Source organism: Anas acuta, chromosome 12, assembly GCF_963932015.1.
Source record: "Anas acuta chromosome 12, bAnaAcu1.1, whole genome shotgun sequence".
NCBI lineage: Eukaryota > Metazoa > Chordata > Aves > Anseriformes > Anatidae > Anas > Anas acuta.
Genome location: NC_088990.1, coordinates 21,737,861 through 21,882,039, shown reverse-complemented (window position 1 = coordinate 21,882,039; position 144,179 = coordinate 21,737,861). Strand labels below are relative to the sequence as shown.

Sequence of the window (144,179 nt, the reverse complement as noted above, 5' to 3'; positions counted from 1 at the left end):
CTCTTTTGGGATAGTTCCATGGATGTAGATGTGATTTCTTATGTCTGACAGTCTGTGGCCTAGTATTTGACTGTCCTTAAACAGACAGTTAAAGTAATTTCTCCCCATAAGACGGCTTTTTCTTTCCTCTTTGAACTGAACCAATGATTTCAACTCAGTGTCATATCTGAGATGGCATTAACTAATAATTTGGTGAGTGAATATGGGCCTTAAATATTCCCCTGAGTTTAGCCACTTGTAGCATCACTGACAGATCTCATTCTGCTATCTTGGGTCTGCAGATAGTGGGCTTCAACCAGTCACCTTTGAAATTTTCACATTTTATTCTCTAAAAGGAAGAGAAAAATGAAAGGAACGTTCTTCCTAGAAAGAAATAATCTTATGCAAAAGATTTGTAAAAACTATGGATACTTACACTGCCTCTTCATATTTCTTGCACAGCCAAGAAATCTTAAAAAAGATGTCAGGCTTTAATAAAAGTGCTTGCCAAGCGTCAAAGTAGTTCTGAATCTTAAGTACAATGGCACTTTCTGAAAATAGATGTTAACAAACAACTGTATAAAAACTAAACTTCAGTAGTCAAATAACACAAACGTTTCAGGAAAATTAATAATGAGGCCCCACTCCCTACTCCCACTGAGTTGACAGGAATTTGATAATCATTTTGTTTCTAATGTGTAGTAGATAACGTTAGGAAACAGTTGTGGCACACTGCAGACAAGATACATTTCTTTGTAAAAACTCTTGATAGCTAGCTAAAAGGAGATCGTGTGTCAACCAGAGCCAGTTTCCCACAGGAGAGAAGGAGCAGAACTCTATTGCACTGTATTGATATGGGATAATTTGTACATCAGGATGTTACTTCTGTCAAATGGTTTTGAAGGTGAAGAAGTCATCAAAGTTCACCTGAAAAGTTGTCAGGTGAACTTTCCAATGCAATCATTTAGTTTGGTGGAAAGATTTCTGTTTCTTACATGTATGTAATGTTGAGGCTGTAGCAGCCTAGTACATAAAAATGTTTTTACATGTTATTTGCTTGATTGTGACAAGTTAAATATATGTATTTGATCTTATAAAATTCTCATAACTAGACTCACTTATCAATCAATTTCAGTTAATTATTTAGTAATATAACAATATGTTCTTGTTCCATTTTCTGAAACAATATTTCTGAGTGATATAACTAAGTTTTTCTTGTTTATGCACTTAAGGTTCATCATAAGTTATAAAAAAAAGGCTGTTAGTACCATCCAAAGGGATCCCTAGAAAGAGTTTGTTAGATGTGTCAAGCATGATCCGTCTCATAAGATTCAACACATTGATGTTTCCTACTTCAGTGGTCACTTCTTCTAGTTTATCCAGGTGATCAATTGTTGATTCAACACAAATGGCTATCATACGCACGAGACCAGGACCAGACAGGGCTGTAAATAGGTATATGCAAAATGATAAAAAGATTAGCTTTCATGCCTTATTAATAACTTATTGGCAATAATAGCATCAATAAAAATCTTTATAACTTAAGTGACTGGAACAAAATTGTTTTGAGAGAAAAACATAAGCATTTTGACTTAGAATGGCAATGAACCCAAGGCCCAAACTTCCCTTGCATTCAGTCACTCTGTATTTCAGGCACACATTTCATGATAGGTTCACACAGTGTTAGCACAGATGAAGCCAAATACATTTCACTATCTTTCAGTGTTGGAGGTGTATATCCTCCATATCCTCATCTGCAATATAGGCACTGTGGATGTCCTGCCTTGCTTGCAAGGATGGTGAGCAGGGAAGTTAGATTGGGGATTCACAGGAAGGAGGATAGGAATTTTTGGAATCATAATCCCTGGGTGTTCTTAAACAGCATGACAGGTTTCCAATAAGCTCCCCACAGCCTATAGTGTTGCTGTGGACATCCTGAGGCTTAATCTAGTAGTAGTCTAGATGTGTTAGCCAATCTTAGTCTGTCCATCTGTGGACATTGGGAAATAGTGTCATTATGCATTTTTAACATTATAAGAAATTAAAAGCAAGCAAAAGCAGTGGTCAGTTCTGTTGCTGCATAATTTTTATGATAGGATCTGTCTGGAATGAATTCAGATAATTTTGAGTGACTTTGGAAATCTTGCCTTCTATTTAAATTTATTCTATGTAAATTACTTTTCCATATAAGAATTCCTCTAATTGCCTAAAGGACAATATTTTATCAAATATATGTTGAGAGTAATTGTACATTTATAAGTGAGAAGAGAGGTTGTCTGTGTTGTAAATACAGAGAACTGGTAGTTCTAGGAATAAATAGAAAAAAAATGATTTCCTGTTATCTTTAACCAGTACAAAGTTGCTGGTACTTTTCAATGGCAAGATCAATTAGGAAAGGCCTAAGTGTCATACAGAAGTACAGATATCAACAACATGGTAAGGAAGACTTAACAGATGATTTCTTAACTGTAATGCTTGCAGAACAACAAGGCAACAAAGTGTGGTAGTTTTGTTAGGAAGGCTGTAAGATCATAACTAGTTATAATGATATACAAACAGTGAAAATTTTGTATTTGGAAGGAAGGTGAGTCCAAAATTTACAGACTCTTAAAACAATAAAAATAAGAAAATTCAAATTTTACTGTATTTTATTATTATTGTATTTATTATATAACTTATTTTATTGTATTTATTTTATTTTATTGTATTTTCTTATTTGATTTCAAGCTAATGATACAAATTACAACAACCTTTTTCTCATTACTACAAGAGGAAAAGATTGTTCTCTATTTCTACATTGATTCCTAGCATATTAAATGGATTAATATATAGTTCTGCTGTGCAGATCTTCTAAATTAATTTTGAAACTATACACACATTATTTTCTTTTAATTAGAATGAGAAAAGTCTGAACACAATTAAAGCTGAGGTTGGAACTTCCAAATACATTAATAGAAGTGCCGGTTTAGCTAACGTGAATGTTGGTCTTGAAATTTAAAAATAATTTTAAGTATGGTTTGTGGGTGTTTTTTTTTTTTTAAGCAGAAGAGATTAGGCGTCTGTAAAAAGATGTGAAGACTGTTTCAAATACCATACCAAGCAGAATAAGTGTGAAGGAGCATGTGCAAGAAAATATATTGAGACATAAAGAGAGAACTGATTTTTCTAATTTAATTATGCAAAGGACAAACAACATTTCAGAAAAAAATACTGTGTGATAGAGTGAGGCAGTGTGTTAATGCACACTGATTTATTTACCTTTGGTAAAAAAGGGTCGAATTTCTTTCCAATGTGCTGGGTTGTTATTAAATATGATCCCATTTTCATACATGCCAATGCACTGTAATCCAAGCTTGCTCCCAAATCGAGAAACATAGTTCCAATGTTTCATTACATGGAATACACTTGAAGATCTGGGAAGGAAATGGGGGGAGAAAAAAATCTAACTAAAATACAGTTTCATAGATTATATACAAAATTTTTTTTTCTGACATTCTCTGAAGTGCTGCCTTTCATTCTCTGATTAGCAGAAGGTACTGTGCTTGACACCAAATGTTGCGCCTATTACATAATTAAAAACAAGATGATAAAATGGCTTCAGAATTTGTACTAGAGCAATAATGCATTCTGTCTGGATTTAAACCTATTTTTCAATTAAAATGCAAATGGTGACCAAAAGTCTTTAATCTGAATAGTGTATATATATGTTTAGGGACACACACATATACTCTCAGGCAATGACCAATGTCAGATGTTTCAGATGATGGGGTAAAATAACGAGTTACATACATTCTTGTATAATATTTTTTTTTTCTAACTTTAGATCAATTACATAAATTGGTTTATTATTTTGATGTTTGATTTTTGTTTCCTTTAAAAATTTCTGACATACCATGTAATACAATCCTACTGAGAGTTGGTGTGTGCTTTTTAAAATCGCTGCAGGAGTATTCCTCAGACTCTCAAGTTTATACCAGATGCAGGAAAACACTGCCCTACAAAAATTTCAGATTGTATTTTGAGCATAACTATGAGGGCTAAGGTACATATCATAAAGAATGAAGTGGTAAAACTGAAGACAATGTGTTTAACATCCATGTACATTTCTAATCTGTCTATGATAGCACTCATTGACTATTTTTCCCTATTTTTTCAGAAGTATTAATCATAGTATCCTACCAATTTCCACAATCCTTGGCAAATATTTTGGGAAGAGATGTATATCTCTGTCTGCTTGTCTATCCCTCCCTCCCTCCCTTCTTCCAATCATCATTCCATATAATTCATACACTTGGATTTTCTGTAAACAGTTCAACACATCCACCCCAAATATGATACCTCTTACTTCATTATGTAAGAAAAAATATTTTTCTTAACTTGAAGGCAGTAACTTGGCAGATTTTAGGAAATATAATTAATTCAAGTATGTTAAGGAGGGAAGACAAATTCTGCTTATTTCAATGTATTTAATATTTTTTTTATGGAAGACTTCAGAGTTTTCCTTTGATGACTTCATGGTCTGAACTTTTGGGTAGACCTGTGCGGTGTCAAGAGTTGGACTTGATGATCCTTAAGGGTCCCTTCCAACTCAGGATATTCTATGATTCTATGATTCTATGACTTAAAAATAACCAGACAGTTGACAACTTCATTATGATGTGTATTAAATTTCACCTATACTTTGGCAGCTCTTTGGTCGTTCCTAAACACACCTGCAAAGTATTAGTATACTAAGTACTTTTGGTTATGCAGCATCATAATTTTATCAAGGATAATTACTGATAGATAAATCTATTAAACTGAAAAAGAAATTTTATAAAATCAGATGTGTGGGATGAGTATTCCTAAATCGAAATATAATGAAATCCAGCATATACATACTTATCTTTTACAGTTTACAAGATTTATTTACACACATTCTGGTGAACAGGTTGTGATCAGCTTTATTGCTTTAAGATATTTCCTTTAGAGGGAGCTAGCATTTTAGAAATGGTAGTGTGATGAAAACCTGACTAAATATAAGCTAACAAAAAAGAAGGAAAATCAGAGCACAGACTGAAATGAAACAATAAGCTATTTTCTATACAGTCGTACATTCTTTGTGGACCAAATTGCAGATTTCTTACATGGGCTAATTATTATTATTTTTTTTTTCAGTTGAGTAAAATAAATGGGAATTATTTCTTCACAACTTCATCAGTGCTAGGTTTTCACCAGCATTTTGCATGAGCAGTGGTAAATATAAGATGTTATGTTGTGCAAGCAAACAAGCATGGATTATTCAGCGTGCATGCAGCTCCAGCCCCTCCAAAGAACTGAGCATACCCTTTCCTATGTGTCCCCCCAGTTGCTCTCTTTGCTAGTTTCACTAAATGTTTTTCATGCATCAAGGAACATCAGCTATGTTTCATGAACATGAAAAGATGGTGTTGAATTAAGATAGTTGTGCCCAGAAATAGAAAGGTGCAGGAAGCTCCTTTTGCTCATTCCATTTCATGCATCTACTCAAGAGACATAGAATAATATTTTAAGGATAGGTTTTGACATATGACCTTGTATAAGCAGATTTTCTTTATAAAACTATTTACTGAAGTCCTCCAAAAGACAAAATCTCTTGTAACTAAGATTGCAACATCTCAATATAATTAGATTTGACAGTAAAAATTCAGATGACAACAGTGGAAACACTATACATTTTCAGTACTTGGGATACATTTAGTTTTGGAGTGAATTTATGAATCACTCTGAAAAAAAAAAATATATATATATATTAAAAAAAAGTTAAATTCTAGTTTTCCATATGATATCTATGATTTTAAGTAAATATCTTCAGCAAAACTGAAGAAAAGTGATGTGTAGACTGTAAAGTGTAAAGTCTGATGCTATGGTATGCTAAAGTTTATCGCTTTGCTTCTTACCAGCACTACTGATTTGTTTGTGAAGAACTGGTAATACATACAGTGAAAGACAGGAGTAAGAGTTCACAGAATGTTATGTGATCAAAACATTATATACAATGTTACGTGAATTAATATTTACAATATCTACATAGGGTAGGAATGTAAATAGTTTTCCTGTAATGATTACCTCTTTTTATATACATAGAGATGAAGCTGACTTGCTCAAATGGAAAATCCTGTAATAGTCCTCCTTACTGCATTATCTTTCATAAACTTTTACATAATGAGAGGTGAATATTCATTGATTGATATTGCTAATAATATTGTCATTTATTATCCATTTTGCATGGTAAATTTTTTTTTTTCTTTTCTTATTTTCTCATGATCATCCAGAAGATCCAATATAAGCAATTGGCTACTGGAACTAATAAAATGATAGACTGCATTTTAGTATTATGCTTAGTACTGTGTGTAATTGAACTCTCTGAGTAACCCCAGTAACTGGAGTGGAATTACTCATGATCCTGTAATGCTGCATTTGCTTAATTACCCTGCTGAACTGGAGCCATAATCTTCAAGCATTACTCTCATTTTAAGGAGAATCTTAATAAGAACACAGGAACTAAAATTTGATTTAATCCTGCACTGCAGTCAGGGTACTATGTAATACTATTGTTAAATGGAATAAGAAGAAACTGTAAACATTTTTTTAGGATTGAGCCATAATTCTTGATCTTTCTTTCAACTAAGAAAATGAGATATTCTATTCAGTAGTTGTCTCTAGTAGATACCTCAATAGTAGAGTCTTTAAAGAAACAAAAGATTAAAAAAGGATTTGTGAACATTAGGAATTAATACTGTTATGTTAGGATAAATTTGTAAAATAATAACTTAAATTCTACTTTTGAAAAAAATAGCAAAAAAGGTTGTAAAAATATGAAAAAGCTCTTCATATTATTAAAGATAGAAAATAAAGATTTACTTGCTGATTATAAATGTTTCTTCACCGCTGATCCAAACTCTCACAAATTCTCCATATGTCTTATTGTAGTAGTTGCAGGCATTACCAACTCCCATCCAGAGAAATCTCCCATGTGAAATGAGGGGGCCAATTCCCATACAGTATCCTGGCCCTAAGGAAAAAAAAAGACGAGTTTTGTCATCAGTGCTCTCTGACAAGAATATATCACTCTTTTGGAAAGGACATTTTTTTACATTACATCAATGTCTGAAATGGGCATTATCCCATTATGAAATTCTGTCTTACAGAAACTTGCATCTACATCATTGAAACCTCATTTATTACCCATGAAAGCCTGCGATTCATTCAATATGGATACAATAAATAAAATTCATTACTTTATACAGCTTCAAACTACTGCTTTGAGATTGTTTATATTTGGAAGAACGGTGGCTAAATAACAGAAGGAAGAAGCAATCTAAAAAAAATGCATGTGGTTTATTCATTCATGCTTTTAACAAAACCTTTGAGTGATCTTGGCTAAATTTGTGCCCAAGTGTCATAGTAACACCTACAAAAGTCAACACCTTTTTGATGTCATTAAATATAATTAATCTCTCATAATGTAATCTAGTTACATTTCTCTTAGTCATTAACACCAGAGTAAGAAAATAGATATTTAAAGGAAAAATTATTTTTTAGTGCTGTGAATTTACAGAAACAGCATGCTGCAGTAGGAACTAAGACTGGATTAATAAGCATTTAATCAAAGCTCTCAACTAAAACCTTTTGCTATAACTCATCATCAAATGTCCCTCTTACAAGAAAAAGGAGAAATTGGAGAGAACAGGAGAGAATTTGCATAGTCATTGCATTATTTTTAAAAGGAGGTTTTCCTTCTTCACTGAAACCTTAACTTGCCCTTACAAAGTCTGTAAAAACATAAATCGGATTCCATAAAATGAAACAAGTTAAGTGTTTATAAAATCTTTTGTGTTTTACACTGTTTAAAAGATTTACAAGTTGCTTATGACTCCACTGTCTACTAATAGAAATCACAAGAACACAGATTATTCAAATACCTGTAATCTTAAAGCAAATTAATTTGTATCTTCTTGTCAATCTCATCAAGAATTCAAATAGAAAGCACTACCTTTTGTGTATAGTTTTGCCTGTTCTCTAACTTTTGGAGAGATTTAGCACATGGAAGGAAATTTGGCAAATATTTTTTCTCTGATGTTGCTCTGTTTTGGAGGGTCTCCAGTGGCAAACATGGTGATGAAAACTAATAATTTACTAACATGTAAATAATTTCTGAATTGATGGTGTTTGCCTCTACTAAGGACAATTCAGGAAGCTTTAAACTTACAACATATAAAATGTAGAAGTTTATAATGCACATGAATATATGAACATCTAGACTTCATAAAATAGTATTATATCTTTCTAGCATATACACAATAAAAAGAAAACTGAATATCATATATTTATATAGCTAAGCCAGTTTTATTATGGAAGTACTGAGGTTAAATAGAGCCTGATTTATTTTATCAATTATTTTAAAAACTTGTATTATTAATAATAATACAGTATTCATTCAGTATTACCCTCTCATTTAAATTTGAGAAACACACACACACACAAAATATACTTTGACAGCTTTTATGTGATACCGCAGAGTTAGTTTACCTGGTATTGATGATGTTTCTTCATGATTCCATATTAGAAATAGAAAGCACATAAGAATGAGTATGGGCACTGTGGCCATTGGCATCACATCTGGTACTAGGCTGGTGATGTAGTGCATTGGATTGAGAGTTTCCAATATCATCTTTTCCAAGAGATTCTGCTTTGCTTTAGATAGAGAGAATGGGGAAAGAGGCAGAGGTTTACAAAGCTTAAAAATATATACTTTAGTTGGTACCTCTCAACCCTCTAGAGGTCCTGTAAATGAGCAAATTACTTCTTGAGGTAGCTTTATTTTATAATGAGACTGACTGCTGGGACTGCTTGCCAGGACAAGCTACATCAGAAGTTGAAACAGATGTGCAGCAGACACTCTTTTGGCTTGGAATAAGTAAGCTTTTCTGACCTTGATATTGAAGCATAGTTTTAGATGCTTTGGCTGACAGACCTCTTATCTCTGATATTGTCTTGGCTGGCCAATGCTGAGGTTTACTCCTTGCAAATTTCTAACCAAAACACAAGAAATTAAACTCTCAGCACATGTAGAAGTATTGAATGAGTTCACTTGTAAGCTTTTATCTCTGTTACTTAGCCTTTTTCCTTCCTGCATGCCTTTAGTGTTAGTCCTCGAATTTCCAGAATACCTGCATTAGTTTTGCAGATACCGTGTACTTTGGGATTTTGTTTGACGCAATGTACATTTTTATAGTCAACCTTTGAGTCTAAATTCAAAGGTTGACTATAAAAATAGTGGTGCTTCTGCTGATGAACACATTGAAAAAATTAGTGTCTGCTATAACAAACACAATCGTGAATTGTCTGGTACTTTGGGTAGTAACCAGGGTTTGAAACAGGACAGAAAAAACAAGCAAAGAGAAAGGTCTCTTGTGCATAGGGGGATCAGAAGGATTCCTCTGAAGTTGTTTTGCATGCTTTTGTAAATTCAAAAATTAAAAATCTGTAAAATATGGGAAGTGATTGTACCTGAGAAGGAAGATGTTATGTGAGTGAGAAAACCCACTTAACCACAGAAAGATACTGCCTGCATCTGCTCAGCAGTAAAGTAATAAAACATGGTCTTAATTCTGCTCTGACATTAAGCAGAAATAGATTTTCTTTTTTCCTTCCCGCAGCATTTTTTCAAAACTGAATGAAGTAGTTACTTAATGGTACACTTTTTGTTGCAGCTTACTTTCAGCAAATGTTTTTTATCTTGTGATTTGGTCTTGCAGAAGAAAGTACAGTTTAATTTGTAGTAACTCTCAGTGCTGTAAGTGTATTAAACTATGTTAAGAATGTAACAGATGCTTTCTAGATAGTGAGAAATTGGTGTTTTCAGTCACAATAGAAAACTTTTTTATCAATAACAGTGTTTATTAGTGAAATTAACATACTGTTACACACTAAGGGTAATGTTTCTGTAAAGATAAATATGAAAGTGCTAGCTTTAAATTGCCTTGAGTCATTGCCACAATGTGCCTGTATGTATATGTAAATATTTTTATTAGATTCAATCCCTTGCACTGTACGAGCTTACAGTATACAGAAATGACTACACTTAGGGAATATTATTTTAACTTCTTATACTCTGAAGCAGTTGCTTTTTTAGTAAATGTGGTTCCTATAGCTCTTAAAACAAACAACAGACATTTCTTGTTTTGAAAAGTTCTTTTTCCTATGTTAATAAATACGATCCAAGCAGACAGGTTTGGCCTTTCTAATACACTGTTGTTGTTGGAAAAGCCACCTTGAAAATATAAGTTCAGTTCAGCTGAACTACTCATCCTGCTTGTACCCATTTTATTTTTTAAAGAATTTTCACTCAATAATAAAATAAAAAAAATGGCAAGTAAACATTGATAATAAGTAGTTACTGAATAGACTGAAGATGTTTAGAAATGGAACAAAGCTGTGTTGCATGGAAGAAACATTCCCTATTCTTGCTTATCTCATCTTGAAACCTTCTACAAGTTGTTTTCCTTGAAGCTGGTTGAAGTGTGTGATGAGTGATCTGTTGGTTCTGATTGTTACTTATATGGTGGGGTGCGGGTGGGGAAGGTTTTTAAATTAAAATAGGAGGAGGAAAGAGGCTTATAAGGAAGTGGTTTTTTAGCACAAATTAAATGGATACACACAGGCCTCTTGATCACGGATAATTGTAGTAGATCTTAACAGCTGGGAAAGCATCTGCCAGCAGAGGGCACTGTAGGTCACAGATCTTTGAGACCTGACTGAAATGTGAGAAAGTTCTAGGTTCTGTTAAATGCTTTATTGCAGAAGGTGTTATGATGAATGATGACAGGGTCCCACAATAAAGAAGAAGTCCATATATCCAAGTGACAACTGTGTTGAACCCAGTCCTTTCAGCTAGAGCTTTGTACTTAATGGCTGTGTCACCAGAAGTGCCAACTACGTATATAGTTTACAGAATATAGAATGTTATATATCCAAATAGCTGAAATTTACTGATAATTTTGAGCAGGAGCTAATAAGACAGCCTGAAAACTCTCAAAGAGCCATTCCTGATTCCTGGATTTTTTTTTCTCAGCAGCATTTCATTTGTCAGGAAGGGCATGGGGAAAAATCTGCTGCTTGCTATAAATCTCTAAATATTACTGCCCAAACAATAGCATCTGAATCAGCTGACCTAGGTTAAACTAAGCAGTTTGGAAAAATGAAATTTTAAATAGACTGATTTCACACAAAAATAGCTATTAGATTATACAGTTCGAGGAAGTACTCATTTTTCCATATAAAACATTGTAGCCTTCCTCTCTTTTACTAGATGCTGATTCTAGTTGGTTTTCACTCAGTGAAGATTGACAATTTCATACAGACTGTAAACCTTCAGCCTTCTACATATAAGTACATACTTAGCCTTTGTAGTGCATTTTACAACTAGAAGGCTAATGTATAGCTAGCTGAGTAGCGTTTGTCTTTTTTTCTGTGGATGCTCCCTGACTGTGCGACAGTCAGGAGGATGGTGGCTCAAGGTATGTCTCCATTGGCATTTCAGCACTTTAAGGGGTTTGCTTTGATAGCGAAACTGCAGATCATTCCCATTTTCCATACTTGTGTTTATATCTCAGAGCATGCAAACTTTTTGGATGCCATTTGGGATGAAAATAAACCAGAGCATCCCTAAGAGCATATCAGATTTATTTACTAGAGCACATGATGAAGGAGTTCATGTAACTATTTTAACACTGCCTTCAAATTGTGGGTTTTATTGCAAAATAGTAAATTACTATCCTAGCTGTTGAATAAAAAGTCATTTGTGGAACTATTGTAAAATTAGCTGCATTTGCAGGGAAACTATTGTAAGAACCACTAAAAATAATCCACCTTTTTGTTGCATGGCTGTGTTACTTCTGAAGAATTAGTCTAAAGTAGGTAATTATCACCAGATGTGTAACATATATGACATACACAAACCTTGGTACAGGGATTGTCTTGTTCTCTTGAAAGGCCATGGAGTTTAAAGTTGAGAACACATTAAAAGATGTTTTTAAACTTGAGAGTGCTTACTGTTCCTTGTAAGCTGAGTTGTAAAATTATTCTGTAAGCTTCTGACTGCATGTTTATTTAGTACCACACTAGAAATTTTTCCCTGATATTCTGCACTTTCCTAATTCTGTAATTCTCCAGATGCAGTGGGGATGTCACTGACAGATTTTCATCACAATTCATTGGATGTCTGATGCTGTTACTCTTGTCCTGACATTCTTTATCTTCAATTATAATATTTTTCCTTATTCATTTTCACTTGCTTTGAATCTGTGCTTCAGTAATCCTCTGCATAAGAGATAATCCAGATGTCATCTCTCCTATTACAGTTGACTTTATTTCCGATGCGTAGAGCGGATCTTTTAAAGTTAGATGTGCTTTTGAAAGCACTCTGGCTCATTTAGGTATGTCTCCTACTTTTTATTCAATCCTTTTGAACTACAAGAGAAAGATAATTATAGTAAAATGTGCACATCAAGAAATGAATACATAGCCTACAGTTACCTTTTTCAGCCATTTCTAGAGTTTGAATCAGCAGGCTAGAATTTGTGCAGTCGTAGGGGTCTATCACATCTAATTGCTATGGAAATGTATTCTAGCAATGTTGAATGATTATTGCAGTCTTATAGACTAATCCTGTGCCACTTGATTACTACATAACCTAATCTAAATGGCACTACTGAACTAATCTGTTGTTAAGGTTAGAGAAGGAGGAAGAGGTTACACTTTCAGCAGAAACTTGGAAGTGGAAATTTAATAACAGTCATCCTAGCTATCTAAAGGGCCTCTTGACTACTAAGGGAGCCTAATGTTGTTGTGTCTGAAGATGAGAGAAACAGGAATGCAGAATGTGTCCATGATCTAGTGGTGTTGAAAGAAAATACCTGTGTACCAAGAGGGGAGAAAGATCATTATATTTGATGCCTCTGCTATTATTTGGAATTGTGGTTTTCTTAATCTCAGTGAACCTTTTTATGACAATGTTGCCTTGTTTCACAGCTGAATAGAACTAGATTCCTAGAGCATATTTCTCTGATATTTTAAAGTTCTGTCAGCTGCCTTCAATATCCTTTCTAAAATGTTATTGTATGTTGGTTATGTTAGTGGATGCCACCAAAGACTCGTATACGACCATAAATGATACTTGGCTTTTCTTACCTACCTTAGTGAGCACAGAACTCCTTTCTTTTCACCCCTCCTACTCAGTGTACTGTAAGTTTGTGAAATGCAGAGAAGGTATTAATTGAAGTACTATGTAAATACCGACATTCCTGTTATTTTAGGTCTGTTTGATCAATTGCTTTTCTGAACACTGGAACTGGGTCTTAATTGGTAAATGCAGATTGAGCAAACATTGATAGGGAAAGAAGTAAGTTAGAAATAACATGTAGGATTTTTATTTTAATATTACTATGTGTTTGGATAACTATGTGAAAGACAATGCCTTGATATTGTAATTGTATGCCTTCATTTTGTGAGCTTACTATATTTGTGTTAAATCAGAATTTGTCTCATATCAAATGGCGTCACTGATGTTTAGGTATCATGGAGGAGATATTTGAAGCCACTGTATTGAGCTTGGTATTGTGATTTCTGCAAAGTGATTGTCAAATAGTATCCTATAGGCTGCTCTTCTCTTTGTGATTTATGTAAATGACACTTCTGGTACAATAGAGCTGTAAGTCCTGCCTTTAAACATCCCAAAGAATCCTTTTAGTAGTTTTTAATGCTGGAGTTCTGATGTTGCTGTTATATAACTAAGTACTGACCAAGTTGATAAATTATTAATGAAGTAGCTATCTGAGCTCTTTGAATTGCTATTGATCACAGAGCTTAGTGAACTTTCCAAATAAAGTCTTTATGATATACTGTCAAATTAGTTTGGATATTACCTTTGGGGCAAGCCAGGGAATGTCCTAATAATCTGAAAATCTTGAATCAAATGCATCCTTCTAGAAACAGCTAGTTACTTTGGATGTCTGAATTGATCTCCAGAGGATGAATGCTCACGCCCTGAAAAATCACTTTCCACTAGTGTGTTAAGAATTCAAAATAACTAGCCAGTTCTAAAGCTGTGATTGCTTTGTGGTGGGCAATACTTGAAGTGATAACATGTCCTGTGTAACTTAAAGGTCAGGAGTTATCATTCTCCCTCTTTCTGACAGTATGCATACTATTTTCTTGTAGCTATTTATACAACATGGATATGTGAAGCAAGGTACACTCTGTGCTGCCCAAATGACTGTACAATGAGGGTTTCTGCTTTCTGAACAATCTGTAATTATTTGAATTGTGATTTTTCTTTCAGAAGAATAATGATCTGAAATTAGATTTTGGACCATGTCCTCCTCTGAGGTTTTAATTGCAGTCTGACATATGATTTGGAAAAATAACTTGCCAGTTTTAGTACCTTTCATAAAAGGTCTCATTGTTGCTTAGGAACCAACATAATGTCCATGAAATGTACTATCCACAGTAGACAGTAAAAGGGTTTCATCTGAAACATACATATCCTGAGGGAGAATAAGTATGGCAGTGCACCTATGCCATCAAGAAGAACTATGGAGATAAACAAACTTCTGCAGTATTGGTAAGGCTCTGTTTTACTGCCAGTACTTCAAAAGTTTTCTAAGAACACTATAACCTCTAATTACACTCAAAACTAACCAGAAAATGAGTTGTAGGTAAACAACTTTTTTCTCTAACATGCTTTACATGTTACAAGTTTTCTCTAATGTGCTAACACATCAGATATGTTATAACTATGGGAAAGCAGACCTACATGAAGACTCTTTTTTTGTATATAACCATTATCAGGTTGCTATTACTGCCATGTGGGAGGTATTGGCTGTGATTTGGCAGATGGAAGACAGCTCTCTGCTATAATTATGTATTTGCTGTGGTACCTCTATTCCTAGCAAACACTTTGACCAACATAAGCAAAAAGTTGGCATAGAAGGGACCACTCTGTAAGAAAAGTAACTATAATTTTTGACTTTTTCAGGCTATAAATACCAAGCATTCTATTAAAGTATGTCAATTAATCCTGAGGAAAATTTAGGTTTTTGAAAAAACAAGAATGCATGAATATTCTCAACCCATTTTTCTTTCAAATGACTTCCTTTGCAAGAAATAATAAACTAAGATATACCAGTTTAAAGAATATTGCACTTCCCCATAGCAAGCACTAACTGAGATACATCAAGTCGTGATAGAACAAACCAATTTTCTGCATCATTTCCTGACTTGTTCCACTTGATGACCTTTATATAACGTCACTAATAATTCTGTCTTTCCCCTGCTGTGACAACAATGCTTGATTTGCCCAACATTTGTTATGTTGGACATAACATATGTTGATTTGTATTGTATCTTAACTTTCTTAACTTGGTCATGACACTTCAGAGTAGATTAAAATCAGAGACCACAAAAAAAATGGAAAGTTTTTTCATTCTTTCTTTTCATTTTCATTTTTTCTTTCTTTTCTTCTTCTTTTTTTTTTTTTTAAATCAGTGATGCTTGTATCTAAGTAACCTAAAAAGTTTTAGTGTTTCTTGACATAACATAAACACTTTGAAAGATTGAATGAAGTGACCCTTTTATAGTTATTCTGCAGGAACATTGTGCCATTTTTTAAAGAAACTTTTTAAAATAATCACAAGATATATAACAGTTTGTTGTTACCTTAATGTCAGGAATTTGGTTTAAGACTTACAGATCTTCTAATCAAAAATATCTACTTAGATACTGACAACATATCATTTACACAAAGTTAATTACAGTCATTCAAATCAAATCAGCTCCAGAAAGCATAATTCCTCCACAAAAACAACATAAAAGAACATTTCTGTTATGTCCCAGTAATACTATCTGTAGAAAAAATGTAGCATATGAATTTAAAAATTACCTGTGTTCTCCTCTTGATTTTACTGGTGAAGAGTGCTATCTTTCTTATGGATGTGCGTCTTTTAAAGATCTGGATAGGTTTTCTGGTGATCACTCTCTGTGGCATCTTTTATGCAGGTGCTTCTTGTTGCTAAGAGATCAGTTGCTTAGAGATGGAAGTTTGTTGTTTTTTTTTTTGTAATAGATCAGGGGCCATTGCAATTGAAAAGAGAATTTTGTAATTTTATCTCTCATCTCAGTATATCAGCTGCCAGTGATAGAGATGCCCATGCCTAATGGTGATTAGAATTGTAATGGGATAGCAAAACAGAAAAGTAAACAAAGTTTAATCATGTTTGAAGTCTTTAAATATCAAGAAAATAGATTTGGCATTTAAATGGAAGTACAGCTATCAGAAACGATACTAATTCTTTACCTAGCATGTTTAAATCTATTATTGATTTCCAACAGAAAGGAAGAAGAAAAGTCCAAGCATTTTATTCTGACATTGGAATTGCCAAAGTTGTAGATGACATTTTGTAAGATACAGCCCTGCACAGATATTACAATGGTCTTAATGGCTGTCCTGTATATTTTTGCTTATACTGTTTCCTTTATATTCCCAGGTGGTCTAGCAACTCTTCATAATTAATGTACATACCAAAGGGTGGCTTCTCTGCTTTGTGATCCTTCTATTTCTTACTGTAGCTTTGAGCAACTTAAACAAACTTAATTTATGAAGATCCAAATGTTTTTAAGAAGTACATTAAGCAATTATAGGAAACAGAAATAATGACCAAAGTCCTATAGAAAAAGGTGCTGATGTTATCAAAAGATGAGACTAACTCAGAAGTATGAATAAAGTATATGTGCCTGTTACTGCTTTAAAATACCAAATTATAAATTGTCTCAGTTTCTGCTATGGCAAATCCTGACTCAGCTGACTTTTCTGTAAATTTACCTCTGTGATTTGCAGTGGAGCATTTTGTGGAATAAATCAGAATCATCTTTTTGCTCAATGCTGTCAAGTTTAGAAAATCCAGTCACAAAAGTCTGTTTTCAGCAAGGCTGTGTTATGTCCTAGGGTGGTAAGATGTTATGCATCCTTGTCTCTTGCTGTCAGGCCACAAATGTGAAATCTTCTCACAAAATGTTTTCATTCTTTTTATGAATTCACTCAATGCATTAGCATTTAAAAGAAGTAAGCAAGCACTTTTATTAAGAAAACCCATCAACTGGGTGGAAGAGACTTATACATAAAGGACTATGATCTCACTTGGAACAAAGGTATTAAAGACTTATGTACAATAGTTCTAGTGATAGAATAGTTTTAACTCAGGGGAAAGCTGGAAGAGGCCTAGAATTTTATTGAATGCGAAATCTCTTTTGAGAAGCCTTTCTTAAATAAATAAATAAATAATGAATGTAGACATTTTGGGGAGAATAAGGACTGAATTCATAGGGAAATGCTTCCGGAATGACTGTGACCTCATTGAAGGTACACAGCTTACACAACCAGAAGCCAAAATAATTGCAATCTGAAAACTGAACTCTTGTTCTTTTTCCATGTGCATACACCCTTCCATATCTATTTATTATGCAGAGACTTGTTTACAGAATGATTTCACTGTATAATTTTCCTGGAATCAAAAGTACAAGCAGAATGGGCAGAACTTTAGTGAGCAATTCTATTGTGTCCTGTATTTAGACTTGGTCACAATAATGATTAAATTCTGGTGCATGGTATCTTATGTTCTGAAAATGTTTCTTAAAATTATTTTATTTTAAAAAGAGATGACATCTGTTTTCAATTTTTAAGCCTAATTAAAAATTCACATGGAAATCATGCATTAATATATATTTTTTTGTTTTAACAAGCTGATTCTATGTTCTTACCATTTGTAAACTAAGTATATTTACATTCTGGAGGAGATAGGTTTTGAGTCTGATTTTGATCCATTTTATGGTATATTTCCTGCACGTTGTTAATGTGGATGAACTAATATGAATGGTCAGTTTTGAAGATGATGGATTATTCCATGGGTACCAGGTGAAAAGAGCTTTATATACCAATACAAGGAAGTTACCATAGAAAGTTTCCAGCTCTTTCCCATGATTTTAATCTGGTTTACCAACTTCAGTGTTGTTTTGTTTTAGTAGCCAAGAAGAAGAACAACTTGTGTTGAACTTGCTAATTTTATTACTGTGTTTTTCCTTGAGTTCCCCATGTATTTTAGCAAAAGTCAAACTCACTATTTGTTGCTAGTGCAAACACTTTTTTTTCCATGAAGGTAAGCTTTAATACCTCACCCCTCTTGAAGATAGCATGTGGTTATGTAGGTCACTTTGAAGCAATGGAAAATAACATGGCAATTAGAGAAAGTGCTCAGGGAGGCATTACAATCATCATTGCTAAATCACAATTAAAACAAAGATTAACTCAATTTAGAAGCGCATATATCCTTAGATATTCTTTATTATATGTGCAAATGATAAGAATAAACCGCTTTAGTATTAATATATTTTTAAAAGCCTCAGAATTAAGAGTTTGGTGCAACAAGAAGTGAATGCAAGGAAGGTGAAACCAATACAATTTATTTTTGTTATCATGAGTTGCTTGAGTTTTAGGGGAGTCAAAAATGATTTAGCCAGGTTCCAACCAATAGATGTTTTGATTCCTTGTACCATGATCCCTTTGTTTAATCAAAAGGACTGCTTTCTAAAAATTGAAAATCTGGTAATTTGTTGGGGCTTCTTGTTCTGACAGAAGTGTGGATCTAATTAGTAATAAAAAGAATTAGTATGTGAATCATAATTCAGGAGCAAGAAGCCTGTTGAATTGGTCATCAAGAGGGCACAAGAAGGGTTGAATTTTATGTAAATACTTGTTTATATTTAAATTAGGTTTTGTCAAGTCCGACTGTGGGATATATCTTTAAATCAAGTATTATTTCCATATACCAGAGAAAATATATTTCAGTTTTTTCATGCCAAAGAATTCCCAGAACTCCGTATAATGCAACCAGAATGATTGGACTTGTTGTTCACTACAAAGATCTATAGTTGAATACTACAAATTCTTCAGTGCCTGAGTAGGCATTCAGTGAATTAACAAAGTTCTTTTTTATACAATTAAAAATAAGGCAAGAGCTTTTTCTAAATATTTTACAATAGCCTTTTGTGAAGAGGATGCAAAATGATCTTCATAGTTGAGCAGAAGGGTCCACAATCTTGTAGGGTCCCTGTGGTTCATATGATAACATTTATTAGAATTTTGTTTTACTGGGGACTTGGATCTGATATAGCAACCGTATATATAAAAAGAAAATAACTTCAATTAAATCAGTGGAAACAAAAATACTGATATAAACATCAGTACTGTGAAACTAGTAGGATGGGATCAGGCTCAGATCTTAATTCTTGTTATGACCTGATGGTTTCAGTGCACTTGTTAGGGTATGAGGTAAATGCTCTCCCTATACCAACAGTGCATAGCCACTGGTAAATCTGTCCCTAATCTACTACATGTTGTTTTATGATAGAAGGAAACAGAGATAATCTGTATGAATGTAGCCATGTCAGGGCATGGCTAAAGAACTATCTAGCTCAGCGCTCCACCTCACAGAGTGGCCCAAACCAGCTGCTAAGTGCAGAGTATAAGCATTGGACAAATGTATGTAGTACTTTCCTCTCCTTTTATTTAGGGATAAAAGAATTTTAAATGGCAGTCCTTTCCATCCCTGTGTTTGCAGTAATGGCTACCTGTCTTTTCTAGACACTTCAAGAAAGAACTTGAATTTAGAAAGACCTAAATTCTTTTATTGAGGTTTTTTACTGCCACCTTCTCTCTTAACTTCTTATATGTACTGTTATCTTAAACAAGTTAGTTGTCAAGTACTGCTAAGAGAGCTAAGACTACTGCAAGTGTCTGTGTGCTCAAGTGCTTCCTTTGTTGCTTTCTAATTTAAAAGTATGTATCAGCCATGAGAATATCTTATATTAAAACTGTGAAGTTCTCTCTGGTGAGGGAGTGTTTTTTCAACAAAACATACTTTGGATACAACAAAGTTTATAATTCCCTAAAATTGTATTGAGTGAATGGATTGAATTTTTAGTTTCTTTTGATTTTCTTTCAGGACACCGTTGAAGTACATGGTACTAGTAAAGAGTTTTTCTTTTGAGACTATCTTCAGAAGACCTGTATTGTTGTCAGTTCTAACACCATGGTTAATTTGGCAATTCTGCTTCTCAGTTCTTCACAACTCAGGTATCTTCCAAAAGCCTCAAGTTTCAGAGTAACTTTAAGGTCTAAATTTAATTGCTATCCCCAGCATCATGTTGTTAGAAACCTGCTGGCTTGAGGGAGAGAGATGAGGTGCTTTGGCACTGGGAACAGTGTTCAACATCCAGAGTGTCATGGTTGTGTTTCTTTTTCAGCAAAGTACTTTAGCTGTTATTCTGGATGGCGGGTACTAGGAAATTAATTTTATCAGTTTGTTTGTTTGTTTGTTTATTTTTAGAGCTGGGTGAACAGAATAATACAGGCATGTATTTTAAAGCATAACGTAGCTGTAGGGAATTCCATCTCTCAGTAAACTCCAAAATCCCCAGCTGGGGCTCTGCTGAAAAGAATTAGGGTCTCTGAATTGAGGCCAGTTCGTGTGGTAGCTTACTCTAGATTAAGGAATGTATTGCTTTGCAATATTGCCCACAAGGTCAATTCCTGTCAAATCCTGAAGGAGAGCAGGTGATCTGGTAGAAAGCCAGCAGAGTTCTTCTTGTTCTGTCAGACATGATCAAAGTCAAGCCACCTGCTTTAACGCTACTGAGAAATTCTGATGGAAAGCATTCTTGGTGGAATTTCTCTGCCTCGCTTACTAAATTAACTGTGAGTGAGTCACATGTAACCACCTCCTGTCAGGCCTTCTGGGCAAATATGCTTTATTTTGGGAATGCAGAAGATGAGCTTTTATAGAATTCAGTTAAGAAAATAGTCTCAGGTGTGTAACATTGATTTGTCATTTGTTCCACCTCTTTTAGACACAATGTGCATGATTCCAGGATGTTGTCCTGGAAATTTAGGATGTTAAATCCATTTTTTCTGTCAGCCATTATCCAGGACTCAACTTAGTCAAGAAATTTGACTTCCATGTCATAATCCTACCTTTTAACTGAGAAAGAGAAAGTCTGTGCGTAAGCTTGTATGCTAAATGCTCCTATGCAAGGTGGCTAAGTAAATGGGGTGGCTGCTACTCCGCTAATATGTTACATGTGAAAATCAAATATCTGTGTCTTTAGTGCATTTGTTCTTAAAGGGTCTTCCACATGCTTCCACGAGCTACGGGGTACTTCCTCAGAAAATCTGCTTGCTGCAACTTCTTCAGAAATGTTGAAAGGGAGATATTTTTTTATCTACCTAAAGATAGAAGATCTTTGGGAGAAGCTCATTATACCTTCACGTACAGTCAAAAAGTGCCTCTGTACTGCTATCTTGAGATAGATATGAATCTTCAGAGATTATGACCGTTGGAAGTCTTTTTGGTTTGGTTTATGTGTTTCATTTATTTATTTATTATTATTTTATTTATGGAAAGAGCTTTATGAAAGTAGTTCTATGTGGGCTTGAATACCAAAAAAGATCTCTTCTGTAATTTTTATTGTCTGTCTGGAACAAATGTAAGAAAAGCTCACTAGTGAATGCTATGGCTGACTGCAGCTTCTTCAGGAACCATTTTCATTTGGTCTCAGTTCATGTTTGCATGCTCTGTGCTTTGTTAAAACCACTCCTTCCCTGAAGAATATATATGTCTACAGCTGCATGGGAGAGGGTGGACTAGCTCAGCTTTTCTTTTAGGGTTGTCATCACCCCAAACCTTTATCACTAAGCCTAGAGGAGGAGCTGCACACACCAGTTTGTGGTTTTGGCACAAAGATATTTTAGTTACTGATAAAAATATGTACTTTACAGTTGCACTCTATAAATATCATAATGTTAACTGTTACATGACAATCATCTACCTCAATAGTTACTGTATGAACTAGGGCTAAATGGATATATTGGCCTTTGAGATCCTTGAAGCAAAATAATAATAATAAAAAATTCAGCGTTATGTTGCTATTGTTGTTTGCAATAGGCATTAGATAGCTGTTATTAAGTACTGCTTTTGCCTGTTAATAGGATTTAAACCTTGTAAAAAAAAAAAAAAAAAAAAAAAAAAAAAAAAGAGCTGTAGTTTCTTGGTGACTTCCCACCAAACCACTCTCCTCATTTTGTCCACATAAGATTGATAAAATAGAATTAAAAAACAGCCAGTGAAAGTCAAAATGGAAAGAGTTAACAGTATGGGTATTTTTCTTCTATTAGTCTCTCTTCATAAGTTCAGATCTTCAGACTATGGTAGGCTACACTTGTTAATTCAAGAAGTGCTACTAATTTTGAAGATGGGGACAGTGTGTTCTTGTCACACGCAGAAGCAGCTGAAATGAAATATTACAGGAACAGGTCATGGATGTGCCATCTAAAACTAAGTCTGTATTAACTATCTGGGGATCTACAGTTCCTTTAGCTTGTTATCTATTCAACTTATGTACTCTTTATTTATTTATTTATTTTTTCCTTCTCTTGAATGGGTATTGAAGTTGGTGAGAAAAAAAGTAGAGATACGTGAAGACTTCTTTGCCCCTTCTGGGTGTGCAGGAACTAGGGAGGACTATCTCAGATTTTCTCTGTTTGCCCATGGATATAATGATGTAATTTGAGAGCAGCTTTTCAGGATGGGGTAAAAGCACCTCAAGAGAGCATCTGTTCCCTTGTACCTGAAAAATGGGCAGGCTACTTAGAGTAGTTTGGCATGAGTCTTCAAATTTCTATAGACTTATCTGACAGCTAAATACTTTTTTTCTGGAGTTGTCTGTTGCACCTTAACTTTTGGAAAGCTTAAATTGTTAAGCACTGTTTCTGCTGTTCAAATTATTCCTACTTGAAGGATATTTGAAGAAACCTCCTCTCTTCCCTAACTCCTACCATTTTTTCCCCTCTCCCTGCCACCACAGCAACTCCTGTAACTATTGTCACAAGTATCCTCAAACAGTTATAGGACAATGATAAGAAGAAGGATTTTCAGAAAGTGAGTTTTAGAGTTATATAAACTCTCCTGTATATCTGTCCAAGTTATGGAGTGTTTTGTGATCTGTTTCTCTTATAATGTCATGGTGTTTGTTGTTTGTTTTTTTTTTCCGAATACAAGAAACAAATGTTTTGAAGTGATACATGGAGAAATAATACCATAAGTCTTAGCTTAAACTATCTTAGAGCTAAGTAGAATTTCAGGTTGGAAATGCTGCTTTAAAATAATTCCCTCTGTGTTGAAATATATTGTTCTAAGCTTCTGCATTTCCTCCATCTTGTAAGGCCCACAAGCCAGTTGTGTAAAAATGTAGAAACCATGCTGTTTGTTTAAGCCCTCTCATGTAAGTGTTTGATGGAATATTACAACTTCATGCTACATGACACCAGGCAGTAATTGTAGTTGTCTGCAGAAGAAGCTGCTAGCAAAAGCAACATAGTTGTGTGTGATTATGGACTAAAGCAACTGAAATTCCTCTTTGGCTGAGAGCTCAGAATTCAGGAGTTCTGTGGAAATCCAGCATGTGACTCAGAATTTTTCCCTAAAGCTGTGATCGTTAATATTATTTTTGACTTTTAAAGTTATGAGAAGTAAATATGCTTAATCTGGGTACTTCGTAGTAAGCTGTGAAATGCAGACAAAGCAGAATTTGTCATAGCCTACAAAGGTAAGACTTCTGAATCATCTGTAATTATGTTTAGCAGCTGGCCCTAGAATGAAACGTTAGCTTGTCCGTTATGTAGCTGCTCACAATTAGTGTTGTGTCTATACAACTAAAATGCAATGTATTTTTAAGAGCAAATTACAACAAGCTAAACCCAAACTTAAGCAGTACTGAAATTTATTCCCCTGAAGAGACATGCTTGCTGAAGATTGTTTCAGAAAACAGCATAGTGGAAACACTTTTTTGTAGAATCCTCTCAGATTCAGTGTTTGGGATTGAGTCAATTTTAATATCTGAAACACTGAGGATTATTGGTAGTTCTTGATGAAGTTTTTGTAGATTGTCTCACATAACTGAAAAGTCCAGTGCCATACTCCTCAGTAATACCTAAGTTATCTGAAGGAAATATCTTGGCAACTGCTAGCAGAATGACCATGGTTGTTTGGTACTCTGCCTGGGATATTTTACTTTGTTGTTTAGATCTTGGAAGGAAATTTCTCTGCTGCAGTTGTATGATGGAAACCATTAGCTCTGCTGTTAAAAATCATATGGCTGGTATACGTATTCAAGAGGAAATCTGATCCTTATTTTCCTTCATGTCGTTGTTTATATTTTTAGGCTTGGGAGACGTCAAGTTCAGGAGATCTTCTACTAAAAAAAAATAAAATATAATTGATTAATAAGCTTGAGTAATAAGTAGGGAAATCAGGTTATGAGTGTTGTAAATGATGGATGTTCTTTTATAATGAATAAGCAAACCAGCTCTATTTCGTATAAAAATTATTGAGTAATCCTCATCTCTCCATGACATCTGGTTCCTTACTGACATTTAACAGACTCTGATTTAATACTACAAGACAAAAATGATAAAATCACTCATGCATAAGATCATTAATTAAAAAAAATATTTAAATAAATAGACAGCTTTTCTTAGCATTCAAATGCACTCATCAACTTCCAAATTTTGTCAATAAAAGAATGATGAAAATAATCTCAGACTTAGCCCAAAATCATGCTGCATCTGCTCTCTGCTGGAAGAGTAATGTATTGTGGTGAATTACTTTAGAACTGTCAAAATACATAAATAAACCAATCAAAAAAAAATCCAACCTAACAAAAAAACTACCTCAACAGCTATTTTGCCTGAGGGAATGCTATGGTTCTTTCTCACTGCTAAACGTCCTTTTTCCAAATAATTTAAGTACTGATACCTGGCTTTCCCACCTGAAAGAAACTGTATAATCACATTGAATTGCATTGCCATTAAACATATGCTAACGTTAGTCACAAAATCTGAATCTGAAATACATTAAATTCCGTGCTTATTTCTGTTATGGAGGAAATGCTACAACTCATTTAGGAAGTGCAGTGATTTTCTTCTTCTTTTTTTTATTTGATTTTAGCCAGTGTGTAACAAGAGGAATATAATCCAAAACTTTCATGGAAATAAAAATCAATACTGTTACAAGTTAAACTCCCATTTTACTTATTTTTGTAATATTCATGTGGTTATGATATGTGGAGACAGGGATGTGAATTTTTTTTGCCCTATGTGTAGTTGAGTCAATTTTGAATCAAAATGTCCCCTGATATTATTTGAAGTTGAAACATAACAAAGAGTGCAAATGAATGGCAATGCATTAAAAAAGATGTCTCCTTGTTCTGCTAAATCCTTAGTTATATATACTTGGTCTGGTTTCCTAGCACTCCTTTTAATTGTCATGGAGGAATTCTTAAACTCTCCTTAAGGTATAGCTGACACATAACTGCAGGGTTCTAAAAAAAATTTAGTCTGAATAGGCAGTTCAAGTTGCTTTCTTTATAAAGTGCAGGATACAAATACAAGGCCATGGGTCAGTGTCAGTACTGTTTATTTCTGCATTCTTAGTAATGCTGCTTTGGTACAACAAAAAGTCAATACCACATCCTGTAGAGTTCTCTTTATTTTTTATTATTTTTTTTAGGGTAGGGTGGGGGTGAGAATACATGAGGAGAAGCTTGTATAAAATAAAATTTTTTCGAAATAGGTCAGAGGTTGGATTCGATGATCTTGAGGTCTCTTCCAACCTAGAAATTCTGTGATTCTGTGATTCTGTGAAATATGCGAGTAGACTACTTAATGCAGGAACAATACAAAATTTTCAAAGTGACAATGCAAAAATAACCACAGAGTAATAAAGATGTGAAAAAAAAGGAAACAAATAGAAGGGATGAATGTCCTGGGCACTTCTTTTTTGTGATGCAGTTTCTTTTTATGCACCTTCAAGGAAAAAAAAAATGAATAAAAGACAAGCAATAAAAAAGAGCCTTGGGAATTCACGAAGTGTTTTTGAGAGCAAAATACTTTTTTTTTTTTAGGTCTACCTGTCATTGTGGACACAAAGATCCAGATCTTGATTTAGCAGGAAGAATGAAAGTGGACTGAACATGAAATTTCATGTGACAAAAAACTGTCTAAGAAGAAAAGGCAAATTACCAATATGTTTCTAAACTTACCTTGCAGTGAGCTCTACTCTAAAGGGTTTCCTGAATGTCCTACTAATTGACTAACATATTAGAAAATACATAGGTAGAAATCAACATAAACTGTATTGCTGTGCCAGATGCACTTATTTATCTGAGATTAAATCCTTAGTTTATAGCTGTTGTTAAACAGTAAACACATTCATTTTACATATTGGTTGTTGAGATGCTGAACTACAACTGGCAACTATACTTAACTCTATGGTTCATCTTTTTTGGAAACTCTGATATTAATATAATAGAGATGACAACAAAAGTTGTTAGACTAAGGCTGGGAAAAAAAAAAAAAAAAAGTAAAAAGCTGTATAGTAGAAAAGTTAGAGCTCAGCTGCCCAAATATACTGTCTGCAATATAAAATGTACCTGCCAGTAGAACATCTAACATCTATGAAGAATATTAGATCTGATTATTGCAAGACCTCTGCACCTGCAGAAGGTATGGTCAGCACCTTAGAGACTGCAGTCCTATAGCATCCAGTCTGTCATGCACACTCAGAAGTCTGATAAAATTACTCTTTTTTTTTTTTTTAATCTATTTTTAAATATTTCTTCTTTCTGACTTAATCTACTTGTTTAGGAAAGTACTATTTCTCAGGTCATGACTTGTGGCATTTCTTGGCCCTTTGTTGTACCTTCAGATCCTTTTCTATGGAGACCAGGAATAAAAATTCAGACAGTGCAATCTGAGAGGGTTCTTCCCAGATGTGGAATGTGCCAAATTGCTTGCTGTTGATGTGGGCAGTAGCTATAATGCCTGTAAAGGAACTAAGTATTCTGCCAGAGTGCCCCCTCCATCCTGTATTCCCAGAACAATTTGAATGTTGTGTCATAGCCATGTGCCATTTTGAGATCTGCATGGGATTGCAAATTTTTTATTCTGAAAATGAAGAGGTATACAGCTCTGAAAATAGGGGGTGGGGGTGCCCTGTTGCCAGTAAAACCTCAGTGCCTTCTGCACTTTCTCCCAAAATAAGGCAAAATATTCAAAATAGTTTTATGAGCGTACATTCTGTAACTAAGTTACATGAGTAGCTTTACTGAAAATTGTAGGACTAGATAATTTATTTTAAAAATCCTTAAAATCTAGTAATAAAGCCCTAATAAAAAAGCCCTCCATCTCTATCTTCATTTGCTTCCTATTCCTGTTGTGTGCTGAGTAGAGATGAGATTATGAAATCTTTGAAATAGCGATGATGTTTTAGGAAGTGTGTCTGAATAAGGACTACTGTAATATCCCGCCCTCCCTGAGTGGCAATATTACTGTGTGCATGGTGTGTTGTCCTTAACCTCAGGCAGGTATGTCTGGACTATCTATATCTGCTCCATTAGCAGTAGAGGAAAGGCAATCATTTCTAGAATGTAATTCATCTTGTGTAGAAGTCTGTGTGGTGACTTAATTTCTACATCCCTCTGTAAGAGGCACTCAGGTGCCACAGACAAGATAGTTTAAAATTCCTATTTAGTTGGTCCAGTGTACATGATTTTGTCCTGTTTATAGGTAGAAATGTAGTTGGTAATTATTCGGTTACTAATAGAAACTACACTTCTGACTAAAGAAAATCATATTCTAGGATACTGGTAGATTTTGAAGATGAAAACAGCACATTATATTAAGACAGTTGTTTTTTAGTGTCATTCTAATGTATGATTTTACAGCCATGTTTAATATAACCTTTCAGTTATCCCTCGTAATCTTTAAAAGTGCAGTGTGTTTTACTACAAAGACTTCAAAGGATATGTTCTGTGGTTTGAACTTAAGCTAATATATAGTGCATATAATAATCTACTGATACACCTAGCAGTTCTTTACTTGCAAATGTTCTGAAATCACATTGCCATCTCCTCCACTTATAAAATCTTCCAGTGCAGTTGGTGCATTTCTCTTGCAGCTGTCTTTGTGACTATTACTGCGATCGTATTTCTGAAAGTAGTAGATACATGCAGTAAATACTTGATTTGAGATTTCTTCTGTGATTTGTTAAACAGACAAGAGTGCTCTCTTGGCTTTATAAATAGTCTTAAGATACATGTTTAAAGGGTGTATAAAGCTATAACAAATGAATAAGTAAAAGTGTTCAAATAGGAAAATACGGTTTTAATTTCCAGTGAATCATAATGGTAAATAAAATGAATGATGAAATACTGAGAAGAAACAATCCAGAATTCTGTTGGTTTTCAGTCCTTTCTGACTGAAAATTACCAAGAGATACAGCTAGCTGTAAATGGCTTTTTGTAAGATTGCACTGTGCTCGATGTTTAGCAGTAAGAGGAATGGATGCAATGTATACCCAATCTTGTGTGGACAGAAAGAGAAACATCTGAAGTAGCGAGGAAACCTTAAGGCTGCTCTATTTCATATCCAGCTATTTTTCTTCTTCCATTCTGGTACCTTTGGGCCACAATGACATTCACTTTGGTTCCCTCAACAGATTTGTGGGAAGTGGATGAAGTGAGTGTCTATAGCATACAAATCAGAATTGGGTTAAAGTTCTGGGAGTTGTGTTGTTGGAATACCTTTACCAGAAGATGTTTTTTGGTGGTGTTTTGTGCGTCACTCTCAACCTAGACACAATCTGATAAAATTTGTTTGGTAATAAATATTCAGTACATAATTCTTGGCAGGGTTTTGGAGTGGCTGGGGAGTTCCTCTTCTTCCTTTGATAGCTTGCTGAACTGCAGGATCCTTTGCAAAAAGCCAGGACTATTTTTCAATGGTAGCTATCTTGTGGATTTTTTCAGCTGTATTTATTGTTTTCAGATCCTGGTGGTATTACAAGAATGTGATAGATCTGTTGAGTCACTTACCATTTGTCATGCGTTTTGTGATCAGTTGCTTTTTATTCCTGTAGTTAAAATTATGAATGAGCAATTGTAGCCATGGTGTTTGAATTGCTCTGTTTGACTTGCTCCTTAAGTCATCTTTGTCTATTCAGCTTTGATTTTTCTAAATGTGTGTCAGAGGAATTTTGAGCACTTTTCTGGGAAAGTCCTCTTTAGCTGACAGTGCTCTAATGATGCATTTCTAAGGCATCTTCTGCCAAGGTTATTGTAAGACAATGAAACATTCTGCTGGTGCCATTGAATAGTACTCTTTGTGTTGCACTACTTGCAGATATTTGTGGATTTTATTTTGTGCTTTAAACACCAGCTTGGCTGACTTAGTAATAAATTGATTTTGTTGGTTCTAAATTTACTTTTATAATTGACTGAATATTCTGAAGTAGTGGCTGGTATATCCTTTGCATAAATTTATTTATTTTTACCACTCTGTACTGAGTTCCCTAAAATCACGGGAACTTCCTAAGGTATCTGTTGCTGATGCTTTAATGAGTTTTATATTGGTTTGCCACTAAAATATACAGTGGAAGCTGGAATGGGTTGGGGTATAGATCCAGCTTTTATAGATGTTAATTTGTTGAGAATTAACTATCAATCCCAAATATTTCCTTGCAGAATTTGTATATTTAAAAAAATGTAAAATACTGCTTAAAATAATGTTATCCTAATCCAACTAAATACCATTTGTCCTTCCTGTGATTAATTTCACATAGAATCATTGAATGACTTGCGTTGGAAGGGACCTTAAAGATCATCTAGTTCCAACCCCCTGCCATGGGCAGGGACACCTTTAGACCAGGTTGCCCAGGTCCCATCCAGCCTGTCCCTGAACACTGCCAAGGATGGGGTATCCACAGCTTCTCTCAGCAGCCTGGTCCAGTGCCTCACCACCCTCATAGTAAGGAATTTCTTCCTAATTTCTAATCTAAACCTGCCTTCTTTTAGCTGTTATCCCTTGTTGTGTCACTACACTCCCTGTTAAAGAGTCCCTCCACAACTGTACTTATTCCAGTAGTGTTCAATCTGTGATATTTTTTAACTGGTTGCCATTTTGGTAATAACATACATTTGTTGAGGGTTCATCCATTTGCTGGAACTGAATGCATGAAGGCATGATGAATCCTGCCAAAGTCTAGCAGTGAAAAAAAAAATTACACACATTTCTTTCTACTACTAATAAAACTGCATAAAACGTTAACCAAAAAAAAAAAAAAAAAAAAAAAAAAAGGGACTTATTTTGATACAAAATGAACACAGTTCTACTATTTACTGTATATATTTTGTTTGTTTGTTTCTCCATGAAAGGAAGCTTGTGTATCCAATATGCTACATGCATGTAGAATGTATGTGCAGAACTGCAGTGGGCTGCGTTCTAGTGTCTGTCATTGATGCAAGTCTGGAGTAATTCTGTGGGGTGAGGTTAATCATGAAGCTTAGTGCAAAGTCTAAATTACTCAAGTCTGCCATTGTAGTTGACCCTACAGTTATTGCACAAACATTTCAAACCTACATATTCAATTTTTTTCCAAACATGAATAGAATAGAACCTAATATGAATTTCAAAATCAAGCCTTTCTTTTTGCATGTGGTCAGAAACCTTGTAACATTCTAATGCTAGGCTTTGGCTATAGTGAAATAACGTTGGTTTCAGTGCCAGTGTTGAATTGCAGTTGTGATTTGGATGGAGGAACTCTACAGCTGCTTGGCTGCTAATGTGTCATGTGATTTGAGCAGTGATAAGAGACAAAGAGAAAGGGCATTCATGGCTTACAGTGTTGCTAGCCTTCCTGACTATATCCATGCTGAGCATACAGTTGTAGTGGTTATCAATATCAAACGCCTCAAATGAAAGAACAGCACAAAGAACTCACTGAAAAGCATAACTCTCCATGGGTTTGAGTTCAAAAATCCTCTTCCCCTCCTATTTTGTAGGTTTGTAAAGTAGGTTTGGAATCCTAAAACATTTAGCATATACCATATTTCTTGATAAGAAGAGGATTCAATATATGTCAGATATATGACAGTTATCATAGGAGGCTATGAAAGCTTTTAAAAAAACTTTTTTTTTTTTCTCCCCTCACTTTAACTAGTTCAGGGAAAGAGGCTACTTTCTTTCTAATAGTGCTTATAAATATTTCAGTCTTTTTTAGTATCTTCATTGCAACAGCATCGTTGGAGGATGTTTGGTTATCTGTCTTTTAAGAGCATCATCCTCAGCAACCTAGCCAATCTTTCAGCATTAGTTATCCAAGTGAAAAAGACATGCCAATCTCCAGTGTGCTTCATCACTGTGAGAGCTGCCTAAATAGTTGGGATTTCAGTTATAAGAATTTTTTGCAAAATTAAAAATCAGTAGTAGCATTACTTAAGTGTGACACCATCCGAATACATTCTCTGCCTTGGAATAATCAAGTGATATTCTTTATTACACACATGGTCTGTAATTTGGATACAAAAATACCTCTTTTGGTAAGGCTTTGTTTTATCTCCTAACAATTTATTTCAACTCTGTGACTAAGCTGGTACTGTGAACAGAATAAATGTGATGTTTTATCTGCAGTTTGTGTATATGTTTACGGGACAATAGTTTTCTTACGTTAGTCTAGATCGCTGCTGAGCACACTTTTTCACACAGAATCACAGAATCACAGAATCACAGAATTTCTAGGTTGGAAGAGACCTCAAGATCATCGAGTCCAACCTCTAACCTAACACTAACAGTCCCCACTAAACCATATCCCTAAGCTCTACATCTAAACGTCTTTTGAAGACTTCCAGGGATGGTGACTCCACCACCTCCCTGGGCAGCCTGTTCCAGTGCCTAACAACCCTTTCAGTAAAGAAGTTCTTCCTAACATCTAACCTAAAACTCCCCTGGCACAACTTAAGTCCATTCCCCCTCGTCCTGTCACCAGGCACGTGGGAGAACAGGCCAACCCCCACGTCACTACAGCCTCCTTTGAGGTATCTGTAGAGAGCGATAAGGTCGCCCCTGAGCCTTCTCTTCTCCAGGCTGAACAAGCCCAGCTCCTTCAGCCGCTCCTCGTAGGACTTGTTCTCCAGGCCCCTCACCAGCTTCGTCGCCCTTCTCTGGACTCGCTCAAGCACCTCGATGTCCTTCTTGTAGCGAGGGGCCCAAAACTGAACACAGTACTCGAGGTGCGGCCTCACCAGAGCCGAGTACAGGGGGATGATCACCTCCCTAGCCCTGCTGGTCACACTGTTTCTGATACAAGCCAGGATGCCGTTGGCCTTCTTGGCCACCTGAGCACACTGCTGGCTCATATTCAGCCGACTGTCCACCATCACTCCCAGGTCCTTCTCTGCCAGGCAGCTCTCCAACCACTCATCTCCCAGCCTGTAGCTCTGCTTGGGGTTATTGCGCCCCAGGTGCAGGACCCGGCACTTGGCCTTGTTGAACTTCATGCAGTTGACCTCAGCCCATCGGTGCAGCCTATCCAGATCCTCCTGCAGAGCCTTCCTACCCTCGAGCAGATCGACACACGCACCTAACTTGGTGTCATTTTTCTGTCCTTTTGATAAGCAAATTGCAGTAATGTCTCTAGAACTTATCAGCAGGATTCCCAAACCTTCAGTCTGCTTCACTGTTCATCAGTCTACCATAGGGATCTTTGATTTTCATCATGAAGAAGGAACAGAGTCATCAAACATGAGGATGCATTGGAGTTGGTGGTGAGTGCTGTATGGATAGACCAAAACTTCAGGTGTGTTATCCTGGGATGGGAGATCTAGATGAAGACACAGAATGAGCCCTGAACTGGGGGTAGTAGAGCATAAGCAGATTTGGAGACCTTTAGATGAAGTGCTGATTATATGGTATGGGTACAGATACAGTAGAAAGCTAGGAAAGGCATGTCCACAGCCCAGTAAGATGGCTTGGTCTGCTAATAGGACTTTCCAAGCAGCCTATGCTTGGGAACCCTCTTTAACCGCAAAGCTGTGCTTTCAGCTGATTCCAGACTTTCAAAAATAGGGCATTTTCTTGACAGAGGAGATATTCCCTGTGTCCTAGCAAGATAAGCACTATAGCAGCACAGACTACTGTACAGCCCGTGCTATGGATAGCAGCTCTGAGCAGCTAACAGCATGGGGAAGAGTCCTGCAGCTCTGCCAGCTAAGCAGCTTTCATACCACAGCCTTGGATAGGGTGTTCACACTGATTCAATGGCCCACTATTTTTAATGAACAATGTTCAGCTTCTTTTTATCATAATACAGAGAAAATCCTACAAGATTAGACAGATGGAGAAACAGAGTGCTGTATTACCCCTGTTATTCTCCAAATGGTAGCTCATTATATTCTTTTTGCTTGATCATTATACTCTGGAATGGACAATAAAGAGGAAGGATAACTGTTATGCTCTGTGGTCTCTGGAGTGCTGTTCTATTTATTTTCTGAGACAGAAAAATGCTTTAGTTTGCTCTTATGATAGATTATTACTGGTTTTATTATAGGTATGAAATTATAAACTAAGCTTGCTTAAGATATAGCGTCTTCTGAGAATTTCTGTGCAAGGTCATATTTCTCTCTTTCTTTCTCTCTCTCTTTTTTTTTTTTTTTCCTTCCCAAATTTAATAGTGTAAGAAAAACTTAAGAAAGTACTTCTATAATAAGCTAGGATATCAACTGCAGAGTGAACGAAATCCATTGGCATCAGAAACACTTTATGTATGTTTAATTCTCTGATAGCTTTAGAATAGTCTGCCAACGGCCAAGAATGGGGCACATTCTAAGACTCTTCATCCTGCATAAAGCTACATGTATGCACATCTGTATGATGCTAATTGTCTTTTCTACAACAGACTATCTGCAAAACTAAGGCAGAGCTCAAGCAGTAATTTAAACTTCAGTAAGATTCTTTTTTTGCTGAATGCTCCATTTAATTCCAATGTTAGTAGTAGGAATATAAATAGAATCAGATAGTGAAGCTGCAGTTCCATCATAGTATTTTTTTTTAATGGATTGATTAAGTTTTAAATAGTGTACTGTTTTCTGAAAATACCTGTTCATTAAGGGGACCAAATTCTTGTTCTGATTTGTCAAACAGAGAAAGCTGAAAAACTTATTGTGATGTGGAAGAAGTTGAGCACAATGGATGTGAGGTGGTCTAACCTGTTCCTAAATCACAAGGTAGGAAATATTTACACAATACAGTAAGCCCAAATTTCCAAATCTGTCTGACCTACAGGGATAAAAAGGCATTATATTTATTTATTTATTTTTGCAATATGTATGAGCTACCAGAGAGACCCCTATTATCGTGTACTATGGCACAGTAGACTTCTATGATTGTGCAGTGATAGCCCAGGAGAACTGCTCAAAAAGTTGAGAGATTAGCGTGCTGGTGGGCCTTGCTCCTTTGGCTACATGGTAATTTTTTTTTTATGTCTCATCTGTCATTTTGGAATGAGGTGGAATGATGTTTTTGTCCCCTCTACTTTTACCCTTCTCTACCTAAATCCATCAGTATAGTTTCAGATGAAAACTGTCTCCAATGTGATGCTTGAGGACACCAATGCTTTCTGTAGTATTTCTTTTATTTCAGAGAGATGAGGACTTTAATATATTAGAGGTGTTTTCCTCTCAGTATTGCTTCTGTGTTTAACTGGATGGAACAGAACTACATACATTAAATTCAAATTTGATTTGACCTAATAGTTTATGCTTTAGTGCACTGTGAGATTAACTTGAATTGCATGTCAAGGGCATAGTTAGAATAGTGTCAAACTGTCGTACCCGACCAGTTACAGAAGTATGCAGAGAACAGTTGTTGAGAATCAAGAACCCTTCCCTGTAGGGAACTTGGCATTTAAAGTGTCTGAATTTCTCAAGATCGATTTGACATAGCAACAACACAAGAAAGCACAAGGACTTTGTCTTTGAACATCAGATTTCAGCATTTTAAACAACTTTTCTACAAATGTTCTTCTGACTTGTGTAATTTTCATGGTCTTTATGAACTCTTTGTATTCAGGCAAATTCTGCTGTTCCTCACAGCAGTTCAACTCTTTATAATTCTTTTCTTATCTTTACTGTCAATTAATGAGGGGCGAAATTGGTTGTAGAGAGATAACATGATACCCTGTGTCACACAAGGAATAATCTGAAAAATTCCAGCCACGCTTGGACATCTAAAGCTGCAGGTAGTGCTCTTGGTGAATTCTGTACACTGTTCTTACGAGTGCAAAGAGCCTGCTGGGGCTGCAGCCTGGCAGCACACCGGGAGGGATTTTCCTGCTCTGCGATCCCTGACGGCTGATATCTCGGCCTCGGGGAAGGAAACCAGTGAGGATATCGCCCAAGAGCCGCTCCCGGGGACCGCAGGGGTAGTCCTCAAGGCCGGGACCGGTGCCCCCCGGGGATGGAGCGGGGAGGGGGGCGCGGATCGGCCGCGCTGCCCCGTGCCAGCCCCTCCATAACGCCCACCGCGGCGGGACCATAAAGCCCTCCCCGCCGGCAGCCGCTGCCCGGCGGCGATGGAGGCTGCGGGCGGCCGGGCGCTGCGGGCGCTGCTGGCCGCCGTGGGGCTGCTGTCGGCGCTCAGCGCCGCCGGGACGCTTTTCTTGCTGGCGCAGTGGAGGGAGCTGGGCGCGGCGCTGCGGGAGCTGGAGCTGGGGCTGGAGGCGGCGCGGCAACCCCCGGCCCCCGGCTCCGGCCGGGACCTGCTGGGCGGCACCGCCGGGCCTTCCCGGGCGCCTCCTGGCGCCCCCCGCAGCAAGCGGAGCCGCCGCGGCGAGCGCGCCCGCGGACACGTGCGCGCCGAGACGGACGAGCTGATGATGATGCTCACCTACTCCCTGGTGCCGGTAGGGCAGAGGAGCGCTCTCAGACTTTGAAACGCTAAGAGGTTTAGTGGAGCTACAGCAAACATGGGTGGAATAAAAGGTCAGCCCACCAGGTTTGGAGGTGGCAGGTTTTCAAACCTCTGCTCCGCTGGTGGAGTCGCCCGTGTTCTTTCTGTCCTGCGTCACACCAGGACGCTACCAGGCGGTATTTTGACATCGTGCTTTTCTGAAATAGGTCGTGCCCTTTTAGCGAGCTTTAAATTCAAGGTGTTAAATGAAGGGTCGAAAGAGGACTGTAGCTGCAAGAGCATTCCCTTTATCTGGCAAAACTGCATAGCTTTTTGCACTTCAGTGCAAAATTATCCTTGCTATGTAGGAGCAGTTAAGTAGCTGAAAAGTTTTCATTGATTTAGAAGCTTTTAAGTTCTGAGTCGGAAGAAATGCAAGAAAAATATTACTGTTGAAGGAACCTGAATGGAAAGTCTGTCCCAATAAAGATTGCAGGTTTAAGCCCACAAAGAAAGCAGAAAAGGCAACTGATGTGGCTATTGATTTTGGTTCCAAAAACTTCTCACAGGAAATACCTTTTCAATAACATCCCATGGATGTTTTTGTCAGTAAGTCATTGCACTGATAACATCTGCATTAATATTAGAGCTAATGAGATGGTATGGCATAGGTTTTCACAGCTATGATATTCCAGGTCTCTGTTGAATATAGGCCTTGAGTGGAGGTCTTTTCTGAGCAGAATCTGTCTTGCAGTAGAGGCACAGATTTTTGTGGTTGGGGGTTATGGGTACTGATATCCTACTGCTCTGCACAACAGCTGGTTGGGGGGAATCTATACTGTTTTGTGGATGGCCACTGTTCAAGAATCTTTGAAATAACTTTAGGCATCAAAAATCTTATTTTAGCATTAATAGCATAAGTATATTTTAGGTTCTGGCATTTTGTTTGTTTATTTTTATGTATTTATAAATATATGTTTTTTTTGGGGGGGGGAATTAAAATAGGAAATTAGGACATATACACTAGTAGAAAGACTAATGAGAGAGTAACAGTCCAATAATCTTGTAAGCACCAAGTCTGAAAGTGAGATTTAAAACTGCGCAAAAGGTGATGGCTTACATCTCTCTCTCTAATTTTCTGAGAAGTTATTTCATATTTTATTTTGTCTTTCCCCTGCTCCCCTTTCTCCCTCTGAAGAAAGTGAAGCCTTTAGAATTTAAACAAAGTACTTTTATCTGTAGCTTTTCTACTTGGCAAAGGTCAGGCTGGATGATTGGAAGGCTGTATTGCTAATCTTTTTGTTCTCATGTAGGCTGCTTGCTATAACTCACTCCTTGAATGCCATATTTTTATTTTTTCTAACTGTCAACGGGATCACACTGATTGGCAAATACAATGCAGAGGTAATTGGAGGGCTCCAAAGCAAGTTGTAATCCTTTCAGCAGTCTCATCAAAACCATTTAGATTAAAATGCAGTTTGAATTAGAGAACACTCAGGCAAGGTGCATTTTACAAATTACAGTGTAGAAGCCAAGTTTTTTTGAGAGATGAAGGAACAGAGAAAAATGAAATTCTGATATTCAGAACCAGTTAGCTCTTCTCAGCTACATAAAATTGATCTAAAACTTCTTAGAAAGTCTGAGACTGGGGAAGTCATTTGGTCCAAGACCCCATTCAGATCAGGGCTGATGTTAACGTTAGATCAGGCTGCTCAGGGGACAAAACATTTGAAACTTCAACATGAAAACAAAACTGACAGAAAGACTTATGACAGAAGAAAAATGATTTCTGTAGTTAAAGTTAGACCAGATAAATTTATTTGAATCGTTATAGCATGCATTGTTTCAAACTTTACTTTCTTTGCAATATTAGGTCCGGGTGATGGTGGATTTATGTAACAGCACAAAAGGGGTGTGCTTAACAGGTATGTTTGTTACTATAAACATTACACTTATACCTTCAAGAATACAGATTTACCATGTTTTCAAAGAACTTGAGGTAGATAGAGTTTAAAATGTCCAAGAATTATGGTATTTATCAGAATTTATAAATCAGTTGGGTTATTTATTTAAAAAAAAAAAAAAAAAGTAACAGGAGCTATTTTGGGGCTTACCTATACCTACTTATAGTAAATGCTGGAGGTCAAGGAATTCAGTTTATATTACTTGGAGCTATTTCTTTCCTATGTAATTTTTGTAATCGTATCTTATAGATTTGGGTGTATTTAAAATACTAGTTGATGTTTAGCCTTAGTATTTTTTGTATGTATCCCCACACTTCCAGGCTACCATGGGATAAATGTGTTTACTCTCCTTGTTGTAACTTCTGTGGAGTAGTGGGACTTGGAAGGGAAATGTGCTAACCTACCCTGCCTTAGGAACATGTTAACAGTGTGCTGGGTTTCACTTGTTGTCAGTCTGGAGTTAGAACAGCTGGGACACAAAATGATGTGAGCAATTTCTGAGTCTTGATGAAGAGAACATCAGGCAGTAGCCAAATGAAGGGGTATGGTGCAGTTTGAAGACTGTAGCAGACTGAATTGTGTTCACTTTGGAAATGAGAAGATTAGAAATAAGCCACTTTTTAGGAGTTTATAAAACACTTCAATTGCTGTCTTTTTTATATTTTTAAGTGGCTCATATGATTTCAGCATACAAGAGATTTACCATAATGTACACAAATGTTAAATATTACTTCTGAAATTGCAGTCCAGTTCTGATTGCAACTAAGGCTGAACCACAGGCGATCTAAACGTTTATTTCTTTGGGCTCCAGAGTTCTGAATTCATGCTACTTAGTGCAGCTTTTTGCTCTCCTTATACTACTACATTGGCTCTTTAGTAGTGACTTTATCTGCTGGAACCCTCTGTGATACTTATTACTTCTCAAGCACCTTTCTTAGTTATCTTATGCTTATACAAGTATACTCAAGATCCTTAGTTTCAGATGACAAAGTAATTGTAGGTACTAATGTACCATTGTAGTGTGGAAAAAATGTTCATTTACTGGAAAATTGGGAGTGAGTTGTTAAGTGATGTTACTGCCAGTACTGACTAAAAGGAATAATCACTGTAATGGTATTATAAAATGATTTTCCCTTTACTTGTAATGCTTTCTAATTAATGCTGAACACTGTCGTTTTTAGGGAAATCCAGCAACTACTGTTATTTTCTGTTTTAGAGATTTTTTGTTGAAACAAGAAACTACTTAACTGAATAAAGTGTTGACAGCACTAATTTAGTTCTTTAATTACAACAACTCCACTTTTCTTTGTATTCTCCTAACCTGCTTTATTATTATTATTATTATTATTATTATTATTATTATTTTATTATTTATTTTTTAAAAATATGTATTGGACGTAAGATGTAGCTTGTTACAGAAACACTTTCAAGTAATGTTTTACTCCTGCCTGCTATGCTTTTCTTCTCATAGGAGGCCTTAAGCTTGAATTAAGTCAGAGAGTATAAGCAAATAAGACAGATTTTGTTGTATTACATATCGCAGAATAACTGAAGCAAGTCCAATTTCTAGTTCATTTTGAAATCTGACGGACTTTTCCCCCTTTTTATTGTCCTGATCTAATTCCGATCAGTTCTATTTGGAATTGTTTTTTGTTTCCTTGCTGGGAGAAACTCACCATTTTCTCTTTCTTGTGTTCTTTTGCATGTCCATGATGTAGGCCCCCCAGGTCCACCAGGTAAGGTACTTTGACAATTGCCGTAATGTATTTAGGTAACTGAAACAGAAGCTGGTATAAATGTTGAAATATAGAAATGTATCTTTATAGAACAGTTGTCTTTCTTTGCCTATTAGAATAAGGGAAAGTTGCATGACTGCCTTTATAACTTTTATGATTGTGTCAAACTATGCCCCTTTAAGTGGTGGGAGGGAGGCTTTTGTATCAGAGGGAAGAGAATAGTTTCACATTTATTGAAATGTATGTGGTCAAAAACAAATGTTAACTAGCATTTAGGTGAAGAACATATATAAAAGGGCAAACATATTTTAATATAACACTATAAATATCTCTTAAAAATTGTTGGTTACTGGTTTCTGACCCCGCCCCCCCCCCCCCCCAATTCCGTAATAACTTTTCCTTCTTTCTATTATCATCATGGTTGCTAGCCTATATGAATGGTTACTTGCTTGCTTTCCAGGTTTCTTTTGCTGTGGGTCTGCTTAGAGTAATTCTATCAGAAAAGTACTGGGTACTTTTTGTTTGTGGGGATTCGATAGTGACAAAGGGAACGATACCTTCTGTATCAAGTCAGAGTTTGGTACTACAGTATTCTGGATGAGTAGGTAAATGCTCTTCTTGTGTTAGATTAGTCTAGCCTGTATCATAAGCAATGTCAAAGCCTGTGGAAGATGTATTTCTGACGTTGACAGTGACTGTAACAATGGATTCCACTGTGTTGATCATTCAGGTGAAATATAAAAGCCTGATCTGTGCTGGTCTTCGTGCGAAATATGTGCAGCATTCAGTTCAGTCAGTTTTCTTATGCTAAGGCAAATGTTCACTTTTTGTGTTTGTGGATGTTTTTTAGGAGGATACTGTATTGGCATGGAGAGCATAATGGCCAATTAAAGGATCTTGTATTTCTAAAGAATATATACACATAAACATAATATATATAGATTTAGTGATTTTAAGGCTAAAATGCATTTAACAGTGAAAATTCAATTATGCTGTTTGGCTTGTTCAGGGCCTGCTGGACTTGATGGGCTCCCTGGCTACAATGGATCAAATGGAGTCCCAGGTATACCAGGTCAAAAGGGAGAACCCGGAGTAAATGGAAAAAGAGGAAAAATAGGTATTTTTTTTTTTTTTTTGCTGTTAAAAAAACCTTTCTTGCTGTTATATTCAAATGCAATTACTTTTAGACCTTTGTTACAAGGAGAAGGGTTTTAATGTTTACAAAGAATTTGTACATTGCAGAACTCTGTAAAATTCTTTGTTTTACACTAAGTTTTTGTAGATTACTTCAGATTTATTCCATAGTATATATATGCTATTGAATAATGCAAATTAAAGCTATTGAATGAGATTAATTGCATCTCAGTATTCTGAGTTTGCTGTTAAATACTGTCTTTAAAAGAATATTTCCATTCCCTCAACCTTCCAACATAAGGATGCTTTGACTTCAGATGGTTTAAAAAAAAACAACCAACAGAGCCAGAGTTTGGGAGTGGGAGTTTCACGTTACCATAGTTTTGCTTTCAGATACATAATAATCATGGCGGGGGAAACTGTATTTCCATATTTTTCTGTTTTCTTTTTTCTAAACAGTCTGTTTAATCTGGAAACTCTTGGAGCAGCTTTTTTTTTTTTTTTTTTTCTTTTTTTTGGGTTGCAGATAGACTTTGTAATGCAGCAGAGTCTCTAGGTACTGTTTTAATATAATCTACACAAATAGAGTAACTCTGCCAAATAGCCCATAGGCTGCATGCAGTCCACAAGCAATTTTCTATGCTGGTCAAGGAAACTGTTTGTCCTAACTTACTGATTTCACCCTGACATGTCTCTGCTAATAACACAGAGAAGTGCTGTTGTCTCTCAGATCCTTGATTCTACAAATCACTGTGCAGTGGGTGACAGTTACTGTGCTCTGAGGCTGTAAATTACTGTAAAGGTGTAAAGCAGTAATTGCTTTACAGACATATCTGATGCGTCATAGTTAATTGAAAACACTGATGGATAATTGGTTCTTCAAGGCAGAGTGACAAAACAGTGGTTTGCACATGGTAGGAGAGTAAGGAGACAGAAGGGCATCGGAAGGGATAATGCTGGGGTGAGGGGAAGATAGAGAAGCGTATGTTAATAAGTAGGCTGGCTGATGCTAGCATTTATATTTATAGCGGCCCACCTATTAGTCTGTTTTTTTCACCCTATTGCATGGCAATTTGGCAATTGTGCCAAAGATGCATTTCAGATTTCACCCCAAAAGAGTAATTGTTTCTGGTTTCACAGAGTCAATTTAAACAGTGAAACTTTAAGTAGATGAACAAGCACTTTCCTCTCAAGTACTTACAAATGTAATGTATTTGAAACCTATGCCTGCAAGAACACATATTTCCAGTCTTATGATGGTTAAAGCTTCTCTCCTAAAGCATGAAAATATTAGCTGACACAAAGGTAGAGGGTGAAAAGTTTTGGTATGTCAGTCTTATAAACACAGCATTGTTTTCCTTGTTGCAAAATATTCTAGCTGAGATTACACAGGACAAACGAATGTCCTGTTAAAAATGCTACTTTGCTAAATCAAAGCTACTTTTGCTTTGATAAAGCACAAAAAATATTTGGACTGATCATGCTTGTAACAAGTGTAGGGGCAGGGAATAGTAGCCACGTGAAAAGGTTACTGGGTGGCTGAGTCTATGCTCTGCTGGGACATAGAAAATGTTGAAAGTACAATGTGTTGTAATGTTAGTACATGAAGTTAGTACATAAAGACATTGCTTTAAGAAAAGAGGTGCTATGAAAGTGCACTTCTTCTTTAATGCCCTAGAAATGTAAAATAACTGACTTCATATTTTTTCCTTAGTGTTCCTAGTCCAGAAATACTCTAGCCAGCATTGGCAAGGCCCAGGTCTCCATGTTTCATGTTCTAAACTCAGAGATTACTAGGTAAAGAAAACATTCTTCACACCTAATGAATTATATACCATTCCCCTGCTTATTTGGTTATAAAGTTCCTTTGAAATCAAAGCAAATTACAACAATACAGAAAAATACAAGTGAAAAAAACAAGCAAACACAAAAGAAAACCACCAACAAGGGTAAATATGTTTTGTATTTCAACAAAATGCACTAATTTTAGGAACTGTGTGATTAATATTGCAACAATATTCTTGGTACTGAAACGCTTTTTATTTCTAGGCATGCCAGGACAAAAAGGTGATCAAGGACAGAAAGGAGAACCTGGAGAAATGGGTTTACCTGGCAAAGATGGTATGCCAGGTGGAAAAGGCGCAAGAGGAGCAAAGGGTGAAAAGGGGGATGCAAACAATGATGTAGTATTAGAAGGTAAGAAGAAGAAGAGGTCTCTTGCAGTAGCGTACATGACAGAAAAAGATACACTCTGCTTCTGCAAGAGTAGGACCAACTAACATAACCACATTATCCACAGTGAAGTTTTTGGGTATTGCTACAGTTTAGATATTAGTATTGGTCAGTAATAGTCTCAAGGGTGTGTGGAGCTCCAAAAATTAGAAGGACTTCCTAGGGGAGTGTGTTTCATTTATAATGCAATTCTTCACAAATACTCTTCTATTTGGTCTTTGTGTTGAGGTGTACATGAATTCCACCCTTTCTACTACACTTCAGGACAGTTGATCTCCTTCTGCTCTTTCTTGCAGTGTAGTTTTATTTATGTATTAGAAAATGAGAGCAGATTTCCACTCAAGAATACATGAAGGAAACATCATGGCAGCCACATTAGAAGTTGCTAAAACTGTAGCCTCTTAAGTTGAAGTCCTAAAAATCACAATATAAAAGGCAATAGTGGTTTATAACTCTCTAATGCACTTGTAATCCAGACAGATTAAATTGCATTCATGTCTTAGAATTTGTGAAGTTCTGGATGGCTCACATTCTAAGAAAGAGCATTTCAGGGAGTTTATTGATCACACAAAAACCTCTTAAGAATTCAGAGGCTCTTTCAGAAATCTCTAAAAGTCCATCATGTGGACATATACGGTTTTCTGCAGATTGTCTGCTTGCATGCAGGGGCTGCAACATTGTACTTCATTTTTTACATAGGTGCAAAAGGTGAACCTGGACCCCCTGGGCCTCCTGGACCACCTGGACTCCCAGGACCTCCAAGAAAACGTAAAGGTAAAACACAGCTTCAGGAGAACATATACAGCAACAAATGCACAGGTTAGTTCTTTCCATTGTTCTTTTTGATATTATTAGCTGGCTCAAAACCCATTGCTCCAAGGCTCATGGAACAATAAGCAGGTATTTAATTCTCCTGGCATAAGTAAAACTGAAAAAACTTAGAGCTGAGTATGTACTTATATGTTTTGTTGAAATGCACTCCTGGTAAGGCAGCAAGCTATCTATAATATTTGTCTTTTACTCATACTATTCCAATGCTAAAACAGTGTTTACAAATGTTTTTTTTCTGCTAGATAGAATGTATTTGGAAAGCAAGAGAAGTGCTGTTGATATTTTTAGCTTTTAAAGGCAGAATTTTAATTTTATGTATAAATACAATGCCTGTTAACCAGGTTGCATTTCACTGTTTTCTGCAAAATTAAATTGCCTGGTTATTGACAGAACCAATGCAAGGTAGACTAGCTGGAGGAAGGCAAAAGGCTCCATGTCTAATTGATTATGGAAGTTTTTGGAGCAAGGTGATCTTGACTTGTTTTCATTTTTTTGCTTCTTATCATTATTGCATCCCAATTCATGAACTAGACTCTCTTATTTGCTCTACTGTATCTGTGTTGGTGAGCTACAGAAAGTAAAAATTAAAAACAGAGCAGACTTCCTTCAAACTGCTGCAGTGACTGGCTGCAAATTACACAGCAAATACTCTTAGAACCCGTGCAGCTGGTTAGAATGCCAGTTCATAGATTGTCTGCTGAAATTTAGGAGCTGCCATCAGGTTCTCTCCCCTCCTCTCCTCTCTTCTCCTCCTTTCTTTTTATATTTGGGAGAAGGTGAAGGGGACACCTTGGTGCTTGCAAATCAAGGATGTTCTCACTCATTTTATTGTAAAACTCAGCAACCATGTTTTATAAGTATTTCAAAATGTTATCTGAGAGCATTTCTTATTGGACAGTGAAACAAGGGGAGGTGAGATGATCTGCTGTCCTTGGATGCTCTGGAACATGGGCTCTACAAAAACTGTTGTATTGTGATAACTGGAAAATTTGGCTCAAGCTATTAACTGATAATAAAATGCAAAGAGAAGCTTGTGCTAGAACAGCATTTGTATTTCTAGCTTACTCCAGCTTGAAAATGGAAGTAAACCTTTGGGCTTGGATCTACATACTGGATCTGGTCCCTGTTGTCCTTATCCTTTACCCCTCAATGGAATTAAATTTGATGTCTAAAATGATTGTATCTTTCAGTGACTGTTACTATCCCTACAGTTCTGAATTTTTCCCCTAGCTGAGAAATCTGTTTTCAGGGAGGTCAGAGTGATCCAACAAAAGAATAACAAAGAATGTCTCAGTTCCTAATTTTTTTTTCATATTTCTATAAAAGAAGGCAGCTCTCTGTGACAGTGTTTGGTTGAGTGGCATTCCTTTTATAATTGGGAATGTAGCTTCTTGAGAGGCATATCAAAAGGGAATAGACCAAGAAATTCATGTAGCTATTAAGTATGAAACATGCACCTTGATTTTTATGTCTCACCGTTAATAGGGTGATATTGATCTTATGTTGCAATAGTAAGGTTGCAGAGGGAGCCCACAGTTCTTCTCAAGTCTTGGGAAAAAAGGTTTCAGTTGTAATGGATTTGAAATAGTTCTCCCTTCTGCCAGTTTGACACTAGTAGCCCTTCATCTTGCAAGCAAAACATGTCTAAAGATGTCTAGCACCTACAATGTGTACTGCAAGGAGAAAACTAGTGATTAGCTGTTGGTGATGTCTGTTTTAGCTAAGAGTAGTTTCAAGTGAGCTAACACTAGTACCTACATTAGCATCATCTTTTCCCCTTAGACATCACTCTCCAGTTTGGTAAAAAGATTTTTTTTTTTTTTAATAAGTGCTATTAACTAGAGAATATTTAATACTGGATGGAACATACAGCAATGATTTCTGCCTCATTCTTAATGTAGAACATAACTGTAATTGCAGTAGCATGTGAGAATCTCATTTGGGAGATGCTGGGTATTGAATTATCAGAAAGGAGCTCAAAGAGTCTCTTTACAGTGGAAAGTGGATAGCTGAACAGAAATCTGATCCTATTTGAAATTCAGAAACACATGTACAAGATAAAATTGGACCATTTACTCAGGTAGCCTCTTTCCAAGTGTTGAAACAGACTGAAGTGCTTTGGAGAGATAACCTTTATTGCATGGATTTCTGATGGATTTGAAATCCCGGTGTGCAAATAGGAGTTATATTCAAATAACTTTGCAGAGAAGAGGTGTTCCTCTGTGAGCATTTACATTTTATGAGCCTGTAGACTGTGTCACCATAATGCAAAAATAAATCATCTTTTGTAACTAAATCTTCATATCCCTTTGAAGAAAAGAGAATGCACATGCTGATTTATAACTGTAATTAACTTATTGCTTAAGAATATAAGAATGATTTCTCTAAATCAAGTTTTACTTTTTTTTTTTTTTTTTTCAAAATTTAATTTCCTTAAGAGAATACAGTAATTAATTGCAAGCTCAGGTGTGTTTGATCTCAGTGGTACTGTTAGCTAATTCTAAAAAAAAAAAAACAAAACATCCCTTCACACCCTTCACACCCTCCCCCAGATAAACCAAATCAATAGTTTTCATATCTTGTAAACTCCATTAACTGTCATCCAGAATATTTTAGGATGAGAATCAGGATGTTTATCTTTTTTTTTTTTTTTTTTTTTTTTTGGTGGAAAGAAAGCAATGAAAATTTCACATAGTAGTCTCTGATTAAAAACAAAACAAAACTGTCTTTTCAATCTTAGTTGTTTTCTGTTTCCTGCAGCTGAAAATTCTCAGAGAGTATTGCAAACATTCTCAAATCTGAATAGTGCATTCAGCTTCACCAGAAACACAGGCTTGGACCTTGATTATTCCATATTGTTAGATAAATTACTGTATAGGGAACTGCTCACACAGCTAACTTTATCAGTTTTCTTTGGCTGAGACTAATACATTTGTGCATTTCAATTTATAATTTCTGCGGAATGGATTCCTTCTCTGAGATATTTTGAGAATATTTTGAGATCAGAAGCTGGAAAGTGACCTAGAGGGATTGCTAGATTCCAGTTATAAGCATACATGTTCCTACAGCTTGATTGACTGTTTGTGCCTTTTTTGAGAGATAAGTTGTGATCAATTACCACGTTTAATGCCATATCAGTGAATGTCCTAGATAAATGGATGGGAGAAATATGTGTTCTTTTTGCTCTATCTTGGAGTATTTTCTTTCTCTGTGAACAAAGACAGGATATAACTTTAAGGAGAAAACAGCAATGCAGTGCAATCTGCCCTTATTTGCTCAATGTCACACTACCCTTTCAGCATTACTTTATAGTTATTTCATATTTTTGCTATTTTACTCATTTAAACTTCATCACAGCCCCATGAAGCCCAGAAATCTATTGGAAAGCAACAATGAAAGTGCATGTCTAAAAGAATTTGCAGGGTGCATGTTAGGCAGTGAAAATGTGTAAGGAGATGAATGTTAGAAAAGAGATTAGAAAACAAGCCTACAGTGAAATCACGATATCTTCAGCACAGAACTGAGAACTCTTCTCTGTGATTATTAATTCTAAGTAAAATGAAACATTGCACTGATTTAAAGCAGAAAAGAGGTCTTTTAAAGAAGGCTTTACAGAAGAAGTTCTATAAATAACTTCATTAAGGCATTGATTAAACAGTAAATGTTAGAGAAAACCCAATCAGTTATCCTTTAAAAAATTGTTGAGGGCTGGGGGAAAATGTTTGCAGTTGTTTATTCGTTGCTTCTGTGAACCATTTTTCTATATGGAATGTGGCGTATAACTTCCCTCTGCTACTTTAATGTCATGGATGAATGGCCTGCATTCTTATGCATAAAGTGCTCAGTGTATGTGTTAGTACATTACTGTTTTGGAAATTAATGACAAGTGCAAAACTTCCACAGTTGCCTACAGAGCACACGCCCTCTGCTGGTGTATCTAGATTTGGGCATGAAACTTGAGTTTAGTCATCGCTCATTCTCAAGGAAGCATTTGTTGTGTTAATGGTAAGTCAGCCAGATGCCAGCTGTTTCAGTTATCTATTGTTATCTAAGGAAAGGGACAACACAGTCTTTCTAAGCACTTGCTCAGGAATTCACAGCTATAGAATTAAATCTGTTGGCAGAATTAGTTATTCCTCAAAGTTGTCTGTCAGCTCAACAATTTCAAGGGAACAGACAAGCACAAACACTTCATTTCCTTGGCAGAAGTGAGAGCAAACGCCTTTTTTTTTTTTTTTTTTTAATCTTCCATTTCTCTCTGTTTCTCTCTCTCTCTCTTTTTTTTTTTTTTTTTTTTTACCAGAACTACTTTTTTCCAGGTGAAATAAAATCCCAGTTGTTATTACTTTAGTTTGATGAAGTCATTGACTATGTATCTGTCATGTTGCATATAGAAAGATACCATGTTTTCCCTTTTCTCTCAACTCTAGGTGAGACATGTGCTGTACCAAATGATGACACTCTGGCTGGAAAATCTGAAGACAGAGCCCTTGATCATTCAAAAAAAGCTGGTAACCTATTAGAGAGGGGGTGAGACTAACTGCTCCTTACTGTTTTTGTACTCTAACATAGATAATGCATGTGTGCTCTTTCTCTACTAGAATGTGTCATAACATCTGTAGGAAGTCCTGTTCACTTTGTCAGTGTACAGCAAACGTTTGGAACTTGGATGCGAGAACCTGCAAATATAAGTGATGAAAGGATTTGGCTTACCATGCATTTTTCAGGTATAGTAGTAGTACTTACTCATCAAAAGTCAGTTTTATATTAACATTGCTATTAAATTCTTTCAATCCAAATTAATATTTCTCATAAAGTATGTTTTTACTCACATATTTTTCAGAATATTTTCCATGTTGCCAATATAATACATAACTATACTATAGTTATAGACAGGCTATAGACATCTGAAGTATTTTCTGACATTTTCAGGATCTGGTGTTGACTGAAAATAGTTTGAGGATTATTTTTTTTTAATCAATCCAAATTTAAATGTCTGTTGTTCATGTCTTTGTATTCTTTTCTTTCAATGGTTCCCTTATAGTTTTAATTCCTTAAATTGTAGCTAGTACTTTTGCCTTTTTATTTAGGAAAACGCGAAAATTAATCAGATGCTGCATGAGCTACATTTACTGCAGGATAATTTCCAGGAACTAAGTGGAAAAAGGAAATATTTTGACAATTTACCAACTATGTTCAGAATTAGGGCTCAGCACATTCAGTGGAAAGCAGGCCCTTGAACACCTCTGTAGGTTCTTGGTGTTTGTTTCTGGGTTATTTTAGCATATTCCAGAACATTAAATCACTGTTGAAAACACAAATAAGATTGTTGTGTGTCACAAACTTGATTCTGATTGAATTGTAGTAGAGATTTCAGAAACTAGATAAACCAAATGATAGTTGTTTTTCTCTTCATTTAGGAAACTCTGTCAAAGAATATGAGAATTCCAATGCCTTGCTGAATGATAGCTACAGAATCATTAACATCACAGGGTTCTACTATGGATGTGGTCATGCAGTACAAAACAATCATCTGTACTATCAAAAGGGAGGAACCAATGTCATTCTGAAGTAAGTCAAATACACTTAGATTAAGACAACCTTTTTTCTGTACCATTTTATGTTTCTTTTTGGTCCTATCTAAAATAGGGAGAATAGAGGAAATGGTTCAGAGTTCTTTCCAGGACAGAACAACTAACTTTTTTCTGTCTGCAACTGGAATGTTGGCCATTGGCCTTCCATAGAGTCTGTGTGTGCAGAATCCGTGGGAGCAGAGGAACTGGGAGGGTAGTCTTCAATGGTTTCTCTGATGTGAAGGTCAGTTCTTTAAACATTGTTCAGCTCTATGTCAGTTGCTACATGATACATGACATATATAGGACAACTGGGCCTGCAGATTGAAAAGATGCTGCGTGCAGAGATGACAATGGATTTTTTCTGTTGTCTGTCCTGGGGTCCATGAGTTTTGTATTATACACTACACTGCTCTGGGTGTTCTTGCACTTGAATTCTTTGCTGTGTTCATAATTGCCAGAAAGAAGTGGGAACTGACTAATGAATTTGGGGCTCAGAAAAAAAGAGCACAATTGAAGAAAATAACCTGTGCATGTGTACCTGCATCAGGGTGGAAATCGGTTCAGTTGCAGTCTGGGGGACACAGATATGGGATTCCATGACTGAAGCCCACTTATGGAACAATGGAACATTTTGGCTTTCCAGAGCTTCTTGCTGGGTTGACACACATGCCTTATTCTCAAATAGCACTGTTCTTTGCTGGTAGGAGTTGTTAATGCTGCTAGTGCAGAGGAATGCACTAAGGCATCAGCTGAGGACGTAGTGACCTGGTGTACATTCCACTGTGGAGGAGTGGTTCTGCTGTTTGATTTCTTCATAATAAGAAGTTTCTGTAACTCTCACAATGCGTCTTTCTGAATTTGAACGGGGAATTACATCTTTATTTCCTCACTTTCTACTGATGACAGACAATACAAATCAAAACCAAAATCTCATCTTGTGTGGAGTGCCAAAGAAAGGCAGTCCAAGGGCAAGTGAAAGATTGCAACTGCTTTCAAGCTCCACTACATGACTCTGATGTTTGAGCCAAGAACATTTCTATACTTTGATGTCTCTACCCAAGCAGGTGTGAGTGCCTTCTTCCTATATTCATTTGGATGCCAAGGAATGTGAGCAAGCTGCTTGGATTCTATAATATTTATTCTGCCAAAGACAAGCTCAATTTTTGGTAACCTCCTTTAAATATCTGTAGGACTTCTTGTTTAAACCTTTTTAATGACCATCTCCATCTAAGCAATGCACAGTGATGAGAGAGAAGTTCCTTGCCCTTGCTTGGGCACTGCTAATTTGGAACTGCCTTCATATACAGACAAACACAAGCTGTTTGTGGAAATTTCAAAAAATCTCTAATTTGCTGAGAGATGGTCTTTGTTTTCAGTTATTTACTTAATTTACCTTCAGCATAGACAGGATTAGGCACTGTGAATTTTGTTATAGTAAAGTCCTTGTTTCTGGGCTGCAATAAAGCTTCTGGGACTTTTGTATTGATGTGAATTTGATTAATTAATGTGAATAACAGATGAGGACCTATCTAGTTAACTTTGCAAATGTTGTAAGGAGTTTACTGTCATATTTAAAAGCTGACTAAAAACTATTTTGACTAAAAACTATAAAAACACATTTAAAAACTAGCTTTGTTTGATGCATTTTGGAATGTTTCACCCCTTTCTCCTTTGTCTAATGTTTTCCCACCTGTATTCGTTTTTGGTTGACTTACTCATCTCAGATGATCAGAAAACTTTGTAGCTTGATCTTCCCCATTGTTGATGAAACGTTTACCTGAATCTCACCGTTTACCCCAAGCTGGCAAAAGAGTAAGGACTTTTTCAACCACTTGGAGTTCTAGGCTGGACTGTCCTTGATTGGGTGAGAGAAAGAGAACCTCAGGAATGAAACGTCACTTTGCTGCTCCCTTCAGAATTTTCACATTAAAGAGGAAAAGACACGGTGTTCTGTGTCGCAGATCCTGCACATTTCTAATGAATCTTGATATACTTTTTGTCTTGTTGGCTCTTTATAGAATAACCTCCTGAAGAAAAGCTGTGTTTCTATATAACTGTTCCTGCTAAGGTCTGTTCTTGTAGCTTTTGCGTAAAGCTATTTACCAACATGAAGTGATTAATAAGGTCAACTGAGCTGATATGCATTTTTCAGAAATCTTCTCCAGCCTTGAAGCATTTTTTAGTGCATACATACGCTGCTGGAATATAGAGTTGCTGCAGACTTGAATTTTACAGAAGTTGACAAAAATCATTTTGGTAGTCTAGTCATTCTTTTCTTAGGATGATTTTCCTGCATATGTTATCAACAACTCTTCACAGAAAAATGAGTGTTCCAGTATTTTTCTCTTATGTTGAAAGTTCTTGGATGTGAAGTGCTCCTGTCAAGTCTGTCCTTTCAGAAGACTTTTGGAACTGTAGCAGATTCTTGTACTGAGTAATGTTTTTCCTTTATTTGAGGAAATGAGCTATATAGTTACACAGAAGTCACAGTGAAATGTGCTGTAATTCTGCACTACAGAATACATTAATTAAAAAGATAAAGTACACTCTGCCTTTACTAAAGAATGACATTGTTCTGTGACTAAATACTAACTGAATATATGTCTTGATAGTAGCTGATTACTCTTCTGAACTAGTTAGTAGAGGAACTCAATTTTAAGTGCTAAATGCCACTGTCCTCAGGTTATCATCCTATTAAGGAATTTCAAGGAATAAAAACAATTTTATACATCAGAGACAAGACATTTAGGCTGTCCTGTTGGAGGCCAGTTCAAGGTCAGAATTTTGGCTCAGCAAAAGTAGAATTTTTATTCCTTTGATGTTTATTTGAGCAAATCACTGCATTATCTGAACCTCTTTCAAAAGGCAAGCTCTAAGACTAGGTGATCCTGCCCAGAATTCATGCCAGTTTGGTCATTTTCTTCCTTTGTTCCCATCCAGTAGAAAGCAAATTTCAGTACTGATTTCAGTTATAAGTTTGGAGCTTCACCTGATATCTAATTCTTTTTCATACCCATTCTTTCTTTTAGTTGGCTTCTTTCACCCTAGAGATAATAAAGTTCATAAACTGAATAAAGTGAAACCTACCAAAGTGAGTTCATGTCATTGCACACCTTTTAAATTGTTATTACACTGGAATTTTCTCCTAGTGTTTTGGAAGATGCTTTGAGTGGAGTACTTCAACGTAAAAAATACCAGAATGGTCTTTAAACTCAACTATTTTTAGCTACGTTTCTATCATTATGTACACTGAATCAATACAATCAACCTTTGTATATAAAAACAAAATTCTAACACAAAATACTAAATACTTATTTTATTTTCATTTCAGATTTGGGCTTGATAAAGCATCCTTGGGCACACTGCCAATTGAAAATGCCTTATATCATGGTCGTAACTACCTCTTTGCTAACTCGAAGACATATTTCAACGTGGCAGTGGATGAAAAGGGTCTTTGGATTATATATGCCTCAAGCACTGATGAAAATATAATAGTAGCACACATTGATGAAGAAACATTTTCAGTCATTCGGCATATCAATACCACATATCCTAAGTCCAAGGCTGGTAATGCATTCATAGCATGTGGAGTTATGTATGTTACTGATACTAAGGATATTACAGTAAGTTTTGCTTTTGATTTATTGAAAGAAAAGCAGATTGATATAAGTTTTGAGTTACGATCTTCACAGTCCATTCTTGCTATGCTTTCATACAGTCTTAGAGATAAGAATTTGTACACGTGGGAGAATGGGAGCCTAATGGTATACCCTGTACATTTTGGCAGATGAATATATCTTAAAATAGCATGTTAGGGAGTCGTGCTTGGCTAAATGAATTATTATTTAAAGCTATATTATATACATAGCGAAGTCTCTTCATTTGGTATACATTTTCTGTTCACTGATGGTGGTTTGCATGTGTGCTTAAAAGGGAGATCAGACCCCTTTGTATAAACACTCAAATTATATAGGCCATTTTTTATTATTTTTTGTTCAAAGCATAGCTGTTCAATATTGCAGCTGGCACACAGCACAGACTTGCTTTTGTTTTTCGCCTATTCTTGAGCAGATAATTAGATATAATGTATGTTGATTATTCCATGATTATGTGTTTGACAGTGACTATTTATAACTATCAGTTACAACCATCTTATCTGCAATCATTTTCTAGTCAGTAATTATGGTCTTAGTATAAGCGTCTAAATAATGACCTCTTGTGTACAAATGCTGTTATTTTCACTTAATACTTTCCAGTGATCCTCTCTGAACATGTTTTGGACAAAGATATACAGCTGTTAAATATAATGGGGATGGAAATAGTTACTTAAATATAGATGCATATAAAAAAAATCATCAAATTTGAAAAGTTCAGCTAACTGTTACATAACTAAGAGCAAAATCCAGCCCAGGTACAAGGAAAATGGGAATAATGGCATTATTAAATATTGAAGCATATGAAACTGTGTTTAGTAATGAGAATGTTGGAAGGAAAGTAACCAGGTACAAAATTGAAGAAAACATGTATAATTTTTGATTAAAATTTCTGTTTTAACAGTGTTCAAGTTACTTGTGTTGCTGCAGTCTCTTCTTTACCCCTCACTGCCATCTAAGCTCTACCACTCCATGGAAGTATAACTTCCTTATAACTACACTTAGATGTAGTAAGTTATATTTTACTAAATTTGCCTCACATTCCTCCATACAAATGAAATGACAAAATGAAGGGTATATATTTTTTTTTTGCCGGTAGTCATAGAAAAATAAAATACCTGGGGCAGGATTGCATGTATTTATTATAGTGCTTTGTCACTGTTTTGTCACAAATTTGTCACTGTTAGTTTGGAAATTAGAATCACAGAATCATCTAGGTTGGAAGAGACCTCGAAGATCACTGAGTCCAACCTCTGACCTAACACTAACCAGTCCTCCACTAAACCATATCAGTAAGCTCTATATCTAAATGTCTTTTAAAGACCTCCAGGGATGGTGACTCCACCACTTCCCTGGGCAGCCCATTCCACTGTCCAACAACCCTCTCAGTAAAGAAGTTCTTTGTAATATCCAACCTAAACCTCCCCTGGTGTAACTTTAGCCCACTCCCCCTCCTCCTGTCACCAGGCACGTGGGAGAACAGACCAACCCCCACCTTGCTACAGCCTCATTTAATGTACCTGTAGAGTGCGATAAGGTCACCGCTGAGCCTCCTCTTTTCCCACTCACATTCACATTTTTAAGAGGTGAAAAATGATAGGAAATTTTGATTTTAATTTTACTCAGTACTTCGTATTTCTAAAATTAACGTTGCAAGGTAAATCCTGTCTGTTGCTTTGAGTGTTTCAATGGAAAATCATCATGACCTCAGAAATTTAGGTAGGCGTTTTCTGAGCTGCCCGTGTTTATTGGTAAAGCCCATGCAGTTTTCATCTAAATATTTAGAAACAAAGCATCACTTAAACCCCTGACTGCACTGAGCTAATTAATACCTGTGACATCAAGGCACCAATGAAAGACTATCTATGCAGGCAGAACCTTGGTCTAGCAGATGTGCTGGAAAAATACCTCGGCAGCTAAACTCCTTTCTTCTCAGCATACTTGGTGACTGCACTAAGACCATGATTCAGGCCTTGCATGGTAAGGATGGTGCAAATATAGTTCAAGCCAGAAAATGTTTTTATAATGTGCAGATGTTAAATCCATGTTAAATTTCTGACTGTCATTGTTGACCCACTCAGCTCAACCTGGAGGAGGGACAGCAAACTCGGCCTCTTTCCTTAGTGACAGAATCTGGCTTGTGTAAGTGCAAGTGTTTCTTGCAGCTACCTTTGTTGGAGATGAACTATATTCTGTTAGCTTTAAAATTTTCTAGGACAGCTGAAAGTAAAATGCAAACAGCTAATCCTTTTTACCTCAGTACATTCTGAGGCCAAGTCAAAGCTAGCTCATGCAGTCTCCAGTCAATTTATCAGAGGTTCAGTTAAGTCTATTTAAATGTAAGAAAGTTCTGGAATGAATTGTTCCATGAAATAAATGAAATTTATTTAACTTAAAAAGCGAAAACTAAACAATGACATTTACTTTTCTTCTTTTTCCTCCTTCACAGCCTGCAATTTAAAATTGCCTTTGGAGAAAGGTGCTTTTTATTATAGTATATTTTACAGTACAGCACAGACATCAAAATGTTCATTGGAGGAATAAGACAGTTTGTTAACACTTAAATATGCAGACATCTTTTCCAGTGTCTTAAGAACATGTTTTTTGTTTACAACAGAAAAATACATCTGACAACAGTAGCTAGTTATATTACAAGCAAACAATATTGAACTCTGCATAGTTTATACAATATGCTGTGGTAATAATTTAATTATTAGTTTTATCCACTATTTACTAGCTGGCCACATAAAGCCTGACATTCATCTGAAATGTGGTATTGTATGTTCTATTGGTATACTCTTAATAGCTTCATTTAATGAAGTATTTTCTGGACTAATGATTTTCCAAACTAAAAGCTGACCAGAATCATGGATGTCCTCACTACAAACATTTAATGCATACAGTACATTCCTAAAGTAAAGGCAGGTGACTAAGAGGGAACATAACTGTCAGAAAGAAAGGGAAATAGTGCACAAATTAAAAAAGAAATTGCATTTAAAAATGAGTTAATGTGCAAGTTATCAACTATGTATTAATACTAACAGGGAAAAAAATCTCAGCATAAAATGATACGTTTCACAGTACGTTCTTGATTGCACATTGTTTCACAGCATTTGCATCCATTACATGTTCTTGAGAAAATCAAATGCACTGAGTACACTTAGTTAAAAGTAAACTATTTTACAATGAGAAGTTGTAGACATGCTTCAATTAATGTGAAAAAAAAATAAAAATAATCAGAATCACATCAGAAATGCTTACTGACTTGCAGAGCCACAGTGCTTGTTAAGTGAATAACAGCTGTCAGGATCTTTACAATACACTTATTAAATGCAGCTTGTGGGTTACTGAACAATAACCCCACCTATGACTGTACTAGGTTTTATTCTTTGCTTTTACAATACAGTATGTGCATTTCCACGCCAGTGATCCTTATAGGCATACTCAAAATATACCTATTGTAAAAGTTTTTTTTAATCTTTTTTTTTCCCTCCCATAATACTTAATGCCGCTGTAATTACTTTGAAAGGCAACAAAATAGTTCCTTTCCACAGTGCATATCACTGCATTTTTAGATACTTAAAGGGACGTTATATAAAAACAAGATCAGCTCACCTAAAGCTACAGAATGTCAAAAATGCCTGAAGGTACGTTGAAAGCATTAGGAAGAACCCTCATCTTCAGTGTGCCATCTGCTCCACAGGAGAAGATACGATTCCCTTGCATGGTTTCAATCTGGGTGACACCAGCACCAATGTTTCTGAAAATGGACTGCTTAGCATGTTCATTTTTAAATGAATGAATTAAGTTATACCCAGTCAGTCTCCACACCTGTATCAAAAGAATGACAAATGAGACAGAAGGAGATTAAAATTAGGATTTCTATTTTTTCCCTAGTGTTTCAGATTCTTAGCTGTTCTAAACCCTGTTCAGCAAAGATAAAGGGTATTTTTGTTGTCTATAAGCAACAATTATAACAAGTCCAAGAGTCTTAAGGCATTTGGTGAAGCATAATGTAAAATAGCATAAAGCTACCATACTGTAGACCAGCTGGTTACTCTGCAGGGCAAAGCTGCTGTTTTACCTGATCAGCAGTGCCTGCCAGCTTCCTCCCCATGAAAGGTACAGAAATGAACAGGCTGTATTTTTATCCAAGATGAAGATGAGTGTGTCAGCTTTGCAGCAGCTGGAAATGCTTTTCTGCTAAGGAATGCTGCAGGAAGTCTGCTGCGTAATTACTGAGTGTGCAGAGTGGCAGTGCAACTGAGCTGTCCTACGTACCAGGCTGAAGGAGCTCTCAACAAGAGCAGGCCACAAGCACACACAGGCACAGAAGGCACCTATTAACACTGCGCTAAAAGGAAAGAAACTGTGTTCTCAATCTCTTTACCATGTTTTTGTATTTCCTTCCTTTACTGCTCAGAAAATAAGCTCTTTAAAACAGGGACTTTGTTCTGTTATTTTTGTGTGTGTCTGACTACTATGAGACCTCAGTAGCTGCCTGGGACATCGAAGTGAACAGAAGTTGGTGTTACAACAACTTTATGAGATGTTAAGGTTACTGAGTGCCTGCTGAGTAGTACAAACATCCAAAGGCCAAAACCAACACATCTTTAAGACGGAAAAATAAATCTAAGATTTCAGAATCATGCATTTTGCTTTACCCATTTAAAATGCGGTCATACAACTTTTAAAAGACTATTCTATTTTCTTTAGTGGAGAACAAAAGCTAATTCCTTTAGAAGCACAGTAGTATATTTAAGCTTCCATTATAAATACAAAGCAAGTATCCTGTGTAACAAGTGTAGAAGTTTTGTGGATTATTTTTTTTTTTTTTTACTGTTTTGTTACCACATTCACCTGGCAATTTACAGCATGCTGATCAAAATATATCTATACAGGACCTAAGGTAAATACTCTCTGATTACGACTCAGCTACTCTTAAGGCTTACCTTCATGTTACCTTCTGCTGAGCCTGTAACAAAATAATCCTCAGAAGGTTCCAGTGCAAGGGCCTTTACAGCTGATTCATGTGCTTGGAAGGTATAAAGGATTTGCCTCTGTCTGATGTCAAAGATGCAGATATATCCCTTCCTACCACCAGAGATTAGCAGTTGATGTTTAGGTGCACACTGAAGTACCGTGGCGCCATGATCATGACAGGTGAAGGCTGAAGAAGGACGCCACAGTTGAATCGATTTGAAACAGTAAGTAGCTTTCTATCTTAAAATGCGTTTCTGCTATGAATTGTTATCTGAACATTTTCTAACCCGACAGATGCATTCCTTCATATTGGTAATGTCGTATCAGTTAACAGCTCTTTGCTATTATTAGGGCAACACAGGTCTAATGCACAAGGAAGCGTGATATGCAATCTAATTAAAGTTAGAATACAGGTACATACATGAATTAAAAATAAATAAATAAAATTCACCATATATATTAAACTAAATTAAAATCCCAAGTTTAAAATGTTTATATTCTAATTGCCTGAATTCTAATTTGCATAGGAGCCCTAACTCGATTTCTTCAAAATGAGACTGAACCTCTGTGCAATCTGCTACTTTTAAAATATGAAAGTAAGAATGCTCCTGCTGTTTACACAGGTAATTGCTATGTTTATTCACGTATTAGAAGTGTTTATGGCTGTATATGATGGTTGAATTTGCTCTTTTATGAACCCTAGATATCAAATTTGTATTTTTTTCCATAGTGCAAGATGATAGAATTTTGCTTTAGTTCTTTATGTAAAGATGAAATTATTGAACCTGAACAAATAGAACATCTTGTTAAGAATCTAGTCCAAGTGCTGAAAAACATGGACAATGTTTTCTGAGTTGCTTCTACTATTACCTATAATTGTCTTTTCTCCTGTACTTCAGTAGAGTAGTGGATCTATTAATTAAGTGCTAGTTTAAGTGAAAGCCTGCATACACTCAAACTTTAATAATGGAGATGCTTAGTTTTTCAGGACTGTATTCAAATAGTTCAGGCTTTATTAATATTGTCACGAAAATAGCTTTATGTATGATCACCCTTCTTCATACTTTTCTATAGAGTTTTATGTATGATCACCCTTCTTCATACTTTTCTATATCATCATGCTGGAGACTACATAGTATCAGTCCTGGTGCATGCACTCATGTGGCACACAAATTCCTAGACTAGTACCCCGGCATAAATTTCTCCCCTTGGCCCAAATGCATACACAAACTATATTTCCTGAGTCAGTGAAAAGAAGACATCTGAGTTTCTCTGCAGCACTTACCATGTATAAGACTGTTACCAGATGAAACCAACGTGTCCCATAGGCACACATTTCTGAAGGGGAAAAAAAGTCATTATGGCTTGTTGAGAAGTGATTTATGGTGTGACATGACTCAGAGGGTGCTTGTGTTCTGTGTCAAAGCCTACAAGGTAGAACTGAACAAGGAGCCCTTGACTCTTTGCAGTCATTGGAGAGCACACATAAAGACGTAAGAGCTTACTGCTTTCTGTGCTCTTTTGTCCTTCACAATGGAGACTATATATTTCTGCCTTTAAGACGTGTACTAATCCTAGGTCATACCATGAAATTATACAAGTTGCTCTTTTCTGAGAAAAATTATTACCTTGACTTTACTGAACGTATTTCTCCCCTAGCAACAACAGCACCTCAGAACTAGTTGTATTTGGAATACACCTTGAAAAAAATGGTCAGCTGTTGACCATACCTTATATAAACTATAAGTTGGGAAACAAACGACTGAAGGAATGATATTCAAAGAAACAACCTGTCAAGTCCAAGCTGTAACAAAGCTTATAATGCTGATCCTTGCAATGTCAGCCACACATTAATGCATGAAAGGCAGTGGGTTAATGGACATTAATTGGTAGCTTTGGTGAAATTTTTGATTGGTGATCTTTAAACACACCTGTTATCATTGGACTGTCCCGATGTGGCAACTAGACTTGAAGAGGTTATAAATGCAAAGTCACTTGTGGTTTTACTGTGACACTGCCAACTCTATTATAAACAAAACAAAAACACAGATGCAATCTTATTAGTTGTCATCTGCAACAAAAGTTACTATTAGTGTGATGTTACTGATAGCATACTGCAAGCAGTCTTTTAAAGTTTTAAAAGCTAAAAAACACATATAAAAAACACATACAAAGGATGAAGTAATGAATTAAATAAACAGTATAAAAATATAATACAACAATTGAGTTATATACATAAAAAAAATCACATAGCATAGCATTAGCCTGAATTTCAAATTAGGCATGGTCTTTGTGTACAGTTAATTAGCAGTGAAAAAAAAAAAAAAAAGAGTGTACTTCTACTATGTCATGGGGCTAAAAAGTCATTACTGTGAGTTCTGATTTTTAATTTAATCAAGGGTAATGCTGGTAGTATTTGTAATTACATTGTAGCTTATGGCTCTTCTACGATTACTTTTCCAAAAACATATTATTGAAACCATACATACTGGTAAAGTATGCTAATTAAAAAGCAGCAAAATCAAAAATGCCTCAGTGAAACTCTTACACTCTTGGCTTGCCTGAAATCTTGAAGACTCAAGTTTTGTCTATAAAAAGAATTAAAAAAAAGTTGTCTACATACTTACCAGATAGGGCTTAGGATTTGAGGTGGTTTGGTTTACTTGCCAAATACTTAGAAATCCTTCACCATCAGCAACACCACACTGCAAGGAGTGAAATGCATTTATTTGCATAACTTATTGGTTACTGGATGTTTGCTTCATGACAGCAAACAGCTGAATTCAGGGAAAAAAAAACCAACATACCAAACCCACGAAACCGCTGCCTACACATCAAATATCAACAACAATGGTTTTCAGATAGAACAAGCAAATTAAAAGGCAATTCATTTCAGCACTGATTGTTTAATGATTAATGATGAATGCTTTCCTACATGCCTAAACCTTTTCTGAAACTGAAGGCATTCTAAGTGTGGAAGCTTATCATTTGAATCCTGTTTTTAAACACTAAAGTCTATAGAATCATAGAATCATAGAATATCCTGAGTTGGAAGGGACCCTTAAGGATCATCAAGTCCAACTCTTGACACCGCACAGGTCTACCCAAAAGTTCAGACCATGTGACTAAGCGCACAGTCCAATCTCTTCTTAAATTCAGTCAGGCTCGGTGCAGTGACCACTTCCCTGGGGAGCCTGTTCCAGTGTGCAACCACTCTCTCTGTGAAGAACTTCCTCCTGATGTCAAGCCTAAACTTCCCCTGCCTCAGCTTAACCCCGTTCCCGCGGGTCCTGTCGCTGGTGTTAATGGAGAAAAGGTCTCCTGCCTCTCGACACCCCCTTACGAGGAAGTTGTAGACTCTGATGAGGTCTCCCCTCAGCCTCCTCTTCTCCAGGCTGAACAGGCCCAGTGACCTCAGCCGTTCCTCGTACGTCTTCCCCTCCAGGCCTTTCACCATCTTCGTAGCCCTCCTCTGGACACTCTCCAACAGTTTCATGTCCTTTTTATACTGTGGTGCCCAGAACTGCACACAGTACTCGAGGTGAGGCCGCACCAGCGCCGAGTAGAGCGGGACAATCACCTCCCTTGACCTACTAGCGATGCCGTGCTTGATGCACCCCAGGACACGGTTGGCCCTCCTGGCTGCCAGGGCACACTGCCGGCTCATATTCAACTTTCTGTCTACCACGACCCCCAGATCCCTCTCTTCTAGGCTGCTCTCCAGCGTCTCATCGCCCAGTCTGTACGTGCAGCCAGGGTTTCCCCATCCCAGGTGCAGGACCCAGCACTTGCTCTTATTGAACTTCATGCGGTTGGCGATCGCCCAGCTCTCCAACCTATCCAGATCCCTCTGCAAGGCCTTTCCACCCTCATTCGAGTCCACAACTCCTCCAAGTTTGGTGTCATCAGCAAACTTGCTCAAAATACCTTCTATTCCTACATCCAGATCGTTTATAAAAATATTGAAAAGTACTGGCCCTAAAATGGAGCCTTGAGGGACCCCACTAGTGACCGCCCGCCAGCCTGACGCAGTGCCATTCACCATAACCCTTTGGGCCCTGCCCGTTAGCCAATTGCTCACCCATCGTATGATGTTTTTATTTAGCTGTATGGTGGACATTTTGTCCAGTAGGATCCTATGGGAAACCATGTCAAAAGCCTTGCTGAAGTCCAAAAAAATCACATCAGCTGGTTTCCCTTGGTCCACCATACGGGTGATCTTATCATAAAAGGAAATCAGGTTAGTTAGGCAGGACCTACCCTTCACAAACCCATGCTGGCTGGGACCAATGACTGCTTTGTCCCCCAGGTGCGCCTCAATAAGTTCGAGAACCATCTTCTCCATGATTTTACCAGGCACTGACGTGAGACTGACAGGCCTGTAATTGCTAGGGTCTTCTTTCTGACCCTTCTTGAAAATCGGCACAACATTTGCCAGCTTCCAGTCTACCGGGACCTCTCCAGACTCCCAGGATTGTTGAAAAATAATTGAGAGAGGTTCTGCGATGACGTCCGCCAGCTCTTTCAGCACCCGGGGATGAATCCCATCCGGACCCATGGACTTGTAAGGATCCAGGTGGAGTAGCAAATCCCGCACACGTTCAGGGTCGGTTGGGAGTTTGTCATCCCCACCGTCCCGGTCCTCCAGCTCAGGGCACCCTGGGTCCCGGAATATAGACGAATCCTTACTCCCCGACTGTTTGAAAATGCTTAGTAAAGTAAGATGCATGACAGCATCTCATAAAAGCATGATTTTGAACACAATTGTGGGAAGACCATATTGTATCATGTTTCATTAGTATACCATTAACAACTGAGCCAATTAACCCAAATGCATGGCAATTATACTGTATATTCCATACAGTTATAAATGTTTTACAAAATGTTTTTAGAAACATTTAGAATTATTTTTCATATTTTCTCTGTCTGGTCATGAGTCCTTCTTGAGCGACCTCCATGTGAAGCAGCAGCGATAATTCATTCTTTTTAAAATTGATTCCTGTATGATGTTAGATTATAATATTTCAAACATAATCAAAACACTGATTAAAAAAAAAGAGGTTTTATGCTACCTGAAAAAAGATGTGATGGGAGAGATAAATGGGATAGATGCTGTTAAATGGGATAGATGCTGTTTCTAAATGTTGTTTCTTACAGTCATGCCAATTCCTTTAATTCACTTTTTATGCCCCTTAACTATAATGAAATTAAAAAGCTACATTTTATGTCAGTAAAATGCAGAGGACAAGACTTCTTGAAATAACAGAACGTACTATATGAAAAACTGAGGAGGTGGGTATTTCTCTCAATTCCCTTCTCTTTGTCCATCTTTTACTGCAGTTTACCTCATGCTCATTTCTGGCCAAAGTATGTGGCTGTTTTGTATTTTTTTTTTGATTTCTCTCCACTGTAGATTTACTCTCTTTAACTAATGGATTGCAATTATATCTTCTAGGTAACACATTCTGTCAAAACTTTATCATAGCAAGAAAGCAAGTATGAAGCACTTCTTGAACACCTAAACCTAGTCTGATACAAGTTTGCTTCTGCAAAATAGGGAAGTTCAACTTTTTTTAATGTTTAATTTAAAAAACCCTCCAAGTAGAAACACAGATTTCAGAAAAGGGAGACAAGAAGACTGAAAATAGGGAAAAAGGGGTATGTAATACTGAGAGTTGCTTAAAATGTAGTTAATAATAAAGACTAGCCAGAAATTAACAGACAGATAAGATGGCTTGACAGTCCCTGGAAGTTCCCTTTTGAGTGAATCACATTAGACTTCCTTTATGGGGACAGCAGGAAGGAGGCTTCAGATACGTCTTGTAAATGATATCAGTTAAATTTTAGAGGGATTAAATATGTGTGTGTGTGTGAGAGAGAGAGTTTGAGAATAAATTGTTTTGAGAGTGCTTAGACTATGAAGGGAATAAATAGTTCTTTTAGGAAGGGACAGGTAAGAGAAGACAGTCAAGCTGATATAAATCAGTGCATTTCTCCTGCAATAGATTTTACTCTTGAGGTGTAAAGACAGTGGAGATTACTGAAAATCTTGCTTTGTATTAATATAACCCCACATGTATCAGCATGAAGCTGATAGAAAAGAAGGGAGTATAAAGGTCATTGTTTATTATAAAGCTTCCGTACGCAGCGAAAATTAAATCATACTGGTTATGCCATCTTACGAGTTTTGTGTGTTATCAATTAGAACTGTTTTAGAGGTCACAGCACTATCAAATGTGTTCTTTTATGAATAGTGAAATTTAAAATCCTAAATTGTACCTACCTTATTGCCCTGTGAATTGAAATACATTCTTGTAACCCTGGCATTCCCAGCCTGTCGGAAGCACACCAATTGCTGTGGCCTCGTCCACTCAAACATTCGAACACTACCATCTTGTGCTCCTGTAAGATCTGAGATCAAAAACAGACGTTCATTAATACAGAATAATATAAAAACTATTTGCTTCATACTGGAAATTCTGATTTACTTACAATACTGATGGACTGGATGTGAAGCCATTCTCTTGACATTATTCAGATTTCTTTTAATAAGCTTCATAAAAAAAATGAAATAAAAATAATTTTAAAGTAAAAATCAAGATAAGACACAAACACATTATTCAACTATTCTACTATATGTAAATGTCCCCCCCCGATAAAAAGCTTGTAAACTAACATTATTTGTAGCTAATTATGTCTAGTTGATTTAGATTTTAGATTTTCGGTCATGAAATTTCAGATCATGTTATCTTTTATTGTACAGAGATCTGATGCAATACTTCTGATATTAGTCCCAAAGCAAGGTCTTTTTTTCATTTTTTTTTTGAAAAACTGCTAGTCCTAGCTCCTCAAAGGTTCCGTAAGAAAAACTTGACTGTCCCATTTTTTTTCTAAATTCCAATAACTCTATGCCACGATCTACACGAAAATACTTAGTTTTGTCAGGTCTTGGTCACTGCAGGCCTTTTATGTCAACACTGAATTAACAGTAACATGATTTATATACTCCAGGACTTTACTAAATAATACAGCAAAAAAATAATAATAGTGTCCAGAGCTGCATGAAACAAAAGTACTTACCACGCCAGCTCCAGTGCTAGTTTGACCACTGCCTAACCATGGCATAGATGAAGATGGTTGTATCTGATTCACTCCAAAAGATGGCGCAGTTGACTGTGTTAGTGTTGTGGTAGAACCACGAAAGTCAATATCATCAGAACTGTAAAAAACAAAACAAAACAAAACACGGCAAGTTTTGCTTTAAAAAAATGCTTCTTTGCTATCAATGTTGTTTGCTTATCTCATGGTTTAGAGCCCAATGGCAGTGGGCAGAGGAAGTAATTATAATGAGACAATAATTGCACAATTCCTACACTTACATTATACAAACATTTTCCGAATGCTCCAAATATATCGATTTATATTTATATCAATTTATATTTAATTTATATCAATTATTATCAATATATCAATTTTTAACCTCCACAGATGATTCCAACCATGGTAGATGCTGAGAATACAAGCTCCCTTGAGGAGAACATTGCTGATAAGAGTATGGACAGAAGAAAATACAGCATCCAAAGTTGATGACCTGTGTATCTATTCTGTGCAATGAGGTGTAGCGCAAGTAAGTGCTTGCTGCAGCTGACACATTCACGCTTCTCACCATGATAATGGTAGTAGCTGACTGTAGCTCAGGCTGTTGCACTAGACAGCTAGCACCAGCTACCACAAGTAGCCTCAACACTGCAACGATGCAACTGCAAGTGTTTCTGAGGTAGTGCTTCCTTTAGTAGCTTATGCATCACAGGAGTTTACTTCACTGAACAGTGCAGACAAGCCCAATATAGTTAAACCCCTCAAAATCTTATTTTTATCATGTGTAGAACATAGCAATATCCTTTTCCCTTCCCTCACCACTACTCCTTTGGAATGTAATCTAAAAACACCTGAAGATTATCCAATTAACATTCTTTTGTGTACAGTCAACATTTACTATAACTATATACCCAGCCTCACGGTAAACTCTTACTATAACCACAAAGAAATAATCCTACCTTTTAGACTCTCTGTCATATTCTTCCCCAATCCATATAAATGACTGAGCAGCAAGTAGAGCTGAAATATCAAGTTCTTGAACATCGTGTGTAGATGCCAAAACAATTTCATTGCTGTTTGCCTATGCAGAACAAATAAAAAACTTATACTAACTTTAATTAATATTTATTGCACATCCTAGTAATATTTAAGGCTTACTTTATTAACTGCAAATGCCATTATCATATCTGATTCTTTGTGAATGATTTTTGCTTTTCCTCCAGGGTAGCCAAGATCTGCTTCAACCTACAAAACATTTATGAGAAATTTTACTTAGAGTGAAAATCCATTTTGTAGTGGTACATTCAGACTGCAAAAGTCGATACAAAATTCATGCAAGAAAAGTTCAGTGGCCTCAGCATTGTTTAGGAAGCAAACTTTAGAATTATCATATGCTTTGGTGATCTAAAAGTCAGAAGTTATGTCTGAGTGTAAGAAACACAAAGTTGTGTGCGCAACACTGTTTACAAGGTGTTCACTCATCCCAATTATAGGACATCCAAAGTTAATTCATTCACTGATTAAAAGCCTGCCACACAGACTACACAGAACACATAGCTTCTGTTAGTCACATTAGAGAAAGAAAAGCCAGTTCCACAGAACTTTTAAGAATGTGCTGGAGGTTTGGGAGAAGGGATACTACCTTGTTTTTGTGATCTTCTGCTACGCAGTTTTGTTTGACCTGCTCCACACGATCTTCTACAGACTACATAACATCACACAGTCACAAACACAAAACACATGCACAAACAAATATAAAAAAGAATGAAACATTCCAAACTAGATTTTAAAGGCCACTCTGTAAGCAAATGATGACAAATGTATTATTAACTTCTTATAAAAGGCACAGGAACTATGACAGCAATCTAAACAAACTCACTTAAAATGTAATGCCTCCTAGATGAACACAAAATGTATGATATAGCAAATAAATGGAGGAGTAATGCACACACAAACTCCATACTTACAAGAAACCTTAAAGATATTAAATAGTATAGTTATTCTGTATGGTACTGGTGTTGGTTAAAATTTACAATTACAACTCATTACAGTTGTAACTGGTACAATTCATAAAACCCCATATTATATATTATTATATAATATTACTTTTATATGTATATATTACTCATGCATATATACATATACACAAAGTAATAGCTCATTGAAATTTATTTTTCAATATGACAACAAAAAATATATGAATACTCAAGTTTATTTACTTGTTACCTTTATTGTAAATGTTATTTTTCTTTACTAGGACAGTATTCAAATACATAAAGGTAAGGTGAAATATGTCTTGTCTAAAAATATTTGGTTCAGTTAGTATTTCAATAAACAACATGATAGTCATGTTGACTAAATGAAAAACACTGTAAAATGAAAGAAATTGAAATGCCAATAAAAATTGGAAGAAAATTTAAAAGATGCTGAAGAGACTGAAGAACAGTTATAACTGAGCTTTCTTAAAAAAAATAAAATAAAGTTATATGCTTTGTTTACCTCACTTTGCTTTCTTTTCTTTGTGAATATGTATCTTATGAAGGTCTCCTGAAGAAGTTCTTGCTTCACAAGAAAATGCCATAGCCTTTTTGCTGGAAGAGCTGAATAATCCTTTGATCTGGATGATGCAGGAAAAAGAAAAAGACTTCTGTTTATTTAAAGGTAGATAACATCCCCCCATCCATCCCTAAATTTGGAGAATGACTCCAAATTACTATAAATGAAATTCCAAATTTAAATTCTAATTTGTACATGGAAAATATCAAGGGATGTATTTTTTTCTTTTTACATCTGTTAGAATATCTTAAAATCCTACAGTACCAACCATGCAAATTATATATCTCATATTTAGTCACATATAGTTAACAAAAAAAAAAAAAGTTGTTTTTTAGTATATGGAGAAAAGCAAAACTATTTTTGAGTTGGAAATATCCTTCAACATCTGCATTTAAAGATACCTGCAAGCATGACACAGGTCCAACATAGGAGGATTGACTTTATAAGGACTGTACTGCAACTCTTTTTCTCTTCTCCTATTGACATCTGCATATACTATATAACTTTTGTTGCTGAGGTAGGGTGGGAGATAGCTACTACTGGAGGAGTAGCAAAAGAGGTTGAATAGCGTCTTCCTAGCAGGAGCTAATGCCCTCGATTTGTCGTCCTCCAAGAACTCCTCTTTCCTTCTTATTTTCCTTTCTTAATGCAGCTGAGAAAAGTGCAGCAGAATAAGAAAAGCAGCTGCAGGAGATGGCTGCATAAGAAGTCACATAGGGACACAGGAAAATGGTTTCTGTAAAGCATTGTCTGGAACTAAGATCTAGCTAAGCTTCATTTGGCTGTTTAGCTTTAGGGGGAAGTAATCTTTAATATGTCAAGGAATATGTTTTTTCTTCTAGGGAAAAAATATTTACTTGAATGGTGTATTTTCAGGTTCAATCATTGCTTTATTGCGGAGAATAGCTGGTCCTGCACCTACTCCAAGGTCACTAGGATAAGTGTTAATGTAGTTTGGCGGTGGGCCTTCAAACTGGTCCATTCTGTCTTGAAGAATCTGTTCCCAGTGTTCCAAATTTTTTATTACAGCAATGCCTAATGGTGATGTTACAGGTAGATCTAAACAGAAATATTAAAAAAGTAAGACTTAGAGAAAAAATAATATAACTTACAGCACATATTAAAAAAAAGTAGAATAATAGTAATTAAAAAAAATCTTCAAAGAAAATGTATTTGTTTGCAACTGTCACAAATAGTGTTTTAAATTACATAAATTTTAAAATAAAAAGTAAAATAGATGTATTTAAAAGTAAAGTCTGACAGAAAGACACTTGTTAAGAAAACTAAAATGTTAAACTGAATTTCACGTACCAATGAATTCCAGACCAGCAATAGGAAAGAAGTTCTTAATATTGTGCAGAACTAGTTTTACCATTGTCAGATGCAGAAGAGCCCAGCTGTATAAAAAGAATAGTTTTAGTTGTGCTAAAACAACACTAACATATCTGTCTGCAGAACAGATTTTTTTTTCCTTCTATCTAATACACAGATGAGAAAAACAGCAGAGATGGTTCACCGAGGTTTTTAAATTTAACAGACACGTAGAGAAAGACATCTATCAACTACGCAATTTAAGGCTGTCCCCCCCCCCCCCCATAACAGTCAGCATCACTTTCTCTTTATAAATTTAAGATTATTGAATTATTTTCCATAAAAAACATATCACATCATATAAAAGAGTGTGCACATGTGAGCTTCTGCAAGAATGTGAATTAAGTACAAGCCTCCTGAAATACCTCCTGAAATTCTCCAGTTAAATCAAAATGAAACAGACAAGCAATTGCTTGAATTTGGTATTCATGCTACAAGTTTTCCCAAGTAAAAGAGTCTCACAGGTACTAAAATTACAAAGCCTGTAGAGTGTAAGGACTAAAGAGGGAATTGAAAAGTAGAACAGATTTTAAAAAGACATATTTTTTCTCCACTTTTATAATGCTAAGTTCATCTGTTATATTCCATTTTATCTTGCAACATTTTCTCTTAATCTGTCTGTAATTCAAGAACTAAGGATCAATCACACTTGAATCAGTTTTCTGAAACATCTGTCTAGAGCTGGCATTGTAGTAGCTCATGCTCCTTGTGTCTTAAAAGACGACAGGTATTACTTGTCTTCTTCTTCGGGTATTTCTTGTTTGTTTCCCTTCCCACCAAGAAAATCCAAAACACAGCTCTGATTTGCTAATCCCAATTTCTTCGGGAAAGCAAATGGGGAAATGTTTGTTACTGTGATCAAAATTTGTTGCTCCTGTAATCCCACTGACAGCGGTACATCTAACCATGGCACTAAAAATACTCAACTGAACCTGTGGAGTGTGTAGAAGACCTATATGTTCTTTAATTTGGAAGAGAAGGTAAGCACGTGACATTATTATTCTAAAACAGTAGCAATCTCTTCTAACCTGTAAGAATTGGCATCTTTGTGTTCCTGGATCTGTATGTCAGAGAGGAAAGCATCATCCTCTTCCTCATCACTATGAATGCTTTCGTCAGAATCATATATTACACCGCTGTCTGACAAAGGAAGAAATGGCTGCAACACAAAATAGAAGTCTGCTTTAAAAGTAGTTTTCTGATCTCTTTAAACTCTTTTAGTTTAGGTATCATTTAAACTCTTTGACAATGACAACAACTTAACATATAAATAAGGTTCCCTAAAAAAAACAACAAACAAGTAGCAACAGGAACAGTGTTTATCTCTATTATTAGCAAGAGCCCTGTTTTGAAAGTTAAGTAACAGATCTGAGGCAAGTAACAGACTTGAGACTCTATCTTTTATTAAGATAAAGCTTTTTAAGATGATGCAGCTTACTATGAAGAGCACTGAAAAATTTCACATTATTTTTGTCCTATAGAACTTAAGGGAGTAGAAATACTCTTTTGTGAACTGTAACTTCACAAAAGTAACTGTAACTGTAACTGTCTACAACTTCCTCCCGAGGGGGAGTGGAGAGGAAGGCCCTGACCTATTCTCCATAATCATCAGTGACAGGACCCGAGGGAATGGTGTCAAGCTGAGGCAGGGGAGGTTTAGGCTGGACAGCAGGAAGAGGTTCTTCGCCGAGAGGGTGGTTGCACACTGGAACAGGCTCCCCAGTGAAGTAGCCACTGCACCAAGCCTGTCTGAATTTAAGAAGCATTTGGACTGTGCACTTAGTCACCTGGCCTAAAATTTTGGGCAGACCTGTGCGGTGCCAGGAGCTGAACTTGATGATCCTTATGGGTCCCTTCCAACTCGGGATATTCTGTGATTCTATGAACTTATATTTTCCATTTTAAATTACCTTTGCCATAAAGTAGTCCCACATGCTGAGCTCTGGAGGGATGAATTTTTCTTTGTAAGAGGGTCTTTCTGCAGGCACAGGTGGTGGTACAGTGCTGTCTTTTACTGGTCTTCCTGGCACGAGCATTCTCATATTAAAACGACGACGATGTTTATCCATTTCTTCTGAAGGAAGAGGTGGTGCTAAACTCAGATAATTTGAAAAGCTGATGTTAACATCGCATCTTGCAAAGTAGTTGTATTTTATAATTGAAGAATATTAAAACATTATTATTGGTACTAACTTCTACCAATTCAGGAATCAAAGCCAGCCTAAATAAATTAAGTGTAATCATACAAAAAGTTCCGTTATGATAAATTCAATAACCGTAGCATTGGGTATATCATAAGATATACCCAATATATTAATATACCCGTTTTGTTATCTGGATGAAGTTTTCAGTAGATGTAGCATTTAGCTTCTTAAGACAGAAAAATTAAGATATTCTGTTCAGAAATAGAAGCAATATATAAAATTTCACTAAACAGTAAACTGCACAATCAGCATTAGTGGTTCAAAATATAAGTCAAGGAACTCTTAAGATAGCAAAAAGAATTTGAGTAGTCTTTGTGACAACTGAAGTCTATTGCAAAATGTTATGATTTAGACCATCTTAATAGTTACCAAAATATAAATGTGGAATTAGACTTTTAAAGTGTCATTAAGCAGGTAACATTGAAGATTACACTTACTTTATTATAAAGGAGTTAGATATTAAAAAACTTTTTTTAGAAGCCATCGCTAGCATTCATCTACACTGCAAGTTTTTACAAACCTTTATTAACATCCTCTGAAACATCAGAAACTGTAGCAGCTTGTAGGTTAAAGGAAAACAGAATACATCTTAAAGAAAATATGACTTTTTATAAAAAGTTGTTTATATTAACACATTGTCAAAATAAATGATCATTCCTAAAATGATTATTCTCAAATAAACTTAACTTACTCCATAAAAGAGAAATAAGTGATGAATACTTACAATGATGCAATTCAGAATGTTAATTGACCAATGGTGACTGTATGATAATGTCATCAATGACAGCAATTATTGAGATTAGAAGTAACTTGTTTCCAAGTTACTGCAATAGTTATACATGTACAGTAGGGCTTACCTCTCACATACAGAAAACCTAGGTATTAGCACTGATTTATACCATCTATTCTTCACTAAAAATAATGACTGAAAGCACTGAAAAGTGTTATAAGCAAGCACCTAATAGTAGTTTCATAAAGAAATATGATTAGTACGCTTGTTTGAATCAAAACATCTGAGTTAAAATTACTCATCACTAATTATTTTTCTGGTAGTTTAATATCAAATGCAAGTTTGAGTCACAAAAGTACTGGCAATTCCATTCTAAGTGCCATCAGTTCTTACATTAAGAAAAATAATGGTGTATACTAATAATTCTGAAACTTTTATACTGGGAAATACACAGAGCAATCCATGTGCAGGTTGCTTACCATGCTTCTGGGATACATTCCCTGTGTCACAACACTGATTTCTTCACTACTTGTCAAAACTACTTGGTGTGATGGCTGGCTGTTAACAATATTGCTGTTATCTTGCTGTTTAAGCACTTTGCTTTACCTTGAACTGAAATTTTTCATCGTTGTTTTAGAAAAACTGAAGGAAAAATCCCAAGAAAACTATGTTGTGTGTAAAAGTAATTAAATGCAGAAGTCTATATCCAAGACTTTCTATATTCATTCTAAGTAGAGATAAAAAAAAATAAAAATAAAAACTCTACGCCATTGACATTCTTGTTTTTTGTGACAACAGTCAGTCACAAAGATGAAGTCTGGATTTTTTTTTTTTAACCTAACAAATGCTCAGTCTTCAAGTCCTGATTAAAATTAATACCGCTACTACAGTTAAATTTTCAGGTCAAATAAAAAGTTGCCTTCTGAGTAAATGCATGGTCTGTTCTGAAAGTAGAAGGACTCATTTAAAAAAAAAAAAATTATTCATGAGAATAGAACAAACGATTAGAATTTTTCAAAGTAGCACCCTTCCGCATCTACACACTGCTGCCAACAAGTTTTCCAGTTTTCGTATGCCTCCAGGAACGCCTGGACCGGAATGCTGTTTAGCTCCCTCGTCACGGTCTCTTGAAGCGCCTCTACCGATGCGTGATGCTTCCCCTTGAGCGTCGATTTTATTCTCAGGAATAGAAAAAGTCTGGTGGGGCCAAGTCGGGGCTGTGGGGGACTGAGGCAGCGTTGCCACCTTGTGCTGGGCAAGATACTCCACTACGCGGGACGCTGTGTGGATCAGCGCGTTGTCATGATGCAGCCGCCAATTGTTGATGATGGCTGGGTGGACACGAGCAATGTGTTTTCGCAGTCTTGTGAGGACTTCCACATAAATTTTTCACTTTCACATTTTCGTTGGTCTTGCTGGTCAAAGGGCGTCTGGAGCGGTCGTCATCTTCCACTCTTTCCCTACCTTCTCGGAACAGCTTGTGCCACTCAAAAACACTTGATCTACCCATGGCAGCATCACCACAGGCCTCCTTAATCATGTCGTGAGTCTCTTTGCCAATTTTACCAAGCTTTACACAAAATTTGATTGCGTATCGCTGCTTCAGTAAGCGCTCCATGATTCTCCGTGACGAGGCGTTTCGACAGGTGTTCACAGTACAAGTGACCTGCTCTCTTCAACAGCTGACAGCTGACTGCCAATTTTTCCCAGCATTCCCAATATCCCCCTCCACCAATCCTGCGTGCGCAGACCGTCTCTCATCCGCCCGTTCGCCCAGGAAAAAGCAAGTCCTACTACTCTCAGTACAGACTATGTACCTGTATTGTTTTAATGGTAAATTCAAAATATGCTGGGTGCCATTACAAAGGACAACTGTGAGAAAGACTAACATTTTTTTGGATTTTTTACTAACATAACAGATTTCTTGCCCATAAATACTTAAAATAATGCTTACTTGTTTTTTTGTGTTTAAAAATCTTCTCTAATAAGTTACTAAAAGTTACAAATCATTAGTATGACCTTTAAACAGAGTACCTGGAATATTTTCTGATTGTCTTCGAGGTTTTACAAGCAGTTTCACTCCGCCACCAAAAACGGCAGCCCACATTCGGCTGTTCAGTGGATGGGCTGCTAGTCGAAATAATTCATTACATGAATTGGTTGCCATGGCATGTATAAGCAGACTCAGGTAGACAGCTACAACAGCTTCACAAAGAAGAATGTTTAACTTTGGTTGATCTTCATCCTGAGCTGAACTTAAAAGATTTATAAGTGAACTCACACCTGCAAAGAGAAGAGGAAAAGTTCTGCATTAAATGAGTAGGTTTATAAACAGGGAAAAAGTCAATGTGACATCTCTACTTTTTATGGTAAACAGACTAATAGCCACTTGATACTTTTATTTGGATGAAACATACTATTATTATTTTTCTTAAAATCATAAAGATTGAAATAAAAACCCTTCTTTAGTCTGGGACTTCTGACTTGTGTCTCAGTTCAGTTTGCGTGTGAAACTGATGCCTCTTGCACTATTGCCAGAGTTGACTTCAAAATACTAAATCTATGTCAGTAACTCAAAAATAGCTGTTTTGACAGCTACAGCAAGTAAAGCATGTATGTAAGACAGTACTGTTTAAACAGCTAATGGAAAAGCTTTGCTTGGGGGTGAGAAAGACTGGAAGAAAACATTTTAGGACAACAAAGTAACAGCTTACAGACCTTATCATGAGGATCATCATCTCTTCTTTGAATAAGGTTTTGCAATAAAGTTTTTTTTTGTTTTGATATGTGAAGAAGCTAAAGGCTGTTACTAATTTGAGAACTAAATACAAAACACTTATCCATCATTGATCATCCATCAAATTTCATCCAGATTTGGTTGAAAGATTAGCATCAAGTTGTACTGTAAATTATTATACACGTATTACAGAACAGTGAGAAAATATTGAAATGTGGAGCTTGTCCAGTGGGTGGTGTTTAAAATAACCATTATTTTTGCCTCACCAGGCCACTGAGCAGGAGACGAATTTGGAGTTGCATGCTCTTCAATACTTTCTGTCCTCAGTCGGCGCCGATCACTCAAAAGCAGTCCTTGATAAACCATCCCTGTAAACTGATTTGCTTCTGTTTGACTGCTAAATACAAATCAATTTGTTTTTTTTTTCTGATGAGAAAGGATTTTAGAATATTTTTTCAATCAAGTATAGTACATTTCTCATTTTAGTTAGAAAATGCAACATTTAAAATTCTACAAGAATAAGTAAAGAGTTATATAATTTCATGGAATACAAAATGTTTTTTAAAATTAAAACTTTGTATGCTTTACAGCTTTCTCTTCCAGTTTTAGTTTTAAATATAAACTTTCTGAAACCTGACTTAAGTTAGGCTCAAATATTTCCTGCACACCCCTATACAGCAATGATGTGCTGTGGAAAACAGCAGTCAAATGTTCTCTCAGAAGCATCTTAAGAGTGACAGCAGATTGTCCTGTTATTTGTTGGAAAAAAAACAACTGCTGTTATTTTATCTGTATAAAACTGATTTGGAGTATCAAAGCTAACAAAATGTAAGCTGTATAATTATCTACAGCCATACACAGTAATTTAATCGCTTTTCTTAGACACAAGCATGAAGAATTTCCATTTTGGATGCACAAAGTATACTCCAAATGTAGGACTCTAAGAAAACTTCTATTTGTACCTGTAACTGTGGCTGTCACACAGTGCTTGATAAATGGATGCAGACAGTGAAGCTGCTAAAGAATGAAGCGTGTGCACCTAAAATAAAAACAGCTGGTAAATTATATATAAATTATACATAAATGGTGTGTAAAGCATATTTCTTTCTAAACAGCATTTAAAAACGTGTTATGCAGAAATCTCCCAGTTTTAAACCAAGTGCAGGAAATGGTAATTAAAAATAGCCCTAGGTTTACAATACAGTATTTTAAAAATTCAACTGGTTGATAGAGATTAGTCAATAACAGTCAAAATCTAAACATACATATTCTAATATTATGCCTTCTAATATTATGTCAATATAATTGATTATATAGAACTCTCACAATATTGTAATAATGATTTCTATAGTAGGAATGGTTCTTGGAAGCCATATTATATGACATCATAGCTCAATATAGTATTAGTTGCTTCATATGGGTAATACAAAAGTTTGTGTAATAATTGTATGATTATTTTATTTTATATATAATCTTGTTTTCACCTCAGTCATATGCTTAATTTTTTTCAAAAGTCTCTCAGTAACAAGAATAGTACTCTGTTATTGCCTTGCAATGCAGCAGAAACGCTCCAGTTCTTAAATAGAAGAAGAAATGCAAAAATTTCTTGGAAAGTCTGATGGAATCCAAAGTGTGATGAAAATGGTAATGTGAAACTGCTAAAAATGTAAGCCTGTAAGCTTTTTTTAAAATCAATTCTTTGTTTCCATCTTTTCCTACCATCTATTTAATAAGATGTTAGATCTCAGATTAAAGATATAAATTATCTAAAGAGTTTTGCAGTAAGTGTCAGTTTTCTCTGAATTCTCTTTTAAATAAAAATGCATGTGAAATGTGAGTTTTTAGAGTTAAAAAGATGCTTATTATTGCATAATGAGTAAATGAGAAATAAATGACATTGGGTTACAGTTTTAGAAATCTTTGACTTGCAATGGGACAACCCACTTAGTTTCCTATTTCTTCTCTACTTTCATCTAGTCAATAGAAAATCAAATTCATTTAATGACTATGAGTACTGATCTAAATGAACAACCTAATGATTTAGCATCTTACTAATTAACGATGCAATAGTCTTGGGCTCTTTGGCTTTTTTCTCCGTCTACTTAATGAATCTGAACAGACTTTATTCACTGTAGGGTGTGGAGCCAGATAAGTAATTCATCACAATTCCAGGAAAATCAGTACAACTGGAGAAATTTGTGCTGGAGTAAGATTTATAGTTACTATACTACGAGAAAGCTATATCTTACAGCCTCGCATCTCTACTTTCATAATCTCCCTACCGGATTTACCTTGGATGATGACAGTTATAGGATCATGATTAAGAGCAAGAATTCAGTACTTTAGTGAACATCCAAACTTGGAATATTTTCCTGAGAATGACTGACCAGAATTTGGATGAAAGAGAACTAACTAGATTCCAAAATATGTCAGAAAACACGTGGTTATCTACCATTTTCAGTTCATTAGGCTTAAGTGAGAAGGCCATTATTGTGAAAGGGGTAAGTGCTGAAAAGTTAACTCATATGCTATTTCCGTGGGCGTATTTTAATGCCATTTTATAAATAATCATTTAGCCTTTTCTGAGAACTGTTTTCGTTACCTTGACGTCTTCAATATTAGGATGTGGTGGTGATTTCATCTGCACAATAGTGTAAAGAATATCATGGATGTGGTTGTTTAAATACAGCACAGGATTAGCTATCACAGTTTTCGTGGATGCTATGCTTGCAGAAAGCAATGGTAGCGTTGTGGGTAATGGAAGTGGAGACTGAAGTTGTTTTACAGTAGTTTCCTGTTTAAAAGAAAAGATTGCATTTAAAATGATTACTTTGAGAACAAACAAACAACATCAACAAAAAACAGTAATTTTATTTATACTTTTTCCAGGGTTATTTATTCTCTTTCACTGACATCTACTCAGTTAATTCTTATTTACTGCAAAAACACAAATGACCTTATAGCCAAGTTTGCTAGAACACTTTTTGATTTAGTGCAGGAGAAGTATTTTTATGTAGTTCATTAAGGAGTGTTGGGATTGTCTACTTAGAAACAGTAACTAGATGTGCATTTGTAGTAAGTAGCATGGGTTGACATAGTAGTGACTGATCTGAGTTTAATAATAAAAGCCAAATTTGCACTAATCTGCATTTCTCAAGTGGAAAAGAACAGGGTTTTTGTCATCCCTTCTCCCCCGCCTTTTAAAATGACAGACTAAGTCCACCACCACCAAAACAGTCAACTATCGCTCCTGTTTTAAATGTGAAGAACCTGGGACTGGAGCCAGTTAAGTGATTTGCCCATTATCAGAGTATTTGCTCAGACTAGTCACTAACATTTGCTGGAAAATATCTATTCTGTATGAAATAAATGTAGAAAATGCCATAATATAGTAAAAGGGTGCACTACACCGTCTGAATTGGTATTATTTGTTGAGCCTTGACACTAAGATCTCACCCCTTATAGCCCCCTTGCATTGATTTGCAGTGGTGTAGAGAATGAGATTTTATCATACTTCATCAACTGTGAATTTAACTTACAGTTTTGATCACAATATTCGAAGGACCTATATAATAATTTCATTGCAACATAAATATAATGCTGCAGCTACTATATATACAGCAACATTTATGTACTATAATTACAGGTAACGTAATCCCCTAACAGATTCTGAAGAACCAAATAACCGGGATATGGATACAAAAAACTCTAATATACCAAGTTCTCACCCCAAACACATTAGACTTGCAGAACATGAGGTATCTATCTAGGCACAAACATAAGCATTTGACAAAACTGTCGGTCCAGAACTGTTCAGACTTGTTAAAGGAAATTAGTTTAATTTGCTTTACCTGCTGTGACTCTTGCAGCAAAAATTTCAGCTCCATTCTTACAGATGCTAAACCACCACCTTGTGCCCCATGAAGACTACAATAACTTAGAAAAACTCTTAGAAGAGCTTGGTTCTTCTGCAGCCACCACTTCCGTCTTTCGGCATGTTCTCGTTTTGCTTGTAACCTACGTCGTTCTATCTGGTGCCGTTCATAGGAACCAATGTCTGGCTTATCCATAATATCCTCATGATCAAGTAGATCCCCATTTACTTTGGTATATGTTTTACAGTAGTCTTTGCCACCTGCTTCATGGTTGCATATTTCATGCATAGCAGCAATCTCTTTTTCAAGCCAGTTGTACAGCTGAAATCGGAGTTTTCCTCCATCTACCTCATAACCTGTAGCCAAAGTCCTCAGTTCAGTCATTAGGATCTTCAAACAGGCTCTGAACTTGAGTTGTTCAGCAATAACATCAACCTCAGTGTCTCCAATATCAGAAATCTCTCCATGTGGTGTTTGTGAGACGTTAATGTCTAAGGTTTTCTTATCTTGTTCTTCATTCTCAGAACTGGATTTTGAATTTTTCATCATTATGCCAACATCCTTATCCTCATCGTCTGACTCACTTTTGTCTTCACCCCAGTCAAGGGTAAGAGGCTCATCATCAAATTTTACTGCTGGCTGACTCCAGTCAAATTGTGCTGAAGATTCAACAGTACCCTCCAGCGCAAAGGAAGTTGGAATTGGCTTTGACCAGTCTATATCACCACTTCCAGCACCACCCCATTGGGCTTTGGAATCTTGAATACCAGCCTGTATTGGAGGACTAGATAAATTTTTTTCTGTAGGTATAGTAGACTTTTTTCTTATTTTGGGAATTTTGGAAAGAACTTCAAGGGCTAGCACAGGACAACCCACTTTAAAGTGAGCATTTGCAGTAGTGAAGAATAATTTTCTTTCTATAAGATTAATTTTATCAACAAAGCTTTTTTCAGTTTTTAGACCTAAGGTGGCCAAAGTCCCTTCTGGTGAGCTGAAGTATCTTCGGATGAGCAAAGGGTGGGTGCGAAGATAATTGTAAAAACTGAATACCACAGGATTGCATGACTTGACAATAACTAAGGAATTAAACAGATATGACATCTATTGACAATGGCTTTCAAATGGTATTATTTTGCTTTGCAGTATTTCCTGCATTACAAAGATGTATCAAAACACAAAACCAAAGACAGTTTGGGGTCTAGTTGCCAAAACAAAGCAAAAGTATTACTTACTCCCCACAAAAAAAGATTAAAGGTATGAGTTGGATGAGTAGAAAGATAAGAAATACTCACATTTGCTTCGCTGCTATATTCCACTCATCTAAGCCTACAAGAAGCTGATAAGGCCAGGTGGATATTTTCCTAGGATAGGGAATATACTATAGAAATGTATGGAGCCACCTCTCTGTCACTTAACATTAATCTCAAAAGAGACAGGATAGGAAGCCCTGCTTGACAATGGTGATTCCTAGAAGCAAGAATGAGAACTTGAAGTCTGCTGGAAAAGACTAGCCAGCACTAAGTAGTAGAGAGGTATTATAGGGAAGTACCAAACAAGGAAGGCCCTCCAGAGTTTATCTGACAGCAAAACTAAGTTCAATACAGGGGGGTTGGAGAGAAGCTCCTGGAAGAAATTGGGGAAAAAAAATGAAGAAATTGAGTGGGCTAGTATATAATCCAATTAATGATTTCAGCATAATTGCATTTCAAGAAAAGGGAGTACGTGCATACACAGAAAGTATTACCCCTTCTCTACTCTGTCTTAGATAATTCCATCACATTAATGTTTTCTCCTTACCTGGGTTTTCATCGTCATCTTTAGGTGTTTGTTCCAATAAAGTGTCCAGTGCTCTAGTGTAATCTTTCATTATCCAGTATGCAATGCTTCTCAGAAATGGATCGGAATGCAATTTAGTACAGCTGAACCCAGTTCCATCCTTATGGCAACCCAAAATTTTTTCATGAAGAATGGAGGTGTATGTGGCAGAGGTTTCAAACTCCGATTCGTATAAACGAGCAATAACCATAGCCAACTGGATGTCTTCCATTTTCTCAAGGCACACCTATGATAAGAAAGGTGGGAAAAGGTCTCTTTATAATGAAAAGGTTGTTTTTTAAAACAACAATGAAGTGAATAGCAATATATGTTTACAGAACAGATTTTTTATCTCATATCTGATCTTTTGTGTATATATTGATTTTTGAGTCAAAAATGTGGTGAGATATATCCAAATGACATTTTCTTCCATGTTTGGGAAGAGGTGATCTGACTTCTATTTCAGCAATTCTAGTATGCATGGCAGTGCATCAGCATGACAAAAAAAATAATATACCAGTAGTAAAGGTAAAGACGTTATAGCTAGTTGAATAAACTTAGCTTTCAACTTTAATGTTAGCACATCACTGGAAAGATTTTCTTCCACTGACTCATCTGCAGAAATGTACTTTCACAGGTAAAGACTCACTGACTGCATACAATAGGAAGGATAAATAAAAGTTCTCTAATTTCCTTTATCTCCTGAGATATGTTGCCTAAGTTATGACCCTGCTGACAACTCTCACCTCCCTTTTGGCAGGAAACATCACAGCTCCACTAAAAAGGGATTATCAGGATGCTTCAGAAGAGCTCTCCGATTTCCTTTTTATGTTTTATTTTTTTAACTTGATGTTCTAACATTAGGAAATGCAGAATAGTTGGAAACTGAACAGAGCATTGCAACAACTTAATTACAACAAACCAAAGTTTTGCCAGTGGGTTTATGACTGCTCTTCCCAGGAGCCATTCTACTGAGAACTGATGTATTTGAATACTTCTGGCCTTCAGATTATCTTCTAAGCTGTTTTTAACAGTAGTGTGAAAGTAAATGGCATGTCTACAGGGCACAAGGGGGTCATGTACAGACATCCCCTTTCTGCTGCCACACTGTGAAAATGATCAGCAGAACAGCTTTTAAGGATGCAGTTACGAAGTTCAAAGTAGAAACTGAAACATAATTTCTCAAAAGCTAATACCTCTATAGCATCTTTCAGTGAGCCTGCTAGCAAGAAAAATGCAGCTGATTGTTCAAAGCGTTGTTTTCCCAACAAAGCAAAAGCATTTTTTAAAGCAGCTTTTCGCCATCTGTCTTCACTGAAGTTGTGGCTGAAAAAGGCAGTCATCTTTTCATCATGCTGGGACCTGCATAAAGAAATGTAATATATACAACTTATTATATAACCTTAGGATACAATCAATTGAACAACACCAATTAAACTCTAATCCTGAATGAGTTCTGTTTTGCATTTCTGGTTCAATTATGATTTAATCAAACTTACAGCTAGTAGAACTCACCTAAACAGACCCCACACTACTGCCTTTTTCTTCATAGCAAGATAAAAAAGTGCAGCATCTAAGGCATCATTGTTCCTCTGGAATGAAGCTTTTGCAACCTACAGTAAGCAAAATCTAGTATTATTACTGCAAATATAAAACTTGCTTTTAACCTAAGAACGTATGTTCTCTGTCAGAGAGGATGGTCTGGGTGACCGCATTATTTACATAAAGCAACAGTAATTTCTTTCAGAATGTTTTGGAGAAACTAATTTTTTGATAGGTGACAGCTCATTACACAGTTAATGTTCTTAAGGTTCAGAAAAACAGCACTACTCCAGATATTAACACCTCCCCCCCACCACTACAGTGGGACGTTACAACCATGAAAATAAAATCTTTTCATCAAAAGTGTTACAGTAACTCATACTATTAGGAGAAGTTCCTCTTACATTATTTACATATTTGTAAGCTAATACAAGTATTTCTTTAATGACCTTTTTTTTCTTTTCCCCTGTATAGGACTAGGCAATGTAACTGCATTAGCTTTAGAGGACTAGAATAATTAAGTTTTGCTCCTGGATTCAACAAATATTCTGTAACACTAAAATAAATTATTTTTACAACCTCTGAAATTTAGTAAACTATGAAGTTCCACAAACAACTCAAAGAGTACATTAATTGTTGTAATTCAGAGCAAAGACTAGTAATAAATCAAATCCATCAAACTTGATAAGAAAGCTGAAAATCTTATTAAATCAAGAATTTAAATCTCTTGGATACCTACAGGAAACATTTTAAAATAATATCTAAAAAATATACTGCATTTTATCTATTATTAGAACTCCTGCAAAAAAAGCTCTGCATGAAAATAGGATTTGATGTTATTTTGGTTTTATATAATATAGGTGTATATTTCTATAAAACACTATTTTTGTGACTCTCCAGAAAGGAGTAAAAGCTGCAGTTATTTTCTGCTCAGGCCTTTTATGTTCTGTACTATTTTAGTATCAAACCCAACAGAATTTACAAGAGGACTTTTTATGCATTTTGAAAATGAAATGTTTATTTCTTAAATAAGACTCATTATTGAATAATTTCCTGTTTCATCAATAGATATATGCTGTCACATATATCTGAAGAAGGCTTGTTCTTAAAATAGAGTAATATAATCTTAAACATACTGTGAAATGTGGGGGAAATGATTAGGTCTTTCAGAAATGGCTTTCCTAACTCAAATGTGGTAAATCAGAACTGCCAACATTATCTAACAGTACTAATGTTTTGGTGCTGGATATGGAAAAAAACAAACAACTGTTAAAATAGTAGCTGGGCTGCAGTACAAAGGGATCTGCTCTACACAAGTCATCCTAAGTATCTGTTAGAGCATAACAGCACATAACTATATTTGTAAGCAATAAAAATACCTTCTCAATACACCTTCGGAGTGTGTTGATATTCCTGACCCACCAACCTATACCCATAGCTCTTAATTCAGACCACTGTGGGTCTCCCTTCTGGATAGCTGGAATCATGTTGATCAACTCCTCCTCCGCCTCAGAATGAAAAGCCCATGCAAAATGACAGGTAGATAGGCCTAAACAATAACATAATAAAATTCAGAAAATTAAAACTTGTTAATAAACAAATGGAATATGTTAGAGAGGCAATTTTTTTTTTTGCAAAGGGAGTTTTGCAAAGTGTTGGTAGATGTCAGAGGGACTGTTTGTCACAACTGTTCAAGAAAGAGTGGAAGCATCTTTTTTCTTTCTCTGTGAAACATATGCTTCCCCTCGGTGCTTCCTCCATTCCTTTCCAGCACCCTGTTCATATACGTTCTTGAGTTTCGTATGGTGCTAGATAGAAGCAAAAATATGTAATCTCAGAGACAGATCCATCCTGGCCCAGAAATCTTTCTGTATGCTGTTGAGGCAGTAATTGCTTTTCTTTCTGTATTTCAGAACAGCATTTATTCAGAGCAAGAAAAAAACCTGCTGTGATGAAAATAATAAAATTATCTTTGAGGGAAGATAAAATTGTACTTCTGTAAAGCAAACCCTTCAGTCCTCCAGCAGAAACAATGTAAAATATGATACAATTTGTATGTTATCTGGTTGGGGAAATTATTCATGCTCAAACTGAATGGCACAGAATCTCTCTTCTGTTCTAGAGCTTTACATTTTTGTCTGTTCACAGTGCATGCAGGGAAGCATATACGTTGCAAAACAAGGGCCTTAATGGAATAGGTGTCATCTAAAATTAATATGGAGATAATAAAAGTATCACAATATAAATCAAATATTATCAGGTCCTGTCAGCTCAACTGGATAAAATGAAAGTAATGCCACATTCCAAGAATTACCTTGGTGAAGTAGCTGTACTCGATACAGAGGTGGTAGTGATGTCAGAAGGCAGGTGTGCAAGCGCATAGCCAACAAATATCGTAAGCCACATTCATCTAAGGTATCTCTTCCTGTAAAATACAAAATACTGACTTTAGAATATGCAGATGACTACAGGGGCATATATATGACTTACTGTATGCAGCATGTAAGGAATGTATGTTTCTAAATTTGTTGTTTGCGATAAAGTATTATGCTTGAAATACAGCAATTTATAAAATGTTTTTTGCTCTAATGTATCTAATCTGAATAACTGATACTTGCTTTCAGCTTTTTTAATCCCAAAATACTCAAGGAGCAAGTTTGCCTTAGCTGGGAAGAGCAAGAATGTTAATTTAATAATATGCTCATTACTAACCTGAGTAATTCTTATCTCTGTTCTCATCTAGTTCAGTGCTTGTTGTTGCCACGGTGTCTGCCAAAGCTACGAGGAACATCTGCTCTAGTCGAGTGAGGCCTGGCAGACTTGAGTGCATCAGGTGACTTGAAAGGACACTGGCATGTTCTCGGCCAAAGTAAGTTGGACCATATTGTGAGAGATTAATAACTTTGGATTTACTTTCCCTCTTTTCAGGCTCGAAATCAATAAAGTCATCAGTTGTGACAGGCTGAATCTGGAATAGATCTGAGTACTGATCCTCTGTTTTTCTTTTAACACGATCTTCAGATCCCTGAGGTATTTTAGAAGTTTCTTCAGAAATGTAAGTGGCATCTTGATCTGCAGCAAGCAGAGCATAAAGTGGCAGTGGGGGAATGGAGTCTATCTCTGTGTAGTCTCGAGTACCATCTTTTCCAGCTGTGATGGTATCCTTTGCAGTACTACCACTTACACTAATGGTGCGAGAAAGATGGCGTTTAGGACCAGTTCCTTCTCCAGCTTCTGTGTCTTTAACTATCGCAACTTCTCCTGCAATACATTTAACTAAATGTGACAGAATGGCTTTGGCTCGGCGGACTTTACCCAGATCCATAAGTTCTAATAGCTGGGTTGGATGATACTGAGGGAGAGTAGGTGAAAGAACGTGAGCAGCTTCAAAAAGGCCTCCATCTTGAATTACAGTTGGAGTGCCAAAAACATCATCCACAATACCTGCCCCATCAATTACACTGGTCTTCTTTGCTATCAAGCTTGCTTTGAGTGGATCTTTAGTTGCTGTGTCTTCAGTAGTGAAAATATCACTTTCACCATCACCAAACTTGACAGCGTGTTTCCACTGTGCATAAACATGCATTTCACAGTCCATTCCCACCACCAGTATACCATCTCTCACCCAGGAGAGAGAAACAGGTAGTGAAGGAGTGCCATCTACAGATGATACCAAATCAATTGATCTAAGCAACACCCACTTTGACTTTATACCTTGTTTTATGCTTCCACCTAGTGGTAAAGTAATAACAGCTACACCTTCTTTGCTGCTTGTTTGATCTGTTACAATTCCTGAAAGTCTTCCGTACATAAAGATGTTGGCACCAACTCCAACTGTCAATATATGTGAACCATCTTCTTTTGATACCCAATCCAAATGCACCAAATGCTTGATACTGGGCACCAGGCATTTGTCTTTATTCAAAAATGCATCTGATTTACTGTAAACAAATAAATTACTATCTACACTGACCCTTGAATCAAGTACACTTCCAACCCTAACTAAATCATCCAGTTGAATTGTCTGTTCCAAAACCCATTCTGATCCTCCTGTAGACTCACACTCAAGTATACAAACATGCATGGAAAATTCTTTTGAAACAAAACCGTTATGCTGTATGGGTTGTTTGTATGCTACTGCAAGACGTCCTGTGTAAGAACAGCTAACGGCAACTGGCCTTCCTACTATGGTGACTGTACTGCTGTTGTCTTCTCCTTCATCATTCATTAAAGGCCATTTTCTCCAATGATATGTTTCCCTTTCTTCATTTTTGCTGTTCAGGTCTTTTTCTACAGTACATCTCCAGAATCGCACTCTGTTGTCTGAACATGATGTTACTATCAAGTAAGGTGCAAGGCAGACTGGATATATTGATGAAGAACTCAAATGACCTGAAGTCAGAACAAACATTTAGTATCAGTAATAAAAAGTCAAATACCTATATGAGACAGACACAACATTGTAACTACTAATAGAGAACTTTTCAATTTGGTGGTTTTTTTTTTGTTTGTTTGTTTGTTTGTCCCATACCTGGGTGTGGGCAAATGTTTTAAGACGGATAACAGTCTTAACAGTTTAGATGTTAATCACCTGCAGTTCTGGTCACTATTCAAGGAAAATAAACTTGAACTAAACTAATTCAGAAAAGGACTGTTAGAATAATAAAGAAATACAAAGCTTCAATCAGATATAATAAGGGAAATTAAGATTAGGCTTGTGTAGCCTACCAAAATGAAACTTAAGAGGGGCACTATGGTACTTAAGAGTATTATGAGAGACACAGAGACAAACAGGCAGAAGTAGACGGGGTAAGTACATAAGTCAAAAGAAAAAAAAAGCATCAGATTAATGTTGGAAGGTGAACAAGGGGTTATAAATTGATCATAAATTAATTAAGACTAGAAGTTAAGTTTCCAGTCATTAAAGCAGTAAGTTTCACAAAAAGCTTTTCTACGAGGAATTGCTACAATGAAGAAAGGAGTGATTTGCAAAATGCACTTTTTGTGATTTGGGAGACATGGACATGGATTTGAGAGTGCCCGTTTATTCCCATGTTGCCTGTATCAGTTAATCAAGAGAGTTATAGGCTGAGAACATACTAGCTTATGAACTAGCAGATAAATTAGTGGATTAATTAGAAAAAAGTTAAATTTACCTGCTGAGGGAGTTGCTCTTATTACTTCTACACCAACAGGAAGATCCAGTGGTTGGCTGTATACAAGTCTGGAGCTCAGAATGAGCTTACTAGCAGTCTGAAGATTAGCGATTGATGAAGATCGTGGAATGGGACTTATGCCAGGTGATATATCTGGAGAAGAATCTACTGTCTTCTGTTCAGGTACACTAAGCTTATTCTCTGATAAAGTAGTTTTTTTTTCAGTAGTTTTTGCTACACAAAAGAAAAATCATTGCAAACAGTGTTAAAAATGTACGTGAGGAGAAAGCATAAACATGCTATAATCAGATATTTTTCATAGCATTGTTTTGGTTATGCAGAAAATAATTATATCGTGTATTGGCTGCTTAGTTGTACTGCAAATAATTTTATGCTATGATTACTCATTTAAGATATCCATAGTATTCTGAAATACTGAGAGTTTAAAGAATCCAGCACTTAAGTATATTACTCACTCTTTTAACAAATTTTCGTATTGTCATAGCTATGGAATGCAATCCATGTTTGCAAGAAACGTTACTCTTCTACTGCTTCTACAACACCAAACCTCAAATTTTCTGCTATGTTACTTAAATGTTCATCTCTAAGAAAATACAATTACTCACTCACTCACCTAAACAGGCTTGCACAGATTTGAGATGAAGATGCCACATCTGAAGAACAGAACAGCCATTACTATCTTTTTCAATTACTACTAGGTAGAACTTTTCTGAAAAAGGTGGTGGACGATAACCTGTAATTTAAAGACATTACCATAATCATGAAGTTTACATTCAACAATTGATAAAAACTGATACTAAAAAAATATTTTTTCCTCTTTGAAATTGTTTGATTACAAAACAAAATACTCAAATGGTACTATTAATAACATTTTAATCAACATTTAGTTTGTTCAGAGTTATAGAAGACTTAGTAAAATAGAGACTGACTTACAGCAAACCTGAGTATTAATGACAAATCTAACTTATTAGATGTATTTGTCTTCCTAATCAATTTGAACTGCTGTGCTAGATTATAAAACAGTTTTCAGTTTTCTCAGAGTGCTTGCTTTCTTCCTTTTTTTTTTTTTTTAAAAAAAACTTTTGAGTCTAGTACCAAATTCCCCAGTTACTTTCTATAGGATAAAAGGGAAAGTCAGACATATGCACCTTATCACCTGGAACAACATACTAATTCAGGAAATACACTTCTAGTCTACTTTGTACACATCTTTAAAATATAACACAAAGCATTTTGAAAAACAGACCTTGTCATACAAGTTAAAATATTTCACTGTAGGCAAATTAGAATAGTTTTATTTAATACCATTACCATGTAGACGATTTATATGAGCAATGTGAATCAGCCATTTCAGTGAATTCAATATATTCTCATTAAAAATGAATCTCGTAAATGCCTGCTAAATGTCAGTATTTAAGAACAGTTTTGGTACCTACTTCATAGCAGTTATTCTTATACTATACCTTGTGATGGCTGGAAAAATATCTCAGTTTCCTTCCCTTCTACATCTTCCTTTTGTGGTTTGTATCCCAAAATGAAGTCTTCTTGAAAGACATGAAGTAATTGTGTGTTTGTGCCACACTGTAAAATCAAGCAGTAGTTACGCTTTCAGAATGGTATAACAACATTTTTTACTAACATAATTATGTTTTTTGTACAATCCAACTATCGATTGAGGATCAATTACTTTCTTTTATAATTTTGAAAACTATCTTAATACATCAGAAAAACAGAACATTTTCATCTCTTACATTAAGAACAGCATGTTCTAGAACTTATTGTGTATATATTCCAACAGTTTCAATGAAATCTACCATACTAGACTAATTCTGTAATATTTTTGCTGAAGCTAATGACAGATTATTATTATTATTATTGTTATTGTTATTGTTATTGTTATTGTTATTGTTATTTTAGGTATAGACTAAAGGACTGTGGCAACAACTCTTAGACTTCTATCAATCTTCAGTGGAAAGATGACTGCAATGGATTGAGAAATCTGCTAACAAAATAAAAGGAAGAAACTGCACATATTCCTTCTCTTATAACTCAACAGCTGTTCCTCCTGACAACAACAGACCTCTTTTCAGTACCTCCACCCCTCTAGAAAGGAGGCTGCTGGCAGTGAAATTCATTTCTGCAGACAAGGAAAATGTTTCACAGCAAAGTTTTCATGTTGAACACATTTTTTTCCAGAGAAGCATGGAGAGGCATCTTTCTTCACACAGGTATTTTTGAAATCCTACCAGGATGAAATTGGCAAAAGCTGACTGACTCAATATAAAAGGTGGTTTTTTTTTAGAGCTTCAGCAGGTGCTATGGAGATAAAGGAGGTAGTGAGATGATGCGTGAATGACATTTGTATTATGGGAAAGTCTTTGGTCACCATCATGATTGGGATGTCCTCTAAGGAAACTGGATTCAGTGTTTACTTGTAGAAGAGAGAGGGCTTCTTCCTGACCCCAGAGCTTGCCGTCCTTTTGAATCTTTGCAGGCTGTTTTTTACATGTAAAGCTCTTCCTAGTCTCAGCCTCCCGAATTGATACATTGATTTCTACGTTCATTTAAGAAAGATTTAGATACTGAAAAATAATGACCCAACTAACTTATTTACCATTTCTGTAGAAGTTGGTAAGGTCCACAAATATTAATTAAGGTTTATACTAGGACATTAGAGGCTTGAAAGTATGACTAAGGAGCTAAAAGAAATAGAAAACATAAAATACACCCAGGATGTCTTGCTATTGTCTTTCCCACAACATAGGTCTTATGTAGAAGACTGTTTCTTACCTCTTAAGCTATTCCCTGTACTCCTCATGTCAAGTCATAAAATAATCTATAAAAATTCTAAAAAATATTTGATAAATCTGAACCAAAAATTGAAGGTCCTATGTGATTAATACTTACAAGACAAAAAAAAACAAAACAACAAACTGTTGTCAAATAGAGAAGTACTTCTTTGTATGTATCAAAAATGTCTATATGTCTAAGTAAAAAATGGTAAAATAAATTACTTTCCCAGGCTGCTACCTAACAGAAAACAGCACTGGAATTTGAAAGATCAAAATAATAATATGAATTAAATTTCATAGTACTACCATTCAATCATTTCATTGATTGAAACACATGGCTATATTAGTTAACAGGTAAAAGCGTGTCTTATGAGAAAGACAAAAAATTGTAAGTCATACAAGGCTATTATTACCACATTTTGGAAGACTTAAGTAGTTTTTGTTTTTTGTTGTTGGTGGTGGTCTTCTTGTTTGTTTGGGTTTCTGGAGGCAGTTGTGTTTTTTTTCTTCTTTCTTTAAATTATGATGGGTGTAAAGCAGTATTCAGTCAAGTTTATTTTAAACAAGATTTATGCCTAGAAAATATTGTTACACTCTATAACAACAGGCTTTGAGCTCCTCACAACTGTAAGTTGTCTCATAAAAACATTCAAGGTATCTCAACATTCACAAAAAATTCAAGGCAGTCATTATCACCATAGAGAAATGTCCTCTTTTTTCTGTATTTTCAACAGATTAGGTTAATCAGCAACAAAGCTATTAAACATTTTTATGTGATACCCTAAAGAATTAACCATTTATTTACTTTGTTAGTTATTGCATCGAGTTCAATAATGCATCCTGGTCGAGCAGTAGATTGTTGGCTCACAATGTTAAACACTTCCCCAATAAGTTTCTGAAACAGAGGAAAATGAGATGAGTTAGCATATTTTTTCTTTAGACAGAAGGAAATTGCAAGCATTTACAATAAACTGATGCTATAATTTTCCTTGTTGCTGTAAATAGTAATAGACTTCTTCCTGTTGTCATTTTGGCAGTTATGAATAATGCATTCATCAGGGCATTTGCACTGTTTTCAGTCTGCAGCTATTCATGGGGATAGCATACCAATTTACATAGAAAGTAAATGTTTATTTAAAGACTTATCTTTTCATAATAACATAACAATATAGGTACTATGAGAAACGCAAATACACTGCTTCACTTTTTTTAAACCTTCAGTTTTGTCACAACAAATAAATAAATAAAAAAAAATCAATACAGCTTATATATAAATGGAATGTACTATTGATTTTTGCTGGAGCATTCACAGTCGTTGCTCCTGTAATAGGTTCCTCAGACTGATCTGAATACTGACAAGCTATAGCTTGCAGGATAGCTTAAAAAATAACAGAAGAATGGAAAAATGAAAAATGTACCTATTTATACAGTAATAGTTACAAGGCCAGATTTTACTTTGCTCAGTCATAGAAACAAAATGTAATAAAAGAACAGAAAGAACAGACTACAACAGCAAAAATAAGAGCCAGTATTATCCTTAGCAATAACCTGCCCTGACTCCCTCCTATCCCATCATCTCTGTCCTCCCTCATATACACACCCTAGTGTATAAGTGTATACACCCTAGTCTTCACCTATCTTCACCTGCCCACTTGCTCCTGACTCCCCTCTTCTGAGAAGACAAAGAAAAAAAATTCGTTTTTTCTTTCACCACATACTACAAGTTGGGGAAACTCATCAGGGGTATTTTGTTTCAGTTCAGCCACTGTTAGTAGTAATATCCACATTACTGTCTGCTAATGTTTACAGACATCTGCAAAACATGTAATTATATAAGCTAGTATACAGACATGAGGAAATAAGAAAAATCACTGGAGAGGGAAAAAAAGTTACCTTAATTTTTATTTTAAAACTTTCAAGCCATTGCTACATAAAACTTACAGATGATTCAGGGTCAGCTAGTTCATCTAGAAGTTTTCTTGCATCTACAACAGCTTGATAGAGTCTCAAGTTTTTGCCATCAGATGCAACAAAACAAGCACTAGCGGAGTTGCAGTATGTACCTACAGAAAACACAAAAAAAACATTATAGTTAAAGAAAAAAATAGCATGAAATAGTATCACGTAGTCAATTATAATCCACTTCACAGTATCTGAATGTTTCTAAAAGTGACTGTCATAAAATACTGAAGCAAAAACACCCCAAGACATTACGTACATTAAAACATTATTTAGACTTCAAAATAACTTTCTGCTCATTTATGTAACTAAAACTCCTCATAAACATTGAATAACCTAAGCAGAACTCACTATTGCTTAAAACTATTGTTCACACATGCAAAAAACAATAGACAGTACACGTAAAAGAATGCTGCCTTTAAAATGATTACATTCTCTTCACTGTCACCTCCAAGGGAGGTGTTTGGAACTTGAGCTTAGGGACTCTAGCTTCTCGGGGTTCTTGGAGATGATTTAGAGTAGAAATCCAAGGTAAACAAGGTTTAGAATAGCTCCTTCGTGGGATTGAGACAGGATAGAACATTAGTATGTGAGCAAAGGGCTTTTTTTATTTTTAAATCAAAGAAATGCTACGCCTTTTAAAACACATTTAAGATTTTTGAGGTTGCACAATATCTTTGACACCCATTTAAAAATTGCAAAGGTCAGATTGGCCTTAGTATAATAAAATATCCTGGCACTATTAGTATGAAACTTAATAATGTGATATTCACAACACAATTTACATTTTAGTATTGTACACAACTACTACAACATCTTTACAAATAAAAAATAAGTATCTGAGTGGCTTAATAGATTAACACGTCTAGAACTTTTTCAATCAAGTGGTCCAATCACTAGTTCTGTTCAATCCACTGCCTCCTGTAACTGTATGAGGCCAACAACCCAGATACCTCTGCCATCATCACACTTGCATTATAACTACCATGTCAGTGCAGACAGCACTCTGCAAAGTTGCCTAAAGCACTGAGGAATGGGATCATGTTTTTCTGTTGTGAGACTGATTGCTAACTAACACGAAGAAGTTACTCCATGCCAGGTGATCCATGGTAACTACAAACTCTTAGCCCACATGAACTATGCTGTTTTGAAGTAGCATAGTCTCAAATGAAGGAAGACTGTTCACTGGCACTATATAAAGAAATTGCTGAAAAGTTAATATACTCCAAATACAACAGTAATTTATTTTGAAAAAATAGTTTTATAGCCCCCAGTGTTAACTCTATATGGGATCTTGCTAAGAATACTCACCAAGGCAATAGCTTGGAATAAGTGTTGGAAGCCAGGCTACATTAGAGAAAGCGGAGGTATGAAGAGAGTTAATTCGAGCCAACTCAGATACTCCTCCAGTGTATGACAAAGGTCCTATAGGGTCTACACGCCACAGAATCAGCTCGCTATAGATTGCATTTGGGTCATAGAATGTACGGGTTGCTGCATTTTTAAGTTGCTGCCTAGAAGAACCTTTTACATGTTTTATAGGATCCATTATTCTGTTTATGCTGTCAGAATCCTGAGAACTGTCTGACTCAGGAGTTAATAGAGCGTTATGATGAGAAGATGTTAACAGTAATGGTAAAACAGAATGGCAAGCTAGGTCATTAAGATGAAAACGGTGACCGCAGTACCTAAATTTATGTGAGACTGTTAGCACAGTAGTGAAAGCTGATTTATCAGCAAAAGTAACTGCCCACTGATTTAGAGAGCCATCTATATGTTTGGAAATCATCATCACTATAGGAGAAATTATATTCACATTTGCGCTGTTCTGAGCAAAGCCTGGTCCTTTACTTGCTAGGGTTTTATCTGGAAAGTCCACTGTCTTCTGATGTACAGCATTACTATCTTTTAATAAGACAGGGCAAGCATACATCATAATATTTTTGCTAAGGGAACTAGCATCTCCTGAAGGAAATGCAACAGGAATCCTAGAAGAAAATGAAACCTGGAGGGGAAAAAAAAAATAAAATTAGAATATAATAACCCAGTGTAAGTCCAAATTAATGTCAACTGTTTCACAGGAATTAGTTTAATTTCAAGTAATTCTGATGACCAGATTTAAATAGCAAGAACATAATGACTGTTCATTAAGATCATAAATAATAAAACAATTTCAAATATACAACACCTGAACTTGTCGAAAGATGCCTGGAGTGTGTTCATCTAAATACTTCACATGCCACACCAAAAATGTACCATCAATAGGATGGATAGTAAAAAGCATATCTGGGTTTCTGTTCCATTCGGTTAGGAGCAACTCAATTTTCCGATCTAACAAAACTGTTGGAAGAGGCATGCACAGGCCTGCTGGTAGAGATGTTCTGGGGCTTCCCTCTCTTTCTCCATCTTCATGTTCTGAAGAACCTGTTCCAGTCCCTGTCTCTGATTCTCTATCTACAGACAAGTCTGCAACAGAAAATATGTTGTTTTTTTTTTTTTGCAAATTCTAGGTATTGTCCTACTACAGTTTCCACTCCAAACAACAATATTTAGAATCTGCTAATAGTGCTATCTTAGAACATTCATGCAAACTGAAGGCAGAAACATCTTTCATCTGTTTGTACAACAGTGAGAGGCCCTGGCATTTGATTATTGATCCTAACTATGGAATACAAGTAATAACAAATACAACCATAAAAATTCAGACACTTAACATCAATGCTCTAAGATCATTTTGCTCAACTATACAAAAATAGGTATTTTATATGGATGCTGGCTCCAAATTAATGTCTTTTTTTTTGTTTATTTGATTATTATGAAACATGGTATGTGACAAGTAATGAAGTAGTATGTATTGCATGCGCAGTAAGAATGATGACACGAGCAAGTCTTAGTCATAAATTGCATGGTAACCTAGATTTTAAGAACCTAAGCTTTATAAATGACAATAAATATACATCAGTTTATTGTCTTTAATAGCTCTTACTGGTTTAAGTAGAAAGGCTTTTATTTTTACAAATTCTTAAGATAGTTCTTCATTCTTAACTTTACGAATACAAGGGAAGACATAAGTTTTTCAAATTTTAAACAAATGGGATTTGTAATCTTTAATAACATGGAAGGAATACAAATACTGGCTAAGGCGATGCTCCTGAAGCAATCTTAAGTCCTTCTGGTAGGGCATGTTTTTCATCATTAATTTCAAAATATGTCTTTCTCTTCCTTTTCCTTTGTGAACAGCTACAATTGGGATCATTGCGTGCTGTAAGGTTTAAGATGTAAAACTCACCTCTACTGGAAAGAGTGCAGTTTCATTAAAATGGAGCTATGTCCAACCCTCCTTAAAGCTTGCCATCAATTCATGCCTCATTACTGTCCTGAGATTGTAAGGTGAATCAAGAGCAAGTCTTAGTTATAATTTCATAACTTTATGGAATAGCTCCAAAATGGAAATAAAGAACCAGAGCTACCTTTCTATTTCACTGTGTTTATTATTACTGCGTTCCAACAGAGAGTACATCTGTAAGTTTTTCATGCCACCAAATTATTATAGGAGCCAAAATTGCATCTATATCTATTTATTTTAGATTAGTAATACATTACTATGTGTTAAATAATTGCATTAATTATTGCACTAAATAAATGTGTTTCAGAATAATTCTTGTGCTATAGATCAAGATTACTAACCATGATCTAATTTCATATGCAAACTTCTCTCTTTTTCTTCCATTTCTTCTTCCTCTTCAACCTCAACATCACCAAAATCTTGTTCTAGTTGTTGTTCAGAAAGTTTTCTTAGATGCTGCATAAATACTTCAATAGATGATGTAAAATTAAATTCTTTATTATTCAACCAGTGAACAACAAAGCCTCCATTGCCTTCATCTATATTAAAAGCTGTTCCAGCCAAAACTGATGGGATATCTGTGGACAATTGTAAACAAATCAAAAACTTGTATCTTAAACCTTTTATCTAATAAACCCACACACATATCTTGGTTAAGACAATTAACTCACTTTTGGCAGAACAGACCTTGTGCCTGTACGTTTAGAACAGGTAAGATACAGATCAAGTTTCTACATATGTTTTGAGTAAAAAAATGAAAAAGAAAAAAAAAAAAAAGGAAAGACATTTTAGCATCAAGAAATAAAGTAAAACAATTGATTCAAATGAGACTGGTAGATGAGATTCAACGGGTCTAATTGCTCAGTTTCAGTGTTGTCATATCATTTACTGATTTTATACACAGGATTGTTGTTCAGTCATTTCTTTAAAATATTCTAAATTATTCTACAAAAAGCAGCTGTTTTCCTGCTAATAAAATCTTGTACAGCTTTTTTCCCATTAAGTAATCCGTTCATCATATACTGTTTTCTCCCCAAATCAAGTACAAAGCAGACTTGAAATTTAGGTAGCTAAATTTCTTTTGCTTTCTGATGTGCAAAAACGAAATTACGGCTTTTAACAATGCTGAAGGTCTTGGGCAACTGGGTATAGGTGACCCTGCTTAAGCAATACAACCATTCTGACAGTCTGTGAATTTTGGAAAAAAAAATAAAAATAAAAAAACCAGCTTCATTTGTCTTACAAAACTCAAAGCCAAATGACAGAATTGTGAAATAACACTCTTCCTACAAATCCCTTCTATTCAATTAGGCAAAGCAAAGAACATGCACCTCAGCCCCCTTTATTTATTTTTTCCTTTTTGTGAAAATATATTATTAATAGTTTAATAAGCAGTTCTATTTCACCTGTATTAGGGTTGATGGTTGCTGCTATATGGAAATGACCAAGTGCATTTGCATGGTGTGAAATGTGACGCTGAACTTCGTGAGTACCCTGTTGGTCTGGTAATACATCTGTGTGGGTAACAAGAACTGAAGATCTCCTTTGTCCTTTTCTCATATTTTTCAAATGGTGAATTGTCTGGTATAATAAGAAAACATAATTTAAGAAATACTAAAAAAAAGAAAAGATATAAATGCATAGTTATGTATTTACTGTTTGTACAGTTTTGTTTTTACATTGATATGTTTTCTTTTCCTGTAAATTTAATATACTTCACATGATCACCACTGAAACTCATAGCCCTGTAGTATCATCTTTTGGAAATGTAATTATCAAATCAGATAATTAAAGAACTAGAAGAGTTTATTTACTGCTTCTACTGTTATTTTCATACCCATTCAGAATGAAACCATCTTAATATTCCATATTAAACATCATCTCTTCCCAACACTATCAGTTAGCTATAGAAAATTTAGTCTCTTCCCAATGCTATTAATTAGTTACAGAAAAAGTAGTAGTTTTAAAAACATGGAGCTTATTAGATGTCTCTGACTTCTTCAGTGATAAATAATAAACTTAACTCATATAAAATAATTCAGACTATTCTGTTATGCTTGTAAGAACTAGATATTAGATATAGTTCTAATATGTAACATATAGATATTATATTTCTACATACTTTAATTTTTCTAGTAAACATTTACAAGTTTTAACAATCCTGAAATTAAAAATTGACAAGCCTTGTACCTCTAGGGCGTGCTGTATTTTGTCTTTTTGCTTTCCAGATTGAGAAATGGTGCTGCTAATGCTGGAAGTGCTAGTTTCACAGATCTGCTCACCCAGAAGAGTATCTTCTGGTAACAGTGTCTCTGCCCACAGCCGACAGATGCCATCAAGACATGACGTGAGTAACACATTACAGACTAAACCCCTAAAGACAGACATATCAAGGAATTATCCAATAAAATTAAATTAGGCATTGGACACAGCAAAAATCAGGGTAATGTACAGGTATTTAGCAGTTATAATTATTTCATCCAAATTTCTATGCTAACTAAACGTTTTATATGAGTAGTGACTTTTAGTATGTTGATAGATAAACTCATAAATTATTAGCAAAAATGCATGTGAACATAGAATGGTTATTATTTGTTAAATCCAGCAGTTACCATAAAACTGTGGACATGAAACTCCCTAAATTATCTGGCTTGCTGGATTATGTGAAGAATACATACAATTTTACTCAATCCTGAAAAGTTAAATCAGCTAATTAAACATGAGTATATAAAACAAAGCTTCTAAGTGCTAATTGTTTAAGCAAATATTCTATTTCCAATGCCACAATACTATTTGATAAAGACAAAGCCTTATGCTTTCTGGCATAACCTGAGAAGGCACTAAAGTTAAGACCATATTTTAAAATAAGTCTCTCCTATTAATGTGACTATGACTGTTGTACTAGGTAATCCAGAAGCATACGTGAAGATACTCATATTTTTTATTTCTTGAAAGTATAAGCAGAGAAATTGAACCATGTTCTTGTAGCCAAATTTTAAGCAGTGTGTTAAAAAAAAGTTCAAACATTTATTTATTTATTTTTAAATAAAATCTTTCAAACCTGGGCATGTATTTGCTAATGTTACGCCATGAAAATCCTGTCACTGCTCGAGGATGAGCTAAATAGACAAATGAGAAGTGGACAACCCCTGAGCATTTCTTCTCTTCATTCTGTTGGGGCAGAAGAGATGACTTCCAACCAGTCACAGGATACCAAACCTTTAAGAGGCAGTCATCCTAGTTAAATCAGCAAAATGACACAGGATTAGATAGCTGTAAGTGAAAATGTCACAAAAATAAAATGCTAAATGATGAGGAAATTGCTGTTCCAGTATCTTTAATAAATAATCTATTGCACAGAACTATTTACAGTTTTCCATACAACTTATTCCTGAGGCCATGTATTTCAATGATGGTCATCCTGGAATGAGTTGGAGGACCAAATAAATACTCTGCTGGCAACACAACAGTCCCAGAAGTAGTTTTTCTTGCAGTCTGTTTGGCTCTCTACTTTCCTCTTGGTTGTCTATGCATTTTCTGCATATCACATATGCATGCTTAAATCCCACATCCTTTCCCCTGCAAAGACAGAACCCAGAAACGGGCTGCCACTCACAGGACAGTATTAAACTCATTAGCAATCAGTTTCTCCCTTAGGAAAATTTGTGCTGTAAGTCACTGTTGGTTCCCATGCACAGGAAACCTTACTTTCACAGAAAGCACTGTATCTACTGAGCATAGGCACATAATTGAACAGTAACCGTATGATACAACCTTCCTCTCCACTAGCACAATTTATGCTACCTTTCTGGTTTGAATTGTTGGGCACCACTGATGTAGTTAACTGAAAGACAACTGAAATATTGATACGGCAATACAACAAATGCTGATAAATGAGACAGGAATACATCTACACTGATGTGGGCTAAGGGCAACATTACTAGTACGACCAAAATACATTGTATACAGCTGCAGGACACATCCCTGGATTTCAGGACTGGCTGCTGGAGTACAGATACAGAATAAAGTAAATAAATGAATTAATTATCTCTGAGAGATCTTTTATTTGTATTTCCTGACAAGCACCTAAAAATACAGTATCTAATCACAGATTCTGCAAGAAAGAAGTTTGACAGACAGCCCTGTTAAGAATTATGATTAAACTTTATATAGGTATTAAGATAGAGCTGTCCTACAAATAGGAAATAACAACTGGAACCAACAGCCTCACACACTTAGTCAAATTCTTATATATATATGGGAATATACATATATGTATGTGTATACATATATACATATATACACATGAATATATGTATATTCATGGGAAGCAGAAATATGAAACAAAGCAAATGTTTTGTTAATTTTATAATCACATTGATTCCAAATGTAATGTTTTTAAGGTGGTGTTACTATGTTTATAGTCATAAAACAACAGAGCTCATGATTCAGTTGTCCTCTTTAGTAAGTGTAACAAAATAAAGCTTACTAAAATTCATCTCATCATTTGACCAACATTAAGCACAAGCAATAAATGCTTAACTATCCCGCCTCAAAAAACAAAGGAAATCACTCAAATGAGAGAGTAAAATTGAAGAGAATTATTAATTGAAATCTTAGCTTGACTAGCAATTTGACAAAAAATATGAAAAATTGAAATAGAAGTTAGGAACTGATAACTGATCCCAGACTTCACTGTAAATAGAAAATTCTCTTCTAATTTATGCACTGATATGCATATTACACCATTTTAAATGTTTATGTTTTATATCATAATGATATAATGATATGTCTGTATGAATGTCAGTGTATTTCTAGGTCAATTCTGAAGTAGTCAGTAACAGTACATAGCTAAATCCAATTTCTTGTTGCTGAAGTTCAAGGAATTATGTGAAATTTATGTATTATATAGGAGATGATAATTTAACTTAGCTCAGACTATAATGTACTTATATGGTATAGGACCATTTTAAATTACTTATTTACTTTTGACAAAGAAAGGAACACATCTCAAGCACTTATTTATTTTGTTGTTTTTACCTTCCCAGCTGTTGCAAAGTATTCACCATCAGGAGACCATGCCATCAAATGTACCGATACTGCAGTCCTAAAGACACAAAAGTAAAGTTTTAAACTGTAAGTAAAGTCTTTTATTCCATGTTTTTATTCCATGTATATTCAGTTGATTCAGTATTACTGTGCATTATTTATACGAAATATATTCAAATTTATAGCTGTAACTTTAAACATACTTTAGAAACGGCAGAAGCATAAGAGTATCTGCTTGATTGAAACAACGTATTTACTATTCTCACACAGTTTTCTCTACAGAAAACCAGTACATTAAAATTAATTAAGTATGGCAAGCCCTGGCTAGATCTAATGAGATCACAGATGTGAATATTGTTCTACTTGCTTTTCTATTCCCAGTGAAACCAAGACTTAGGAATAAAGGAAAGTGAAGATCTTCTAGATAATTTGCAATGCTATTTCACAATGACTAAAATGTATGGGTCAGCTGAAAGAGGCAAGCAGCCTACACAGTGCTTTATAGGCATAAAATCTAAAATGTTTTCAAAAGTCAGACAAAACTTAGGTTTATGGGTGGCTGCTTTCCAAGTCTGTATATCTACAGAAATGGCAGATCACGAAACACTTCCGTAACATGGATCTCAAATGTAACTGGGAAGAAAGAGCGTTTCAAGACTCTTAACACTGAGGAACCTGCTTTGGCAGGGGGTTGGACCTGATGATCTTTCGAGGTCCAACCCCTACAGTTCTGTGATTCTGTGATTCCTAAATTTCAGAAAACACCTCTCATCTTGATCAGCATAGCATGTCTGCCTGCTATTGCTCCTATGTTTGGTCTCATCCAATATCTCAGCACTACTTTCAAAGCTGAGAAGGGGGACAATTTATACATATTGCCAGTGATACAGTCAAGCCTTTGACAAGGTTACCTGATGACTTAGTCACATGAAAAATATTTTTACTTTGAGTAACTTATATTGTTTGAATTTTATAGTATTTTAAGCCTATTTAAAAGCAAATTTTACAATATGGTTTTCTAGAGAAAGATAGAGATGATATATGAGTTGGCATTGCAATCTGTCTTAAAATGAGTTATCTCACTCACTTGCACTGCCAGACACACTTCCAGTCATTTAGAACAGGGAGAACTTTATCATCTTTCATCTGATTGTCAGGATCATCTTCATCTTCTTCTAGAATGTCACTAGATGGTGGGGCCCACAATTGCAAACAGTTAGTTGCTGTCAGTAGCCTGTTACCTGAAAATGAACAACATCAAAGCTGGGAAACCAAGATGATGCATTCATCATCTGTCATCACATTTTGATGAGAATTATTAAAAAAAAGTTGAAAGCACAACTTTATGAAATCATTTTAAATATGATAGTGTACTGGGTCTGGTATTCAATCATATTATACAGTTATTTTTATCAAAACATTTTAAATTTCTAATGTCTTTTAAGAAAGAATATGTTTGTTTTGATGTTTTTAAATGACTTAAATTGATAGATCATATTTTACAATGACTGTTGAAGATGCTAAACAGCCATTAACATCTCAAATACTACATATTGTTAGGCATTTTATCATTTTCTCTCTCTTGGTACACTGCTGACTTCAATTGTGCTAAAATCCTATTTAAATGATTTAAGTAGTGATTTAAGCCAGTTAGCAACTTAACACCATGATTCACAAACTAAAATCTTGCACAAAACACTCAAATACTTGGTAGCACATCTTCACAAATGCTAATTGCAGCACCGCATTTTATGTAACACTGCCTGAGAATGGACCATCTAAAATGTCTGTATTCATTCTCCCATTTCATTTCAATAAAAATAATTTGTGTTCAAGTTCTTCAACTACAAATGTTGAACAAATGCATCAAAAGTTCCACATTACCTTGAGGATCCCATGCTAGGTTGTAAGTCATAGAACTGAGGAAAAATTGCCCTGTTTTAAGCCACTGACACCTTAGCTGCTGTAGTTTAAAAAAAATAAAGAATTAATTTTCACATCAACAGCAAAATACAAAGGCATTTGTATTTATTTCTTTCTCTAGAAAATTACTATTTAGCCTATTACATACAAATTTAGGACCCGGCGCCAGATTGTGGAATCTAGTTTTAATAATTTCTTCAGTTGTTTTATAAAAAATTGTATGCATCACAGAGTGGTGTGTGAACCTGACCTGGATCTGTCACATACACAAATGTATTTGTAGATTACTGTAAACCAGGCATACATTTACAACAATATACGGAATGGCACTATAGATGCAACAAAGATTGTGAAACACACTTGAGAGCACAGTTAAGACTTGAGCATTCAGTCATGACCATGCTGTTAAAACTAGCTTGGAAACACATATACACAAACAAGTCATATATCTGTACTCCAGATCTGATAGACCAATTTAAAGAAATACCAGCTCACCACCATGTCACTCTAGCATGAGATGTTGGGAACTAGGGAAAGTGCAATGCCCAGTTCGGTTTATACAGTAGATGATCCTGACCATCCGATTTTATTACGGATGGTGGAAAAAGTTTATTGACTAGTCTTTTGTGTGCCAATTCAATAAGAACTGGCAGACATACTTTTTTCTAAGAACCTAAACTGAATTACAGCCATGAAATACATACTTACACTATTTCTTTTATGATTATTTATACCAAGTGGTTCAAAAATGCAAACAGCATTTCCATATGATGCTGCAATCTGGAAAAAAAAAAGAAGACTCAAGATGTAAGGTGTAGGTAAGTCTAGCTGCTCTTTAGTATGTCAAAGTAGCTAAAGAATTTCCAGTACAAATTCTATGTGTAATCAAACAAGAAAAGTAAAATTAATATAAATGCAATTCATTGTGTTATACAAAATACCTTCTAAAGGAAGTTGAGAAATGCATACCTTTGAATGAGCCCATCTTTAAGATCTTAACTTAAGCAGAGAATACATCTTGTTCAGTGGGATACACACTGTCCATCAGATCTAATACATACTTCTAAAGCAACTACCATTGATGCATAAGAGAAAGCTGATATCTTCACTACTTCTACTCTTGTTCTCTCTACTTTACAACTAACTAATGAAATAATTATTAGTGTCTGGGTCTCAGTGTGATCTTGTGTTCCATTTTGTACCTCTAAATAGTAATTACTAAAAAATGGGAGGAAATATGATTCCATTTGAATAGCTAAATATATTGCCAGGTAAGACAAACAGTAAATGGGAAAACTGAAGTACTTGTACCACTCCTTAATTGCTTTCATCTACTTTTTTTCACAGAAACCTCCATTTACACAATGGTCTTTATTAGGAATTTAATTTGGTTGTGCTCCTAATATTCAAATGCTTATAAGTACTTTTGACTATCTTGTAAATTCTGTCTTCTTGCTTAAAAGATTTTTAAAAGAACAACTGTTTAAGTTTCTCCCATTCAGGATTTGGTGTCTTCAATACAGAAATTATGCAAAAGTTTCACTACTGTTCTTATGAAATCTTACTTCCTCTTCACACGGGGGAAGGAAAAAAAAAAGGTTGCAATAACACACTCCCCCCAGAAAAACTGACCATGAGTTCAGAGTCCTGTATGCAGAAACACCCAGGGGTTCATGGTGATCTTGCAAGAGTCCCCTGTGCAGATGGAATCTCTCTTCCAGTCCCGCCGGAACTGCTTGGCTGTAGTGCAGGGGCCTTGCCAGCTAAACTTGCCTGAATTCTAACTGGGGCTTTCTAAATACTAAAACCAATTTGTTTACAAGCTAACAGTGGTAGGCAGGGAAAACTGATAAGCAAAATTTGCTCAGTGCTCTGCAATACCTCATAGAAAGTTGTTTTCTTTTTCTCAGCAATCTAGACTGTTTGTTTAGTATTGTTTGGGGATTAAAAATAAAGCTATGCATTGTTTGTGGATTAAAAGTAAAGCTGAGCAGCTAGTCAAGGGCCACACAGTTGCAAAAGCTCACACTGTAGCACTTTGAAACACATTAAATGTGCCTAGACTTTTCTGAAAAATAAAGAACTTCTAATTCATTGCTTTGCAGGAAGCACAAATATACACAAACAAATGTGAGTGTGTATACATGAATATATTCTTGTTGTCATTAGCTATATGCAAGCGTACAATAATGGCATTCACAAAACAAAAATTTTAATACCATTGCTATACAGTAACTAATACATATTCCTACATTTTGTGAGACTTGTCATTGTACATCCTGGAAAGGTATAAAATCCATTTTTAAAAGATGCTTCCTGCTTGTTCCCCGCACCCCAACCCCAAACTTACAAAAATAAATTACTATTATAATAAAACAATCTTCTGCTTAAGGAGGATTGCATAAGAAGCTTCCTTCAGAAAGTTAAAGATCAGTAAAAATATTTGTCATGAAATTAACTCAGTAATAGCATTAACATATTATGTTTAATTATGTCATTTAGAGTATTCATTTTTTCCTTCTTCAAGTTTATAAAACAAACAAACAAACAATTAAAATCCTTACCCTGCCTTGTCGTTGGGAGCACTCCACACAACTGACCTGGATGTTTCCATGTTTAGCACCAGGAATAATTTGTACACATTCGAAGTCATTTGCCAGAATAACAATGTCACAGCCAGAACCATATGCCTGAAATAATTTTTAAAAGAACTAAATTTATAAGAAATACAATTTAAAGTTTATTAAAAACAAACAAACAAAAAATCTACAAAAGCACTGACAAACAACTAAATTATTATTAGAATTATTATGGTTTTTAAAAAAATCTGTGAAAATCTCCATTTACACAAATAATGAACTTTATGTTATTACTATGTAGAGAGTTTATTCCTCATTATCTTGGTAACACCAGCAGGATAAGCAACAAGTAAAAAAGCAACTTTTAAGGGTCACTCTTCAAAGTCTTTCAGATTAGGAAAGATTCTTTCAGGAGGGAAAAGAAATTCTGCCAGATGATGCTGACACCTTGAGAAACTTAAAGTGGTGAAAGGGTATGTCCAGCTATGCACAGATATGAACATACTGAGGTTTGATCAGTTTATGGACTAAGTGTACAATAAAATAAAGAATACTATCACCTTGCCTTGGAAATGTATGTTTTTACATTTATGGGACAGTGGAGTATAACACCCTTTGAAAAATAATGTCAACTGTCAGATGTTGACAGTATTATATTAAAAATATTTATTCTACTTTCAAGGGAAAAAAATCTTCATGGTTATAATTTCGTTTTCTCTTCAGCATCATAGGAAATGAAGAAAAATTCTATTTGTTTGCAGTTACACCATTGCTACTTTACACAACCATATTAGACTTTCTTTTTAAAAACGAAAGCAGAGCCTAAAGATATTTCTGCTATATAACGCTGCTGCTCCTTAGTATCAGTGAAAACATATTTAATACAGGAACAATTGTACTCTTTCTGCATAACAGATTTACAAGGGTTGGTTTCCATTTTTATGCAACCAATTTTTATGTTATCAAGTTCCAAGGGCATGAGCAATATGAACCCATTTCAAAACAAACTAGCAAAGGAGAGCTTAAATCTTCCATGGCAAAAAGAAATAGTAAGAAATACTTATTACAGAACCTAAGCTCTGTGTGTACTTTCACTTTTTCTTTGTTGTTGTTTTTTTAAAGTTTTTCAAGTTTTGTTCCCTGCACTCATTATTGAATTTGCATAAAAATTCCTTAAATATGCCCCCCCCTTTAAAAAGAGTATCAAAGAGAAGTTTTTCCACAAGAATACAATTTCTGCACTTTTGAGCATTAAAAGAAGTGTTATAATAACACATCTGTCTTGGGTATATTGTATTTCATTGTACATTACAAACTACAGCCTAAATAATTTGTTTAAGAATAGGTTATAATACAATGATAGTTTGCAGCATTTTTTTTTTTTGGCAGGATAACTATGTATGTCTGCCAACCTTTTACCTGTCCTAATGCACTAGAGTATTCTAAACCCCTTAAGCACTCCAGATGTTCTGTTGCACCGAATTCCCACATTCAAGCATAGAAATCCCATTCTCTCATCAATATACTAACAATCTGTTTCAGAGTGAAAAGTTATAGTAAAATGTCTGTTTCCTGATTTTTTTTCCATAGATTCCAATACAGAAGGCAGAAATTTTACAACAGCTGAGTAAAGCAGAGATCTTCCTGGAAAGGAGAATCAAATGAGAAAATCTGAAGAAAAATGCTGAATTTAGTGAAAGTTTAGCCACTGCTACAACCAAAAAGGAAACTGCAATATAAGCAGAAAAGCAGATACTCAGACTGAAGAAATTAACATGAGGTAGATTACTGACTTTTATCTAATATGCAGACCTGTAAGCTGTTTCTTGTGCTAACGTTTCCCCAAACATTGTGTTGCCTGGCATATATAAAGCTTTAGCTTTTAATATTTTTTTCAGTCACAACTGTGAAAATAAATCTCATACAGCTTCCAAACAGTTGGGCCTGTTACAGAATCATAATGCGTGACTGTTAAAACTTCTAGAATTCTGGATCTTTGTTTCTAAGTGAAAGGGTTGTGGAATTTCAACTGAGAATATTACATCTCCCAACTTGAGAACTGGCAAAAAATACACAAAGAAAAATATCAGGACTTCAGAAAGACTGTGACAAAATGTTTTGCTATTAGTTTCCTGAAACCCAGAAAATCATTGTGTTTCTATAAATGACCTTCTTGTTACCAAAATATTTAAAGTAACAGGTCTTGCATGTCCTTGCAAAGAAACTTTTAAAGAAAAACAATTATTCCTTTTTTTTTTTTTTTTTTAGTGTATTGCAATTTGTTGCTCCAGAAGATGTCTATTAGCACAGTTGTCAACTGAGAACATGTTTACACATTTTACAATCTGAAGAAAGTTAGGTTCAATGGCTATACACATTTTGCTTGTGAACACCTATTTTTGTGAGCATTATCATCACCGGCCAACATGCAAGTTTTGATGTGGTCCCGTATGACGTGGCCCAGTTGCTAAGTGCCTATCTGAACATGAAATGAAGATACTAATTTTACTGGTAGCTGCAGCAATGAAATATTCAAAGTAGCTATGCAATTGCACATAAAAATGAAAACAAGGTATGAAATGCAGACTGTCTGAAAGACTTCTGAGGCCATCTCACGAAAATAAAGTGACACAGTGTTGTCTTTATGTGTCCTCAAAGTCTACAATCACTCTGGAAAGCTCTGAGGAACTGACAGTAGAGTATCAGTATACTGCAAGCAGGAGAGATGAAAAAAAAATAAATTGCTAAAAGGTGGTTAGAGGGACATTATCTGTGTAAGAGAATATCCTGGTTCCTTCATGACTAGGCTGTGTAATTGTTTGACCCAGTCTGGGAGGTAAAAAAAAATTATTAATTATTTTATTATTTAATTATTTTAATAATTATTTAAATTGAATATGATTTCTTCCAGAAAGTGGGAGACAAAAAGACTTGAGATACTGAAATATTTTTTGGCACTGAACTGAAAATCTCTTTGCCTTATTGTTCTCCAACTTTTTATATTGAATTTACTGCAAAACCAACTCCTCTGGTGGTGTGAAATGCTGGTCAGTCCAGCAAACATTCACAAGTAGGAAGGGAGATGGAGACCAGGATACAAATGCCCACAGGTAGACAAAAAAATAGAACCAAGTCCTGCAGTTTCAATAATTTATTCAGAATTCAATATTCACAAGCAGTTGAATCTCCCACTACTTTTCTCAAAGGGCGAGCAATTAAAACAGTAAAGAATCGAAAGATTCAAATTCAGTTTTTATTTCAACAATCTTCCTCATAACTACTGATACAAACCTGCTAAAAAGATTTGATTTAAAATGTTGCTCAATACAGTCAAAAAAAGGCACTGATCCACTTAAAATAAGGTCTTAAACTTCTCAGATAATCCCTTGTTTCAATGTTGGTATTGATAACTTGCAAATTTCAATTTCAATTAAACAAGATTTATCACTAGTTTCAGTCCTGTTAGAAGGAGTTAGGGACGTGTGCCTCAAAATTGATATGGGGAAGGGTGCTTAATTTTCTTTAATATGCATGCATATATGTGTGTAGTTTGACAATGCATGAACCAGAAAAGATTTAATAGCTATGTACGTTTGTTTACTTTCTGAAGTAAGAGAACTCAGTATCTGGCTTATTCCAATGTTTTAGTTTCTCCTCCTCTGTCCCCTATGTACCCCTTCATATTATAGCAGCAAATGAACATTTTTCTGGATAATTACACTATTTAGCATGTTTTTATGAAGTTAACTGAAAAGGTTAACTTCAAATTAACTATTTAAAGGTTAACTTTAAATAAAAGGGTGTTTTACAGTAGAAGTTTTTTTTCCTTAAAGAATCATCAAAATGCAGAGATCTCTAAGTAAAATCTTACCACTGTCACTCTTATCTTTTCTTCTCTTTGCCTGTGCCTGGGACTACACCAGCAGCTGGCAGCATACCCAATGTCCTGTGCCAACAGAGGGGATTTAGTTCTTTAGAGACCTCAGTTGGAACACATTCTCAACAGGTAGCTGCCTGCAGCTCCAGGGTCCTTGAGTAAGTGATGTCTCTTGGCTTTGGGGTCACTTTCTTAGTGTAGATATTTATTCTGAGTATGGCTCTTGTTTCTTGAAACTGTGTAAAGGTATATTTACTTTAAAACTTAAGTTTATTTAAGAAGTACATCATATTGCCACTTTTGAGAAAAGGCACGCCCATATTTTAAAATAATCATTCACTTTTTCACTTTTATAGTCTCCAAGTTTTTCAAAACAGCAGAGGTCAATACACTTTCCAGTACTGAAAGGTATTTCCACATATGCGTTGGGTCTGTCTGGGATGGAATCACCTTTCCCTGCAGCAGCCCACAGTGCCATGTTCTGCACTCGTAGCTGGAACAGCACTGGTATCACTCCAGTGTTGTGTCTATTGCTGCGTAGTGCTGGCACAGCATCACGACTCCCTCCAAGTCCTCAAGAGTCAGCAGGCTGGGGGTGGGCAAGTGATGGGGAGGGGACATCGCCAGGGCAGCTGACCTAAACCAACCAAAGGGATATTCCATAACACCTGATGCCACGCTCAGCAATAAAAAGGGGGGCTCTTATGGGGCTGTTCCTCCTGAACAACCACTACACATTTTGAGGCCCTGCTTCCCACGACGTGGCCGAACATCACTCATTAAGGGGAAGTAGAGATTTTTTTTTTCCTTCTCTCTGTGCTTCTGCGCAGCCTTATTGTTTCTTTTGTTTCTTTTTCTCCCCATTCCCTTTCCCTTTAATAAAACCATTCTCATCTCAAACCTCAAGCTCTTTGTGTTGTATTTTCTCCCCCTTCCTCTTTGAGGAGAGGGCGCAGTGAGAGCGCGGTTGTGGTGAAGCTCGGCTGCCCACCCGAGTAAAACCACCACAACATACCACCTTATATGTCTTAATACAAGTTTCACATTTGATTACTTTTATTAAGCTTTTCTAGTATACTCAATATATTAGCACATTTACATTAGAACAGAATGTGTTTCATATTCTTTTTGATTTGTCCTTTCATTTCTTGAGCTAGTAACACAGTAGAAGTACCCTACACCGACAAAGAATAGGGAAGTGCCATAATATTTAACATCAGTAGTTCTTTCTAAAGGATTCAGCTGACATCTTCAGAGAGATCATTCATGGCAGTACAGACCTCTCCTGCCAGAAGAAGAGTGGTTCCCATATTTGTGGCAACAGAGTGATGATCTGCACAGCCTGATAAATGGAATGGAAAACTGGTAAGCCATACAAAAAGTAAAGGTAGAGAATAAGATGCTAAGGTACTGTAATGTGTGAGAGCAGTGCAGAGGTCTCAGACAAACGGGAGTTATAAGCAGTCACTGAATAAAACAAGTGCATTAAAACCACCCACATGGAATTCTTGCCAACCTCCATTTCTAATGTCACTGATAACTTTAAAGAGAAAATTAAATGGAGTTGCAAAACTGCCAGAATGCAAGGATGACTTGCAAGATTCACAAACAACTAATAAGCTACAGTTTGCCAATGTCTGCTCTAACTGTCAAGAGCTAGGACCACTGAAATGAACAATGACAAAGCTCTAATTGAATGCAGGAGCACCAGGCTTTGCCTCTGAAAAAGCAGGACATTGTGTATCCTACTGTAACAGTTCATGCTATATCCTTGATTTTCAGATACTAAGAAAGAGGCATGTGCATCTTCATCTTTCACATGTCTGTCTTTTCCTGTTTGGTTCTCTGATCGTAACGATGTTTTATAAATATGTAATATTTATTTTATATTTCTCTTTGTATATAAAACGATCCTCTTCTTTCTATAGCCTGCAAATCTCTCCAAATTTGATGTGAGTGAAATAGACCAGAAGTTCTCAAGCTCTAACGTTTACTATTATGGGTACAGAGGCATTTCAAGATGGCAAATGGTGTCAAAGAAACAAAATCAGAATCAGCCACCAGTGGTATTAAAAAAAAAAACAAAAAAACAAAGTTCACCTTTATTAAAACCTAAATTAAAGCCTGTATTGGCATTGTGAGATAATCTAAAAGTTCAGGTATTCCTCCTGTATAACAACACTTTTTTAAAGTTGTGGCTATAGATAGTAAACAGGTAAGACTAAGAAATTCCTATTCCCTCCTATTAGCAATGAAGCCACCTGGATTCTGAAACCTTTTCAAACAGCTATCAACAGACAGAACATTTACAATCCCCCTTCTCTCTCCCAAACACCAGAATTACAAATGGTCAATGCAAACTGGCAAAATAAGTCCAAAAAGCCCACCGCTAGCATGTGCTGGTAGAGTAGGCTTTCCTAAACTGACATTGAGACAGATTTGTGATTAAATGCTTTACAATATGTTTACACACAGAGTTTCACAGAAAAAAAATGTACTAAGGACTCAGAAGTTAAGAGGCTATTGTGCCATTCGTGTAAACATGACACAGTGGAGAACATACAGATTATATGCAATAAATAATAGTGGGATTTCAAATGAAACTTTTACTAAGTGATTTTTCAGGAAGGATGAAGTAGAGGAGAAATACACAGCAGAGCAGAAAGCCTATTCTCAGTTATTGTGGAAGAACATTTTGCTTTTTTAATTGCCAAAGTTTACATATGTGTGGGAAACTCTACCTGCAACTGTTTCTGAAATTCATTGGAACATGCTGTCCAAAGAGATTGTAGAGTCTCTTTCTTTGGAGATATTCAAAATGCACTTGGATGCGATCCTGTATAACTTGCTCTAGGTGATACTGCTTCAGCGTGGGGTTGAACTAGATAATCTCTGGAGGTCCCTTCCAACCTCAGCCATTCCGTGATTACACACAGTTCCAGGCCAAGTGTCAGTGCTGGCATGGAAGATGCCAAGAAGCTTTTTCAAAAACTAAAAAACTAAATTAAAAACTTTTCAACTCCATCAGAAAAGTGCTTATGTACAGGTACCTAGACTGACCTTAGAAACAGCTATCTTCTGTTCAAAGTTTCTGAAAAAAAACAGCCTTGAGTTTGGACAAAGGGCAGAAGTCATACAAACAGACTAAGCACAGCTCATCTTTGTAAGAAACCACCTCATTCCAGGTCACGGGAACTCAGACTGGTAACATACACAGCACCTAGGGTTAGGGTTGATGACTGAAGTTGGGTTAGCTAAAAAAGGCTGCTTAATGACAAAAGCTATGTAAAATCAAATATGGCTTCAAAAATGTAGGTAGTTTACAAGCTTTAACAATACATTAGTTGCCTATTAGACTACAAGGTTCAAATATTGTGTGCTTTTTCTCTTTAGCCAGGGTGTGTACTTTGTAAGGCCCATTTATATAAATATCAACTGACTGCCTGTAACTTTTGTGAATTCCTTTGTGGAAACACAGTTAACAATATTTGCTGAAATGAGAATGGGAAGCCCAGCTCAACAGCAAGTCAAATAGTGCACTGAAGCATCACCAGAAATGACAAAAACAGAACTTCTGTCATTTAGTAATAAAAAAGAAAAGAAAAAAAAGAAAAAACTGTCTGATCCTAGTTCTTGTTTCACTCCCTGGAGTCACTAATACTAGCATTTTAGCACATAAAAAATAACGAATGGCAAACATTCCTTTTCCCTTTGTCATTCTCAGAATAACTAAGATGCCATTCAGCAAAGCTTTAAAACAGTATATTTTTTAGGCAGAACATATCATCTGAGCTCTGGCTACACTGACCTGGAAGTTAAAAGCCTACCACAAATACAGAGAAAAGAGAAAAAGGGAAGAGGAAAGCTACAGCTGCAGAATTTCAGGAAATACATTTATAAAGTCATCCCCATCCTGTTAGCTACTTCTTAAATATATTATAAAAAAATTGGTCACAGCAGACAGAGAAAACAGTGACTGAAGTCTTGGAAAAGTCTTACTTAAACTGTAATATATGTCAATATTAATTTTTGATGTTATCAAAACTGCCATGAGAAATAGCAAAAAGTTGTCTTTTATAGTAGCAGTTTACTGACTTTTCAAATTGTTATAGGAAAGACAACACATCAGAATGCGAATGTGAGTGTGTTACTTATAAATATCAGAAGTAAGAGGTCCCTTTAATGTCAGTATGGCTGCATAGCAGCAGAACAAGAAAAGAAAGAAAAAGATGGCACCTTTTCTTATGAATTTCAAGCATTCATTACTGAAATTAGACATCTGTGATCATCTAAAGTAAGCTTTAAACGTTTGACAAGTCTGATGGCGGTTGTCTGAGACCAAAAATGATGCCCTATATCATTTAATTTGGAATTTGTTTGTGTCTTGGATAATATCTTGTAGATGTTAACACAAAGTCTAACAAGACAATTTATTCACAAATAACAACATACTGATTAGATTTTTGTGTGCTAAGTGCTTCAGGAGGTGATCATTCGTTAAAATCTGACAAGCACATCAGAAACTGAGGAACACAAAATCGACATGGGAATGGACAAGAAATAATCGGTGGATGATAAGCAGATTTATTATGTAAATTCACAGACCCCTGAAATTTACCGAAGGCATCTCTTCTCATCTACTTTTACAGGAGCACCTGCCAAAGAAATTAGTGGTTTTTTAACCCCAGTAACTGAAGCCAACTGCCCATGGGTAGCGGATAGGCCTCTTCGGATGCCTGGTGCAACACAGTATTTTCTCCGTGCGGAAAAACACCATCCGCGTTCGAAAAAAAAAAAAAAAAAAAGAGGCGAGGAAGCGACCCCCAGGCTGGGGCCACCCAGCTCGGGGCTTTCCCCCAGCCCAGGACACAGGGTCCCTGGCCCTCGGAACGCCGCGGGGGCACCGCAGCCCGCCCGCCCCCCCCTCAACGGCCACGGCGGGGCTGGCCCTGCCCGCTGGGGGGCTGCGGGGTCGGGAGAGCTCTGGTGCCCCGCGGTAGCGCCCCCGCGGCCGCCTGTACTCCCACAATACCTCCGCTTTAGCACCCCCCTCTCAGCGATCCCCCTCCCCCCCCCCGCCCCGTCGTTACCGTGAAGGGGACGTCCTCGACGCTGCCCACCGAGTAGCAGTTGTCACCGGGGTTGACAGCGCCGGTGAGCACCTGGTGGAGGTGCATGGCGGCCCCCTCCCCACCCCCCCCAACACACACACCCCGGCTCGCCCAGGGACGGCTCGCCCGGGGACGGCAGCGCCTCAGCCACCGCCGCCTCCACCGAGCACCGCGCGAGCGAGACCCGGATGGCTCCGCGCTCCCGCCCGCCGCACGGGCACGGGCACGGGCACTGCCCGCCACGGGAGCGCGCGCGCGCAGGAGAGAGGAAGGCAAAGGGAAAGGTGGGGGGAGGCGGCGCACGCGCCGGGCAGCGCCCGAGTCAGGTGAGGCGCGAGCAGCAGCAACCGCCCGTATGGGCGGGTGATGGGTGGATGGAGGGCGCTTGAGGAGAGCTGAGGGGCTGAGGGGGAGCGGAGGGGCGCGGGCGGCCGCTGAGGCGCCTCGGGGTGCCGCGGGGTGCCGGGCGCTCGGCTTACGCCTTGGGGTGAGGCTGCGGCAGGGCGCCTCCTAGGAGCAGGAGGGAGATAAAAGTTTTTTATTTATTTATTTATTTATTTTTTATTTTTATTTATTTCATTTATTCCTGGCAGGAGGCATCGGTCCTGCATCCCAAGGCCCAGCTGCACCCCAACGTTTCTATTTCCCCTTGCTTTTTTTTTTTTTCTTGCCTTATACTGCTTCTTGAAAGTACACATCTCTTACTGAACAAACGAGTTTACTCAGAATGCAGCGGTAAATTAAAATATAATGAAGTCACCTTTTAATGGAAAAAAAAAACAACACACACCAAAAACCCAACAAAAATGTCAAAAAAGTAAGATTGACCCTATTCCCATGCTACTTAATGTCTGTTCCGTTTTAAAGGGGATGCTATCTCTATTTGAGATGAAATGGGAGATGACCATTTTGATCTTCAGTTGGCCAGGTTACATATGAAGCTACTATAGAATGTTCTGTTCTCATGCTTCCACTGATACTTACTATTCCATAACTTTTCTGATTAACTTCCACATAAAATGTATGCTAACTTACAACTGGTTTCTGTTTTGGTAAGATTTTTCAAATGCATGCAGGAGGACTTAAAGGTAAAACCAGTATATTTTTGGAAATCAGTGGAATAAAGTTTAACTAATGCCTGAAAAGATAAGGAGCTTTTGAATAGAAAATCAGTGCAGGCAGACATAATATTAAATAGGATGACAGGAGAACACTATGATCTTAAGGAAAGCATTTTCCTCTCCTAGGTGTAGTGAAACTGTCTGGTTTTCTTTGCAAAGAGTCTTTAGTGCAAGTAGAGTACCTGCAGGACCACTTTGATCTTACTGGGTGACAGACATGGCTGGTGAGAGTTCGGGCTTTTAGCTCAGACTTCTGTTACCTAATCAGACTAAGAGTGCCGGTAATTCTTAAGTGTGCCAGCTGTGAGAAAGACTTATTGTTTGAGCTGGTGAGGGATTTTTTAGTGTTTGACTTGTGTGGCGCTCTTATTCCACTGTGACTTTGTTATGGGACAGAGAATGAAGCAGGTAAGATTCCTCTTTAAAGTGAAAATAATGCCAAAATAGGGATTTCCTGGTAAAATACTGTGTTTGGGGCTGTGGAAGCAGACCTTTGTGCAAGAATTGCTCTCCAAGTACCTGCAGATAAGCCCTTCCCATTCCTCCTGAAAAAAAATATTTTCACCTGAGTTTTGCTGACAGATCAAGTTTCATTTATCTTGATTCATCCTTATTTGTGACTTAAATATCTCATGTTGAAATGGTTTTCAGTGCATATAACGGTGGTTTCTATGCACAAGAACATGTAGCAATCTCTCCCATTCGCCCCCTCCTTCTCTCTCTGAGGGGAAAAAGAAACACGTAAGGGGCATTTTTTTCATTTTTGTTCCTGACTAGCTTGTTGCATTGCTCAATAACTTTGCTTAGGGTTACAAAGCAAGGAAAGTATTAGCACTACCTCTACTGTAAGCTGTTTGACCAGGAATTCCCTCCTTTGGCTTGAAATTAATTGGAACTGGGGGAGAAGAGGTCCTATTACTGCAGGAAAGCAGCTGCTAGACAGAACCAAAATGACAGTTTAATTTATGCTAATAAACCACAGTTGGAGCAGCACCTTAGGTGGAGATTTAACAAGGTATTAGGAACGCTTAGGGTACTTTGCTCCTGGCTTGGTCTGGTAGGATGGATTAGATGACCTCTCATGACCTTGTTTCCATGGTATGTATGGATGACTCTTTGTTTGCCTTCTCCAAACAACAGGGAAAGAAGAAAAACAAGCCTGTAAGTATTCAAAGGTTGGGACTTTCACACTCTTTTCTGTGGCTTCCTAAATGAGTGAGAGAGAGGCAAATGAGAGAGATCCAAATTTAGAAAGCAGGCACTGAGCTACACAGATGCTATGGAGAAATAACTTTTTTTTTTTTTTTTTTTTTCATTTGCTGTAGGAAGGAATATAGTTGCTTGGCGAAATAAGATATTATACAGAATAATCAGAAGGAAATATATGTTGATATAGAAATCATGATTATAAAACAAGCAAAACCAAAACGACAGTAACAAAAGAACATATAGGCTTTTTTTTTTTTCCCTAGGTTTCCTTAGTGGTAGAAGGGTAAAAATCCAAGTGTCTTATGGGGAGAGGAAGAAATGGTTCAGAAGATTATACTGTGGAATTTGCACAAGAAGAAGTCCTAAAGCACACATGAAAGAAATGTTCTGCCCATAGCCTGGGGGGGGGGGGGGGGGAGGTCTGAAGAAACATTATGGAAGATAAATAGCCATATTGGACACATTTCATTTTATTTCAAAAGTGAAATGCTGCATTCTTGAGTTGGTATCTTGAAGAATGAGGAGCACACCTTGTTTGGACCACTGTGTCAGTTCCTATTCTGCTGAAGGCCTTTACCTGTTCACAAGAGACACACAGCTTTTAAGCACAATGCTTTTATGATTCTGTGAATGTTTTCCTCATGATTCGTGATGTCTGCCTTAAATCTTCACTGAATTCTTGAAAAAATTGTATTTTTATTTGAAGAAAAGTTGTATGTTTCCCACCCCCGAACTCAAATTCAGCTGTTAGCTTGGAGAAAATCACATGCTTCAACTCATAATAAGTGGCACCTCTTCTCTGCTATTAATTTCTAAACTGGAATGTGTTTTTGTTGCTGTACTTTTGCTATTACTGACAGAATAGGATTGGCCTAATAACTTTGTAAACTGTTGTTCATTGTGTGCTGAAGAAGACATTCATCTGTGAAGGATGATCACTTCTATACTCCTGAAAAGACCTTGTTACAGCACCATTTTTGCTTGGATATTTTTAAAAGATCATGTTTCTAGAAACTGAAAGTTCTCCTTCCTCAAGGGTACATAAATGCTGAACACTTTCTGCAGTAGTTGGGTGTCTAAACATGTCCACCGCTGTGGACCATTACTCTCCTGTAATCACCAATGCTTCAATTTTAAAGAATGAAGCTGAGTGAAGTAAAAAACAATAACGTTAAAAGCTGCTCCTAAATTGCATCTTTTCAAGAGTTCTTTTAAACCACAATCAGACACCTCTGGAGGGAAAGAACCACTGTTTTAAAAGTGTAATCTAATTAAATTGTGGGGTAGAGAAAAGGACAGATACTTAAAACAGCACAAAGGATTTGAGGCACTTGTTCAACAGTGCTGACTCCATGACTAAGGCAGGTGATTTCTGGAAGCCCTGTATCTTACTTTTCTTCAGAAGCTTCAAGGCTTTTCTTTCTTTCCTTCCCAGTCTGTCTAATCATGATGCCAGCTCCAGATGGCTAGAATTTTTGGAGAGAGTTGTATGGGATGGGTTTTTTTTTAAGCAATGATTGACTTGTTTGTTTATTTTTCTGTTGTAAATACCCAAATGCTAAGAAAGCAGAGACAACGTAAACCCAAGTTACTCCAAGTAGCTAAATGCTAATGCTATAGAGAATGTTTAGTGATCAAATGTTTGGAATCACTTTCAGAGAGTTTAGATACTAACATACAGTAGGAGGTACTGTTGTTTTAATAAATATTTTTCATCAGATGGAAGAATGATGCTTTCTACTTTTGCAGTTCTGATCATGTGTATCTTCTCTATAAATCTCACAAGCATCAGGAAGAAAAGGATTAATACATGTGGCTATTTGTGAACTCACTGGAGGGATTCTAAGTGCATATTCTTCAACTTTTACTCTAAATGATGATTCAGTAAAACAACAAATGATTTTATAGTCAATTACATACAAGTAACTTTCCTGACCCATGGTAAAGCATTCTATATGAGACTGTTTTGAAGGCAGTAGATGTATATGAAGGATTTTCCAGGCATTTCTCCTGGTCATATTTTTAAACAAACAAACAAAACCTCAGACTCATGTCCTTAAGAAAGGTGAAACAAAATTGAGTTGTATTATGCTACAGTAAGGTTTTAATTTTTGTGTCTCAGAGGCAGACATTTCTGTCCTTAAGGTTGTAAAGGTGTAACATGGTTATTTATAGTACAGGCTCTTATCTAGAAACTGGAGGACACCAGAACAAGATTCCGATTGTGAATTTCTGAAGCCTGTTTTCAGGTACAGACTGTTTCTTCAAGGAAGAATTAAGGAAGACTTGAATTAAAAGCCTTTTTGGGGAACATATGCCAAAAAATCTCAGGACCCTCATTTGAAAAGTTTATACTCAATTTATGTGTGTTTTGCTTTCTTGATAGCTCTTGTACTGTGTATTTCTGCAAATTCATGGTACTTTGTCACTAATACATCCTTATTTTATAAGAAAGCTATTGTTACTCCAATAAGAACAAGAATCTGTAAGGGAGTAGCTTTTCTCTTGTCTTATTTTCATTTTGCTTTCCTATTGCTACTCTTCTTGAATTTTGCTGGCACTTACGTAGTGTTTTTTTAAAGCAACATATAAATCTACGTTTTACTTGCTGTGCCATTCTGCCAAACTTAGTGTATCTGAATGTATCCTAAAACAACAGATTCTTAAGACTCACTGGCTTTTGGTAAGACTACCTTGAGCCCACTGTAATATTATCTACACTTCAAATGATTTTAATATGGGCTTTTAAGTTGCAAGTGAAAACAACTGAGCTCTTAATGTTATAGCTGTCACTTTTGTGTCCTTTGAACTGTAGATGGAACTAAAATATGAAATCACTTATGTATTTAGCTGTTGAATGTCACTATGAACCGATTTTCTTCTACATTTGCAATATTAAAAACAATAAGCACTATTTTTCTAGATAAATGTATATTAGCATTGGTTGAGGAAAAGGAGTGGAAACAGTATCCAAGTAGTTTAATTTGTGTTCCTTATGTGCTCAACAGAGCATTCCGAGGAACAACTCATGTAATGAGTACCTAACTGTAGGTTTTTCTAAGTGCTCTCTAGAAGAGTTTCTTGACTCTGCAGGGAATGCAGCATGAAGAGAGATGTACTAAATGATACTGTGAACTAGTTCATTGTGCAACAGGTCACAGTTCAGTGTAATTGATCTGTGCGCAAGCTTCTGGGCTTTGATTTGGTTTGGTAATTTTTTGAGGGCTAATAATTAACTCTTCAGTATTCAAGTCAGTAGCATATGCTGCATGACCTTGTTGATACTCAAGAGCCAAACCATTGCTAGTTACCCTGATGGTATTTTTTTGTTTTGAGAACAACAGTGTAATGCCTCTATATATTGCGGTGTGGCTTAGGCAGTGCAAATGTGGTTACTATGGGTAACTTTGGGACCACAAGCTTTATGCATTTCCAGTGAGCGTGTCAAGACCATTTGAACCATTTGAAATGAAGTAAAATAGTTATCAATATTCTTCCTTACTGATATAACTGAAGCATCTCTCACCAACTCTGCTCACTGATGACATTTATTTTTAAACTCAAGTTTCTCTTGTCTAATTAACTCTTAAAACGCTGTGGATATAGAACTGAGCATGTGCTTAGTAGTAACTGGGACTGTACAGGATTCTGATAATTTCTCTCTATATATCAGACTAAAAAGTTGAAAATACAAAATCTCCTGAGAAACAACAACTAAACATCTTTTTTTTTTCTTTTTTCACCAAGTATCTCCAGTCTGACCACTTTGTGAACATAAGAAGCAAAGAACTTATATGCCTCTCTAGATGAAAACTAAATTCATGGGAATCAGTTACAATGAATATTATTTAGCTGTTTTTATCCTTTCTAAAACAGTCTCAGTGAAGTAAACTTCAGGAGGTAGAAAGCAACAGTAATACTCATGGGCAGTCTTTCAGTGAGTTAGGTTTGAGTTACTGTCATTTTCTTAATAAAGTGTTAAATTACCATTTAATTATGTACTTATTTATTTTAGATTAAGGAAATATTTTAGAGACAGAGTCCTGTGTTCAGAGGCAACTGCAAACTGATTTACTAGGAAAGGGACTGACAGGTATTTGCTTGGCATGACCAAATGACCTGGCTTTTTTTTTTTTTTAATCAATTATACCTTAAGTATTAATAACGTTCTTTGCATATATGTTATATATGCAAATGCCACTCAGGATGTGGCACTTCTGGCACATGCATTGAGCAAAGTGCTGTCCCTGTATTCAGTTGCTAAAATAAATTGTGTTTCATGCAAGATTTCTCAGAGGTCAGTTCAGGGATGACATGTATGATCTATGAAGCTCTATGGCCTTCTTCATTTTAAACTGGTGACTGGCATTCCTTTGTGGGATTTGTGTTACTAATAATAAATAATAAAAAACAAGTTACTGTTAACAGTAAGCTAAATATATTTCCCAGAAGATTATCTATGGAACAACTCATTTTTTTTGAACCTTCTCTCCTGTGAATTTGAGTGATCTGTAGAGGTTTATAACTGTGGAGATTCACCGTGCAGGGATAATTAAGGATGATTGTTTGCCAATCAAAATGTCTGTAAGGAGCATGTAGATTTTACTCTAGTCTTCAAACTGATCTGCACAATGCTTTAGTATGTGTTAAAGTGACATTTGCTTGAATCTTTATATTATGTAGTATTGAGAATCTCTAGGATTATTTTGGGACGTGAGCTGTGTGTTCCGATCTTGCAGACAATTCTGAGATAGTAATAAAGATGATGCCTATGAAAAACATCCTCTTGGTTTCCACAACCACAAACAGGATATGAGAAATGAAATGAATGCTAGCCATTATTAATGATAGTGGGCAAAGAGTTCACTGAAAGGGCATTGTGCCTATCCTGTTAAATACCTTAAATTAAGTTGAGACAAAAGGTAAAATTTGGACCTAATTAAATCCATAGTTTTTGCCAGTGACTTGGTGGGAAGAGTGTTTCAGGTTTTCTTTAATTTGTGTGTGTATGTCTTTGGGGTCTTGTTGTGTTTTCTTACCTGTTAGCTTGTGATCCCCCCTCACCCCTCCAATGCTTTCTGCTTTATTTTTGTTTTTCCCACTCCATCTCCCTAAACTCTTGAATTCCTTAACTCAGGTTGATCACATGCAGAAGTCCCTTGTACATACTGTGGAAATTCATGGTGGGGTAAAGAAGAGAACTTTAATTAGGCTTATGCTGGTGGATAGGCTGCAGTGAGTGCCTGTTGTGGATGCCCCATCCCTGGAGATATTCAAGACCAAGCTGGATGATGCCCTAAGGAAGCTGATCTATTGGGTGGCATTCCTGCCCAGGCCAGGGGTTTGGAACTAGATCTTCCAACCCAAGCCATTCTTTGATTCCGTGATCATTCTGGCTCATTTGGCACAGGAGGAAACTAATGTCAATACCTTTGGTTAGAGGAAGCAAGTGGTAGTATTAAGGAGAGGACTTGTATGTGCCAAACACCTCTGACAGAGCAGCAATGCATGTGTGTTCTGAGGGTGTGCACGAGTAAATGAGTTAAATGTCACTGATATTTGCCAGCAGCATGATATGGAAATGCTGCCCACTGCATCACACAGATCTGCTACCATCTGTTCACAAAGGTTTGCTGTGGTAAGAGGAGTAGAAAATTGTATAATTTTGTTATGTTAAAATTGTGGAAAAACTTGCTTTTTTATTTTTTTCCCATGGATATTTGTTTTCTGAATGTCATCTGAAAACAAGTCAAATCTATTTGTTCATAATATTTGGAATTTCCATGGATGGTATAAGTGTAAAGGAGCCTTATCAATGTAAACAATATTTTTCTCTGTATCTGATCAACATTATGTTTTGCTTTGCTTTGCTATTCCAGCAAATATATAAATCCAGAAATTAAGGTAGCAGGACAAGCAGTCTATTATTTGAATCTTATGGTATTTCATATGTATTACTAATGAAGTACCCAAAAAGGTTCATTTCATTATGACCTTATAGTTATCAGAGAGTCTATGTTTTCCTTTTCAGAGTTAAGCAAATCAAATGAAAAATGACAATTGCTGCTGTGTTTGTTGGTGAAGGGTGTTTGCCATCATTCTTGGTCAAATAACCTATTTAAAGAAACTTTATTTTGTCGCTGCCTGTGCAGCCCCACCAGGGCTGTGTGGTGGTCCACCTGTATAGTGCCTCAGACTACCAGCTTTTATCAGGCATAAATGTTAAGGTCTTAAATGTACGGTTTTACTAAGAGGACCAGCTGTATGAGTAGGGCCACAAACTCAACACCTTGGATAGCTGTTTTTCCATCTGTATCGGCACCAGCTGTGCTGTGTTACTGAAGCATGCTAAAAAATGTGAAGTACAGCATATAGGATCTATGAGCAGTATATTCTGATGTTCAAATGGTCTCCAGTTCGCAGTCCCAGCACATCATTGTGATACATCAACCTGATCTGGAGTCATCAGCTTTCATTTAGCTAAAGTATCTGTCACTGTTTTGCTGACACATTCATGTGATGGGAGCAGTAGTTGCTACCTCTTATCTTCTGCCTCTCCTCATCTCCCCCAGGGCTCGGTGCTGGGGCCAGTCCTCTTTAATATCTTCATCGATGATCTGGACGAGGGCATTGAGTGCAGCCTCAGTAAGTTTGCAGATGACGCCAAGCTATACGCATGTGTCGATCTGCTCGAGGGTAGGAAAGCTCTGCAGGAGGATCTGGATAGGCTGCACAGATGGGCTGAGGTCAACTGCATGAAGTTCAACAAGGCCAAGTGCCGGGACCTGCACCTGGGGCGCAATAACCCCAAGCAGAGCTACAGGCTGGGAGATGAGTGGTTGGAGAGCTGCCTGGCAGAGAAGGACCTGGGAGTGATGATGGTCAGTCGGCTGAATATGAGCCAGCAGTGTGCTCAGGTGGCCAAGAAGGCCAGCGGCATCCTGGCTTGTATCAGAAACAGTGTGACCAGCAGGGCTAGGGAGGTGATCGTCCCCCTGTACTCGGCTCTGGTGAGGCCGCACCTCGAGTACTGTGTTCAGTTTTGGGCCCCTCGCTACAAGAAGGACATCGAGGTGCTTGAGTGGGTCCAGAGAAGGACGATGAAGCTGGTGAGGGGCCTGGAGAACAAGTCCTACGAGGAGCGGCTGAGGGAGCTGGGCTTGTTCAGCCTGGAGAAGAGAAGGCTCAGGGGTGACCTTATTGCTCTCTACAGATACCTTAAAGGAGGCTGTAGTGAGGTGGGGGTTGGCCTGTTCTCCCACGTGCCTGGTGACAGGACGAGGGGGAATGGGCTAAAGTTGCGCCAGGGGAGTTTTAGGCTGGATGTTAGGAAGAACTTCTTTACCGAAAGGGTTGTTAGGCATTGGAACAGGCTGCCCAGGGAAGTGGTGGAGTCACCATCCCTGGAGGTCTTTAAAAGACGTTTAGATGTAGAGCTTAGGGATATGGTTTAGTGGAGGACTGTTAGTGTTAGGTCAGAGGTTGGACCCGAAGATCTTGAGGTCTCTTCCAACCTAGAAATTCTGTGATTCTGTGATTCATTGATCTAGAGATCCCCTAGAATAGGAAACATCCAGGCTGAATTTCTTCTGTTTCCAACTGCATTTTGTGGGTGGCAGCACAGTACCCCTTGTCTGTTGCTGCAAGTGGTCGGTGAGGTCAGCCTTGCATTTGTTCTGTTTTGTATCACAGATATGAAGTAACCACAGCAAGCTTGAGAGAAGCCAAGTGCTCTTTGGTTCTTGAGCTGGGCTCAGGCTCAGCACAAAGATTAATTATTCCATTATGTCTTAGCCTGAAATGCAAAAAAATAAAATCCAACTTTGAAAAGGAGAGATGCCTAGGAGAGATGGTGCAACACTGCAAATGACTTAATTATTTAGTCCTGCCATGACTAAGAAAAGTAGTAGATATAAATCAGCTACTTTGCAATCTAGCTATGTAATAATTTATTATGGTTTGAACAGCTTAATTTGATGCTTGGGTGCTTAGACCTCTAGCACCAGTGTAGAGTCTCCATCTGTGCAGTTCTCCTAACAAAGTAACAAACAGATTAATTTATAGAGCTGGCTGTTGACTGAAATCCCTGTTCTGCAGAAAACTTTGAAACATTACTAAATTTAAACCAGAACAACTATGAAGCAGGAATTCCAAAACTTAAAAACAACAACAAAAAAACAGTTGATGTAATAATTCAGTTATTTGGGATTGTCAGATGCTGAGCTGCCGAAAATGTGATTTTTATTTTTTTCTTTCCACCACTTCTTCCACCTAATGTGGGAAATCTGGGAACTGGTGCTACAAAAGCATCAGAAATTCTTTCCAATTCCAACTGCAGAGACTGAAAATAGCTCTATTTATTTATTTATTTATTTTATGGGGAAGAGAAGTGACAGGGTCTATATATTTTGCTCTATAGAGCCCAGAGTCCTACAGAAATTTTGTTATCTGCACTTGTGTTCAGTCATTTTGTAGTCATGTTGACCTACCTGACTATACAATTTGTATTTGTGATGGAAAAAAAATATATACAATATACATAAATTGTGCATTAAAAAAAGTGTGTGTGCATATATATATATATATATATATATATATATATAATATTGTTTTTGGTTAAATTTGGTCTCTTCACTGCTCCATGTTCCAGGGAACAGGGTATTTGAATGTTGCTGGCTTTTTCTCCTATTTCCAGCTGAGAGCAAATGAACAGATGGAAGTGGGAGATAAAATGACAAGCCAGCACAGCCAGTGTGATTTATTTATTTATTGAATCTGGGACGACAGCACACTTCTGGCAGAAAAGGTAGTAAAAATACGTAAGTACCTTTTAAGCGGTGTTTGTGTGTCAAAATTTGCTTTAGTTTCTCCCTGGATGCAGTAGGAGGGGAAGTAGTCTGTGCTACTATACATAGAAGGGGTTGGATTCATAAGGTAACAAACATTAGCATTTCAGAACTGCCAGCTGGTGGTAGCTGTGAGAAAGTTCTGTGATTCATTTGGTAAAATGTTCCTCATGGTAACTGAGGTGCTTCAGACTTGTTGGTTCTGCCAATGGTAGAAATCACCACTGGTCTCATTAGATGTTACACTGGTCATAAAGGAAGCTTCTCACAACATTGTTTTTCTTCATAGTTTGTCTGCCCATTAAGGTGCAATTGTAAAGTATTTTTGTCTGTAAGTTCATCTCAGAGTTCAGCAGACCTTAAATTTGCTATTTTAAAAAAATATGAAGCACCTACGCGAAGTATCAAAATGATTCACTAAATTTTCTTTGCCCTAACCAATCAAGGGAGAAAATGAATGATCACTTCCATTAAATTCTCTCCTCCATGTTTTGAAGCATGCAGCAGGTAGAACGGCATTGGAATTGGATGTCTAGTAGAAGATCCAAAAAGAAGGAGTGGAAGGAGGAAGGAATTTTAACAGTTCTGGATTCTTATCTGCAGATAACATTTTGGGGAAAAGGTGTTGTCTGCAAGGTGGTGTCCAGATGGTTTATGGTAGCCAAACAAATATGCATTTGTATAGCTTTGTTCTCAGCTATGCTATTCTTAAATATTTACTGTTTGGTTTCCAGTTTAGTGTCCCAAAGTGCAAATTTGCGCCTCTTTGCTAGTAATTAGTAAGTACCAATACTGTGAAATAGATCAGAATAATTGCCCAAGGAATACTCTTGTATGTGCCTTAGAAAAATGACTAAGCATCCTCCAGGGCAACATCACATAACACTTTATAGTCCAGGAAGAGCATATACTGACAGAATGGATGCTTAGAGAAATACAGCAGAAGGCTTTCAGTCTTTTTATTACGGTTTTATAAGTTAAAGAAAATATCTCCAGGAACGTGGATAGTTGCAAACCAATTCCTCTCTCCCCTGAAAACCTGAAAGGTTACAAAAAACATCGAATATCCAATTTACATACACAGAAGAAAAAAAAAATGTAGGAATAGGGCCACCTGTTCAGAGAAGTGATTATAGAAAAATTCTGTCTTCCTTTGCCTGTAGAGTGAGAGACAAGACCTTTGTCTTATAGTGACTTTTAGCTTTGTTCTTTATTTCCAATGTATGTGTGTGTGTTTGGTGTTGTGGGCTTTACAGACACCAGAGAACCTTCAGTTATTAAGCTGTATTTCTGATCCCGGAATATCTCTCTTCATGCTGTACTCAAGGAAAATGTATTTAGAAATGGCCCTTACCAAAGAGATACTTGGGACCTTGGTTAATGCAATTCAGCCCTATTCTTCTGTCTTTATGCATGTCTCTATGTGTGCTTACATCATTTCAGGGTCATTTTCCAGCTTGTTAAAATGTTCAAATATATATCTCCGTTACGTATCTATCTCTTCCTTTTAATAAAAACATAAAATGTATATTTTAGTATCTAATGAATAATGTAAAGATGGGGAAAAAATGCAAGATAAATTTGCTAGCATTTCTGTGCTTTATTTTAACTAGTCTGCATCTGTTGATGTTATCTTGTCAGGATTCTCTGAGTGATGCATACTGAATGTTAAAGTTACATAGCATCAGGGAAAAGGAGGCAGGAAGAAACATATATTATGTACATTACGTATGCATTATCTACATATGACCCTACAGACTTTCATGTCAGATGATATCTAATATTATAATTAGATCACAAAGTAGCAGAGGAAGGGAAGCAGTCATTTTGTCATCCATTAGGCAGCATAAAATCATCACAAACAGAAACCTTCATTAAGTTGGACATGATTAGTTTGAAATGTGAACCATGGAACCAGTGGTGATGATATAAAACTTTATTCTGAGGTATACTGTTGTTAGCGTAATATTTCTGTATTCCTTACACTCAGTGTATTATAGCAAGATCGTGTAGAAGTAAAAAGCTTACTCTTTTTGAATAACGATCAATATTCAAGAACCAAGGGAATGGGCAATGCTCTCCTTTTTACAAACTAAAATATCAAAGAAAAAATAGAATTGCTAATGAGAAAAGAAGATGCTTAAACTGCAAGGATAAACTTGATTTCAGTAGTTTTAGATTTAAAGTGTTATTCTTAGTGTTGATCTTTCAAACATAAAATCAAAATATCTGTTTAGATAACACACCTAGAAAACTGCCTTTCTATATACATAAATGTTGATCTGCTCTGGCAGAAACTGCATACTTTAAAAGGGTGGATTTTTGTCTTGAACTATTTATTGTTTGTACATATTTTGTTAAGAAGTAATTAGAAAGTCGACAACCTGACCCTTGACAACCCCCTTCCCTAGATCTGATGAAAGAATGTCCTTTTAATACATTTCCTTTATCCAGGCTGAACCAGAGTATTGCTTGTGGAAAGGTAATTTACTGGTGGCAAAAAGAGAACAAATTTATAGAGTTTCACCTTCAAAGCTCACTTACAGATCAACCATGCAGTCATACAAAGCATGCTGAAAAATTCTTATCAGTGCTGGATTTGCTATCAATTGATAGCAATGATAACAAAGGATCTGTTGATTTTTACTGTAGGAACACATTGGCTTTTTTTGTTGTATTTGACACCAACTAATTAGGTTGGTCTGTTCTCAGAACAACAGCATAGAAACAGCTGCTTTCCTGTATTGTTATTCTGTGGCAGGATTTTGTTGCTTGCTAAATTGAATACTATTTAGTTAGAGTTGAGGCAGGAATAGTATTGATTCTTGGGAAAGCACACAGAACTCTTGAGATTCTGTACTCCCATTTATTCATCTGTTTAAATTTAGTGCTGGTCCTAAATATGTGGGTATTTTATGAAGACTCAGAGATTGGGGATGGCCAAAGCATGCTGAAATATTTCCACCTGAAAATACACATAAAAGCTAGTAAATTGCTGTCCTTTATTATTATTTTTTTTTAAATAGAACATTAGTGACACCCAGTGGTTATATTTGATACACTGTCTGATACACTATAAAACTTATTGTAAGCCTTTTTTCCTTGTAAAAAGTGGACCTCAAAGAACCTGCAGAAAAACTGTTTGAGGTCCACATGACTTTCGAAAAGTGCTTTTTTTTTTTTTTTTTTTTTTTTTTGTGCATGTATGTGATACAAGGAATAATTTGCTTTTCCTTTTTCTCTATCTCCCCTTGCTCCACTCTTTATTTCACGCTTTAAAATAGTACACTGTATCGGTATACAATTCAGGATGGAAAAGGGCTAGACAATAGGAATTTCATACTGCAGCAGCACAAACGTGGTGTAGTCATATTAGTACCCTTCTGGCTTTTAGAAAGGTAGAGAAAGAAAGCAAAAGGTGAGTTGAGAGGGAGATGAAAAGGGGTAGGGTTGGGGGGAGAGAAAGAAAAAAAAGAGGTAATCTAATGAATATAGAAACATAGCTTCTGAACCTATCTCTGTACACCTAGGGTGTTGTCTTGGTTTCAGTTAGAACAGAATTAATTTTCTTCCTAGTAGCTGGTGGAATGCTGTGTTTTGGCTTAGGATGAGAAGAGTGCTGATAACACCCCGATGTTTTAATTGTTGCAGAGCAGTGCTTATACTAAGCCAAGGACACCTCAGCCTTTTGCTCTGTCCTGCCAACAGGCAGGCTGGGGGTGCAGCAAGATCTGGGAGGGGACAGACCCAGGACAGGTGACCCAAACTAGCCAAAGGGGTATTCCATCCCATCTGACGTCATGCTAAACAATATATAGGGGTGGCTAGCCAGGGGAGTGGGCCGGACTGCTCAGGGTTAGGCTGGGCATCGGTCAGCGGGTGGTGAGCAATTGCATTGTGCATCACTTGTTTGTACATACTATTATTACTTACCTATTATCACCATTGTATTATTATTATTATTGTTATTATTATTTTTGTTATTATTATTTTCCTGTCTTATTAAACCGTCTTTATCTCAACTCACGGGCTTCACTTTCCATTTCTCTCCCCCGTCTCAGAGAGGGAGGGGGGAGGGTGAGCGAACGGCTGCGTGGTGTTTAGCTGCTGGCCAGGTTAAACCACGACAGGTGTGATGTAACCTTTTAAGCTTCATGGGAATGATTTGGGTCCAATTCCGTATTTTCACATGTGAGCAAGTTGTATAGTTCTATATATGTTTGTTTGTCATCAGTTAAAATGGTGATATCAGTGCTTTTGTATTTTTGAGATTAAATATACAAAAGCTTAGTGAAGGAGGGGTGGCGGGGGGTAGGATGGGACACATGCTGATGGCATATCCAGGTACTTGAGTTGGTGGACTTAAACTTCGTCTTCTCTCATCTTCTCTCACAGAGAAAGGAAAATGTGTGTTTCACCAATAGGAAGGGAAAATATGGCTTTGTGGAAGAGGAAGCCTGTTGCAATTGATCTTAATCAGTATGAAATCCTATTGCTGTTAAGGAAGACTGTGAGACTTCTATCAAAGGCAGGCATAGTTTACCAAGCACATTAAAACCAGCAGTTTTTATATCAAATTTAGAAGGAATGCTTAGCTAATATGACTTATGACCTTTTCAGTGTCATTGACTTTGCATGAATTTGTTCCAAACTTTTGTTGTGTTCATTACTAAAAATGAAACATCTACATGCTTCTTTCCTGGTAGTATACTATTCTCTTTTCAACACATGCTAAGATTATGTTAGCATCTGACAGAATATGGCTGTACTTCTTCAGTATCCATTTCACAAGAGATGGTGTAGTTGTTAAGTGGCTGACTTCGAGTCTTGGGTTGAGCAGCAAAAATAACTGATCATAAACCTGAATATTGCTCAGCACTCAGTTTGTCTTTTCAGCAAGTAACCCTTCCTGTCCATTTCTGGGTAATACTTATCATTTTAGGACAGATAATATTTCCAGTCAGATTGGCTAACACTCTGCTTCATGAATGGAGAGAATCCAGGAAATCAAAATGAGACCAGGGTGAGATTGATTTTCTCATATCTCCCTTTGACAAGACTTGAGCTGAAATATTCAAATATTGTTTTGTTGTTTGTTTTTTTTTTTTTTTCTTCTTCAGATGTATGTCTTTAACTACAGAATATATTTATCCTATCTCCCACAGAAATGAGTAATATCATGAAAAACTCTTTAATCATAAACATGGAGATTGTTCTGCAGACTGCTGTGCTCTGACATTTCCAGTCAAGATGGAATAAGAAAAATAATTCTTGGAAACAAAGCGTCAGATTCATAGTTACTTACAAAGCCATAAACATAGCCTGTACTTTCTAAACAGCACAAAGAGAATTATGTAGATAAGGAAGCAACTGCATCTGTTCTTATTAACTAAATTTAGCAATGCAAAATTAAAATGATAACTTACAGTTCTTTGTGATGTCTGATATGACTTGTTATCAATACTGGAAGGCAGCTTTGTAGAGACTGGAATTAAGAATATCCCAAAGCAGACGGAGTTTAGCCCTCTTTTACATTTAAAGTACAGAGCATATATTAAGGTAGGCTATGGAACTTGACAGACGGTCATGGATAGTCAGCTCCAAACCTCTAAAAACTCATTATCTTAAGCCCATTCTGTGTTTTGGCAGTTCCTTTTACTATAGTTACATAATGTATTTTGTTGTGCTGCCAGATAAAGTCAAGCTGGTATAAGCTGAACTTGTGAAGTTACAGCGTGTATGTGGTATGTATCTGTTCCAGTGTGACAACATTAGCATAACTGCCATGAGGCACATTTCTTTCATGTACACGTGGCCTAAGGCTACTAGCCTTTAGCTTATAAACATGAGGACTCTTACACACACAAGGAATTTTAGTGGAAGAGATGGTGCTGTTTGAGAGCCTGCTTAAAGCCAAGGAAAAAGTGAAGGGAACAAGATCAAGTGAGAGAGCAAGTGTAACAATATGCCTGCACACCTCAGCAAGATGAAGCAGGAACGCTTCACAGTGACAGCTATAGGACTTTTGTAGTGCAGCGTGACATTTCGCAGTGTTACAAAGATAGTCTGTTCTGGCTGTCTACAAATCCCATCTAGTTTAGTGACAGGTCTTTTAAGGAAGGACTTTCTAAAAAGACTATCTGCCTGCTGTTGTTAACCTGACATCACCGAATGAGCATACGGATAAGTGGAGGCCCACCAGGTTTGTGGGTTTAAATGTTTCTGTCTCACCCAGTGGCTGAGTACAGCATTGTACCAAGAGAGTATAGATGCAAGGCAGAGTTGGACTGGAGCACATCTGTTGGTCCAGATAGCACAGAGTTCTAGTCATTAGTGAAATGCTGTGGTTTCTCTGGCTGATTGCACATGCACCTTGCAAGTTTCAGTCAGATTTTAATCTCTCTAAATAAGATACTTTTTTTTTTTTTTAAATACAAAAAATCTCTTCCAAAATCATAACTGATGAGAAAAATTGCAATGAACTGACAAGGGAATTTCTTCTTCTTTTGCATAAAAACCCTACAACTTAGGATATCTATTTAAAATTCCTGGCTGGGTTCAGCTATGTGGAAAAAAAACCAACAGTGTGGATATGGGAGACTTTAGGAGAATCTGTACCCAGAATCTGTACATCTAATATACCATAATAATGGTATATGGTATTCTGTACATCTAATATACCATAATAATTGTATATGGTATATTAGATGTACAGGATCATCAGTATTAAGAGGAGCTACTGCAAGAGGAGTAGGCATCTTCAACAGTACATTGGCAACAACCACTTTTTCTTTAAAATAGGCATGTGTTGAATAACTTTTCATAAGGAAGTGTTGGATTGTTTCAAGAGTTTGTTAGACTCTACCAAAATTTGAACTTCTAACTAGTGAACACTCAGAACATAGTTTCTAACAGTCATTGTTTTTCAGCTTCACAAATCAGACATAGGCATCAGAGAGGTATCATCAGAGATGATGAGTTTGGTACCAAGGATACAATTTTCAAGCAGTTTTATCTTTCTGTTGAGAAGTGTTTGCAGTTTCTTGGCACTTGCAGGTGATTAAGTGAAATGGCTGAGGCAATGTGTTTTTATTTACCAAACTGTTCATTTTTTGATAGGGAGAATGTTTGAAAAAATTCAATCCCAGGGTAGATGTTTCCAAAAGTTATGCATATGAGGACATGTGGTGTGTAAATAGAGTGGGTGAAGTTATTCTGCTGGGTTTGAGTTAATATAGCATTGTCTTTTCAAGTTCACTTGAAATCTAAATGGCTGTTTGGTTAGGTCTTGAAAAAGACATTTACATTTGCTCTTCCTACCTTTGCACGTGAGAGTTTAAAGTAATTCAGGGAATGGTCATTTCATTCAAACACTGATGTAAGGAGAAACACATGTGAATGGAATGTGGGTTGGATACTATTGATTTAAAACTATTTTTCTTATTATTCTTCTGATTTCTGAATAATAAATCATACTAAAAAGAGACAAGTCAGAAAACAAGTACAATAGTAAAAGAGAGAATGAAAAGCACGCAATTCTTGATCAACCCATTGGCTCATGTATTCATGCAGATACATGTATATATTCACGGTTCACAATTCACAGTTGCTCAAATTAATAACATTCAATGTGGACAATTTAGGAAAAGAATGGGATAAATTTAGCAAAATATTAATTTATTATGAATAATAGTACCTCTAGTTTCAGATGCATAGAAACTGTTTCCAAATATAAACCACTGCCAGGGACTGCTGCAGTATTTCTTTAACTTAAATATATATATCTCAAAATAAATCAGCTTGATAACATTGCAAAATCAAAGGTTTTCCCATATATTGGGAAATATATGCATTTACACAGTACAGCAGGAAATTCAAAGTAAATATGCCAGTGGCAAAATTAAAAATAAAAGTTAACCTTTAGGATTTAAAGGTGAAGTAGTCCTGTGGAAAGGGAAAATGGGGGAGGATAAAAATAAAATAAAAAATCCCAAAGCTGTTTATACATACATAATCTCCTACTGGAGTCAGTAAGTATACATTGAGCCCTGGTGATGGTTCTGAGCTTTTTCTGTGCATGATATGAAAAAAGTATAAAAGATTTAGACAGGTGTGTAGTCAAAGATTTACTTAGCATGGGTGTAGGAGCTGAGTGCACAAATACTTTTAAGGGAAAAAAAAATACCCAGTTTTGAAAGTTGAACATAGTCCAACTCCTGGCTCTACACAGTACTACCTAAAATTAAACCCTATGCTGAGAGCTGTTCAAACACTTCTTGAACTCTGGCAGGCTCAGTGCTGTGACCACTGCTCTGGGGAGCCTGTGCCAGTGCCTGGCCACCCTCTCAGTGAAGAACCTTTTTCTAGTTTGCAGTCTGAACTTCCTAAAGGTTCAATGAAAGTTCTTTTGTGTTTAGTTCTTGGTATAGTGAGACAGCCCAGCAGCCAAAAGTATCTTAATGTTTATGACAATCTCAGAAGAAGCTGAGGATAGACCAAATATAAAAGGTGTTGGAGAGGAACGTCTGCTCCAAGGTAACACACAGTATCTGGATGGTACATAATCCCAGTCATTCTTGAAACTCATTTTTGATTCCTCTCTTCATAATGCCTACATTCTGTCTTCATAGATCTAGGTTATTATTTCCTATCAAGGGAGTGACGAAGGAATGAAAATCATCAGTGCTGTTGATTTGAAGAGGTTGATTATTTTTTTTTCCTTGTGAAAATTGTTGGGTAAATGTTGCTGATAGACACAGTCGGTGTAGTGACTTACTTGGAAAAGTAGGTGTTGATTAGACCAGTCCTGTTTCCCAAGAAATTGTTGTGAATACTCTTTTTTTTATTCTTGGTTTTATTTGCATCTTGGCCAAAGATGTATGTTAGTTTAATGCATGATGCCAAGGTACTTAAAATTTTAATGAGTTTTGATTCCCAATCCAATACCTTACTTGAACAAAACTGCAGTAATTTTGTTTGAAAATTGAGACAGCCTGAAGGGCAACTATAGCAGCATCTTTTGTGATCACATTTTAAAGTGGCAGAAAATACCGGATTTTCTTATGATTTGTAAATTAAAGTTATAAACTCCAAAGTGCTGCAGAGAAATCAGCCAGCTGGGATTCACTCTGAAACAGCTCTGCGGAAGTACTTCCTACTCAGAGGTTTCTGGTTTTATCACTGATTGTGCAGCTGTGTGTGAAACTTGCAGTGTAATTTGTTTCCTGTTCCTCTCTGTTTGGTTTCCTTTACATGTTTCTATTGATGTTATCTCAACTTTCAGATCTTCTGCATTATTCGTTATGGTCTGATACTTATTTTGTCTGAGTTGAATGAGTCTTTGAATACCTTTTTATTTACTTTACTATTGTTTCTTCTTTTCAGTCTAATCGTATGTCCATATGTATGCCAATTTGAAACTCAGTCTTAGCTCTTCCCTGGATTAAAAAAGTAATAGCTTCAAAGATACTAGCACTTCAATGTTTGCAGGAACTTCTTATGTATTATGTACTTATGTATCTTATGTACTACCTGTTCAGGGTGGAGGGCAGTTTTCAGCAGTGCTTTATGTGCCATGTGCAGATCAGCTGCTTGAAAGGGAAAGCTGGTGATGCAGACGGGTTTTAAAGTGCAATTTTGTAGTGTTTGATCATTATTACTGTTAGAAATGGCTCAATCTTCAAAATCGGATTAAATAAAAAAATAGGATTTATTAAAAGAATAGAGGTAAGCAAACAGCGCTGGGTGCACCGGGAGTCTCCACTCCACCAGGATGCACACCAGTTATATCAAGTAGCTGATTTTTATGCTCCTAGACTAATACATATTCATTACTACTTCTAAAAAAATAGATTATTATAATTAGCTTCCGGGGTCCAGTCCCTCCTACTGGAGCATGCGCATCAGTCTCCGGTGGTCCCTCTGGGGGTCTCTAGGGATCTTTCATGCTGAAGGCTCATAGTCTTCCTCTCCAAGTTTTTTTCTCGTCCTTCCCCTTTGTACTCCTTTGGTACTGTATCAAGTTTATAGAACATTTCCTGCAGGTCTTGTCTCCCAGCCGTCCTTCAGCTTCTTTTTTCTTCTTAATCTCTTGGCCACCTGGCCAGATACCAGAGGCTTGCATAGTATCCCATAACAGTCACTAGTTGTTATCAGTTGTTCTGAAACCCCAAGACATCAAAGACTTCATACAAACACAAATAGCTTTCTTATTGACACTTCACCAGTAATTAAAACATTCTTCACCAGCCATTCACAGGGACAGTCACACCTATAGCAGTGTTAAGTTAATCTCGAAGAAGACAAAAAAAAGGCTGTAACTGTTAGAAATAGAAGTCCGGAATAACAAAAGCAAACAGGTTCATAAATTTGAGGAGCATTTTCTGAAGACTTGATAAATTGACTAGAATGAGGGGGAGACTGGGACACACTGCATCTGTGGTTCAAGAATTAAATTGCCAGTGCAGGGCCCAGAGGAAGACAGGACTGTTCTTTATGGACACGAATTGTTAAAACATTCCTCACATTACTAAACTACAAGCTTTTACTTTTTAAGGTTTCTGCTGTCAGAGATGAGGTGTTTTTGCTAGTTTCACTTGAGCAGGATTGCTATGCTAAATATTGACATTTATATCAAATTCTTATTTCCCATTCTAATTCTGCTAATGGATGAGTTGGTTTTGATGTCATCAGACATTGGGCATGATATTTCAAAGTGTTTGTCTCAGGCCAATAGGAACAAAAGCTGTAGCAAGATTCCTCAGTCCTCTTAACCTTTATCTTAGCTGGCTATGTAGCTAATACATGTGTGCATACCAAGGAATTTAAAATACTGTTGATCTAGGAAGATAGTACATACATTTTTTTTTCAGAAAAGGAGATAAAATGTAGGAGGTATCTGAGTCAGGCCTTGCTGACTGAAAGCTATGTACAGGATTTCATGGGGTGCTACTTTTCCATTTAATAAGATCTTACTTTTTTTGACTTTCAAGTAGGCTCCCGTTTTTCAAAACTCATTACAGTTTGTTCTCTCCAGAAATTGGGTTCAATCATGATGCTATTAAGATAACTAAGTTGAAGAATATCATCACAAAGTGTGTGGTGTAGCTATTAAACAAAATAAATGCCACGTTTAAGAAATTGCTTTTTGATGTGTTCATTCTTTCTGATTGTTCTTTGTGTAAACTGAACGCAGAGGTTGCTGCGCATACTGGAATCGAACTGCTGACTCTAGTGAAATTTTGCTAGTTGGTTCTTGGAAACGTTGGAGTGGTTTGAGTCTGGATGGGTATCCAGCCCAAATTCATCACTGTCTGTTGCTTGTATGTCAGCAACAGACAGCAACATAAAAGAGTCTTTCTGTCTGCGTATGTATTTCTCTGTGTGGAAGTTTACATACACTTACCCCAGAACCTCTGTACTCCAAAGTGCTAGTGAAACCTCTTTGCAATGTTAAACAATGGAAGGAGTTATGCTAGTTGTGAAATACTTGTACAGAGCATCTACATGTAATTCCATCAGGTGTTCATGTGAGTGGAAAAGTTTTCTACAAATTAGTGTGGTTACATGCTACACTCTGTTATGGATTTCACCCATCAGTTTACACCTAAGCACTGATTTCAGCATCTCTAGAAGATGAAGGTAGGAGTTTATCTTTTACATAACTGTGTGCAGAAGTTCTCTTAAAGTAATTGCACACTAACACATTTTCCCCCTTCTCTCAATTTTGAGAAACGATGGGTTTCTAGAAATTTGTCCGTGTACAGGATTCCTTTCCTCCTTTCTGGAAAAAAGTGGCTAGAAGGTGTAAATATGTTAATTAATAATGAACTTTTTAAAAGTCTCCACCAACTGAAACATTTAACTAGTAACAGTTATAATTTCTTGATTTCAGATTGCAAGTCACTCGCAAAAATGAATCTCCTATCTGAAGAGGAAATTGAATAAATTATTGAAGCTATGCAGCATTCATTATAAAAGCACTGAGCTGTGTTTAGGTTAAAGTCTCAGCAGGAGGAGTCAGAGAAATATGTTATAATCATACTTCATCTTTATGCATGTTTGGATTGTGTAACAGGATGGATTTTCCAGCAGAGGGAGAAGTATACTGAATTATCAGGAATCAAGCTGTAATTTTGCAAAGCTGAAAATTCCTTTGTATTACTTTGCTTAGAAGACAGACTTATTTGTTCCAATCAATGTTCTTTTGAAAATACCTTTCTTTAAATGTTGTTAGCAGTGATTTTTATGTAATCATTGTTTTGGTAGTTTTTAAACAATCAAATAGTTTTATTTTATATATATATATAGTATATATTTTGTTTAATATATATATGTTTTCCATCCATAATAGTCTGATCTAATGAGCTATGCTTTTCACTGATTGCAGTGATAACTGTTCCCTGATTCTTAATTAAACTGTGTTAAAATATGCTTTAAGGTACTTGTCTGTGATAACATTATCTGTCTAGTTTACACGATCACAGTAATCTATGGATAACGGCTGTAAAAAAAAAAAAAAGTTACTCTTCATTAGAACAATGTGCTATTTGTTTGAATAGAGATATTGATGTGCCAAAGTTGGTGTATATGTTTTGGCATGTGTTCTTCATTTACTGCCCCTCTGTCTTCTCTCCCTTGTCCCTTGCTCAGTGAAGCATGTTATCCACAAGCCAAGTGCTGTTGATGGTTGACGATTTGTAGGCAGTGCATTGTTTGATGTATTTTTAGTCTGTTGAGCCACTCTGGAGAGTCTTTTAGGTGCTATTTTACGAAAAAGAGTCATCCCCCCCCCACTGATTTTTCAGACCAGTTTTGCAAAACATGATAAACTTTGATCATTGCTGTCTCAGCAGTTTCGGCTGTGTTTTAAGCCTCTGTCGGAGAGAGAGAGCGATGGGGTGGTGGAGGCTGTTTAAACTTTAGTGATGCTACTTCTAACTTTGCAAAAAAATTAACCAATATGGAAATAATTATTCTGCAATAACTAAATCCTCTGTCCTTCTTGTGGAAGTGGCCATGTTCAGCAGTGAAACTAACAGGTGCTGGGAGTATTACTAGATAACTCTTCCTCAGAGACCAATTCACGTAACACTGTCAAATTACACAATGTCAGTGCAAGGTATTGAAGAACATATTATGATGACAAATTAGAAGTGCAAGGTCCTCTGAATAATGTAGTTCTGTTGAAGGTGGAAACTCATTTCACAGTAGCTCTTGGGACTTCACAGGCTACCTGGGATTTATGAACATGGCAGGTATTTTGCTTTTAGGATCCAGGGAAGGGGAAACTGTAGCTGTACAGTTCAGCCCTTGTTTACATGATGTGAACTTGCTTGTTCATATGAGATACGTTCTGCTGCCTCCCTTCTACAGGGCATTTGCATGTAACAATTGTTTAGGTAATTCTTTCACTCGTAGAACAAGAATTGAAGAATTGAAGATTTACTTTATTGCAAGAGTTACTGCAGCTCTGTTAATAGAACTGAGGATGTATTAAAAAAAAATATATCTACAAATCCAAGGCTTTGCAGGGATGTTGTCTGTTTTAGCAGACACTGAATGTAGTTGCGCTGAAGTGGTACGGATCTACATGAAAGGACAGATTGAAAACTTTCATAGCAAAATGGTACTTGGGACCAGGACTGAGCAAAATAGGATTAAAAGCTGGATATATAACAGGATGTAAGAGCCCAGTCTAAAATCGCAGTTCTTAAAGCTCACTGCTTCCCAAGCTTGGAGCAGCCTGCCAGAAGTCCAGAGGAAATTAATTTTTCTCAGTAATATATGTTAGGCAACTTTTGGCCATGCTTTTGGTTTGGTGTTCTTGGTAAAGCAAAGATTAGTGTAAAGTGAGGTGCTCACTATTTAGAGAGAGTGTTTTTTTTTTTTTTTCCTTTCTTTCTTATTTATTTATTTTTAAAAAGCTTGGATTCCACTGAAAATGAGCACAGATTTGTTTTAGCAACACTCATTTTTATTGACTTTACCAGCTCACACTTCTACCTGTATCACCTGACCTTAGTGAAACCCAGAACTCTAGTGGAACGCAGGCGAAGGCTTAAAAAAATGTGAATCAACCTATTTGTTTACTGTGGTACTATAAAGCTGTAATTCAGCTGTGGTTCATTGCACAACAGATCTGGATCATCAGAAGCTTTAGCCTATCATCACCTTAGTTCTAACCTCACTGCAAAACCTACATGTAAAAATGGGCCAGCTTGTATGATTTCTTGATTTATTATGAATATTTCATGATGGGCTGGTTTGGTTCAGTGGTTAGCAAATGGGTTAACAGTGTGTTTTTACATTGCTGAGTTCATCACTGTGACACCTGCAGTGGTATTTGAAAATGTAAGATTTTTTGCTGAAAGCTGTCTGAATTTGTACATGTTTATCTTTTAGCAGTCTAAGGATATTGAAGGAAAGTGTTTCTTCACTTTCATGTCTTTGTAATCTTATGAGCAAAAATGTACGAGCATCTTCTAGTCAGGTGTCTCTGTTGAATTGTGTATTTTGCTGTGATCCTAACTCAGCAGCAATGAGGTTGACAGCTTATTCCTTTGGAAAGCTGTCAGCAATGCTGATGTGGCAGATGCAGGATGTCTTGGCTAAATCATTTATATGAGTGATTCCCTGTCTCACATGGGAAAAAGAGTAATAAACAACGTGATACTATTAAGCTCTCTAAAGCAGACCAGGTGAGGAATAGATTATGTCAGAGATACTTTTAAAAACACTTATGCACTGAATGAGCTGAGACCTGCCCCATTATCACTCTGGCAGGTAGGCACAGGTGAGTCAAGCAGATCCAACACTTGCTCCAGCGGGTCTCAGTGTAAGGTAGTAGTGGGCAGCTCAGCACCAACCTATAACTATAACTGTTCCACCCTGGACACTCAGCTTCTACGCGTTAACAGATATATGCATACCAACTCCGTGCCTCCTTTACTTTCCGTTCCTTTCCCCTTCTTTCCCCTTCTTTCCCCTTCCTTTATTTATTTTTTTTCCCCCATAACCAGCTGTCAGCATAGGCTACTGATCAAATTAGTCCATGTTGATTTCAATGCCACAACTTTTCAGCAGTTTCAGGTATGTCTTGTCCCTTGTTAAGCCAGAAATCCTACCAAGGCTCATTATACTCATTTTTAGCTTGTATAGTCCTGTTTGTTCTGGCTTCTTTGTGCTTAAGTCCTCTTTGTGTTGTCCTTCTAGCCATGGATCATTCAGTAACTCAATACTTGATGCAGACAATGTCGTGGTACTCTTGTGATAGGCTGTGTCAAACAGGAATGATATAAGACTGTGTCTAATTATAAGTAGAGGCATGTGGTTTTTTGGGCTGTACTTATTTTTACTGGAAGTGGTTAAATACTAGGTTTTAGATTCTCTAGGCCAGACCCAGGTCTTCAACCATTAAATTAATGTCTATATAAATGGAATTGTGGGAAATATTGGCTACTGGCCTTGACATTCAACATGTATACTTAGGTAGAAACAACAAGTAAATAGTACTTGTGATAAGATGAAGGGAATATATAAGAATGTATTGTAGGCAAAGCCAATGTATCACCAGAGCAGCAACACCAAAGGTAAACTTGGGGATTTGTACAACAGCACAATCCTTTTCTCTTTGCATACCTGGTATTATTTACCAACTTATTTCAGAAAGAACTACACCATTTTATGTAGTGAATCAACAGACTGAGTTCTGATTACAATGTTGTCCTCAATGTGTGGATAATTGATATCACTAATAATGGAAAAAAAAAATAAAAATCATACTGCTTTTTAGGTGCTGTGTTCTGTGCTGCAACATTATTTTGCAATACCTGTTTGTGAAAAGTAGAATTTTTGTCAGTAGACATGTATAAAAATCAAAGAAAGAAAATTACTTTAGTTGATAGCAATGTTTTGTTTAGTTTAATTAAACTTTTGGACCCCTGCTTAAGATTCTAGATCAATTTAAGTATTTGACATAGCTATTTTCATTCTTAGGCCATGTAGGACATTTTCTTTCTTTGGACATTTTTTATTTATTTATTTTCATTCGTGGGTAGCATTGATGGAATTAAAACTGGGTTTACCAGTATATTATAAACAGCCTCTGGTATGCTTTCATGAATTTGTGGGTACTTAGAATCAAAATAATCTATTTTGGTATACATATGGTTGTGGTAACTGTAGCTTGTGTTAACTCACCTAAAATGACTTGGATTACAGCTGTGTGGCAGCATAGAGGATATGTGCTATTTAATCAGTTCATCAGTACAGTTTTTTTCACTAGTTCTGCACTTGCACTGAGGCACATGGCTGTTGTCAGAAACTGAGCTCTTGTTATCTGAGCTGGATGTAGCCTGAATTAGCTCTATACCAGCCAGCGATTTTCTCTATGCTGCAGGAATGGTCAGGGTTGAAGGGACAGTTTAGTTTCAGCACACTTCTAGCTGCTTTTTTGCCTTCTCTGTGAGTAAAACTCTTAGAATCAAGATGAGTCTTGTGCTCATATGTTTTTGTTGCTGCTGTGAGCAGAACAACTTTCCTTAGCTTTAAATTCAATCTAGACAATGATTTTGTAGTAAAGGAAAAATGTTTTTCAATAAAATTGTTTGGTCAAAATTTTAATAGGAAATTTCACTCTTTCAATAGCTGAACAGATACTAAAAGCTGGAAGGTATTAAAATCTGAATTAAGCCATTTTGACTGTAAGAACTATGTTAGGGATGGACTATTAAGTTGTATTCTTCAAGAAAAGAGTTAAGTAATGAGGAGAATAGCTAGGCATGATCACAGTGATAAAAATTTGTTTGCCGGAGCAAAGAGTTCTTTATCAGTTACTCTTGCAAGTTTTCTCTTCTTGTGTGTGCTGGTTTACTGCTGCACAGTCTCTTACTTCAGTTTCTTCGTACTGGACTCAGAAGCTGTGAGCGTATTATCTATGGGACAGAAGGAAACAAGGTTTCATATAAACTTAACATAAAAGAAATCTTTTTTGGTGTTTCCATTACATGACACTTTCTCTTAGTGACCAAATTAGATCTAATAGTTTGCCTAATGCACTATGTGGAACTGGCCATGTAGTGTATGACAGGAACATTGTCATATGAACTATGTCAATGTTGAAAAAGTTCCTCTAATGCACCTTTGAAGTAGCCACGTGTTATGAGTTTAGGTATAATTGTCTCTGGTGTACTATCTTACTCCTTGGCAATTACTGCAAAATAAACTTACGTAGTTTCCTGTTTCTGAGGGTGCCTAGTCTTCGTTCAGCAGAATATCTGAATTCAATTGCCTTTTCTCTTGTCCCTCAAAGCTGAAAGAACAGAGGAGAAACAAGTGATAAGTGAAGGGAAAAACAAGTGAAAGAGATGAATAAAGAAGAAAAACAAGAAGGTTGCCCATGACAAGTGCATGGACTAGTTATGTCAGTGCTTCAGCTCATTTCTCACTGACACCACAGAAAGAACAGTTCTCTTGTGGCCTTGATTTTTCTCTTGTGCTTATACAAAGTTCATAGGCTGGATGCTTAACTAGCGTAAATCAGTGTAGTGCTGCTTAACACAGAAGACATGGCTGAGGAACTGCTTTGAGAGGAATTATTCTGGAGCAATGTGGCATAAGAAAGATGAGAATGATAATGTGTGCCTTTATTTAGCTCAGGTCCTTGAGCAAAGGGATGGACAACATATATAATATAATACTGGTAATAGTGCCTTCAGTGCTTCTTGGCCTGAAGGATAATCAAAGCAGTCAAAAAAGCAGAAATGTAGAAGTAAGAAGCAGGCAATAAATCAGGCACGACTACTAAGCAAGGAACACTTTGGTGAAGGCAATCAATACCTTAAGGTAAATTACTGTTGATATAAAGAACCAAGACCTTGAGAAAGTGGGAAGTATCTGGTGGTTTGCTACTATTCTTAGTCTGATGGTATTGTCTCTCTGAACCATCTGGTCCTTTAACTCAGCCAGTTTGTAATGTGACCTACTACTGCTGAAAAATGTTTCCTGCACAATTCTATACCACAAACCATTTTTTGTATAACAAGATCTGCATTTCAAGTGCATATGAGGGGCTAACTGTGCTGTTTAAATGTATTTAAATGATCCTTCATCTATACTTTACGTACATCACTGTTGTCAGGTATGTATCGATTACCATTCTATTGGATGTCAGCTCACTCTCTCAAAGATGCATGGAGCAAAGCAGAAAGGTGGTCCTCCTATTAGAGCTCTATTAAGCTGTAATGATTTGTGGTCTTGCATACCACAAAGGCTGTGTAAGGTCATGGATCTTGGGTTGAGATTACACTGACTGATGCAGCACAGAGTTTGGCCTTTTTGTAGAACTGCTTTGCTCTTTGTTTTCACATGCCATAGCCACACAGATCTGTAGGGGATAATTGCACTCAGGTGTGATACATACCTGTGTTACTGGAAGATTTTAAATGTGGGCAGTTATTCCATGGAGTTACCTAACTGCAGTATATCCACATCTGCCTAGGCAGGCTTAGGACCTGGATCAATTCTTTGATAACTTTATTTTTCTTTTCTCTTTTTGCATAATAATGCAATCATCCTTTTCTCTCCTCTTTCCTTGTTAGTCACAACATGTGAAATGAACACCACTTTTTTTTTATCAACATTTGTTTGTTTATTTATTTATTTTTTTAAGCCAATGTGTCTTTAACTGTTTTTACTGGTACTTATTACAGTACCACTGCAAGGCTTAAATCAGTATCAGGGATTCAATACATGAAGCTTTGTGTAAACATGAAGCAAAACTCAGCTGACATTTTAAAGAGTTTCCATTCTGGATACAGTTACAGGTTGACATTGTAGGTTCTCTTCCCCAAAATAACATTATGGTATGCAACTGGCTTCAAAATCTGGCTTCCAAGATGACTTCTTTTACTGTATCTAGCTCTCCATCTCCTATAAAACAGCAAATGCTATGCATTAATGCAATAGAACATGTACCATTTCTTAAATTTCAGTAGCTTTTACTTTAGCTTAGAGACTGCTAAATTATTTCAGAGATAGGACTTCTTTATATCAACATTATTTATTTATTTTCCCCAGCTATGACTGCAAGTATCTGTGTAAACTGATCAGTGATATAGAAATTGTTGTTTCTGGTAGACTACACTGAAATATCACTGCTTGTTACTGTGATCAACAAAACCTTTAATTCATGCCTGAACAGCTACTAGGACATGTCACACAAGAAATACTAATATAGTTCTTATTTGCTGAATTGCCCTTCACTTTTTC

General features: G+C 36.3%; 3 protein-coding genes across 7 annotated transcripts in view; 1 reads left to right on the top strand and 2 right to left on the bottom strand.

The window, feature by feature from the left end:
• Nucleotides 1–8,896, bottom strand: part of CYP19A1 (cytochrome P450 family 19 subfamily A member 1) — a 21,462-nt gene extending 12,566 nt beyond the window's left edge. The window contains exons 1-5 of the mRNA XM_068695926.1: nucleotides 8,530–8,896; nucleotides 6,862–7,012; nucleotides 3,238–3,392; nucleotides 1,248–1,424; nucleotides 416–530 (exon numbers count right to left, since the gene is read on the bottom strand). Coding sequence (XP_068552027.1) covers nucleotides 416–530; nucleotides 1,248–1,424; nucleotides 3,238–3,392; nucleotides 6,862–7,012; nucleotides 8,530–8,671 — 740 coding nt within the window. The 5' untranslated portion in view covers nucleotides 8,672–8,896. The remainder of the gene's footprint in view (nucleotides 1–415; nucleotides 531–1,247; nucleotides 1,425–3,237; nucleotides 3,393–6,861; nucleotides 7,013–8,529) is intronic.
• Nucleotides 8,897–35,335: 26,439 nt separating this feature from the next.
• On the top strand, nucleotides 35,336–53,925 carry GLDN (gliomedin). The gene is made up of 10 exons (XM_068696503.1): nucleotides 35,336–35,897; nucleotides 37,758–37,809; nucleotides 39,567–39,584; nucleotides 40,594–40,701; nucleotides 42,768–42,914; nucleotides 43,650–43,769; nucleotides 48,212–48,292; nucleotides 48,383–48,508; nucleotides 49,202–49,352; nucleotides 52,689–53,925. The coding sequence occupies exons 1-10, from the start codon at nucleotides 35,568–35,570 to the stop codon at nucleotides 53,146–53,148; spliced, it is 1,593 nt and encodes a 530-aa protein (XP_068552604.1). The 5' UTR covers nucleotides 35,336–35,567; the 3' UTR covers nucleotides 53,149–53,925.
• Nucleotides 53,926–55,370: 1,445 nt separating this feature from the next.
• On the bottom strand, nucleotides 55,371–113,939 carry DMXL2 (Dmx like 2). Of its 5 annotated transcripts, none has more exons than XM_068696497.1 (44): nucleotides 113,714–113,939; nucleotides 104,732–104,857; nucleotides 102,876–102,947; nucleotides 102,129–102,207; nucleotides 101,332–101,485; nucleotides 100,236–100,302; nucleotides 98,257–98,432; nucleotides 97,386–97,569; nucleotides 96,602–96,776; nucleotides 95,537–95,773; nucleotides 94,038–94,315; nucleotides 93,161–93,854; nucleotides 91,832–91,953; nucleotides 90,696–90,785; nucleotides 88,562–88,679; nucleotides 87,712–87,831; nucleotides 87,078–87,311; nucleotides 84,634–86,313; nucleotides 84,236–84,346; nucleotides 83,301–83,470; nucleotides 81,895–81,992; nucleotides 81,576–81,741; nucleotides 80,362–80,626; nucleotides 78,541–79,640; nucleotides 77,292–77,483; nucleotides 75,652–75,728; nucleotides 74,956–75,086; nucleotides 73,987–74,235; nucleotides 70,929–71,110; nucleotides 70,047–70,177; nucleotides 68,959–69,044; nucleotides 68,505–68,706; nucleotides 67,591–67,708; nucleotides 66,734–66,796; nucleotides 66,250–66,336; nucleotides 66,051–66,172; nucleotides 65,074–65,212; nucleotides 64,486–64,546; nucleotides 64,277–64,404; nucleotides 60,621–60,698; nucleotides 59,925–60,016; nucleotides 59,279–59,331; nucleotides 57,963–58,180; nucleotides 55,371–56,841 (listed from the first exon to the last, which is right to left on the bottom strand). In XM_068696497.1, the coding sequence occupies exons 1-44, from the start codon at nucleotides 113,798–113,800 to the stop codon at nucleotides 56,632–56,634; spliced, it is 9,222 nt and encodes a 3,073-aa protein (XP_068552598.1). In that variant the 5' UTR covers nucleotides 113,801–113,939; the 3' UTR covers nucleotides 55,371–56,631. The 5 variants fall into 5 exon arrangements, with proteins under 5 accessions (XP_068552598.1, XP_068552599.1, XP_068552600.1 ...); XM_068696498.1 differs by having other exon boundaries at nucleotides 74,956–75,083; XM_068696499.1 differs by lacking the exon at nucleotides 66,734–66,796.
• Between the last annotated feature and the right edge of the window lie 30,240 nt (nucleotides 113,940–144,179).

Coding starts and splice junctions, on each gene's coding strand:
- GLDN (XM_068696503.1), top strand. CDS start 35,568: ATGGAGGCTGCGGGCGGCCGGGCGCTGCGGGCGCTGCTGGCCGCCGTG. Junction 43,770..48,211: donor ATACAGCAACAAATGCACAG/GTTAGTTCTTTC, acceptor TCTCAACTCTAG/GTGAGACATGTGCTGTACCA. Junction 48,509..49,201: donor GCTTACCATGCATTTTTCAG/GTATAGTAGTAG, acceptor CTCTTCATTTAG/GAAACTCTGTCAAAGAATAT.
- DMXL2 (XM_068696497.1), bottom strand. CDS start 113,800: ATGCACCTCCACCAGGTGCTCACCGGCGCTGTCAACCCCGGTGACAAC. Junction 71,111..73,986: donor ACAATCAGAAAATATTCCAG/GTACTCTGTTTA, acceptor ATCTGAGTTTAG/CACCACCTCTTCCTTCAGAA. Junction 68,707..68,958: donor TGCTGGTCTGGAATTCATTG/GTACGTGAAATT, acceptor ATTTCTGTTTAG/ATCTACCTGTAACATCACCA.